This window comes from Pleurodeles waltl, chromosome 3_1, assembly GCF_031143425.1.
Source record: "Pleurodeles waltl isolate 20211129_DDA chromosome 3_1, aPleWal1.hap1.20221129, whole genome shotgun sequence".
Classification (NCBI taxonomy): Eukaryota; Metazoa; Chordata; class Amphibia; order Caudata; family Salamandridae; genus Pleurodeles; species Pleurodeles waltl.
The window spans coordinates 1,789,192,487-1,789,336,665 of NC_090440.1; the positions used below are offsets into that span (position 1 = coordinate 1,789,192,487).

At 45.2% G+C, this 144,179-nt stretch overlaps 1 protein-coding gene across 2 annotated transcripts; it reads left to right on the forward strand.

Moving 5' to 3' along the window:
- The first annotated feature begins 28,717 nt into the window (after positions 1-28,717).
- STK17B (serine/threonine kinase 17b) lies at positions 28,718-108,696 on the forward strand. 2 transcript variants are annotated; one of them, XM_069225860.1, is made up of 8 exons: positions 28,718-28,939; positions 51,530-51,689; positions 57,409-57,621; positions 63,563-63,704; positions 82,406-82,532; positions 87,011-87,059; positions 89,644-89,823; positions 107,606-108,696. In XM_069225860.1, exons 2-8 carry the CDS (start codon positions 51,574-51,576, stop codon positions 107,862-107,864), a joined length of 1,086 nt encoding a protein of 361 aa, XP_069081961.1. In that variant the 5' UTR covers positions 28,718-28,939; positions 51,530-51,573; the 3' UTR covers positions 107,865-108,696. The 2 variants fall into 2 exon arrangements, with proteins under 2 accessions (XP_069081961.1, XP_069081962.1); XM_069225861.1 differs by lacking the exon at positions 28,718-28,939 and adding an exon at positions 29,444-29,497 and having other exon boundaries at positions 107,606-108,003.
- Positions 108,697-144,179: the final 35,483 nt, after the last annotated feature.

Consider the following 144,179-nt stretch of genomic DNA (forward strand, 5'->3'; position numbering starts at 1 on the left):
GGGGGCATGTTGGGCATGGCGGGGATGGGGGGCATGTTGGGCCTGGCGGGGGGCATGGCGGGGGGCCTGGCGGGGATGGGGGGCATGTTGGGCATGGCGGGGGCATGGCGGGGGCCTGGCGGGGATGGGGGGCGTTGGGCCACTGGCAAGGAAAATGCTGACAAACTTGAACGTGGTATTTCTCCCTCCCTGTACGTGTCACATAGGTCCGCGCCCATGAGAAGATCGGGATTTGGCGTGCCATCGCCAAGGAAGTCCGGACCCTGGGGGTCCACCATCGACGGGGCACCCACTGCCGCAAGAGGTGGGAGGACATCCACCGCGGGACCAAGAAGACCGCCGAGTCTCTGCTGGGGATGGCCTCCCAACGTAGGCGGGGTGCCTGCCGTCAACTGAGCCCCCTGATGTTCCGGATCCTGGCGGTGGCCTACCCTGATTTGGATGGGCGCGTGAGGGCAGCACAGCAGACACAAGGGGGTGATTCCAAGCATTATCTACTCTGTTGTCGCGCAGTGGAGGTGTCTGGGTGGGGGAGGAGGGCTGTGGGTCCCCCTAGGCCAGGGCGATATCTGTAGGCTGGGCACCCCCGTAAGCCCCTGTGTCCCCAGCCACCACCCTCAGTAGTTTGTCAGTACAGCCATCCCTGGGCCGTGTCATCCATGGGTGCAGTTGTCAACTCTAGGCGTGTAGGGCATGTTCCACGGAATGCGTAGCGGACCCCAAGTGCGCAACTTAGTGCAGGGGGCATCTGTGTCTGTCATGTCCGCTAACTGTACCGGAGATCCATGTACTCAATATCCCTTTATTTCTCTCTCCCCCCCCTTTTTGTTTGTCTTTCTGTGCTTGTGTGCATCAGCATCATCAGGCGGAGGAGAAGTGGCATCGGGGCAGGAGGGAGCTGCATCTCACATGGCCCAGGAGGGCCATGCCACAGAGTCAGACTGGACCAGTGAGACGGAGGGCGAGGGGAGCTCCACGACGGGGACGACTGGACCCTGCAGCGACACGGACACGTCCTCGGAAGGGGGCTCCCTTGCGGGGGTGGCACCATCCGTGCCCCCCGCCATTACAGGTACAGCCGCCACCCAGCGCACCATCTCCGCCCTCCCAGCAGCCCCTCAGCGTTCGCCCCGTGCCCGCTCTGCCAGGAAGCCGGGCATCTCCTTCGCCCCATGCACCTCAGGCCCTGCCCCTGTTACCCCCGCTGCCCTCAGTGAGGAGGTCATTGACCTCCTCCGAACGCTCATTGTTGGGCAGACTACCCTTTTGAATGCCATCCAGGGGGTGGAGAGGGAGGTTCATCGCAGCAATGCGTACCTGGAGGGCATTCATTCGGGTCAGGCTGCCCATCAGCGATCGTTCCAGGCTCTGGCCTCAGCACTGACGGCAGCCATTGTCCCTGTCTCCTGCCTGCCTCTACTAACTCCCTCCTCCCAGTCTCCTGTTCCTCTGCCTGTCCCACCCACACCATCAGACCAGCCTGCACACACCTCAACACCCAAGAGAAGCTCATCCAAACATAAGCACCACAGATCACGCAGACATTCACACACGCAACATTCCGATGCAGACATGCCAACAGTCACTACCACCTCTGTGACCCCCACCTCCTCGTCTCCCTCCTCCCTCCCTGTGACGTCTACACTCACACCTCCATTCACCTCACCATCAGCCAGTGTTTCCATCACCAGCACACCCTCCACTCCAGTCCGCACACGTGCAGTCACCACCCCCACTGCCATTTACACGTCCCCTGTGTCCTCTCCCACTGTGTCTGTCACCCCCTCTTCCACACCACACAAACGCAGCCACCCACCCACCCAACAGCCATCCACCTCACGACAGCCTATCCCTCCTGCACCTGCACCCAAAGACAGCTAACGTGACTCACCTACAACCACATCCTCTCCCTCCACTCCCATTCCCACTGTACCTACCACTCTCCATTGTCCCAAGAAGCTCTTCCTCGCCACTACTAACTTCTTTCCTGACCCTGAGCCCCCCCTCCTTCTCGTCGGGGTAAGAAGAGCACCTCAGCCACCACCAGCCCTGCAGCCCCCTTGACAAGGGTGCAGGGGTATTGGAGCCCGCCAGCCCGCATGTCTGGATCTTCGCCCAGCAGCAAGGGGACAGCCAGCCCACCCCCTGGGAAGAGGAGCAGAAGGCGGAAGGGGCGCCGCAGGAGCCCGCCTTCTACATCCCCCCCGGACACCACCCAGAGACAGTCACCAGCCACAGCTCCAAAGGGAGGAAAGGGCCACAGGCCCACGACTAAGGAGGGCAAGGGCAGCAAGTCGGAGAGGTCAGGCAGCAGGCCTGCTGCCCAGGAGGAGCCCACAACCCCCATAGCCGCTGCCCCGGGAGGAACCGGCACAGCTGCCCCGGGAGAGCCCACCACCCCCATAGCCGCTGCCCAGGGAGGACCCAGCCCAGCTGGCCAGGAGGGCCCCACCACCCACAGCCCAGGTGGGCATTGAAGGAGCACCATCCCCGCTGCCCAGGAGGGCACCACCAGGCAATTAGCAGTTGGCCATAGACCGGCCGCCGTCTCCAGAACCGCTGAACTGGGCCCCGCCGTCTCAAGAACCGCTCCGCTGGGCCCCGCCGTCTCAAGAACCGCTGAACTGGGCCCCGCCGTCTCAAGAACCGCACCGCTGGGCCCCGCCGTCTCAAGAACCGCTGAACTGGGCCCCGCCGTCTCAAGAACCGCTGAACTGGGCCCCACCGTCTCAAGAACCGCTGAACTGGGCCCCGCCGTCTCAAGAACCGCTCCGCTGGGCCCCGCCGTCTCAAGAACCGCTGAACTGGGCCCCGCCGTCTCAAGAACCGCTGAACTGGGCCCCGCCGTCTCAGGAACCGCTGAACTGGGCCCCGCCGTCTCAAGAACCGCTCCGCTGGGCCCCGCCGTCTCAAGAACCGCTGAACTGGGCCCTTCAAGGCAAGGAGCGCTGAACTGGGCCCCGCCGTCTCAAGAACCGCTCCGCTGGGCCCCGCCGTCTCAAGAACCGCTGAACTGGGCCCCGCCGTCTCAAGAACCGCAGAACTGGGCCCCGCTGTCTCAAGAACCGCTGAACTGGGCCCCGCCGTCTCAAGAACCGCTGAACTGGGCCCCGCCGTCTCAAGAACCGCTGAACTGGGCCCCGCCGTCTCAAGAACCGCTCCGCTGGGCCCCGCCGTCTCAAGAACCGCTGAACTGGGCCCCGCCGTCTCAAGAACCGCTCCGCTGGGCCCTGCCGTCTCAAGAACCGCTGAACTGGGCCCTTCAAGGCAAGGAGCGCTGAACTGGGCCCCGCCGTCTCCAGAACCGCTGAACTGGGCCCGCCGTCTCAAGAACCGCAGAACTGGGCCCCGCCGTCTCAAGAACCGCTCCGCTGGGCCCCGCCGTCTCAAGAACCGCTGAACTGGGCCCTTCAAGGCAAGGAGCGCTGGCCCTTTGGCAGACGTGGCAGGGCAGGATCTATCTCGGGCAGGGCTGCAGGATGTCCTCTGGCCAACTTGCCTCCTCCAGTGGCAGTGGGGTCTGTTATGGACTGTATGGACTGTGGCTTTGCTCTCCCCAGGATGGCCCAGTGGGCAGGCCACCCACTGTATGGACTGTATGGACTGTGGCTTTGCTCTCCCCAGGATGGGCCAGTGGGCAGGCCACCCACTGTATGGACTGTTTGGACTGTGGCTTTGCTCTCCCCAGGATGGCCCAGTGGGCAGGCCACCCACTGTATGGACTGTTTGGACTGTGGCTTTGCTCTCCCCAGGATGGCCCAGTGGGCAGGCCACCCACTGTATGGACTGTTTGGACTGTGGCTTTGCTCTCCCCAGGATGGCCCAGTGGGCAGGCCACCCACTGTATGGACTGTATGGACTGTGGCTTTGCTCTCCCCAGGATGGGCCAGTGGGCAGGCCACCCACTGTATGGACTGTGGCTTTGCTCTCCCCAGGATGGGCCAGTGGGCAGGCCACCCACTGTATGGACTGTTTGGACTGTGGCTTTGCTCTCCCCAGGATGGCCCAGTGGGCAGGCCACCCACTGTATGGACTGTTTGGACTGTGGCTTTGCTCTCCCCAGGATGGGCCAGTGGTCATGGAGTCCCCTCGTGGATCTGGCGTCGTGTACTCAAGTGGCTGAGGTGCCCCCCCTTCCCTTCCCCCTGAGGTGCCTGTCCTATTTTCTTTCTGATGCCCCTGCAGTGTTCTCTCCGTGGAGTTCTTGTCGTGGGACTGGGCCTTGCCCCTTTGCACAGGACCCCTGTGATCCACGGACAGTGGTTGGACTACATTTAGTAGCTGTATATATTTTGTACATAGTTTATTTATTTATTGGGATTACTGGTGTACATATTTCAATATATCTGCCCGTTTATGATCTCTTCTTTTGGTCTTTGCATTATTTCGGAGGGGGGTGGTTTGTGGGTTGTGACAGTGATCTGTGGGAATGCATTGATGTGTGTGTTGTAGTGGGTGTGGGTGGGTGGGTGTGTGCCGGTAATCTTTTCCCTCCCCTGTGTCGTAGGTGCAGTACTCACCGATGTCTTCCGCGCCGCCGGGCGTGCTCCTGGTATATGAGCAGGTATAGGAGTGCGGGGATGACCTGCAACTCTGGTTCCATACTGCCGGAATCTCGCGTGGAGTACGTAGAGGTGAGCGTTTTCCCGTTCGTAGTCTGTTTCCGCCGTGTTCTTATCGGCGGTGCTCCCGCCCCGGAAAAGGTGGCGGATTGGTGGGTCGTAATAGGGTGGGCGGTACATTGTCTGCCGCCTGGCTGTTGGCGGGAACCGCCGCGCTGTTTGTTTGTACCGCCGTGGCGGGCGGAGTGTTAATACGGCGGGCTGTGTTGGCGGTTCCCGCCAGGGTCAGAATTGCATATTTTAGACCGCCGGCCTGTTGGCGGCTTGGCCGCCGCTTTATCACCGACCGCCAGGGTCAGAATGAGGGCCTGAGTCTGATCCTGTGCCGCGTGAAAGCTGTTGGCATAACCCTTCAGGCCAGCTAGTGTAAGAGAGCAAATTAATTAATACAATTTTAAAGTACTAAACCACTAATCAAAAGAATAAAGTGTGTATCAAAAATCCATTTTGAAATTAATGTGTGTTTAAAATGTGCAAAGTGTAAAGTGGCAAAGATGGTGGACTCCATAAAAAACATGTATAATTACGAAAATAGCTGCCTAATGAAAATTTATTTTGTTTATTCATAATTAAATGTGCTGAAAAATGAATATTAATATGTACTAAAAGGATTAATAGTTAAATATTATGAAATGTTTTATTCTTCATGTTTTAGCATTAGATTTAAAAAGGCCTCACGTTTTAGTGAGTTTCCAGAGGAAATGTTTTAAGTGTTAACTTTGCAAATTATGTTTGTCTAAGCATCCTGTGTAACTTTCTCTCAGTGGAAAAGTTATGTTCTTATGTTGTAATATTTTTCTGTCTTTATGGGATGAGATAATGTGTACCCAGGACCAATAGTATTCAGTTCTCATGTATAACCTGCAACAATTGTATTCTACTGCTGAAAATGGTGACTGTAATGAGAGAAGATGAGCCAATCGTGAATGCAGAAAATGAAGAAAAGATTCTTCTGAAACATGGATCAATAGTTATTGGCTGAACTCTAAACCACCCAATAGACTCACCAATAGAAACTTAGTTAGTTGCTTTCTATGACTTTGATATTGCAAACTGAGGGAAAGTTATAGCAGACTTTTCTTTACTCTGCTAGTGAAATGATGTGTTCTTGTTTCTTAGCTCTTTGCCTTATGATTGTCAGTTCAGATGCACTAAGGCGAAACATTACTGAATTGTTCTCTATTATGTTATTGCCCAATGAGGAAGACCAGAAGATGCTCCACTGATGCAGACACCGCTGCTTGCTGATCCATTTAGGAGAGGTATAATCAAATATGCAGTTGTCTTTCTTGCAGATTTTTATGTTTTCTCTCTCTCTAGAAAACCTAACTGCTATTCTTTTTTTTTTTTTTTTTGTCCTCATTTCGTCACCCATGCTTTGGTTAATGGGGAAAAGCACAGGCCCGGCAGACAACGGCATACCTCCGGGTATATAACCCATACCACAGTTAAGCCGCCCCTCCTGTTCTGTTAATTGTACTTTTCCCAAACGTATGTCATCGATCAAGTATTATTATTTCCTAGGACCTGATCATAACCAAAGCAGCACCCAAAAGGGTATGGGGGAGTTCTAATCATTGGACTTAAGAGTTCAAAAGTTCAAGAGGAAGAGACCAAACAGAAAACCTATACAGCACAAAATAATACACTATTGATAAACATTTTCCCAGTGCATCCAAAAATTGTCTTTTCTAGAGAGGGGACCTCGTTGTTCCATTGTGCATATTCGATTTACAGAAGTTTGCCAGTCCAACGGACGGGGAGCGAGAGGATCAATCCATTTACGACATATCTCTCGTCTAGCTAAGAGGATTAATATAAACAACAGATGCTCCTGATGTACTGACAGTCTCCGGTACTTTGTACCCTGTTCCCAGACCCCAAACACCACTGTTGATAGATTTAAAACTAAATTAACGTTAAAGATTACCTTTAAGTTACTCCCTATATCCCCCCAATAATTCAACAACTTAGAACATTGCCAAAACATGTGAATATCGTCTGCCTTGTCTTCCCCACATCTTGGACAGTTTTTCTGGGTTTTCCCAATAGCTGTTAATCTAGCCGGTGACCAGTAAACCCTATGGAGTGTAAACAGGTGTTTTTTCTTCAACCCTGCTGTACTAGTAGTAAACCACAGTTCTGAACAAGACTTTTGCCACAGTGCTACAACGTCTGATGTTGGAAAAATCGCCCCCCACTTCGACAAGGGAAGGGATGCACTATCCTCTGCTGTTTCCAGCAAAGCATGATACCACAATGCAACCTCTTTATTAATGATTTTCTGGTTTAATTTCCCTTTCCATACGCTCCTCCCTATTTCTCCTGCTAGTCGAGAATTTACCCAACTAGATATCTGAAAGTACTTGAATCTGGAAACTGTCCCTCCAGTAGCTTCCTGGAATGCACACCAACTTAACAATTCAGATCTATCTGTTGTCTGGCCCCATCTTACCATCCCGCTCGCTCTCAAGGGAATTGATAATTTGTCGATAAGGCATTCAGGGGTACCAGGTGAGTCCCAAATGGGAGCTGAACTGCAGAAGTAAGGTATCTCTAACGCCCTCCGAAAATACATCCAAACATTGCACGCATGTCTGGGAAGTTTCAAACGAACCTTCTTAAAGTACCTAGGGTGTCCGAATTTATGTAAGAAATGATCGGCTCCTTCCTCAAGATGTGCCGTTAACGCTCTCCAGACTAAATCATACTCTGACTTTTTATTCAATAAGATTCTAATGTTTTTCATTTGGAAAGCCAAATAGTACCTAAACATGTCCGGAGACGCAATACCCCCCCACTCTTTTTTCCTACTCATCTTTTTCCATGAAATCCTTACTCCCTTGGAAGCCCATACAAATGAGGATAAGTCCCCCTGTAGTTTTTTAAACCAGCTCTTCTTGAACTCTAATGGAATAGAATTGAACAAAAAAGTAAATTTTGGAAGAATGCACATCTTCAAAATGTTAGATCTTCCGATTATCGTGAGAGGGAGAGCGGCCCACGCCTTTAGCAGTTTTTTAGTTTCCCTATATACTATGTCAAAATTCAATTTAGCTACCTCATTGAGATCAGTTGTTAATCGAATCCCCAAGTATCTAATCTCCTGTTTAACTAAGGGGGAAACATGAGTCAAATTCCAACACATTATTTCCGTCTTTTCTGTGTTTATACTGTACCCGGAAAATCTACCAAATTGTTCCATCAAGGTGTTGACCTTAGGTAAAGTAGACCTAACATCGCTCGTATATATCATTAGATCGTCTGCATATAACGCTAGATTTTTTTCTCAACCCCGAATTCGAAATGGAATAATCTCCTTACAAGACCGAAGTAAAGTAGCCAGGGGTTCAATGTATAAATTGAAAAGCAAGGGAGATAGGGGACAACCCTGTCGCGTACCCCGCCGGATCCTAAATTCCTGTGATAAATGGCCATTAACCAAGACTCTCACTAAGGGGCATCTATACAATTCCCCTATCGCCCTAACAAAAGGGACTCCCAAGCCCACTTTTTCCAACACAGCCCTTAAAAATAACCAATTAACACGGTCAAAGGCCTTAGCCGCATCAAAGGTCAAGATCGCCAATGGAGCCTTCTCTTGTTCCGCCAGATCTACTGCAGAAAAAACTCGTGAATTACTTCATGAAGTTGCCTCCCCTTCATAAAACCCTTTTGATCCAAATGAATCAAATTGCCAATGGCTCCCCCCAATCTCTTAGCTAAGATCCCTGTATAAAGTTTGTAATCCGCATTCAACAAGGAGATGGGCCTATATGATGAACAAGACCTTGAATCCTTACCTGGCTTTAACAGTAAACAAATTATCGCCTCTCTCCAGGAATTCGGTGTTTGGGCTCCTTCTATCAACATAGAATTGAATAACTCTAATAAGAATGGAGCGAGTTCATCACCCAAAGCCTTGTATAATTCATTAGGTAGACTATCTGGACCAGCTGCCTTTCCTTTTTTCAACGCCTTTATGCCTTCAACAAGCTCAGCCTTAGTTAACTTACAATTCAATGAGAGCATTTTAGACTCCTCTAATGCTGGGAGAAATGCTTTATCTAAAAATTCTCTCACCGACTCTTCCGAGTCAACCAGGCTTTCTGAATATATCTCCTGAAAAAAAGATACGAATGCCCCCTCAATCTCTTCTTGCTCCGTACAGATCTGATTCGTAAGATCAGATTTAACTGATAAGATGTGCCTTTTGGAAAGGTCCGACTTAACCTTCCACGCTAACAGTTTACTACAACCTTCTCCATATTCAAAGTGTGCATATTGACTACTTTCCCACTTTAGCCTACTGCGATTTTCCAAAAACGCGTCTAAGGTAGTCCGAACCTTTTCCTCTTGACGAGACAGCTCCTCTAATAGATCGTTTTTCCCTTCTAACCGTGCATTATACATTGAGACTTAAAGCGTTTTTAATGACAATTCCATATTTTCCCAGCTTTTCCCTCTCTTCCCGATACTTGTAAGTAGCTAGGCTCACTAACCTCCCTCTTATATAGGCCTTGAACGCATCCCAAACACACCATAAATTTGCAGTACCTTGATTCATATGGAAAAATTCTCTTGTATCTTTTTTTAACGCTTCTACTATTGCGTCATCTAAGAATAAAGCATGATTAATTGTACTCCTAATACCCTTGTTTGTGACCCTGATGTCCAAATGTAGAGTTACCGCTGAATGGTCTGAAAGGTGTGGTATATTGTGGGCTATCTTTCTCACCTCTGGGCATAGACTTTTATGTATTAAAAAAATATATATTCTAGATCTGTGCCCATATTTTTTATTGTGAAATGTGTATCTGTCTCCTTCACCCCCTCTCCAATGCCAAACATCTACCATGCCTAAATCCTGCATCGCTTGTTTCACCAATGGATCAGTACCACACGACATGGATGTTCAGGCTTTGTTAATCTCTCTCACTAATGAGATTAGGGGAAAAATTGAGATTTCAGAAACTAATCAAACTAGGATTCGGGAAGCCTGTGAAGTTTTGGAAAGTAAAATTAACTTGCTAACAGACCGGTTGGGGAAGCTGGAGGCGGTGGTGGAGGCACATGAGGAGCGCGTGTTAGCTCAATCTAAGGATATCTTACAATTAAAACGTGGAGAGAAGATGTTGCAGGACAAATTAGAGACATTGGAAAACAACATGAGGAGAAATAATATCAGGCTGTTGGGAGTCCCAGAGGGTTTGGAAGGGGAAGACCTTAAGGGCTATGTGATCGCTTTAATCAAGGAGGTCCTCCCTAATACAGTAGGGATGAATCTGGAAGAGGATATCCAGAGAGTCCATTGTGATCCCTTCAAGAAAAATCCCGGAAGAAAGAACCCTAGGAGGATTTTGATAAATTTCAACACATATTCTATTAAGGAAAGAATCTTGTCTGAAGCCCTTAAAGTTGGAACCTTCTCCAAGGGGGATTGGTCTTTTAGGATAAGATCAGATGTGTCTAAAGCGACGCTAGACAGGCAGTGGGAACTGGGTAACTTTATGCGGGAGCTTCGTGCTCTTGGGGCCACAGTCCAACTAAGGTTCCCGGCCGCTCTCCGTATTATGTGGAAGAATAAAATGTATAACATGAGAGACCCCGGGGAGGTTAGCTCATTTATAGATCAGATTAAGGCGTCTCAATAAGATCTAGTGGAAAGTCCCGTCCGACGAGGAGTTCAAATCAAGGATAATCAGGATGGTTATCCTAGTAGAAATAGGGAGGGTTCCTCTGGGGGGAGGGGGTGGCTCTGGGGGTGTGTGGGTGTTGGGTGTGGGTGTGGGAGGCACTGGGTGTAGGGGTTTGGTCTGGGTAAGGTGGGTTGAAAATGATAAAAATAAGAAAGTCCTCATAACTTGTCTAATAGGTTGGGGGGTTTTGTGTTTTTCTTTCCTCTTCCTTCTCTCTACGAATGTCTAAGCATGGCAATTTAAGGCTGAGATTTCTTTCTTGGAATGTGAATGGTTTAAGGGTGCTTGGTAGGAGGAGGAAGATTTTTGAATACTTGCGATTGGTAGAGGAGGAGATCATTATACTGCAGGAAACCCATCTTCAACAAAGTGAGTGGGAGAGCTGCCTTAAACGGTTGAACTGAGTTTCATTTAGCGCTTGTTCTTCCCAAACTAGCACAATAAAAGGTGTGGCAGTCCTGATTAAGAAATTTACGAGGTTTAAGGTAGGAGTGGTACAGGTTGATTCCAGAGGAAGATGGGTAGTGGTAGAACTGTGTGTATGCGGTTATTGGATCACAGTGGCGGGTTATTACGGGCCGAACATCGACGATCCAACGCCATTTCAAGACTTATTTAATATTTTACTTTCAGCTAGGCACCCAGTGGTATTAGGTGGGGATTGTAACATATTGTTAGACCCTGCTAAGGACAAGTCAACCCCCCGGGGTACAGTTAATTCACCTAACTGCTATTCTTGTTTAGCGCCAGAATCAGATGTTTTTCAAATTAAATTTTGTCTTCTTTTATTTTTGCATGAAGCCCAAACATGCTTATCAAATCAGACTAATAGTTAAGGATGTCAAATTCGAAATGCAACTGTTTCATATAAATTGATTGTAAACAATTCATCTACGATAACTAAATGCATTCTGTGTCTATCGAACAATCAGTCTGTATTGTTTCTGTACTTGTATCATTTGGTCTTGCGCTTAATTTATGGGATCTTAGCATTGTTATTCTAAAGGGCAATAAATGCTTGAACTTAATTAAACTGTTGTGGTGATTCATGGCCACATAGTTCATGGTGTGTATAAATTACTGACTCCAATCTTGAAAGTGATGTTTATTGATTTGATCTTATTGATGTTGACTGTTAGGATGATATCTCACTCCTATCTGAGTCCAGAGATTTGTGTCGACCTCTAAGGGTAATTGATGGTTACCCAATACATGTCACCTTATAAATAATCAAAAGAAATATATGGCTGGACACACCCACAATAGCAGCAAATCACCAGTACCCAAGAGTAAAAGGTGATTTGTGGCAGCCCATCGCATGACATCTGGATTCCTCAGGGAAATCGTGGTGAAACAGATCTTACCTCTTTCTCTCAGTCACATGTGCCTCACATATACAAAACAGAAGCAGGACTAGGTTTAATGAGTTTTATCGACTCAACTGCATTCTATGTAAAAAAAGGCATGTATTGCAATTATGAGAATGATAAAACATAATAAAAGCTAGGCAGTGACAAGGAAAGTGAGACATAAGAAAAGTCACACCATACTGTCAAAACAACGGTTCTAGAATCCCTACCTGCATTACTAAAGTTCTATACAAGAGCATGGCAGTATAGGTCCTAATCTGCCGGTCAGGCCCCCAGAGAACCCCATCCTCCATACCTGTGAATATAGGTAAAGAAGAGGTCTATTGGTCTACTGCGAATCCTCCCACAAGGAGGGAGAGACTGCATCAGGTCTCAGCAGAAACTGCAAAGGCGACGTGCAGTGTACAATGGCAATTGGTTGGAATTCCCCTCTATTGTGTAGGGGCAGTGAGGTATTTTATAATAAAATATCTGGGCCCTCATTAAGACCTACAGGGCTGCGGTGGTGGTCAGAACGCTGCCAATGTGGTGGCCCCACATTAACAATTATGACCTTGGCGGTTGCGCCATGGTCAGACCGCCAGCACCGCCACTTCTCCACCACTGGAGGGTCTGGCAGTGCTGGCGGGCCTGATCCACCAGGGCAGCGCTGGCAGCAGCACTGCCCTGGGGATTACGAGTCCCCTCTCAGCCAGCTTTTCATGGAGGTAGCACCGCCATTTAAAGGCTGGCGACACAGGGTGCAGGGGGCCCAATGGGGGCACCTGCACTGCCCATGCACTTGGCAATGGCAGTGCAGGGGCCCCCATGGCCAGCGCCGTCACGATTTTCACTGTCTACATTGCAGACAGTGAAAAGCGAAACGTTGTGGGCCGTTTCCCACTGGGTGTCCGCCCGCTGACCCAGCCAGAAACTCTTAAAGGGGCCACAGGAAAGGGAACTACACTGGCGGTAACGCGACCGCTGGAGTTTGGTGGGCAGCCTTTTCTGCTTGCCAAACTCATAATTAGGGCCCTGGTGTTCCAAATAATCTGTCCTGAGGTGACCACACATATATTTTTGTGTAAGAGAGTTGGGCACATGATGAACACTTTGTGCCAGAAATAACTCAGAACTTATCACGTTTAGCCTTGAATGAAGTACACAATGAAAATTCTGTGCAGAGAAAAGAATTACAGATTTTATGTGTGAAAGGACAAGCTGATAAAATAATAAAAACATCTCCACTAAAATAAAGCTTTTGCTAAATTATAGAATTAAAATACATGCCTGTACACACACTATCCCCTCTCAAATGAGGCTTATCCAGCTCAATTACTTACATGTTACTTACTTGACACCCCAAAGGCTGTGGAGAGCACATAGGTGCACAACTTCAGACTGTTCCTGGTGTTTCGCTCTGGAGGCGGACTTATGATATGTAGTTTCAGTCCAGTGGTAATGTAATATTGGAAATCCTTAGCGAAAATGCTGTCCGATGCTTTACAGCGCCCCATGGTCCTGTTTCAGAGAACTGACCTATTAGGTACGCTGGAAGATTTGGGGGTCCCCGTTGAGAACGCACACTAGTGGGTGTTGCTACACTACTGGCAAAAAGAGACAATGCATGCCACTGGAACACTAAACAGCCCCAGCATTGCAGCATGGCTCACCGTCATGGACTAGTGTACATAGATCAAGGAGTCTATATACATGGTTTGAGGATGCCCATAGAAACAAACAGTGATATGGGGACATTAGTGGAGCCACTTTGCTTATTCAACGGTTGAAGGAGGGGGTGACAGGTCGAAGAATGCTGCCATACCCCCAAATGGGGACTGTATGCAATACATGATGTGTGGGCAGGCTGCTGTTAGTTTTTATTTGATTTTCTTTTCCTTTCTCTTTTATAGCCAAAAACTAGTAAAATGTGATTATGGAAATGAAATCACTACTTGAACCATAGTCTGGGGATTAAGAGTGCTGTCAGTATTGTCAGATTGCTACTCTGTGAGGACTTTGAATGCTCTTGTTAGAATATTTCCACTATTCAATGTAGGGTGCTTCTGGTACAGTGTGACTGCTACTTTTAGGTGTGTGAGAATACTGTCCATAGTGCTAGGCTGCTAGTATGTGAGATGTAATAATGATTTCAGAAGTGTGTGAGTGGTTCTTTGTGAGGGGTGAGAGAGGACCGTCAGTATTTCGGGTGTTCTGCTTTCCCACTTAAGGAATTTAATAGGTCCTTTTTCATTTTCATGGAGGGCTTGGCTGAAGACATTTTGGGGGTCATTTTGACCCCGGCAGGAGGGAACCGCCGAATGACCGCACCGCGGTCAAAAGACTGCGGCGGCCATTCTGGCTTTCCCGCTGGGCTGGCGGGCGACCGCCAGAAGGCCGCCCGCCGGCCCAGCGGGAAACCCCCTTCAACAATGAAGCCGGCTCCGAATGGAGCCGGCGGAGTTGTAGGGGTGCGACGGGTGCAGTGGCACCCGTCGCGATTTTCAGTGTCTGCAAAGCAGACACTGAAAATCTTTATGGGGCCCTGTTAGGGGGCCCCACGACACCCGTTCCCGCCATCCTGTTCCTGGCGGTAAAAACCGCCAGGAACAGGATGGCGGGAAGGGGGTCGGAATCCCCATGGCGGCGCTGCAAGCAGCGCCGCCATGGAGGATTCCCTGGGCCAGGGGTAAACCGGCGGGAAACCGCCGGTTGCCCTTTTCGCCCAGGAAGCACCGCCAGCCTGTTGGCGGTGCTTCCGCGGTCCCCGGCCCTGGCGGTCATGGACCGCCAGGGTCGGAATAACCCCCTTTGTGTACTTCTTTAACAATGGACAAGTCTAACACTTGAAAGAACACTGCAGCAATTGTTTTCAAATAGCTACTCATCATCTGCTTGTAACTACTGATTGTCTCTTATCCTTACTGAGCCAGCCCAACGATTGGGAGGGAATTATGCTATTTAGAGCATTTAGGGCCAGATTTAGCAAGCAGTTTTGCCCATTCTGTGTCTATGGGAAAATGTGTTCGTACATATGGCCCTTAGTAACAAAGGCATAGTAGTGTCTGGATCCTTCACAGAAGCACTAATAACAGTGTTATCTAAAGAAGAGTAGGATTCTACTGTAGCATCTAATTATCGTCCTATCTCTTGAACAAATCAAGAGTGGAAGATATATTCTTACTTTAGATCATGATACAGGAAATTCAAACGATGCATAAATTGAATACTAAAATTACAAAATTATCTTTCAAAATTACACAGCAGACAGCAAAGAACAACTATAAGTACGGACCGATGATCAAAAGATAACTGCCTAAAATAAATATATCCACAATAACAAAGCCAGTCTATAAAGATACAAAGGTATTTTTGGCAAAGGTGAAAGGATCATATCAGATTTTACAGCAAAGTAATCTCATCTGTGCAAAGGTTAAAATCATTACCATTTTAAGAAAAGAAGAGAACCAACTTTTACAAGTTTATTATAAAATACATTGTTAACATCTGAATTATTTAATACGATAAATATATGAAAAACAGTACCAAACAGAATTTACTAAATATTGAACAACATTATTTATATGATCTGGATTTATAAAAGGTAGATTCTCAGTAAATTACAACAGACTTGTACGTCATGCTATACAGCCCATTCCTTCTCTTCATTCTACTTCTAGTTTACTTGCAATGATGGTGCAAAAGCATTTGATACAGTTAATTATCGATTTTAAGCTCAAGTAATGAAAGAATTTAAGTTTGGCTCTAATTTCATCAACATGTTTACTGCCTTCTACAACCAACCTTCTACAAAGCCTTTCATAAATGTTTTTCCTCTTCACCTTTCAAATCATCTAGAAAAACACAATACAGTACAGTTGTCCTTTATCACCCTTCTCATTCCGGTTGCCTTTGAACCTTTGCTTCACTTAATTCAGAACTCAGAGGAGAAAACTGGCATATGTATAAAAGAGAAAGGCCTTAAAAATTCAGTCAATATGGATGATGTTCTTTTGGTTATATGGTTATATATCTCTATTCCAGTTATCATACAATTAACATATGATTAAGCTAACGTTTTTGGTTAACAATATTACATTTTAAGGAGGACAGGCCCAGGGAACCGACTCTCCAGGAGGCTCTCACCAAGATCCTGGGGGCCTACCAACAATCCCAGGACACGATGGGCCAGACCCTTAACAACATGCAGGAGAACAAGCGGCTGCATGAGGAACGCCATCAGGAGATCAGGGAGGACTTGCAGGCTCTCAACACCATCATGATCTCCATAGCAGGAGTGCTGGCAGACATGGCCAACATCATGAGGGAATCGACAGCACACCAGAAGGCCCCTACCACTAGCCAGTCTATTGACCAGCCCTCCAATTCCGCTGCAGCTAGTGGGCAGCAGGCCCTTCCACAGGACCCACAGGCCACCAGCACCCCTGCCCCTGCAGAAGGTCATTTGCATTCCATGTCAGTCAGGACTTTGTGGGTCTCAGGAGGTGTGCAGTTGGCGGTGTTTGGCCCTCATCTTGCTGTGGCATCTAGCTAATTGAATGCCAGTGCAATGCATAATGCTCAATCCTGATCCCTTTGTGTGACTGTGCTGTGTATGCCAACTGTGGTGTTGGTGCTGTAATTGACCCAGTGCTCCCTTTTTCTCCCTCCCCCTTTCTCCTTCTGTCATCCTGTCCATGTGTGCATTAGCATCATCTGGTGGAGGAGCAGGGGTACTGGCGACAGAGGGAGCTGCATCCCACAGGACCCAGGAGGCAGAGTCCACAGACCTTGAGGGAACCAGTGGGATGGAGGGTGAGGGGAGCACCACGGCGGAGACAGGAGGTGCCAACACTGACTCAGATACTTCCCAGTCCCAGTCTTCTCAACCCCAACCCATCCCATGCACACATACAGACGAGCAGGCACGCCTGACAACACACAAGAGTGGCACAGTCCAACACAGGCACCACACTTCAGTCCACAAGCACTCACACAAACAACAGACAGTTGCACACACAACATCCACTGCCTCCACTGTCTCCCTCTCCTCCTCTTCCTCCACCACACTCACAGTCACGTCCACACTCGCACCTGCATGCACTGCTTCAACAGTCACCACCAGCATCACCACACCAAGCAGCATACATACCTCAATAGAAGACACCTCCACAACATCCATCCACGCATCGTGTCCTCTCCCACCCTGTCTGCCCCCCTCCTAAAGGACACAAACGCAGGCACTCAGACACCCAACAGCCATCCACCTCACATCAGCACACTGCCCATGCACCTGCACCCAAGTCCAGCAGACATACTCCTCCAACAACCACTCCCTCAAATTCCACTCCCATCCCTCCTCCCTCATCCCACCCCACCTTCCCTAAGAAGCTTTTCCTTGTCCAACTTGACCTCTTCCCTCCCTCTCCACCCCCGTCCTGCCCTTAAAATCAGGGTCCCAACGACCAAGCCCAGCACCTAAGCCAAACAGTCCACGGGGACAGTGGAGGCACCTCCTGGTCATGGAGGCAAGACAGTGAAGGATCCCACTCCGCCAGCCAGGAACGGGAAGGATCCCACTCCACCAGCCAGGAAAGGGAAGGATCCCACTCCACCGCCAGGAAAGTGAAGGATCCCACACAACCACCAATGTCAGAAGAGGTTCCCACTCAACCACCAATGTCAGAAAAGGTTCCCACTCAACCACCAATGTCAGAAGAGGTTCCCACTCAGCCACCAATGTCAGAAGAGGTTCCCACTCAACCACCAATGACAGGCAAGAAGCCCTCACCTCCAGCAGAGGCTGCCCAGGAGACACGTTCTCCAGCAGAGACAATGCAGCCTTCACCTCCAGCTGAGGCTGCCCAGGAGACACCTCCCCCAGCAGAGACAATGCAGCCCTCGCCTCCAGTAGGCCACCCTCCCGGGACTGTTGTACATGGAGCAGTCCCCACCTCAGCGACTGTGACCTTACACTCCCCAGCATTGGGAAATGGACATGGAGCCCCCTCCAGGAGCAGTGGGAAAGTGCCCTCCCTCAGAGACTGTGACCTTGCACTCCCCAGCATTGGGAAATGGGCATGGAGCCGCCTCGGGAGCAGTGGGAAAGTTCCCGACTTCAGCTGAGGTGCCCCCACCCCACTCCCCCTGAGGTGCCTATCCACTTCTGAGATGTTGCCCCTGCGCATTGTTGTGCAGGATTCATCAGGATTAAGTTGGGGCTTGAACTGTGCCATGTGCCCATGTGGGCCTTATGTACTTTGGACGGGCATTGGCCCTTTCTGGACAATAGTTCATGTATCTTTGTTCTAAAATCGGTTCATATGGTGGGTGTTGCCTTGCTATTACACTATCAGTTCTGAATAACTATGGTCCTTGTATTATTCTGCCATGCGTCGTGTGCCATTGGTTTATGTCTGCAGCTGATTATGCGTATGGTGTGTGTGTGTCTGGTGTGTGTTGCACGTGGGTGTGTCACTCTCCTTTTCCTCCCTCCCTCCCTTGTGTGCTAGGCGGCTGTACTCACCGTTGTCATCTTCATTGGCATTGGTGTTCCAGGTGGAGCATGGCGTAGAAGAGCATCGGGAAGACTTGCAGTTCCGGTTCCATGGAGGCGTTGATCTTCTCTGTGTCTGTTGGTGAGTCTTTGGTCTTCTGTGATGTGTTTCTGCCAGGCTTTTGATGGCGTTGGTACCGCCCCGGAAATCCTGGAGGTTTGCAGTGTCATAATATGGTGGGCGGTACCTTGTCTTCCGCCTGGCTTTTGATGGCTCCCGCCATGGTGAGTGGTGTTAACGCCCTGGCGGATGGTGTGGTACATTGCCTGTCTACGGAAGTTATCACCACCAGGGTCATAATTTGACAGTAATTACCACCATCCTGTTGGCAGTCTTACTGCCACTTTAACAGTCCCCACCATTGTCATAATGAGGACCTTTGTTCCTAAACTTAACAGCTCTTTTCTTAGATAGATGCTCCATAACTGCTGCTCAAGAGCTACACATTACCTTGAGATTTCAGAAACTATCACAAGTTTCCACCTGGACAACATGTTTCTCACTGAAACCTGGCCCAGTGATGCTACAAACAAATATACTGGACAGCCTTCTGCCTTCACTCAATTCTTTGATGCGACCGGGAAGTCTGCCATTGTGGCGGTTTCACAGTCGTTCAGAAAAACTTGCTAATTTGCAGGCTCTTTCCCTTGAATAGCTGTCACTCCTTCAATTAAACATCTCTGGAAATCTCTTCCAGCACTGCACCCAGTCTCAGAGTGAACATTAATATCACCTGCCAGGCAAAATTAACACTTTTGTCGGAAAATGCATGGAGTTCTTCACACCCTAATTATTTCAATCCAACTCCATCATCTTCCTGGGTGATTTCACTGCTCACTGTGGTACCCAGGGCAGCAAACCAATGGACACTTTCTCCTCCTTTCAGCAAAAATAATCTCATGCAACACTGCCAGACCTCCACATACTGCAAGAGTTCCACTCCAGATCTGATGTATTCAAAATTCCTCATCTAACAGCTGATAATCCCATCCCAGTAGATTGGTTTGACCAATTTGTGATACTATTCACAGTGACCTTTACCTGCATTTAAACATCTTGTCAAACAATGAAGGAGAAACTCTTTTATAGGGACACAAGAAAAATCAATATTAAGGCCTTTGCGAACAAGGCTCACTTAACAACATGGAAAACTTGAAGGAGAAATTTGCACCTCTCAAAAGGAACATTCTCTATCTTGTTTCGCAATAGAATTCTAGGAGGAAAGAAAGTACTGCATGAAGCTTGTGAAAGAATAGAGACAATCACCCTTCCCGCTGAATATGGTTAGGCTGAGAACTGTGAGAAAAAGCTAAAATACCACATTTTGGGAGCCAAGCCAACACATAGCAGATCCCTCCTGGACATTGGAATGAACAAACCTAAGCTTCTATTCAAAGAAAGCATTCAAGCAAACAACTCTTTCTCTAAAACCATACCCAGGTCCTTGGAGGCCCTTCACAAATGACTTTGTGGAGTTTCCTGCAAAAAAGTAAAGGCCATAGACATTTTCCTCCTGCCGTCTCTGACAATATAATCAGGGATAGTTTGAATGGCAAAGAGCAGAAGTTCTGCTCTCTTTTTGCCCCAGTTTCACAGTCAGTACTACTGGTAATCATAATTATGGTGAAACCATCAACCCACCTTTCTAATGCTATCACTGGTTCTATCAGTAAAGATCTTGCCGAACAGCTCCTCCCCTTTTTGGCCACCCTGGGCAACTCTTCCCTGGACTAAGGTACTTTTGAAGACTGTCTAAAAGTTGGCCAAATATCTCCTCTTTAAAAAAAAAAAATCCCTGAACCCCAATGACCTAAATATGTTCCATCCAGTCGTTATCTTCCCTTTCCTATTTAAGGTGAAAGAGAGCTGCTCAGCCTCCTGTCATCTCACATCCCTGCAAGTAACCTACTAGACACTCTCCAATCTGGCTTCAGACATGGTTTCAGCACTGAGACTGAAATTCAGCAGATCACTGATGACTCACTTTGCATCCTTGACACTGGAAACCCATGTCTTCTTGTTTTCCTCAATCTCACTGCTGCCTTGCATTGATCAGCATCCTGAGGATTTGAATGGGCATCAAAGGAGGAGTTCTTGATCAGTTTACCCTCTATTAGATGAACCATTCACAATTAGTGAAAATTTGGAGCTCTGTCTCTAGTCAAGTCAGCCTGCAATAAGGGTTCCTAGATCCTATCACCAAACCTGTTTAACCATTATCTTGAGCCATATTGTGAGACCCTTAGAAACTTTGGGATCTTCTTTAACCCAGATCTCCCTGAAGGTCTCATCCCCAAATGACATTACCTCTTCAACATCTTGGCAAGAATTCAAACGTGGATGTCAATTCACCACCTTAAACTAAACTCTATGAAAACTGAACTGCTTCCTTTCTGGAAAGACATCCAACATACCTGTGCAGTAATAGACAGAATCCTTCTCTGCCCCATAGTACTGTTGTTCAGAACGCCAAGTCACTTGGCTTTATCCTCACCCATCCACTGAACCTCCGGAGTCACGTTACAGCCATGGACAAGAGCACCCAGTTCCAAAGAAGGCTGCTTTGGTGGATCAGACAGCTCATTCTGGGACAGGATTTAAAATCAGTTGTCTAGGCGTTGGTTCTCTCCAGACAAGACTAAGAGAACTCACTCCTCTAAAGAATTGTCAAAGAACACTTAGCTCTTATCAGAGCAGTTCTACATGCTGCTGTCTGCATTTTTACTGCATGCAAGATATTTGACCACGTCAGACCTATCCTCTAATCCCTCCAGCGACTTCCTGTTGAGAGAAGAGCTCAATTTAAAACTGTATGTACCACACACAAGACCCTGCATTCCTCTTCACCCATCTACCCAACTGGAAAATTGAAAATCTTAGAAGCAAAACAGGGTTCAGGGAACACACAATACCTTCTCCTGCCGCATCCTAGCTTAAAAGGAGACACATACATAAACCAATCGTTCTAGGGACCTGCTACAAGAAGCTGGAATTCCCCTCCATGGATCCTCAGTATAAATCCATGCCTTGCTACCTTTAAAAAGTAGCTCAAGACTGTTCTCTTTGACAGGTGCTTGGGCTAATTCTATGTCAGGACCGAAGGTTTATGCTTCTCTTTCCATGCTTTATTTTCTCGCAGCCAATTTAAAAAAAATAGTTTTAAAACAATACATTTCCCATAAAGTCAACATAGTCACATGACCAACCATAGAGTCTTCTATATAAAACCAAGTGACATTATAACACTTCCTCTTTCTTTGCTGCTCTGCAGCCAGTTAAGTGCACGTCTATTTCACTATAGTGATTGTCTATTAAAGTGTGCAGTACTTTCCGCTCAACGCTGCGCTCAGTGCACGGCGAGTGCTGGCGTTTCTTCTGTGATCATTTTTACTCATTTCTTTCCCTTTCCAGGGGAGCACTTTGGCCTCCTGCTCCACAGTATGCTTGGGACCGTGAGAAGTACTTGCGTCCAAACTTCAAACTTCTCAGCACAATAAATCCACACTGATGCCAGTGTGGATTTATTGAGAAATGCACACAGAGGGTATCTTTGAGATGCCCCCTGTATACCAGCCCAATTACTAGTGCTAGGCTGACCAGTTTCTAACAGCCTGCCAAATCCAGACGGGTTTCAGGCCACATGGGGTGAGTGCCTTTGTGCACTCTGTGGCCAGGAACAAAGCCTGTACTGGCTGGGGGTGCTTCACACCTACCCCAGCAGGAAATGTACCACCTGGGGTGAGCCTCAAAGGCTCAAGTCTCGTGTTACAGCACCCCAGGCACTCCAGCTACTGGAAATGCTGCCCCCCCCTCACCCCCCAGACACAGCCCCCACTTTAGGTGGCAAGCCTGAAGGAGATAATGAGAAAAACAAGGAGAAGTCACCCTCCAGCCAGAACAGCCCCTAAGGCGTCCTAAGCTGAGGTAACCCCCCTGGCTTAGAAAATCCTCCATCTTGCTTTGGAGGATTTCCCCCAATAGGATTAGGGATGTGTCCCTCCCCCACAGGGAGGAGGCACAAGGAGGGTGTAGCCACCCTCAGGGACAGTAGCCTTTGGCTACTGCCCTCCAGCCCTAAAAATACCCATAAAACAGATTCCTGATGACCTAAAACAAGAAGGACTGCTGACCTGAAAGCCCCGCAGAGACGACGGAGACGACAACTGACTTGGTCTCATCCCTACCGGCCTGTCTCCAGACTCAAAGAACCTGCAACAGCGATGCATCCAGCGGGACCAGCGACCTCTGCCGACTCAGAGGACTACCCTGCACCCAAAGGACCAAGAAACTCCCATGGACAGCGGCTCTGTCCAAGAAACAAAGAAAAAAAAAACTTTAAAGGGACTCCAGCCTTACTCCAAAAGCGTGAGTCCCCAACACTCCGCACCCGACGCCGCAGGCTCGTGTCCAGAAGAACCAACACTGCAGAGAGGACCCCCTCCAACAACGTGGACACCCTGAGATGACCTCCCTGCACCCCCACAGTGACGCCTGCAGAGAAAATCCAGAGGCCCCCCTGACCGCGACCGCCCGGTAACAAAGAACCCAATGCCTAGAAGAAGCACTGCACCCGCAGCCCCCAGGCCTGAGAGAAACCAACTACTGGTGCAGGAGTGACAAGCAGACAGCCCTCATCGTTGCCCAGTCGGTGGCTGGCCCGTGAAGCCCCCCTGTGCCCTGCCTGCATCGCCAGAGTGACCCCCGGGTCTCTCCATTGATTTCAACCTAAAACCCGACACCTACTTCACGCACTGCACCTGGCCGCCCCTGTGCCGCTGAAAGTGTATGTTGTGTGCCTATTTGTGAGCTCCACCCCCCCAGTGCTCTACAAAACCCCCCTGATCTGCTCCCCGAAGACGCAGGTACTTACCTGCTAGCAGACTGGAACCGGAGCACCCCTAGTCTCCATAGGTGCCTAGGTTATTTGGGCCCTCCTTTGACCTCTGCACGTGACCGGCCCTGTGTTTCTGATGCTGGGTGTTTGGTGTTAACTTGAACCCCCAACGGTGGGCTGCCTATGCCCCTGAGACTGAACTTGTAAGTGCTTTACTTACCTGATAAACTAACTTGTACTTACCTTCCCTAGGAACTGTTGATTTTTGCAGAGTCCACTTTTAAAATAGCTTATTGCCATTTTTGCCAAAACTGTGTACCTTACTGTTTTAATTCAAAGTTCCATATTTACGTATGCCAAGAACCTTACAATTTATGTACTTACTTGAATTCTGAATCTTGTGGTTCTAAAATAAATTAAGAAAATAATATTTTTCTATATAAAAACCTATTGGCCTGGACTTAAGTCTTTGAGTGTGTGTTCTCATTTATTGCCTGTGTGTGTACAACAAATGCTTTACACTACCCTCTGATAAGCCTACTGCTTGACCACACTACCACAAAATAGAGCATTAGTATTATCTAATTTTGCCACTATAAACCTCTAAGAGGAGCCCTTGGACTCTGTGCACACTATCTCTCACTTTGAGATAGTATATCCATAACCAACTTCCTACAACGTTCGTAAGGCTGTGGATTGGTGAGCAGGTGAGGTTGGGGAGCCAGGTGCGGGTCCCTCTCCACAGGAGGTCGCTGGGTGGAGAACGAGCTTGAACATCACATAAACTGTCTGGAATTGCTCCTCTGCAATCAATAGCCTTACCCCAACCAAGTCAGATTGTTTCTTGCCGCTGAGAATGGACGTTTCAGCAGGTCGCTATGTCAACAGACTGGGGGGGCACAATGTCTCGGATGTTAGCAGAAAGTGCCAACGGTCTTTGGCATTATTGTCTGCAGCGCCGGATATCGGTCATTGCGAAATGTCTTCCGGGCTTGAAGAATTCAGTGGCGGACTGGTATTATCGTCACCTCTGAGACTTCAGCGATTGGAGTTTGCACCTGAAGATCTTCATACAACTCAATTGCATTTGGGGACCTTGTTCAGTGGACCTATTTGCCATCAGGATCAATCGACAAATCCCGGCCTCCTTCAGTTGGTGCTTGGACCCGGAGGCTCTGGCGACGGATGCATTCTTGCAGGATTGGTCCATCCACAAGGGTTACGCATTCCCAACATTCAGCATAATACCCAGGGTTCTGTCTCTGGTGAGTCGTCAGAAAGTCGACCTTGTCTTAGTAACTCCGCTGTGGAGGGCACAACCGTGGTTTTACTTGGTTCTGGAAATGTCATGTGACATCCCTCTTCTGATTCCTCACCTCCCAAATCTGTTATTGGATCCAGCAGGCCTTCCACATCCACTGATCTCCTCGAATCAGCTCAAATTGGTGGCCTGGAGGGTTTCAGGAATAGATGGAAATTGCCAGGCATTATGTCTAAAGCTTCCGCCTATGTTGATCAAGCCTGGTCCAGTAAGATACCCATAAACGATATGCTTTGGCATGGTGGAGATGGGTTTGTTGGTGTAACTGGAGGAGTTTGGATCTCTCTCAGGCAGATGTGTGCTCCGTAATTAACTTTCTGTCTTCACTGGCTGAATCGGGACTGGCTTATAGATCTGTGAACAACTACAGATGTGCTATTTCAGCGAGCCATGTTCAGGTCAATGGTAAACTTGTTGGGGTGGACCCATTGGTGTGTACATTATTGAGAGGTATTCATTTTTCCAGCCCTCCTCAATCTTAATATGCTTCTTTGTGGGACGGGAAAGTAGTGTTATGGCTTTTGAAATCCTGGACAGATAACAAATATTTGTTGTGCAAGCAGTTATCAGCAAAATTAATTATGTTGTTGGGTCTGATTTCTTGAAAATGAGTTTCAGATGTTTGAGCCTTGGATCTCAAGGGTCATCAATTTTCCCCGGAAGGAGTTCAGTTTCCAGAAGGACCAAGATTAACATTAGGCTGGTCTCTTACCCAGCTTTCCCTAATGATTACAAGCTATGTGGTACAGTGCATCAGGGATTATGAGGCCGCTACTAGTGAATTTTGTATGGACCCGGACGGGCAATTGCTCATTGCACTACAAAAGCCTTTTAAACCAGTTTCTTCTGTCAGGTGGCTGGATGGATGTGTTGGCTTCTTTCGGAAGCAGGTGTTAATGTCTCCGTTTTCAGAGCTGACTCTGTCAGGGGCACTATGGCATCTAAATCTTTTGCTTTAGGGTCTCGTCTAGAGGATATCATGAAAGCAGCGGATTGGTCATCTGAATCCACCTTTAAGTCATACTATTATAAGCCTGTTGTGGATGTAGCTTCGGTAGTGGTGGCTCAGCTTTGAACAAGCATAATCGGAGCCTCCGGTCCTGACACAGAATGAAACATTTCTAGCTATTGCGTCGTCAAGAATTTTCAATTCTATTGAAGACACAGAGGCAAGGATTATCCCACCCTGTAGATATGTGGTGACCTACGTAAGGTGTAAGTATGTTATAAGGTTAGAAAGGAAATGGAGAAAAACCTATGACAATGACTCTAAACATGAATATAGGGCAGCAATTAGAGACTATCAAGCAGAAATTAAAACCACGCAAGGACTGTTCTATGCTGCCAGAATAGAACAATCCTCCAATTCTCCTAGAGAAATCTCTACAATTTTTAAAGAGTTAACTCAAGACCTTTCTCCTTGCAGCCCAATTCAAGAATCTTCGGAGCACAATAACAATTTGGCAGCTTTCTTTCATGAAAAGTTCTTGATATTAAAAAAGGCTGCTCCCACCACTTAGCACAAGAAGCCACTATGGCATTTCAGGATCCTTCGATTGTCACTTTCATAGCGTTTCAGCCTCTGACTGAGAACCTAGTTCTCGATCTCCTATGCACTATAAAATCAGGCTCTCCCCTTGATCCGGCCCTACCGTCTATATTAATCCTCGGCGCAGACTTTATTGTGCCTGTTCTAACTAGGATCCTCAATAATTCTCTCACCTCTGGTCAGTTTCCACAAAACTGGAAACATGCTGTCATCAAACCTTTATTAAAAAAGCCTAGGCTTGATCCTAGGTCATTGAGCAATTATAGGCCAATTGCCCTTCTGCTGATAAAATCTAAAATTATCGAAAAACATTTTAACAAACAATTTTCAGGTTTTCTAGCGGATTACAATCTTCTACATCACACTCAGATGGGTTTCAGACCTTTGCATAGCACGGAATCTGCCCTGTTGGCGGTTACAGAGGACACCCATCAACGCTTGGATTCAGGTGGCTCTGCAGCATATTATCCTTTTGGATCTGAGTGCTCCATTCGATACTGTAGATCATAATATTCTCCTTCAGGGAATCTCTAGGATGGCCTTTTCAGGGACCCTGTTTGAGTGGCTCTCTGACTTCCTGAAGGACAGGACCTTTCAAGTCCTAGATCGATCTTTTTATTCTAAACCGCTGCCACTCAGTTGTGGGGTGCCGCAGGGCTCCTCTCTGAGCCCTACTCTTTTTAACATTTAGATGTCCCCCCTGGCAAGAATTATTGAGCCACATGGACTATCTCTAGTATCTTATGCGGATGGTACTCAGTTGGTCTACTCCTTTTCTGCTAAGAATACCCAAGAACAGGCTACCTTATCTTCCTGTCTCTCAGATATCGCCAGATGGATGACAGAGAGCAAGCTTAAGCTCAACAATGGGAAAACAGAAGTTATGATCGTCAGGGATCCTTCCTTACTTAGGTCCCCATCCTCAGTAGTGAACTTGCCTAAGGATCTACTTCCGCCTAAAGATTCCCTAAAAAACTTGGGCTTTTGGCTAGGCCCTCCCCTTACAATGGAATGCCATTCTAAGAAACTGGCAGCTACCTGTTTCGGTTTTCTAAAAACCCTTAGGAAAATCATTAAATTACTTCAATTTTCAGCCAAAAGACTTCTTATTCAGGCTCTGATACTTTCACGTCTCGATTATGGGAACACACTGCTCCTGAGCTCTCCTTTGCATTTTCTAAAGAGACTTCAGGTGCTGCAGAACACTGCTGCTCGCCTACTCACAGACACCCCCAGACATTCATCTGCCACTCCAGCCTTGGCTTCCTTCCATTGTCTTACGATTGAACAACGCATTATTTTTAAAGCTAACAAGGGTCCAGTCTTCCTCAGACCAATGATCATTGCCTATACCCCCCCCCGGAGAATACTCATATCTTCTTCAGCTTTTTTAATTAACTCCTTTTGTGCTAAGAAAGTTAGATGGGGGGGGGGTAGATCCTTCGCCTGTAGAGGAGCTAAGATCTGGGACCCCCTCCTCTTGGAACTTCGTCATGACATGTCAGAATCTTCTTTTCGTAGACAACTGAAAACTATATTGTTCCATGTTTAGGTCTGTTCCTCTTACCTATTGATCTTCCTCAGCGCTGGGAGGCCTTCGGGTAGCCATGCGCTCTACAAATCCTCAAAACAAAACTATTTTAAAATGTTTCTGATTGCAAAGATATTGTTAAGTCCCACCCGTTTAGTTTTGTGTAGGAGTTAGGGAGTAGTTTTACGGCTGTTTTTATCCTTAGGAACCGAACAAAAACAGACTTAAGTAGGCGTTTTTCACCAGATGATTCTGTCATTGGAAGTCTTTCGTCCTTCAGCTATGATTTGTTGGGTTTGGTCTGCTGTACGGGGATTTCGAGGTTCTGGTCAAGATCAGACAGATGTCTATCGGACCACAAGCAGGATATCTTCTTGTTCCTTCCGTTCCAGTTATATGTTATGATTGCCCAGGGATTTCCCTGTAAGACTGAGATTTGTGTTGGATGATGGACTCACGTTTAGTACATTGTGCATATCGTGTCTAACTCTGCAAAGAAAGAGGAAGTATTATGATGTCACCAGGTTTTATATAGGAGACTTGCCATGGTTGGCCATGTGACTATGTTAAATTTATGGGAAATGTAGTGTTTTAAATCTCTTTTTTAAGTGGCTGCTGAGAAAATAAAGCATGGAAAGAGAATCATAATCCTCGCCTCTGTGTTCTTTATAGAATTGGAAATTCTTGACGTGATAGCTAGAAAAAATTTCACTCTATGATCTCCCACACACTCTTGAATGCCAGTTTTACACTATGTGCTATATTCTCACGATAGTTGCTGGTAACTGTGTCTTGTGTACTCCATGTTTGTGGTATGTAATATCACAAAAATAAATACAAAATAAATTAAAACTTAGTTCACTGACGACATCGTTAAGGGCATGTGGTTCCTTAACGTTTCTACGTTCATATTCAGAAACTATTGGAACAAAATGTTGCAATCGCTAATCAACTGCCTATCTCATTTCAATTGGCTTTGTTGTGTGCTTTACTTGCCGAAAAACAATGAAACAATACCGTAGGAGGGCGTAACCATAGGAAAGTGGCTACCGCATGAACTGAATGGTAAGCTAGCTGTTTTCCCCATATAGATTGAGGCTTTCGAGTCCGTTCTTTCTGTTGTCGACTGGTATTGTTAGGGCGACCAATTACAGCGGGTTTCGGAGCTAAGAGAGCTGTGATTGGCTGACAGATGACGGCCTTCGAGATGATTGCAGACCTGGTGACGTAATTCCGTGCGAGTGACGAATGGTGCAATTTTCAAAAACCAATTCTAATTCCGCTCCTGGGTTCTCAGCCGCCGCCGCCGCCGCCTCCTAGCGGCTCTTCCGGGGCCGGGCGGGGACAGCTGAGGAGGAAGCGATACTGCGGGACTACGGATACGTGGATTTTTCTGCCTGAAATCCACCGGACCTGCTGTTGCCTCTTCCTGCGGTTTAGTTCCCCCGCTCTGCTGCTGGTTTCTAACTGCCTCTCGGTGAGTACAACTTACTCAGTGATTCATAGTTTGATCCCTTGCTTCTCATATGCCTGGCCTTTAAATAATAATTTAACTCTATAACATTTATCGCCGTGTGTTGGGTTTAAGAGAATAGGCACATCGGGGACGTACTTTGAGTAATGAGGTCCCCGTTTACCTTCGCCAAAGATACCTCTTGATCTCTCTATGTATGAGGAGGGGCGTGTGTAAGGTTAGAAGATATAGTTGCTAACCACCATTCGGGTTTATTTACTCACACAGAGAGTGGTGAGCAAGTCTTGTTGACTTTAGACGTGCATCCATTTTATTAAGCCGCAGGATCTGCATAGCTGTCACCTGAAATGGTTCGAGGGAAGGGACATTGATCCATGACTACTTAAACAGTCATACCCACCCCACCTTACTTGGAATCAAATCTTAGTTATTTGCAGTCTTAACTTCACAGCGAAATGATCCTGCAATTTCTTAGGTCGGCGTATAGCAGATCACTTAAATCTCCTTTCTTCTGAAATAACTTTTTTGTTGACTTTTTATGTTGCGAAGTCTAGACGGAAGGTATGGTATGATTTTTATATATTTTTTTCGGACATTTTCATATACTTTTAGTAGACTTAATTTCGAAACATTTCACGGCAGTTTTCCTACCATTTAGCCCAATATGTACACTTCTAGATAGATGTATGTGCTTTTGTATTAGTAAATCGGGAAGCACGGAGCATATAACCCTGCCCGTTTTTACTGCTGCTAAATACCAATATTGTATTAGATATGCGTAGCAGCAGTGTTTTAAAAACATGTTTATTTTTAGTTCAGCTTTAGCATAGTGGATCGAGAATTAAGCTATTACCCACGAACACACAGTTACACATTTTTAATACGTTCATGGGGATATTTCCGAGGGTTGTGCTCAGTCGTTGTGTTTAACGTCCACTTATCACAAAGGTGCTAGTTCTAAGTGGAGTTAATACATGTGGCTTCTACACATTTGTTAGTGCTGCCGACGATTTTTTTTTACAATGTTGTATGTAAAAGATAGCTGCTGTACGCTATTAATGACTATGCATATAATTGATGAATATTTGGCACTACTGAAGTAAAAAAAACACCCTTTTGTGTGCCTGTGCATTATCGACTCTGGCTGACTGATAATTAATGTAATTTATACTGAACGAAGTTGACAGTGCACTAATTGAAGTTGTTTTGAAGACCAATAGGGAAATATTGAATCGTCATCTGTACATACAATGGAGATTCCTTAACTGTAGTATTTGGGGTAGTATTACTTTATCAGATACAAAGCTGGTATTTCCAGCCTTTTTTGTAAGGAGTTATGTACTTAGGATAGCACGTTTCTATCATTGTTATGCCCTTGTAGTTCTCCGGGCACGGTTAGGAGAGCCTTTGCACATCGTTCTTTAATTTCTCACTTACCTGCAACATATTTACATTTTAAAAATGTCTGGTTAGGTGTGAAGCTTGATTACTGATTAAATGGAAAATTGGCAGGTACACCCTTTTTTTTGTACCTTCACAGAGGCAGTGTGTTATATTCTTTGTAACCTTGGGTTTGTCTCTTACTCGTCTCCACGACGGCACTTTCCTCTGCATGTACTCCGAGATTTGGGACTTATCACGGTCTCACATAACTGACACTTTTCTTCCTTGTGACTACCATGAAAGAGTTACTCATAACCATATTTCTGAAGCACATTCTATCTTCTTTCTACATATATTTGGTACTTTCCGGACCGCGCCTTTGCTTTGAGCCTTGAAAAAGCCACTTGTGACAAAACACGTGTTGGCTTGCTTATGCAAAGATGTTTATCCAACTGAGTACGATGGCTGTGGTTAATGAACGTTGATCACTCGATGGACATATGCTGATGCCTTCTAAAAAAAAAAAAAAGATAATTTTGCAACTGTTTTCAACTGAAAGACTGATCTATATATGGACTTTCTGAGCGCAGCAGTGTCTGTTATTAGCCTTTGGTTTTACGCAGATGTCGAAGTTGGCGCTATCTGAGGGGTATAATATGCCATTACCTTTTTAATTTACTGAAAACACCCCTTCCCTCCTCCTTGATGCTTAAAGACAACAATCCCGGTATGGAGATGCCTCAACTGAAGTGGAAAGAAGGGAATCTCCACTGCTGTGAAGCTGAGGGAGGGACAGATAGCTCACCAAGAAACACATCTTCTCACCTGAGTGGCTGCCGCCTGAAAGAAATGTAAATGTGCACAGTTGGTTAATCTGTATCTCTAAAGGGTGCTGGGAAGTAGGAATGAGCTGAATGTGCAGAATTTCACTTTGCAGAATTCCATAGTTTCCTAAAAACTCTGCAAGATTCCAAAGTGTTCCGCCAACAAGTGGAAAAAAAGATGCAGGTCACGCTGTGATTCAACAGCTGTATTGTGCTCCGCACTGCAAAATCATCACGAAAGGCAACATGCGGTGCACAAGAGCGTGCTGCCTTTCAAATTGAATTTTGTTTCCGTTCGAGTAGAAAAGCTACTCCAGAAATAGCACTCTGACCACTCGCGTTAGAAAATCGCATGAGAAGGCTTCATAGGGACTGGAAATTATGCGATAGGCTGACAAATTTCACTTGCCAGCTTGTTTGCGGGTGCCTCGTGTTGTTCCTATTGTCATCGCATTGCTTGAATGGGAAAATAGTTCAGTAGGAATGTGAAGTCGCTGAACAATCACCGGTTTTAAGTTTAATTGATGGACTCACTTGAAGCTTCATGATGACAAAGATATATTCTTTTTGAGAGGTATTGTAAGGTTGTAACTGACTGAGCTGTGGAGTGGCTTCTTTTAATGAATAGTTCGTACTAGATACAATCTATCTTTATTTTGGAAGCATTTTTTTTTTTTAAATCTTAAGCCTAAATCTTTTTGCACGTTTTGGGCGGTCTGTCTTATACTGTGTGTAATGCAGGTTTAAAATACTGTCTTCCATATTCAGTGCTTAAGCGAGGGGAGGCAGGGATCTCGTAGCTCTGGAAATACACAAGTAACTCTTCCCTACTGCACCAACTGGGATTCAGTTCTGTGGGTTTTTGGTCACACACACACATCTGCAGTAATCACATTAACAAGTAGAAGTTTCATAACATGAAATAGTGCATTCTTGCTGATTGGTTTAACTTGCATTTATTTTTCATTTGAGGCTCTTGTTTTGAGCTGTTAGTGCACATCACATTTTCAGCTACAGTGCTTAATTTGAGAAAGTAGTTGCAGGTGAGGGCAACCAGTACATCAGATATTTACAGAGTTCAAAACATGGAAAGACTGAAAAAGAAATAGATGCCCAAGCGGCAACTTGCATGAGTGAGTTAATGGGATATGGAGTGCCTGGTAGTGAATTAAAAAGACACAAGGTAGATTTAAGACTACCAACCTTGATATTCGGCATGTCAATGTTTAATTGCACTGGCCATGGGCTTCTGAGCAGAGCTTTGGGCACCAGCGCTCTTTCTTTTACAAAGCCGGCACTGTTCAGCTAAGTGGTGCTCTGCCTAATAGATTTTGTGGGTTTTGTGAGCCTTGTATAACGCTCAGAGTGTGGTTTTACAGATTGGTGGACTTGGAAGCTTATATATTGCCATCTACAGAGTTTTGGAGCAAAGTTGGCTCTGTGGTGTAGTTTGTTTGCACCTATACAAACCAAAGAACTTCTCAGTGATAAGCAAGTACCATGAATCAACCCAGTGTATTATATATATGGAGCGCTCTGCGCCAGGTACTCGTGAGATCCATCACCAACAGTCCAATTCATGCAGTGTGTATGTGTGTGTGTGAGGCAGAACGTTTCCGTCCATGCTTTGGTAAGATGTACAGAAATTGTGTGCATTCATAGGGGATGCAATTAATACTTTGACAAAACAGCTATGCCTGCCTACTACTAAGATACTCATGAAATTATCCTTCTGCTCTTCATAGTTGCACAATACCCCCACAGCCCTTCCACTGTGGAGGTGGAGAGCAAGCCCTACCAACTGCTGTTGGCTATTCCTTTCTGTGCCCCGATTTGATGATTCCTGCTCTTGGCCCTTGTCTGAGTAATGGCAGAAGTCCAGCTGAGAGGAAAAGGAGCAACCTTATAGCATTCAGACTGCTCCAAAACAACAGCTCCAAATGTAGCAATTTTGCTCAGTGCTCAAGAGACTTGCCACTGCCATTACTTTGGCACTTCCTCAAAGTGGAGAGAGTTGGTAGGGGCACACACATAGAAGAATGACCTGGTTCCCACACAGCAGAGCAGCTCCAACGCATAGCCAAACAACTACATATCATCCCAGCCCTACCAAACTACAGTTAACCCAACATCCTACTCCTTTGCATCTAGCAAGGTTGACTTATGTTAAAACCCTTATGGGAAAACCCTTCTTGGGCATGGTTCCTTTGATGGACTGAAATAGAAATGTAAGACTGTTCGTTTCTGGTACCCAGTGTTTTGGGTACGTTTAAACATTATAATTTGGGATTTAGGTTTAGTTGAAGCCTGAATTCAGTCTGTTTTCTTGAGTGCTGATGTTGGTAAAGCAAAATGAAAATGCTCCAAGTTGGGCCTTCCTACAAGAGATGCACGCAATAGGCCTTCATCTTCCTGAGTTATCACAGGGCCTCCTCCAAGTCAGTCATTCAAATCACCCAAAGAGGACTCTATTCAGTTTTGAGTTTTTCAAGTGTGTGGGGGGTATTATTAATTGTGGATGGATACATCTGTGGGGAAACCTTTGATCTTGTAGAAGCAAATAGTAATGTATATTCCATGGAAGAAATGACTGGCGTCTTGCATATCAGATACTAGGTTTGCATATTTCCTTAGGATACATGTAAGTGAAAGGCATACAAATGCATTTCCTCTCTTATCCTGTCAGTGTTGTCGTCTACCACCAGACCCTCATTGATGACAGCTCCAAGAGATGGCTGCAACACCGAAATCACCAACAACCTTGCTATCCACTGCTCCAATGATGCCGTCATCTGTGACAACATCTACATTAACAATGATCCGGTCAATGACAGAAATGCCCTTTTTAGCATAGTTTTTTTTTGTTCGCCCTTGAAGGCTTCCATGCACCTGCCAGCACATATGTTGTATTCTGAGCAGGAGGGTGACACCAGAGACCAAGAACAAGAAAGTGTATCACCAAAAACTGTGACATCTGGGAACACCAGAAGTTCGCACTTGAGGGCCATCCAAAGAGCTTTGACCCTCCCTGTGAATTAGGATACCACTCTAGTTTACCTCTGTTAATGGATGTACTGGTTGCCTTCATGTAAACGCTTCTACAGATGATAAAGACTTTCCAAAAGCTGATTCCTCAGCAACCACATCTCTATTCTTTTGGTCCTCTGCCTGGTCCACTCATGTCACCGCCATCATGTCTGTCATCACTGCCCCCTCAACTAGAAATGGCTGTTCCACATGCCATCCCAACACCAGCTCCAACTACATGTTCTGTTTCACCAATGCGGAGGGACATGGGAGAGTAAGGTACTTCAGATGCTGATTGGAATTTGGACCTAGGGGAGGAGTATGGTGAAGTTAAGGAAGAGGGTGAATAAGTTGATGTATGATACCAAGATAAACAAGCATTTGTAATGCAATGGGCCTCGTTTTTGCTTGAGTTAGAGCTATTAGCATTGTAAACTCCTAATTGGACTTCTTGCCACAGGAAATGAAAAGATACAGTTTCACATAAGTGAGCCTACAGCCACTATGATCACGAAGCAAAAGGAAACAGAAGTTCGCTCGAAGTGAAATGTATCAGCAAAAGTGCAATTATCCAGGTTACCTGCAAAAGTGCAATTATCTATGTAACAGGGTTGATGTTATGCAAAGCGCGCCACTACGGCCCAGCGACATCGCGCAGCCTACGAAGTAAAGAGAAAAGGTAGTCCAGAAACCATACGGAAAACATGGAGCCTCGTATGTTTTCAGTAGTTGGCCAGTGTGCTTGAGGTGGCCTTAACACTGGAGAAGGCATGACGTATGTACGCCTTTTACTAATCAAGTCAAGCAAATTTGAAAAGGTAAGCCCACTAACTAACCAAACTGATGGGCATGACATGGGTGTGACTACAAGCCCGTAGAGAGATTCCTCAGGGATGGAGCGCTTTGCACGCTCGACCCTAAAAAGGAAGCCACTTGAGCAAGCAGATAAGAAAGCTAACCAAAGTTGAGCAATGTGATAGCTGTAAACCCACTGTAAATTAACATTAGATATTTGGCAAGCACACAGGTTGTGCTGTCATAACAAGAAAGTTTTTAGTATCCAGATACTGCATCAATTTTTTGTCTTTATTCGGGAACCTTGCTGGTTTAAATAAAGGTTCATGCCAGAAATTAGGGCTATTGATGGACAATGTATTTTTACTTGACAGGTTTCCATTTGTGGACTCATCCACGCTGTTAAATCTGGGTCCCATCTTTAAAATATGGCAGTATTATGAGTTTGTCAACCACAGAGCTGGCGTTTGCGCTGGTTAAACTTGTGAGCGCTGAGCAGTGTTAATGTTATTTCTGATTTTATGGTTTTTAGAGTTGGCCTCAATGAAACCAAAAAGTACAAGTAGCAAATAGCGTGGTTCTCAATTGCCGCACAATTCCAGTGATGCAGCTTATAAAAAAAAAAAAGGTGATGCATTGCTTGCAGCTGAGCCTTCACTCGGTGCTACATTATTTAAATATTGCAACGGGTTGGGGTGGGGGAGGTATGTTTAATAATCCTAATGGTTGTGCTGTTGCCTAGTGGCCAGAGAACATTTTCCTGCAAAGACAAGAGTGGTCAAGGTGGTGGGTTTACTACAGAAAACCTAACTCTTAAAATCTGCCATCTTTGAATGCAATGCAGTCTCATGCCTTCACTCTTGAAGTTCCAGACGACATGGTTAGTGAAAACCCGGGCCAGGGGCTTATGGTGAAGGGGTCAGAACCTAATGTGCACAATGTAAAAACCTTCCCAGCAGGCAGTGGGGAAGAGGTGCTGACAGCGGGACCCAGCTAAAGGCAAGAGTTTCTGCAGTAATGTCAGTCGACCTGTTTATAGTTTAAAGCAATTTTTTACCTGCCGCTCCAACAGCAAATGTTCCCACTTTACATAGGCATCTCACATTCTGAGCGATTATCACAATTTACTGAACAATAACGGAGTGGCACGTTATTGAGAAAAGTAGAACATTGCTCGGTGAAAAGAGGGAAAGAGACATCTTAAAAAACACATAAGTTGAAAATCGGTGCACCACAAAATGACGATAAATTTCACAGAAGCAGACCCAAGGGTGACTAGGAAGGAATGCATGGTTAACTTCTTTGGAAAATAAATGTTTAGAAGGGCATAAGTCTCAGGGTACCAAAGGCAGATTACTCAGTAGCAGGGGAACAGCAGTACAAAAGGCAGCCACATTTCTCCCAATTTTCACGCTTTTCAGTTATTCGAAGTCGGACTGCAACCACTGATGACTTCATGGCTTCATCTTTCAGACCCTCAAGGCTTACACAGGGCTCGCTTTCTACACAGTCCAGCTCCTCCATTAAGCTAGAAAAGAGACAAAGTGAATATTCACAATTGCAACTGGGCCCTGCGTCACTTAGTTATCTGACGTCATAACGCAGAGCAATGACGCTGGGGCAATAAGCCGTTGTAAACTCCCAACCGGACTTTTATTGCCTCATTAAATGGAAAAAAGAGCGGAATCGCGCTGCTACAGTTCTCGTAATGAAACCTATCTGCAAAAGTGCAATTATCTACGTAACTGGCAAAGGTGACAATAACTATGTAACAGGGTCGATGTCATGCAAAGCGCTCGATTTCTGCCAAGCGAGATCGTGCTGTGAAAAAAAATATTAAAAGTAGTCCACAAACCGGATGGAAAACAGCGAGCCTCGTATGTTTTCAGTACTTCGCCGCTGAGCTTGAGGAAGGCTACCCACTGGAAAAGGCATGACATATGCGCAAGCAGATTTTAAAAGGCAAGCCCGCAAACCAATGAAAGAGACTGACATGACATGGATGGGGCCCCAAGCCCTTTTCTAACTACTAAGGCGTCTCGCAAGCGATATGCAAGCGCATGCTAGCCCAGGCTCCACCCCAAAAATGGGTGGACTACGTTCTGCATAGGGAAAGTGGCATGTTGGCTCAAAAACCAGTCTCTCCGCTACACAATATTGCCTATTTCCATACTTTTACAACAAAGTTTGAGGCTTCAAGTGTAAAGAATGGGACAGTAGTGATTCTTGGATCATTTATAAAGAGCATCACGAAAGACAGCTACATCAATTCTGATATTTGCTTTTGTCTACAAAGAAGGTCTTAAACCTATGTAGACAACAGCTACGGCACAAGCAGTTTGGGCATAAAGTGCAGAATGCCAGAGTCTGCATAGACACACCTAACTTGACATCCCAAACCAGATTCTGTTATTGTGGCAGCAGCTTGGAGGCAATCGAAAATCCCTTCATTCCAACATCAGCTCCTCATGATAAAGATGAGACATATCGATAATCTTGGCCGCAGAGTTAGTTTGATGCTATCCTCATCAAAGCGGCAAATGCCAAATTTGGCACAACATCGCTATTCTCATTCTAGAGGACAGGAGATAAGGCCATTTTAAAGGAAGGGGCTATTGGGTCAACCACTATCATTGATATAACAATGAATGTGTCAAATGCTGGCTTCTGCCAACTTGTGGGAATGTCGGTATTTAGTGACAAGATTGGCTTATATCCACAGCCTTCCATCAAAAGCTTCAGGCCAAGACCCTGGACATGGCTTTTGGGTAAACATGTTGATAATGCACTGCAGAACATAAAAACGGACACAGACAATGCATGCTCTCTGGGAACCTTATAGTAAACAGTCCTTCCTTTTGTGGCTGCAGGCGTTTCAAGACATACACAGGAGTTTTTACTCAGTAAAAGGGCTAAGGATGTCCATATTACCCCATCCCAAAGAGACCAAATACATTCACGATTACTCCTTCAGGGTCAGTGCCAGGCTACAAGAAGTCATCAAGAAAGAGAATGGGTTCTGCTCAATCACGTTGACAGGATAACCACAACACGAGCCAAGCAACAAGTACTCCTCTCTTCCTCTAGCCCAATTTCTCTCAGTTGGGCGAAGAATTCCTTTCTTTTTTTGCTCCTGCTTGGAGAAAGATAATAACAAGTTAAACAGGCAACAGGATCTCGGAGTAACATAATTCAGGAGTCTAGAATGCTCAAACAAGCCTTCTGGTGGACATATCCAACAAATCGCAGCGAAGCGCTCCTGTTCCAATACACAACGGACAGGATAACAATGACAACAGGTGCCTCAATGGAGGGATGGTGACACACATGAAAGAATTATCCATCAGGTTAGGTTGGCACACATTTCTGTCAAGACTGGCAGGCAAAGCTGTGTTGATCAGGACAGACACGCAACCTGGGTGTATTACATCACAAATGAGGGAGGCATGAGGCTCTCTGATGGAAGAGGCACAAATGCTTTTAGATTGGCCGATAATACATGAAGCAGATATTTTTGTCGAATATTTCCCAGGAGATCTTTACAACCGTGCAGATTTCTTAATCGTGCCCTTTCAGACTACCAAGAGTGGGAGCTGCATCAAGATCAAATGCAGCCTATCTTTCTGAAATGGGACCACCTAGCGCTAGACCTGTTTGGCAGACTTCAAAAGAACAGGTAATTTTGATACTCAGCCAGCTGGTACTTCCACTGGGATCTTAGGGCAGTTCCTTTTCAATTACTTGTCAAACATCATTGTTTACGACTTTCCTTAATGGCCCTTCTTAGCACCCTAGGAATGAGGACAAAGAAGGGCCGTTTCCTGATTGTACCCGCATGGCCTCAGGTACAGTAGCCTGCTGAGACTGCATGCTCACTGGTACAACTCAGGAACCTTCCACACTCCTCTTCAGACACAACACAGGCCTTGGAAATTGTACTCTACCACTGGCTATGGCAAGTCATATTTTATCAGGTCGAGCTATTTTTAGGACCTCCGGGCCCCTTCTGGTGAGTTGACACTGAACAGGTGTTCTGTTGAGTCAGAAAGTAAAGGAGTAATACAGACCCCTTTAAATATTATGTTGTCACATTTGCTCTGTGTCGAGAGACAGAGGTTTAAAGTCCGTTTTCTTGCAATTAATTTCCCTTCTCACTGCAGAGTTCCAGGATTTTGTAAGGTGAACTAATCTGACATGCTGTAAAAAGATTTATTTAAATGTTTTTTGTTAGGAAAAACCTGACACCATACAGTCTTTAATTTTAAAGTAAGTCAATTATACAAATATTTCAAAATATATTTCAGTAGTTGTGAAAGCCCTTTTTTATTGTACCCTTGTGTGATGAAAAAAAACAATTTAAAAGGACAAAAATAAATCTGAACTCCTTACTTAGTTATGTGCAAAAGATAAATATGTTTTCTGAAACCCAATTTTCACAGATTATTGATAATACTCTATATAGTTTATCAGTAAAGCTGCAGGTTAGTGGGAAGGTTTTTGGTTTTATCCTGGAAATGTATTGCCTGTAAGCGAGAGTATTCTACCACATCATGCTTTAGTAATATATTTATTAAAAGTGAGTGTTTAAACATAAACTGAGTAACACTCCTGCCTTGATGGCACTGCTATTAGTAAACGAAGAGGCCAGCATTTGTCCCCCATATGTGGGCTAGATTCTTATTATACATGGAGCAAACATTTTGTCTATTTATTCAAACAAACTTTTTTAATGCAGCAAAAATGCTGAGCTCACATATTTGAAGGTGCACTCATATGTGAGAATGAAGAAAAAGGAAACTCAGTACGCTGATTGCCTAGGATCACACAATTTGAAACCCATTACATTACAGTTAGGTTGAGTAGATTATTCAAGTTACTCTACCTGCAGGTCTAGTAAAAATGTTTTAATTTTTCGACGCCTGCACCAGAGTGTTCCTCCACCAAAATCTCAAATCACACAATTTGACAACTTTGTTTCTGACCACTGAGAATTGGACATCTCTGCACATTGTAGATTGATATTGGCTCAGGCATGACCATTGGCTACCACAAAGACTTACAACGCTAAGTGGAAAAGTTTCTGTATATGGTTTGAAGATAAATGGCTTAACCGTATCTCGGTGGAGCTCCATTATGTGTTGACGTATTTGCCATTACTTGTTGCTCTACAGTAACAGTTAATTTTGCTGCTGTCTTTAGATTCAGAAGAACAGTAGAATCCACCTTAACTCTCTCAAATATTAATCTCATAATTCATGAAGGGACATTTTTAGGGTTTACCCCTGTGAGGAACCATGGGGTTGAATATATTGTTTATCGAATTGATGCCTCTTGCCTTTGAACCAATCACATGGCCCTTCTAAAATACATTTATTAGAAGGCAGTTCTGTTGCTAGTACTCACTTCAGCATTACGAGTTGGCAAGTTGCAAGCATTCACCATAAAAATACAGTATCTTTGTTTTATGAAAAAAATCATTTTATGCACTACTCTAAAATTAATGTCTTGTCCCATCGGACTGTAACTTATTTGAACCTGTCATTTTGCAACATGACCGGTTCAAATAAGTTACAGTCCGATGGGACAATAGACATGAATTTCTCCAGATACCCTGGAGTACCATTGCAAGACATCTGCTATACAACCATATGGAAGAGTAGGCATAATTCCACAAAGCAGTACTGCATGAATGTTAATGCAGCAGCTGACTCTGCAGCAGGTCAAGCAGTTCTACACTGCCAGTTTCAGTAAGGGTGACCTGCTTTCAACTTTATAACAATTGTGTGCACTGCTTGCTATTCCCATTCAGGTATGTGATTCTTTGAGCGGTCCAACTCTGCGAAAGAAATTGGTTTGCTGCAACTCAAGTTCTTCTGCCTTGTCCCTGATCATCACTTCTACCTCATTGGTTGAAGTTTGGGTTGTGCCAAATGAGGTATATGTGCTACCAGACAAACTTTGTTGTTGGACACATGGCCATTTTACTACTGTTTACAGCTATTTAAAGTCACTGGAGAGTTCCAGCTTGACAGTAGACAATGCCCCAAGCATGTGTATCTATGAAAGATACCAACACTGGAGATCTTGGGTTACAGGCAAGTAAATAGTTTCTTTTATATGTGTTTGAATATGGCTGTTGTAATTAAATAATTGAGTTGTGAGTTTGATCTGTGTGCACTGGAGAGAAAAAAGGAAAATGTCAGTTGCGTCTCTGATTCACTTTGCAGGTGTCTCAAATCTCTTTGCTATGGCAAAGTTGTGTAATCAGAGTACCTATCTTTTCAAGACTATGTGCTTGTATTTTAAAAAGGGGGGAAAAGACTGATATAAACCCCATTGACTCAAGTTCCAAGGTGCCAGTGACTGCTGCTTTACTCCCCTGGGAACAGACCAGGTCCGTAGTGGCATAAATGGAGCAGTTTTCAGAAAAACTGCAGCACCTTGTCCCACCAAAAGAAAACCCTGCATTAACCTACAAACAATTCTTGGAGCATTGTCACATTCTATAGCATGATCACGTAAACATTGAAGTACTCTTTAAGGATCCCCCACCCACCCATTTTCATTTAATTCTCAACAATTTATTATTCTGGCACAGAATTTTCAGATCACGCCCTCCGCTTGTCAACCATTGTCAAAGCGAATCATAGTTTCCAACCATTCAGAGATGCCAACAAGATCCAAACCATTAAACAAACCACCCCAATTCTCCCTCCCCGCACTCTCTTTCAAGAGGCAGCCACCTTTCCATTTCTCAAACATATGCAGTTCCTGTGTACCCAGCCGGGGGTGTGGAATTTAATAAAAGATCTACTTGTCCATAGGACAGGTTGCTTCTTAAATCTACGTGTCCTGGAAAAATATCTACTTGTCCCTTTGGTGCCATGTAGTACGGTGACAAATTATGGCAGCACTCTCATTATGTAAGAGCTCTAATAATAACCTCTCTGATCATGCCAAGAATAATTCTGTAGTAGAGCCTGAATACTTGCAGTTTCAATCCTGACTATAGTAATTTCCTTATTTTGCTACCTTTCTGCAGATCTACGTAATGGAGCTGGAGAAAGCAGTAAGCAATAGTTCCAGTGCTGTAATGCCTTTGAGTCTGCAAACCTACTAACTTGCATGTTTTAAGGATGTTCACTAGCGCTTCTCTAATCTTTTCTATAAACTGAGAATGGTTGGAAATATACTCCTGACAATGGCAGAAGTAGAACTTCTTCCAGGATCCGGTGAAAAGTGGTAGGGGTCAACGTGAACTTGTAAACGCTCAATAGATCTTCGAATGAGCAAATCTACAGATGCATATTTGCTTGTGCTAAAATACAGTTCACAAATATTTTTTAGTAGTACGATTTTCTGGTCTTCTTCTGTAAGTTCTTGTTAATTCATGAAAGCTACTAATTCAAAGACCTATAGAATGGGTGCACTTTTGTGACAACAGCTCACAACTCTTTGTGGTGGAAAGAGCACATCAATCCCTAATGGCGCGGCCGCCCCGGGGTGCCACCGCACCCCATCATACCTAAATAGTTGAACTGCCGCAACAGGGATGCCGTCTTCCAAATAGATAAAAACAAGAGATTGACTATCAGGGCAACTGAGTCACCTTCTATCTGGACTTCACCATGGCCGTCCAGGCAGCCAGGAAGGAGTTCCTGCAGGTAAAACGAGACCTTCAGAAAACAGAGATCCCATATGCAATGTTATATCCTGCACATCTAAGCGTAGACCACACTGGCAAGAGAACCATCTTCGCAATGCCTAAAGCAGCCAAAGAATGTCTCAAGTCCATCGAATTGCGAAAATGAGGACCGCGCACGACGCAACACGATGATGAATCCGAATCTTGACCAGCTATGGAATGGTGTGGAGGGACGCCCCTCCCCTCTTTGTGCTGGACATTCTACAGTATCCAGCCCTCCTTCTTAACAGACAGCAAGACTCTACTGCCTCTGCCTGGCCCCTGGAGGGTACCGGGCTCCTGATGACCCACACAGAAGGGAACATCCCAAATTGTTCCAGTAAGTATAATGGACCTACTACTGTTAGATTGGACTGCATGTTTTGTTATTTGTTAATTGTTTAGGGCTGGGCACTGTCTTTAGCTATGTTGGTAAGCTGAAGTCGGAGGGGTTTGTTCTTGGGATACCTGTTTTGTCATACACCGCATAGTTGCATCACCTGCCACTGACCATATATTGAATCCAACTCTGCCCTAAATGTGAGTAAATACAAAGTATGGCTGGGCCTGGAAGGAAGGTGAACTTGATCACTTGGAACGTAGGAGGGCTCAACCACAGGAATAGTCCTCCGATACCTGGAACGTCACCATATTCACATAGCTCTTGTACAGGAAACACACTTGACGCATCGTACGGACACCACAATAGGCTTTAAATGGGCAGTTCGTTGTGTGGCATCCTCCTACTCTTCCTATCCAAGGTGGGTGGTCATCCTTATCAAACGGGGAGTCCCCTTTAAATTAGTGCACTCCCTCGCTGACGAACAAGGTGTCTTGCTATTGCCCAGGGCATGCTGTATGGCTGCTCCATCACCCTGATTAATACGTACACACCTAATGTTGATAACCCAGGCTTCTTCCATTCTACCTGGCGACACTTAGCACTAGCAGCCGAAAATGTCCTCTGGGGAGAAGATCTGAATACATATTTAGACCCCGCGATAGACAGGTCTCAGAGGATTGGCAGGGCTAGCAGGCATCGAGGATGATCCGGTAGGGTTTACAAGAGTATGACATAGTAGACACATGGCAGCTCAGACACCCAACCGTGAGAGAGGGCACCTTTGTGTCGATGGTACATAGTCTAGATTGGACTACTGTCTTATATCACAGGAAACGTGCCCGTGGGTGGAAGAGGTCAAACACCTAAACTTTGTCCAACCATGCTTCAGTGCTACTGCGATTAGCACTACCGGGAGCTAAAGCCACCCCATTCACATGGAGAATCCACACAACGGAATTGCTGGACGCTGTGATCAAAGAGGCGGTTCATAATGCAATCATTGAGGTTTTTTTTAACACATTCTGGAACAGTAGATGGGAAAGACGTGCCAGGGGAGGCTTTTAAGGTGACAACCAGGGGAATATGTACTGGTACTCGGGCGGGGGTTTTAAAATCGATTCATACACAATTACAAAAAATGGAGGATACGCTACACTCCTTAGAGTGCAACTAAGAACAACAGCATGGTATGGGCACTCTGGCATCCATACGGTAAAACTTGACAGAATTCAATGACCTGGCACTAGAAGAATCATCAAGCGCCACATAGCCCAAGCGTATGGGGAAGGTCTTAGACCCGGCTGTAGCCTAGCTAACAGACTCAGGCCACAAAAGCAGGTATAGCCTAGTCTCAAAATAAAGGATGCGATGGCATGAACACACTATTCTACATCTGCTATACTCTCGGCCTTGTGGGACTTCTATGCTAAATTGTATCATACTTGCAGTTCCGCTATGCTGGCTGAGGTTGATGAGCATCTACTAGAGGTGGTACTGGCGTGGCTTTCTCACGGCCAACAAGAATACCTACTATAACCTATAACAATGAATGATATCAAAGATGCAATCCGCACCCTCCCGAATGGCAAGGCCTCGGTGATTGATGGTCTGTCGGGAGAATTCTACAAAGAATTTGCTGACCTGTTTGCCCTGCGCTTGCATGCTATGTATGAGGAAGCATGCCAGAAACAAATACTGCTTCCCTCATTGCCGGAAGCTGGGATAGCTACCCTCCTAAAGCCAGACAAGGCCCCTGAACAGTGCGAATCATATAGTCCACTCTCACTCATTAAAATCAACACGAAAATCTTAGCCAAGGTCCTGGCAATTCGCCTGCAACCCCTGCTACCAAGCTGGTATTGCCAAATCAGACCGGTTTCATCCCCTCTAGATCGATTGCCCACAACCTACACATGATCTTTGTCTTGCTGCATCAGGTAGACCCATCACTTAGGGCGGCTGCAGTGCTTCTGGATGCTGCTAAGGCATTTGTTTCTGTCACCTGGGAATATATTCGCAGTTCTGGTGTGAATGGGCTTCCCAGAGCCCTTTACCTGTTGGATTAAGCTGCTCTACACTACCCATGTAGCTCAGATTAGAGTAAATTTATCACACATCGTACATGTTCCCCATTAACAGGGGAATGCGACAGGACTGCTCCCTGTCTCCTTTGTTGTTCACCCTGACTTTAGAACTGCTGGCCTGTCTCATTAGACATCAGCATGTGGTCTTGGCTCGGCAATTTCGGCTGTGACCACTAAGTATCGTACTCTACGCGGATGACATGGTCCTGTACGTGAGGGACAACGTGAAGCACCTTGTCCCTCTGATCAGAGAATACATTAACTTTGAGATTACTCTGGACCATGTATAAACTGGACACAATCTGTCATCATTCCCCTAACGCAGCAATGCTCCCTAGAGTTCCCATTGAAATGGGACACAGAACCAGTAAAATACCTTGGTGTCTGGATACATAAGGATCCAGAAGTGGTGATCTGGTAGATTTATGGTGGGACCACTTCCAAACTAGAAGAACAAGTAGCTAGGTGGTCGGTGTTGCTATTATTGCTAGCAGATACAATAGCAGTCATCAAGGTGGTTATTCTGCCCAGATTCTTAAAGCTATTTTTAAACATACCGATCATTCTCCCTGCTTGTTTTTTCAAGACCCTCCGAAGTTTGCTGATTAGGCTCACATGGGCTGGGAAACATCCAAGGATTAGTTGGGCCACACTCATGTTGGCGTATGACAGTGGGGTGTTCAGCATACTGGATTTTTATTTATAATATCTTTGCCCACAGGTGCACTTTGCCCAATATTGGTACGCAGCACATGAACACATCCCAGATGTGGCTATTGAACATGACGACGCACATCCAGTGCCCACTCATGGCTATGTTGCCTCACAAATGGGAGAGTGTTCCACGCATGGAGATAAATACACTACATTCTACTATTGTAGCCTGGCACAAATTGGCAAAATGGGCAGGGAAGCTCCCATTATATGCCCCTGCACTACCATTATGACACCACCCTGATATATTAGTATCCTGAGAGGATACAGGGTATCGGATACTCGATACGACTGGCCCCAAAACTATGGGTGATCTCTACCCCAATGGTAAATTCATAGTCCTGGTGGACGTTGCGGACTCCTAGCGGAGCACCCCAATGGTGGCATTTGTCTATTATTGTCTGCGAGCTGCTCTGAGTACTCTTCAACCAACATTCCTGGATGAGCCTCCCACACTCACGGCATTGCAAGTTCTACTCATTAGCACAACTAGACAGCATCTCATCACCAACTTTACAACGCAGCACAAATAGAGCAAGGTAAGACAGCTAGAGCAGAACGCCGTGCTCCCACAGCACTTGGTGGAAGAAGCCTGGCTTTTTTGCTGCCAACAACCTCACCTCTAATTGTTATTTACATATTAGCCACTTTAAGTTCCTCCATCAAACGTACTACATCCCAATGAAACTGCACAAATACAGATTGAGGTAAGATGCGGATTGTGTGCAATGTGAGGCCAGAGAGGTGGATTTTCTCCACCTGGCTTGGACTTGCCCTGCTGTCCAGACTTACTGGCAGCAGATAACTGAAGCCTTATCTCGCATGGTGTTGGTCATCATCCCATGTGAGCCTTTTGGGGCTGGTGAGAGACCTCCAGGCTGTAATACGTTGTTTTGTTTTTGTGGAGCTACTGTTGGGGGAGAGAAAAGTTGCATTACACTGGAGCAGTAGGATCAAGCCCACAAAGGCCGCCTGGCTGTCAGATATGACTTATTGCCAATCTCAGAACAATACGTAGAGGAACTGCCGAAGACCTCCCGGCCTAGAGACATATGGGGGCCTCTGACTTCATATTTATTTACACACACTGGGGACAATAATGAGCCAGCGTGAGAGGGGCACCTCAACAAAGGGGCGAGACAAATCTTTATGCAAGTGTTTGTTCATGTGTTGGGGCAGTGTTGCGGGCATAAATGACAAATGGTTGTATATTACCATATGTTTGTGAGTTATCTTAATATGCAAAAGCACTAATTTAAAAGAAAATATTCTTACCCTCATTTGTATTTGTATTACTTATAAAGCGCATTCAGACCAGCGGTAAAACAGATAGGAAGGGCTGACGGAAACCGAAAGACCCTACTGTGAAAACAGCCAAGACTTAAGTTGTTCTCAAAACAATAAAAGGGGCGGAATACCCCTAATTTTGGGTGGTAGTGAGTTCCATCACTTAGCTGCTGGCACTGGAAAGGCCGCCCCCCCCCCCCCCATTTTACTTTTTTGCTCCTCTGAATCCATGCCAACCTAAGGCCCATTGACCTTAACTGTTAGAGGGAAATCTGTTAATAAAATAAGACCAATCAGTTTGACACAGCAATATAGGTTTAATCGATTTTCAGCTTTCCTATTATTCCTACATCACGACTAAGGGTGTGCAAGTTTATTCGCTCTTGCAGATAACCTGAGCCCTGGGAGTGAAGAGCTTTATGGGTCAGGCACAGTGCTTAAAAAAAAAAACACTTCCTTATTGGTACCCAATGCAGTTCCCTCAGGCTCTCCTTTACAGATACAAACTTGGGTAGCCCGAGCACCAGACTGGCGGCTGCATTGTAAAAGAACTGCAGCTTGTTTAGGGAATATTGATCTATATTTAGGTTTAGGGCGTTACAGCAGTCCAATCTAGATGTGAAGCGCCAAGACCACCGTCACTCTTAGTGCTTGAGGTATGAAGGGCAAAACTTTTTTTTACGATTTTAACTCGAGTCTGTTGCTGCCTGCTTGACGCAATTCGTGTTTTTTCTTCCGTGATGTGTAGTTGTTGGACTGTTAGGAAAATTTCTTGTAAGTTGTGCCATTCGCTTCTCCAGCTATGGAGAAGCCTAAACGTTGTGATGCGATGGGTGTTCACCCCGCACAATCTTAATTAATATGCATGATGCCGATAAAGAGTCTGTAATATAATTTCCAAATTAGAGACTTGAATTAAGTTTTCTTGGTTGAGCAGTAATTTTGCAGATCATGGCCGACTGCAAAACAAAGCAGGTAACAAATTACAGTGTTGTATTCCAAGTGGCTTGCCAGGCGAGAAATAAACCAATTGCAAAAATTGCTGATATGTTTGACATTTCATTAGATATATGTGAGTCAGCCATGCTATTGGTGATACTTTATTGGCAGCTTCCACGAATTTATCAAATCCACTTCGTAACTGAGTCACTACAGTTAAAACATTTGGACTTGACATAAAGCCAACTGCGTAGGCATAACAACCAATTAAGGTTTTTAACATTTTCTGCCTTCTTCTAAAAAGGCTGGGTAGCAACAGAGAGTATGCACAGTGGTCTCGGTCCTATGATCACAAGCACTGCACCCAGCCATTGCAGCTGAAGATTTCCATGTTTGCTGTAACCTCTTAGTAAAAAAGGGCAAAGCTTTCTCAAATACTTTACATCTGCAGAAGAAAATCTGAAAATTATTTTTATACATTTTATGATTTGTTCTTCTCATATGAGTTCAGTAAAAGACTTTCGCGTTTCTTGCAGAAAAATGTTCTAAATAATACATTTTGTTTTTTAAAGGCAACATGTGTAAGTCCGACTCCTTTTTCAAGAGTTAGGTTATTTTTTTATAAAGATTGTATTAAATAAGCAAGCCAGTTGGAAGTGAAGACTAGCACGTGAAGAGAAACCTACAGGTGGCATAACAGCTCTATCAAAGGGTAATGCGTCAGAATTCCAAAGCAAGAGTAAGCTTTTCTCTAGGCAGGGGCGGCAAGTTGCACACCTGGGACAGTCTTCTGGTTCAAAATAGGCCAAATGTGGATTCTATTATTCCTCCCAGAGAGACTTTATAGAATGCAAAAGAAAGGTAAGTGGGTGCCCCATCCATAAAGGCATCTTGGAGAGAAACCATTTTGTGCTGCGATGACGGAGTTCACTTGAAAGGGCACCACCCACATGTACACCTTTGCAATTTAAAGCAACAAGCAACACATCTATGTCATGTCGCCACTCAGCCACATACATACATGGGGAAGGGGCTGCTACTAGTCGTGTGGGACTTCATGGAGAGGGTCGGTAGATTCCTGGTTCAGGTAAAAGACCTGTGCTCCTCTCCAATAGCTGCCACCATTCGTTCATGTCCTAAATGCTTGTGCAGCGTCCGTCAGGGTGGGTTAGGTAACTCTTTGTATGCAAATCCAGATGGAAGAGCCTTGCGTTTTGCTTCATAAGCCACAATAAAAAGCATGCACTTCCGTACTGTAGTCACAGATGTCTGGTTTGTCAAGGAGTAGAATGACACAATATATGTAATGCAAGTTGTCATATAAAGAAGATACAATATGTTTTACAAATTCAGTAGCTCTAAATATAGAAGCATTGCTATGGAACCTGGTAAAATTGAATTCTTAAGCGCAGGTGCACAGTGTCAAAACAGTTACCTATTCATAAAACCTAACCTGTAGCTAACGGAGGCCCACAGCGTCCCAAGTTGGGTGGAATTAGCTGTTTCTTTGGTTTTGTCCCTCATGCCTCTGTTAGTATGGTCCTCGCATGTATTGCACTAAACCCAGATTAAGCCGACACTCGCTCCTACACAAGTCATGTTTTCCCTTTTGCAGGAGTGACTTAGATCCTTTGTCTACTGGACCTGAATGGAGAATGTAGCTTCAAGCTGGTGAAAAGTGGGAGTTGCAAGTGTAAATTGGGCTGTAGGAACTCTTTGGTACATTCATGTAAGGAAGAAGCAGTCAATGCAGCTTGCAGGAACAGTGAGGCTTCACAGCACTGCCAGTACCACCACACAGAAAAAAAAACGACTTTTATGAAGGCTTTATCACAGTCTTGCATTTGTCTTTTTCATGTAGAAACAGGAGACTATAATGAAGGCTCTGTGAACTAATGGGGGGCGGGGGGTCTTCAGGATAATTCTGTATCTGTGAAATGAAGTGTATGTCTTGCCTCTGGTTCACAGAAAATGATACAGCCACATTTTTCTTTTAAAATGAGCACGGATTACATGTGCCGCATCCTATTATTTAGCACTCCTAATGCACATTACAGAAGTGTTTCACCCCTCTCAGCTTTCTGGAGTAAATAGTACAGCTGAAGCACTGTAGCAAGGCATGTTTCTAGCAACGTGTCGCCACCCCAATCCCATACCAGCACCACCACCAATTCCATACCACCACTAAAGGCATGGAACCACGCATGCCTTAAAGCGGTCAAAACTACGACCCCGTCTCTACCACGCATGCCTTTACAACAAATTTTGTTGTAAAAAACATGCTTAGTAAAGGCCTATGTGGAAATGGCATGAGTGGTTGTGTCATACAACCCCTCTCTTAACTTTAAAAACTACCCCACCCCCACCTGCCCTGAGGCCCAAAACTACTCCCACCCCTAAAAGCTCCCCCCCCTCAAAATAAAACCCTGGTCCCTGTTCATATTACAAAAAAGAACTGAACCTGCCCCCTCCCCCTAAAGTCTCCCCACCCACCCTGAGCCCTAAAACCTTCCCCCACCCCTAATAAGTAAACTACCCGACCCCCCCCCCACCCAGCCTAAACCCTAAAAAATACTCACCCCCACCCCCAAACTAACGCGACCCCCTACTCACCCTAAGTTGTAAATACACCCCACTGCTAAAAACTACCTCCAAACCATACTCCATCCCCACTTACCTCACTACTTCCACTTCTGATCCGTCCTCCTCTCACCCTTCTCCTGCCTGTCATTAAACCTTCCCCGCCCCTAAAAAATAAGTACCCCGCCCCTCCACCCCACCCCTAAAAAAAAAAATACCCCGACCCGCCCCCGCCCCCCCCCCCGACCCTATCACCACCCTAAGCCCTAAAAAATAAACTTCCCCCAAACCCCGCCACCAAAAAATAAACTAACTGGACCCCCCCTACCCTAAATTCACCCCACCACTAAAAACTACTTCCCAAGCCCTGCCCCAGCCCCACTTACCTCACCGCGTCCTCTACCGATCCTTCCTCCTCTCCTCCTGCTCTTCCTTAAACCTTCTCCTGAAAAATCAACTTCCCTGCCCTCCACCCCGCCCCTAAAAAATCAACTACCCCAGACCCTCCACCCACCCTGAGCTCTAATTCCACTCCCCATCACTAAAAACTATCCCCCAAACCCTACCCCTGCCCCACTTACCTCAACATGCCCCTCCCGATCCACTGGACCATTCTCTGCCTTTTTGCATGGTTAAGGCGGAGAAAAAGGCAGTCATCGTGTAAGCAAGCGTTGTTCCGTTTGCGTGGGAAACGTCCGCGTTGTTTAGGACATTTCCCCTGGCAAAGGTCTGGTTTTAATGTGCTATTGCTATTGTACGGAAACTTGATACTGCAAGTCTGGGCTTGCGTGTGTTGTCTTATTAAAAACACAGACCTGTTCGCATTGCCAGTGTTTGTTTTCGGATAGGTAGTGCTTGTGCAAAACTGTAATACGATATATAATTTCAGCTGTGACGCAATTTAATGGCTTTGATGTTTCGTTCCTTTGGCAGGTGAAACAAGCAAACGTCTTCTGTAGCCTACCGCTGAAAACGCAATGTCTCGAAGGAAGTCTGAAAGCAAAGTCCCTCCAGGTTTTCTAGCCACCACCCGTCCAATCAAGACTGAAGGCTTTCAGGATGCGTACTCAGTTTCTGATAAAGAATTAGGAAGGTAAGAAATACAGCTGCCAAGAAGAGAATATGACACTAGTGAACATTCCATAGCCCCCCCCCCACCCACACACACACACACACACACACACACACACATTTAGTAGCATTGAATTCAGTAGATTTTCTTGATATCGATCCATTAAAGTTGCACCCAGCTTATAACTTGAATTCTGTGACCAATGCACTTGGACCCTTAATGTGTGTATTTATTTATCAGTTCACTGATTAACTTGCTTTGTATAATTTCAGGGTTCGCCAAACGAATGCCTGTCACATCATCTTGAAAATTACACATTTAGTGTTTTTTGATATTGCAAAATTGAGTAAATACTCAGCAGTGACATGCAAGTGATCTGGGACATTCTAAACACCATACTTAAAGTCTTCTGTATGTTTACGTAGCAGTGTAGGTTTGCAATTCACAGATGCCAATTATGATTTTCCCGGTGTTTTATAGTTCACTGCCTCGGACCAAGAAATAATTTTACTTGCCTTGCCTATGATTGCTCTAATTTGGACCTGATTTGTTTCTCCGTTATGTCCGAGGGAATTCTGAGGTGACGAGCTACTAAGACAGGAAAATCTTAGAACAATATTAGTTTCTTGCCGTGATACGTTGGATTTTGTTTAGGTTAGCTCTGTGGAGAATGGGATAACTGCTGATTGTTGCTTTGACACGCATTTACCAACACATCGACTAACATACTCAAGTGAATGACATTAGTGCAGTTCAGAAGTGCTGGCTAATAGGTGCTGTGTACAAAAACTATAGGCCAATGTGCCATCCAATAGTGAAAGTTCGACTGTACTAACTAAACAAAAATACACTTGGCGAATCTTGCTTCTTCGCCTACAAAGGGTGACGGGTTTTGCTACTTTCTTGCTAAACATTTTATTCACAATCAGTCTGCAAAAAGTAAACACCAACGTATTAAATGTGCATATTACCTTTTCAGCCTAAGACAGCATAGCTCTCTGGCATTTCAAGTAGGAATTCGCTCTTTAAAGTCTTCTTTAGAGTCAGCGGCAATTTCTGATGCTATTAATTGTTTTTTTTGGGTTCAGCCGTTAAATTGTGTGAACCCTTTCCCCTGTGCACTTGCGTGTAGCACTTAACCAATAGCTTCTTGTCTGTTTTCAGAAACGTATATTTTATACACGGTGACTTTGGTCTCGTAGGGCATATTTGGGAACGGAACTTTTTTTTCTCCATCAGACTTCGACCCAAACCAAAAGGGAGAACGGAGGGATAAACATGAACCTGCAAGAGTTTGATAAAGTGTAAAGGAGGGGGGGGGGGGGGGCTGCTAGTGGGTTAAAGAGGCATGAGGTAGAAACGACTATGCAGCATTGGTATTTGGCACCCACGATATTCAGTAGCACCAACTGAGAGTTTCTGAGCAAAGCTTTGGGTCCCAGCTCTATTCATTTACAAATTAAGCACTGAGCCTACCCATAGTCCTGAGTTCTGATGGATACTTAAAACAACAGATTCCTCACCTCGTGAATACCCACAGGAGCCAGAATGGATCCAGGAAGCTTTCTTCAGCTCAGATCCGTCCCGCCACGGATGAGACATAGGGGCCTCTTCATAGTCACCAACTCTACATGCAGACATCAGTTCCTGTCTGTGCCTTCAAACATGAATCTGGAGCTCACTCACTGCCTAGCATTCTTTCAGGCTTGACAAACCATATTTTCAAACATTTTCCAGTGTGCAAAGGACAATGTCACCCCTCCAAAAGCAACAGAGTTGAAACTTTGTAACAATTGCCACAAACAAATGACCCTCAAGGGGCTCCTCACACGACTGCATCGGATGATTCTGAAAACAGTCTGGGACAGCAGAGCCAAACTCAGTGACTGAACATCTCCAAAAGGCACTGTCCTGCTTGAAGTCAAGGGCACGGATGCTTTCTTACGAGTGCTCTTTCTCCAGATCGAAATTATCAGGCAAGTCTAAAGAGAAGAAACCTAAGAAGTTGAAGCATAACTCTCCTTTGTCCCGCCAAAGGGGCTGCATGTCCTCACAAGGTACTCTTAAGCCACAGACTGTCTCTCTGACCTCAGAACTGATCCCACCGATGGTATGCAACCAGAGTTTCTGCAATGCTGCAGGAAATCCTGACCTTTACAGTAGCTATGTTGTGCCTGTTCAGCATCCTATTGGCTCATTCTAAAGCACCTTCGGGCTCTATGGATCCGAGTAGGCCTCCAGTCTGTCCACTGGCAGCAGATTTGTCCCCGATGCCAACTGTGCTCCTCTAACACCACCTCATTACCCCCCCCCTCCAAAATCCTAGGGTCAGCCCCAACTCCTGTGCTGTCATCAAGCGTGATGCCCCCTTACAGCACCACAAGACACCAGAGCCTTGAGCATTGATGCTGGCACAGTTGACACCAGGAGGGGAGCTGATAGTTCTTTTGGACAAAGAGGCAAATGCGCAGTGACTGCCATTGAAGTGGAACCTCGTAGCCCCTTAGGTTATTCAGATTCAGAGAGGCTTCCTTTACGCTTACAGACTGTCTGACCATGATGATGACGATAATTCAGAAACTTATGGCGCTGAGAATTTATTTTCAGACCTTCAAGATGCTAGTGGCCTGGATACCTCTCCTGACACTGGCCTTCATTTACCTACTAATGGCACATCAAGGAAAGAATCTTCCTCCTTCACCATGGTCATTCTGAGAGCAGCAAAGGTCCTAGACCTACAACAGCCTTCTATGGAGATCAAGACGAACATGTAACAGAGGTCCTGCAGCCTGGGTAGACCTCACAGGAACTGCCTTTTAACAAGGCTTTAACCGACGCACTAAGCGTTGGGCTAAGCCAGGATCTTGCCCACAACTTAATAGGTAAATGCCAGGGCACACAGGCCTGTACCTGGGCACCATGCCTTTCTCTTGCAACACCCCACACTAGGGAGTCTAGTGGCCTAGGTCACTACCAGCTGGCTCAATCACAGTGTGTTTCCGATCACCCTGCCAGATAGTCTTGAAATGCATTGAGACTATCGACTGCTTGGGTAGGTCAGTCTGGACCCTATTTAGTGTGGTGCTGGATCTCCAGGATACTTATTTCGACATCCCCCATCCTGCACTCCCAGAGGCGTTACCTGCAGTTTCAGGTAGTGCATGAGCACTTTTAGTTCTCAATGCTCCCTTTCAGCCTTACCAGTGCACCTCTGGTGTTCATGAAAGTGGTGTTGATAGTCGCTGCCCACCTTTGGAGGTTGGGAATAACAGTTGCTTTGTATGTTGACTAGTGGTTGCTGGATCACCTCAGACAGTCACTCAATGAGTCTGGGACATTCAGGCCATGATTTTGATACTTCACCCCATGTGCTGTGCTCCGGTGATGGCAGCTCTGATGCTTCCTGGCCTCCTGCTTGTGAACCATGCAAGGTGGCTTGTGCAGGCTCTGCAATGGGATCTGAATTTTCAGTGAACCCAACACAATGGGAACCTGCTGGATTCCATCCAGGTGTCAAGAGTGTGCAGAAGATGGGTGCAGGTTCTCAACAACACCACCACAGCCATGTGATACTGCAACAAACAGGGCAGAGTGGGGTCCATGGGGCCTGTGCCAAGAGGCCTTGTGCCGCTGGAAATAGCTGAATCATCAGGACATTTCTCTGGTCATACAGTACCTAGTAGGATCTTTAAAAGCTAGGGTGGACAAACTCAGCAGACATTGTACAGCAGATCACAAATGGTGGCTGCACTCAGAAGTGGCACAAGGAGAACATTGGCTCGATCATTTCGCCACCGCCAATAATGTGCTATGTCTAAGCTTCTGCAATTTGGCATTCCCAAGGCGGTTCTTGCTGAGAGACGCTTTTCATTTGGGTTGGAGCTTGTGACTCCTGTACACCTTCCCACCTGTCCCTCTTCTGCCTAAAGTTCTAATTAAGATCACGAATGACTGAGCCCAAGTTATCCTATCGACTTTGGAATGAGCAAGTGTGGTACCCAGTACTTCTGACCAAGAGCATCTATCCTCCGATCGTGGTGCCCCTTCGGAGAGGGCTTCCTGTCACAGCAGCAGGGCAGGGTCCTGCACCCGAGCATGCACAACCTACAGCTCCATGCTTGGAGATTGAGCATCAACAGTTGATGACTTGTGATCTCCCTTCTAAAGAAGTGAGTGTCTTCTTGGCAGCTAGGTGTCCCTCGACTAATACAATCTATAAGGGATGCTGGTAGAAGTTTTTTTTTTTTTTCTCCATTTTTTTTCCTCTGGTGTTGCCGATATATCTAGCCTTTACAGGCACAGTTGTCTGACCTATTACTATATTGTTTAGCATTATGCCCCCAAGGTCTTGCTTCAGTGACATTTAAAGATAATTGGGTCTTTCAGATGTTTTACATTTACTTGATCATCCATCTTTATTCAAGGCACCTGATTGTTTTCCTGAAAGGGCTGGGCCATATGTTACTGTCAACACCATTTGTGTTGCCTTAGTGCGGGATCCCAGTCTGGTTCTCACTTTACACATGTGCACTTCATTTGAGCCAATGTACAGCTGCCATATCAGATTGCTCACCTTAAAGATGACGATCCTCATAGTGATAATGTCAGCTCAGTTCATGAGTGAATTGCACTCTGTTGAGCAAACTTATACTACCTTTTTCCCAGACAACCTGCGGTTCAGGACTTAAGCAGCATTTCTCCCAAACATTTTCACACCCTTCCACATAGGAGAGTTCATTACCCATCTAAAGAGGAAGCGAGATTTATCACCTGGACCCAGGGAGATCTCTGAGCTTTTACATAAATCATACAAAGGACCATTGCATGGGCGATCAGGTCTTTGTAGTCTTCTCTGGGGTGAAGAAAGGAAAAGCTGTGCAGAAGAAAACCATCTCTAGATGTATTGTCCGATGCATCAAAATTTGCTATAGATTGGACAAGAAACATCCTCAAGAAGGTCTACTTGCTAATTCTACCAAAGCAAATGCTGCTAACACTGCGCTGGCATGGTGGGAAAGACTGTTCTAGTCCATGTTAATAAAATTCTATATAGAGAGTTCCACACTATCCCAATCTGATTACTAAGGCTATGCGACGGATGGCACAGACAGAATTCAGCATGCGCATATGGCAACTATGTAGAGGCCCTGATGTAATATTTGGGGTAGCCAAATCTGACAAAGAGCGGCACAATTCCGCTTACCGATGTCCAATGGGAGTGCAGAAGAAAAGTCTCTATATTCAGTCTGGCGCCTGGGACTATTAACAAGTTGAGGAATCTGCGGTTAGAAAGACTATTCACCAGAAAGACCATTACTGAAGAAAAATTACTTCTATCACATTTATAGGGTGGCTGGATTAATGTGCTCTCCGATTTCCCCTATAACACCATGCACAACGTGTGAGCCTTGCACCCTGTGGCTGGCGAATCCACTAATGACAACTCTAGCAATAGTTCTGTCAGTGTTATTCCTTTTAACATATTCTTCAGGAATTTAACTTTGTTGGGACTGACTCCACTTTTTATTTTTCGGATGTTGATTAAAATGAGTACAATTTAAATCTACTACAGTAACACCTATTACAAATAACTTAAGATGGAACGCACATTATAATTTATTTACATTATATACATAATATTTATTAGACATACGGTGATGTAAACCTATTTTGCGTTGTATGAAAGTACAGTTTGACCGCTGTTTCTTAATTCTCTAATTTCTACTTTTTCTTTCTCCAGAGGAAAATTTGCAGTAGTCAGAAAGTGCTTTGAAAAAAGTAGTGGGCGGGAATATGCAGCTAAATATTTAAAGAAGAGAAGAAGAGGTCAAGATTGCAGAGCGGAGATTACACATGAAATTGCAGTACTCGAGTTGGCGAAGTCGAGTTCAAGAATTGCTGATCTCCATGAAATTTATGAAACTACTAATGAAATCATCTTAGTACTTGAATAGTAAGTGTGTGTAGATTTTATGAAAACTATCCAGTTTACTGCAGAATGCAAAGGTGGCAAACATAAAGGTTGACTTTCGAATGCTCAGGCTTAAACCATTCTCTAGCTGTGCAGGATGGTGACTGGCCACTAGGGGCCATTTCTGTAACAGAATATTGAACATTGGCCATCACAGCTAAATAATGACCTTATTACAGCACCCACCCCTGCTCTGTCACCCACCATGGCAGATCCTGGTTCTGGTTGACATTTTCAGTTTTTTTTTTCGTACTGGGTTTATTGTTTTTGTCTGTCAGTTCCGGACGCTTGGTGTCCTTCATTTTCTATTGGAACTCTCCTAGCTAGCAGTGTTTCACGTTTTGACTAGTTGGTGCCCCTTTTTTTCCTCCTAAAAGGGATTTTCTGATTTACATCAGTAGGTGGGGTTTATCCATTTTGCGCCATGAAACTCTACAGAAAACGGGACCTCCTTTTTATTCTTCTTCTTTGTAATCATAACAATAATAGTGATGGTGCACTATATTTTGCTCAAAACGCGCAACATTCAGAAGCTAGTTAACTTTAAAGTCAAAGATGATAAAGCTCCGCCGTCTTACAATAGTGGTTAGGCATCCCGGGTAAACACGTGACACGGAGCGTACCTGTCTCCATAGCGACAAAAACCCCTCCTGTGAGTAAAAAAAAAAAAAAAAAAAAAAAAAAAAAGAGGCAATATGCAGAGCTCGTGATAAGTGAATGCTCCCTTATTGGAGTTCATATGGTGTTCTTTTGAACACACGCACGAGTTTGACATTGTGTTTTTCTACAGCCTTACTTACATTGTAATTGTGATGTGGCTACGTAGTCCTTGAGATGCAGTCCTCTTGCAGGGCAGGCTAAAAGGCCTTCGGGTTTGCCATGACCGTGTTGAGTTAATTGTTTGTAGTTATCACACAATGTGGTATCGTTTGCCACCTAGTGGTTGCATTTCAGATAGTATCTTCCTCTAAAATTCCGGAAATGTGCGTCAATCACAAAGGTGCCAGGAATCTATGACACCAACTAAAGTCCACATATCGATGCAGTTTCTGGTTATTTTATTTCGTCTTTGAATTTGGATGAAACTATGACTTCAAACTGGCAAGAAACTCCGCTCGCAGCGATTAGAGCAATTGAAGGGCGGGACATTCGTACCTCCTGGCCCTTCGATCCAGTAACCCACTTCGTGGACTCGTACCCTGGGGAGGGGTGCGAGGGTGGAGTGTTGGCACGGGGGGTGCTCATTTAAATTATGCTCTCGGGGAAATAATTTTCGTGGACTGGTGTATACAATATGTGTAAACATTACTTGCCACCGTATCATGGCAACCACATGCTTAAGAAGTCTGTATGTTTTCGGTCAAACATGAGCCAGTTTACTGGTTGGCTTTAGGGCTTAAATGAACAAAGTGAGAATCTAAGCAGATGTCGGTTACACAAGAAGCACTTATTCAAGACTTTGGAAAAATATTCAGTGTTAATATTTTAGGAATAATTTCTTAACTCTCCAGAAGTAGGCTATCCCAGTTATTCTCACTGTAAAACACTTTGAATCTGAACGAAGGCCACCACGAAACATCTAATGTCCTAAAGCATTGAGATCAATTTGGTAGCAATACATAATGCATGTTAACATCTCCTAATAGCCACATGATGCTACACAATGTGCAATATGATTTGCCTTTAATCAGGTTTATAGTATCCTGTCTCTTTCCTTGCCACATATGTTGTTCAGCTCTGACTTATTTTGTCCATTAGTTGCCTCAAAATTCCAGAGGCCAAAATATGTACCGAGGGTGTTTTTTTTTTTTTTTTTTTTTAATAAAGTGTTTTTATTAAGTATTTTGGAACTCACGGATGGTACATACTAAGTAAATACATTCAGGTAACGACAAATTGTCATTCTGTAACAACATGCCGTTTACGTGGTAATATCCTGGTTAATAAATCATAACATCCAGTAAACAATAACCGGCCCATCGCCTCAACTTAATACATACCGTGTTAATAACCTTCCCAAAAATCCAGCCCAGCTATGCACACCCTCCTGCGTTCTCCCAGATCACTAACCCCAGCCGAAGTACCAATATGTTCCAAATGTGTTAATGAAATGTTAAGCATAGTTGCAGAGCATTTACCAGGAAAGCTTGACAAATCATCTGAAAGATAATGTTATTGAATCAGTTTTAGAAGGGTACAAATCAGACTTCATTGTAAATCTCGAGAGGTCTAGTTCAGTTCCAAGAGAGCAGTTGGTTAGTCCAGGTAGGATGGGGTCATGGCATTTTCCCTTTATCAGATAGCCTAGTCTGAGACTCCTAAAAATATTGCTGAGATTCCTGCAACTTGGCCTTTCATTTGTCCTGCATTCATATGGCATATGACGCTACTTCAGGGATTGCTTAACTTTAAGTGACCACACTCTTTTTGGTGAGGGACCAGTTAAGATTGATTGGTTGCAAAAGCCATCTTTTAGAGGAGTCTGCAAGGGGGGGGATTCTAAAGAACTTTTACCGACTAATTCTAGAATCCTGCATTCCCTCATAAAAGTTGGAAAGTTTGCATGATGAATATCAAGATCCAGGAATTGTACACAGTTTCACCCTGTGTATAAGTGTGCTTTTTAAATGGTTTCTGCAGTCACCTGTGCAACGGAGATGATCTGAACGGAGAAAATCACCGTAACATACTATTTGAAGAAACAATGCAGTCACTGCTTTTGGCACACTTGAAATGGCCCTTGGCCCTATCAAAACATATACAGAGTTGTAGAAAAACGTACAGAGTTGTTAGAATTATTTCAATTTCAGGTGTAGAGTGCAGTCTCGCAGACACTTATAGTCTGGTTCTATGGGTCACACAAAAAATGGATCACGGAATTCTGATGAAGTGTTTTTTAAGTAGTGGTGGACACCTAGACTTTCTTGTAAAAGAAAACAGGAAATGCCAAGAATAGGCATACGGCACTCACACATGCACTCAGTTCCGAGGCACTCTTGATAGGCTGCTACCAGACATATGCCTACATGACTTCCTTTCTACTGTCTAGATTACAGGTATTCATTAATCTCAGATTTAAATGACTAGTACATTTTCTAGGACATCTTCTAGACACGGCCCGGAATTTGGTTTTCTGGACCACTAGGCTCCATGGACTTAGTCAGTGTGCCGCCTGAGACAGAAAACCAGTTGGACTGCACACCACAACTCACAGCAATATTTGAGTGAAATGAGTTTCAGGTAACTATCAATCCTATGAGTAGTGGCAGAAATAGTGTAATCCAAACCCTCTTTTATTAGGGCATAACACACTGAAGAACACTAAGAAACAATGGATCTATTTTAACGATTTATTCAAAATTCCTATCCTATTGCGCACTATATGAATTGTAACTACAATAATGAGAAACAGAATGATAGCTGCAATGTTCACCAAAAGAGCGAACAACAAATACTCAAACATATTTGCTGTATAACATTATAACAATCTCAACCACATTCTTCTATTGTGCATGTTCTAACACTACTGTGGACATACAGGTCTGTTAGAATTTGGCTCCCTAAGCACCCTCATAGTAGCATAAAGTGGAGAGGAGAGGTGCAAAAGAGTTAGGCTCATCCGCCTTACCTGAAAATCCAACTCAAAATTGAGAGCTCTACTCTAATGTATGGGCTAGTGCTCCCTTTTGGGGAAAAAGCAGAAGCTTTGTGTAGTATAACCAACACCCACCAGCGTTAACCCTTGGTGGCATGCTTCATCATTGGGTTCCTCGTGTTCTGCAGCGCAGCGGGTCATGCCGCTACCTGTCAGTTAAATGGGAGCACTGAATAATATCAGACCACCAATGGTGGAAAAACTGTGAGCAGTGGAAGGTTACAAGTCTTGCAGTCTTAAAGTTTTACAGTCGAAAAAATGGTAAAAAATTGTGATCCAGAAGATAGAAAACCACAAGCATTGGCAAAGACAATAGGTCTTGCCTATTTAGGAGCTATTGGCTATATGCATTAGCCATGTTGTACACCAGCATGGCTGCTGTTTAGCATGGCTAAAAGTTAGTGCTGTAGAGGACAGTGTAGTGCAGTAGAGTGTCATGGACTGGAGTGCTGTGGAGGGGTGTAGAGTGGAAGAAAGTGGCGTAGAGTGAAGGACAGTGTAAGAGTGCAGTGTCATAAAGTGGCATAGAGTGGAATGGCATATAGTTGAGTAGATTGTCAGATTGTTTTAGAATGGCATAGCATAGCGTAGCGTGGCATAGAGTGTTGTGATGTGCTGTAGACTTTTAGCAAGTTGTACACCAGCGTGGCTGCATTACAGCATGGCTAAAGTGAGTGAAGTAGAGTGTCGAAGATTGGAGGGGCATAGAGTGGAATAAAGTGGCTTGGGTTGTAGAGCCTGAGAGTGGACTGGCCTAGAGTGAAGTGGCGTGTCTAAGGGTGGAGTGTTGTGGAGGGGCACAGATTATCGTGGAGTGCACTGCCACTTCAATTGAAATAACCATCAGATTTGCACATACAGTTTTACTGATAAAACTATACAGCACACAAAACCTTTTCTTTCCCAACACCCAGCAAGATTGCCACATAAATGCTCTCACTTTCAAATCTGAGAATGAAAAGTAAACATCATACTCCCTCCAAAGTCAGAGCGTTACATTTGAACACGCAGCAAATGTAACTAGATAAAAACAACATTTAAAAGCCTGTTTACAGAAAATGAGGACTTATGGAAGAATACAAGGAGCGCTGGTAAACAAGCTTTGCTCCACGGGAAACACAAATGCATGCTGAACAGTCTAAACCAAATAAAGCCAGCAAATAGAAAATCAGAAAATGTGAGTTACAAACCACAAAGCCAATGGTAAGCAGTGGGTGGAATGTATTCCCATGAAAGTTTTCAGAAACCCCACAAGAAGTCTTTTTGCTACCAGACAGTGCATATTTCAACCTAGAATAACTCTAACTTAAATGATTTATTGGTTTTGTTCGGATCTCCATCTAAGTGGTGTGCCGAGGCTTTCCTGACTATACCCTATGGCAGTGGTTTCCAACCTTTGGTCCAGGGCCCCTTGGGGTCCGTAAATCCTTTTTAGGGGGTCCACAACTGCTTAGAAAATTAAATAATATTCACAGTTTAGTAAAAATTGATATAAATAAAGAGGCTAAATGTACAATTGAACATTTTAAGACCTACGGTAAATGTCAAGGAATTTGAAACCTTTCTATTAAAATTAAAATTTTCATTTTGTTTTATATTTGTTTGCAGATTAAATAACTTGCTATTTGTGTATATGTATGATGAATTTTTGTCTGTATTTTTGTGTATTATTTTGCATTTCAAACCATCAACAATGTTTAGGCTGGGATCTCTGGCTCCCAGTAATCATTCAGCAGGGAGCCCTTGGATTCCATTAGTGATTAAGTGGGAGCCCCGGGGTTCAAGTAATGATAAAGTGTTGTCCACAGAAGTCAAAAGGTTGGAAACCACTGCTCAACAGCACCTATATTCTTCCATTACAACTTGCATTATCTTCCAGGATATCCTGAGATTTGTGTCAGAAAGAATGAAAATAACATTTTTTCACCTCAAAGTTTCAAATTTAGTGCCACCACCAAATGATAGTTGAACTCATCACTTATCTCCCCTTGCAATAAAAAGTTGCACTTACACCAACAAGCATTCAGTCGCACTTGCACACAATCACCCCCTCCCCTCCCAAAAAAGGGCAAGATTGAAGTGGTGTTTGAGAGGGGTGTCCCCTCTTGGAGTTGCTTAGCCCTTATCCTTGTGTACTGGTAACCTTTTGGAGATAACTTGCAGACACGAATTTAATATAACTATAATGCACAATGCTTCTGTTATCTAAGTACTTCTGAAAGCCCCAGAACTATTTCTGGCGTAACATAGCATGCATTTGTTCTTCAGTGCCGCAGGAGGAGAAATCTTTAACTTGTGTCTCGCTGATGAAGAAATGCTGTCAGAAAAGGAGGTCATCAGACTTCTTTGTCAGATACTTGAAGGAGTGCATTTTTTACATCAGAATGACGTTGTGCATCTTGATTTAAAGGTAAGCTGTAATTTTAGGTTTTTTAAATTAATTTATTTTAAGCAGAACATATCGTTTAAATATTTCTGAAGCTAAATAAGACTTCACTCTTTTACAAAATTGCTTGCTTGTAGCAAGCTGCTTCATTCCTTTCTACAATCGACTTTTGTGGGGTAGATGGAAGCATTTGTACAAAATTGATTTAACATGGTTTGCAGTTAACTTTTACCATAACAATCGTTGGTTTCTGTATCTATTTCTATTTCCAAAGACCTGCATGTTTGTGCATTTTTCTAGCTGCAGTATCGTAGTAGTTGGAAACTTGCTGATGTATCTTGAAAAGGACGTTTAATCTTTCATGTGAAGATTCATTGCCCACTGCCATAATCCTGTTTGCTTCGAGCAATGATTATGGGGCTGTCATCCTAGCAAGAATTTGCTATTACTTTTTTTTTCAGTAATCTGCTGAGGATTTCAGAAGTGCTAGACTTTGATAACTTTTAGAGGCCAGCATTTTGTTTTTCATGGCATACTCAGTGGTGGATAGGTGTTGTTCGGTAGTGCAGTGTTTTTTTGCAGAAAATCAGTGTTAGTTAACTCACTCGAATGCTGAGTACAGATGCAAATCCATTTTTGGCCAGTTGTAACCTTGAAACAGACTTGGCCTCTCATTGCGAGTGACATGTATTGCTGTGTAGTAAAACTTGTACTTGTAGAGATGCAAACATTATGTTTAGATCTCTTGAACATTTTTAAAGGGAGCAGCTCCAATTTAATATCTAAAGAGGGCTTTAGTTACTCGATTATGTCTAGAACTTGTGCTGCCACTAAAGCACTGCTCTCGGCATTCACTTGAAGTGCATGAGAATGACGTTTCTTGCATGCTGCAATAAAGAAAATGTGTGACAGACAAACAAGTAATGATTAACTAGTGAGGATCAGGTTGGACATTCTTGTCTCCAAACCTGTTTGAAGTAAAACTCTAAATCTGAGCTCTTAATTTAGACACTTTCCCCTCACTTCAGATATAGATAGGGTTTCTACTCACATCTTGACAGTAGTAAGTATCAAAGCAGTCAAAATGAAGAAGACAGAGGCTTCTTGACAATAAACTAGTGCAAAATGCTCTTTCAGCATTTGAGATTTATATTTGTAAAACAAGATCTGTGCAGGTATTGACGGTTGTTTCTTCATTACAAGCCCCTAGTCCGACATTGGCAAGCAAGGTATATCCCCAAGTTTTTATGGTCGAGCCTGCGCTAGCATGCGCTTGCACATGCGTATCACTTGCGAGACGCTTTAGTAGTTAAAAGGGCTCGGAGCCCTGTCCATGACACATCAGTGTCTTTCATTGGTTTGTGGGCATGCCTTTTAAAATCTGCTTACTTTCATTAGTGGAAGGCATGCATACGTCATGCCTTTTCCGGTGGTTAGCCCTCCTCGAGCGCAGCGACCAAGTACTGAAAACATACGAGGCTTGCTGTTTGCCGTCCGGTTTGTGGACTACTTTTTATATTTTTTCGCAGCGCGATCTCTCCTGGCAGAAGTCAAGCGCTTTGCATGACATCAACCCTGTTACATAGTTAATTGCACTTTTGCCGATAGGTTTCACTACGAGTGAACTGTAGCAGCGCAATCGCGCTCTTCTTCCTTTATTTTTTTTTTCATTTTTTTTTTTTCATTTAATGTGGCAAGAAAAGTCCGGTTGGGAGTTTACAACTGCTAATAGCTCTAACTCTGAGAAATGTGAGACCCATTGCATTGTAAATGCTTGTTTTTAGTAGTGATCACTCTGCAGTATCGGAAGCAGACAAAATACATATACTGGTGGTAAAGTCCATAAAATGTTCACTGCACTTAAATTGCTTTAAAATATGTTTAATGCTGAGGGTACGCAAACATAGTTTGGTAATCTTTCATATATTTAAATACATTTTCCAAGGATTGGTCCATTTGACTGTACACAATGGAGTCTTCAAATTACACTCTACTGATATGACTGAACGTAGTTTAGAGACTATTAGCCACTGGCTAAGGACAACAACTATTGTATTGGGTGATTATAGTTATATATGTGGAATTGAAACTTCGGGATCCAACTTTACTGGACTTGGGCATTCCTTATTTTACTTTACTAAGAGGTTGCTCTTCACTGTTGAAACAGCTGAGTGGTATTGTTGCTATGTAATTCAAAGGCTCCTTTCTGTACAAACTGTTGTTGCAGGTATGTCAAGTTGTGAAGAGCATATTGAAATAAGAACAGAACTTTAAACCTGAATTCATCTCAAGCCATTAACATATAATTCTCCAGTACTGGATCTTTCATAGAGTCACATGCTTGAATCATTCACTGTCTTTGAACTGGGAGTCCCATGGTAACTTAATAAAGCAGTATATAAATCACTATCATTGGCTATTTCAGTTTAATAGCCTATCCATGTCCTTTATAATTTTTATTTTTTTTAAAATGACAAAACTTGAACTATAACCAATCAGGTGACAGTACCCTCCAGAACACTCCCAACAGAGGCCGAGTCCCTCAGATTTCTTACCACACATTGTGTGAAGGGAGACTCCCTGAGCTGTGCTCAGTTTTTCAACTAATACTTCTTTTTTGATCATCCAAGATTATATTTCTTGTTTCATTTCTCTAACCCTGGCACTAATATATCAGAGTATCAGAAAATAAGGTAAAGGACTATAAAAATATTTCTAACCCTTTCCTCAAAAACTCTCACGTTCTGAGAGATGAGGCTATTATTGGGCCCGCAGAATCTTAAATCTGTCATTTATGATGAGGACAGTGAGTATTCCTTCACCTCACAGGAGAGGACAGAGGGATAGGTCTCGCCAGGGTCCCCAGAAGACACACAGAAAAGCCATAAAAAGACTTATCATGGGTCTTCATATTACAATGACATAGTTGAGGACCACAACTTTGTTGACTAATATTGCCTCGTCTACTGCAGCCTCAACTACAGTGGCTTTGTCTACGATGATGGAGACTAGGCCATCGTAGATGTGGTTACGTAGGCTAGGTCATCTATGATGGTTGTCTGAGACAGCCTCATCTACGATGGTCGTCTACGGTGGCCTCATCTACGATGGTCTGCGGCAGCCTCGTCTATGACAGCTGTCTATGGTGATGACCTTGTCTACAATGATCTAGTCTACGTAATCACATCTACGATGGCCTCGTCATCATCTGCGACAGCCTTGTCTACAGCAAAGGCCTCATCAACAACAAACATTGTCTACGTCAGTCTAGTTGTTTACGTCCACCTCGAGCTCGATGACCATACAAATTAAGACGGAAGCACGTAATAGTCAACAAGAACAAAACACATTATCCAGGATAATTTAGTGTCAAGAATTACAGTACTAATAGGAGCATGTCGACAATAGTCAGCAGTATATAGAGGGGCAGTATGTGGAGCAATTACACCACTCCGCCTCTAACTGCAGAGCATTGGTCAGGTCCATGTAGTTCCTAGTATTAGACCCATTGGGCATGTTACACCCACAACTGGTGGATTCCCGCACCAGATGAATTTTGGTTGTTCCCATACCCTTGGGAGCAAGCAGCTAAACACTTCCAGCATCCTATAGCAAATAAGAAATTAGCTTGTTTTTTCTTTATGCTTTTAAATGGAAACCTGTAAAACCTCTTCCAGTTGTTGATATATCCAGGATGAATTACAATCATGGAAAACCTAGTCACTCATAACCTGCCTAGCCAGCAAGGACATATTTTCATATATGTCCAATGCTACTGTACGGGCTGCTAATTCAGTGGCTATCTGGGGCAGGTATAGCCACCAGATATGGTCAGACATGGCCATATAGATAAAATGTTTTTTGGGTGATAAAGGACAAAAAAATGCTGCTGCAGGGGGGCGAAATGTCTTCATCTGACAACATAGACTGCACTATAGAAATAGCTTCAATTGGATTCCCACGACTGGCAGGGTCAATGATGCCAAGGTTGGTTCAAGGCCACAACTTTCTAATTTGAGGTGCAAATATATCTAATATTTTTATCGTACCATGCCAATGTTCTGTTTGGCAAGCGCATTGACAACTCCTTGCAAGTAGTCAAGGTTGACTATGACATTGCAAGATCATTTGCCGGATTAACATTTTGAAAGAAACAATCTTTAGAGGGACCCACGAAAGACACTTGTCCATATCAAGGAGGATACCCGAAGTATCTGACTGATCAACCCTCTCAGTAGCCCTTAGGCTAGCCTACCTACAGTGACAATGTTCTGCTACTGATTGCACCATCCTGTGTGAAAAACAACTCAAAAAATGTTGTCATCTATGGCGGAAAATAGCATCGGACAAATAGGTTCTGGATCTCGTCACATATAAACAGATGTTACAGTTCACCCAGATTCTGCTCACTACTCCACCAAAACGAGAGCTCCCACCTCAACTCCATCTCCTTCGGAAGGGAATGCTAGCTGCACTAACCAAAGGTTACATAGAGAAAGGCCCACATTCTCAGCAAGGAATAGGCTTCTATTCTCGGTTTTGCCTCATAAATATGAAAAAAGAGGAGTGTCCATCCATCATAGGCCTTCAGAAATTAAACCAGTATTTCCGGAAACAACCCTTTTATGTGGTCACAGTCTCCCACAACACATGATAGTTCTGATTTTACAGGATTCATACTTCCACATTCCCACCCACTCATCAGTGTTCTTCCATTTAACTGCAAATCAGCTTTTTTTTTAGGAAGGACCCCCCACACTTTGACAACTCGTTGACAAAAGCACCAACGGCATTTCAATCGTCCAAGGCCACAAATGCTTGCCTAAAGTTGTTTCACAAACTAAGTCTCCTTCTGAATTATCCAAGATCATCAACTCCTCCATCCAAGAAGATACTATTCCTGGGCCTTAACACTAGATGTTGTCAAAAACAAAGACTTATCCTAAGACGAGCAACGAAGGCTCTAGGAACTGGTGCAAAAAAAAAAAAAAAAATAAGTGCGTACTGCGTCTGTTCAATTACTTTTGAGCATCATGTCCTCAGCGATCAATATAATCCCTCTTGTATGCCTGAAAATGAAAGTGTTACAGGAGCAGCTACAAAAACAATAGATTCAATCAAACGAATCATTTGAGGGCCTGGTGAATTTCACATAGGTATGATGGAAACTTTAGCCAGGTGGTCTCAGAGTACAGATGCTTCCCTGGGAAGCTGGGGCAGTCATCTACAGAACCTCTAATTTGAGATGAGTGGTCTCTGCTTCAAAAGAGCGTTCATGTCAGTCACCTAGATCTCAAAGCCATCTCCTCAGTCTCAAAACTTTACCGCCAATGGTAGTAGAGCTTTCGGAGTTAGTTCGCACAGACAGTACCATCAGCATGCAATACGTGAATAAACAAAGCAGCACTAGATCTTTGGATCAGGAAATCTGTATCCTGCTGACAACACACAGGATAACTCTTTGGGCCGAACTTGTTCCCTGGACTACAAATCTCATAGCAGACATGCTAAGCAAAACTGCAAACAGCCTCCACGAAGGGGAGTTTGATCATTCGGCTCTAAGTATGATCTTCTCGTTTTGGGGCAGACCGGCTCTGCATCCCTTTGCAACAAACAAAACCTGCAAATACCAGTTCTGTGCCAGTTTGCATCCACATCCAGGATTGTGGGGGAATGCTTTTCGACAGAAGGGTTCAGGATCTATGCCTAACTTTTTCCGGATACCTTTAGTACCAAAGGTTCTCACCAAGAGGAAAGCTAAGCAGTGTTGTGTCATCCCCCAGGTGACCTGTGCAGCATTGGTTCACAGAGCTTCTCCTGCTATCAGAATACAACCACATCACCTACCAACATTCTGTAAACTGTTGACGATGAACTAATGCCAGGTCCTTTCTCCTGATCCGACCTTTTCTCCTCTTATGTGAACATCTCCTAAATTCCATGAATTCAAAGGGCTCAATATTCCTCAGGACTGCATGTGTACTCTCTCCAAGTCCATGCGGAAGCCACGATAAAGACATATAAATGTTAATAGAAATGTTTCTGCCTTTGGCGCCGGAAATCAAACCTACATCCTCTACTAGCATGATCTGGCAAATAAATACCCTATCTCATTTCGCTTGCTCTGTCACGGTTAGTACATGCGTCCGTTAAGGTACGGCTTACAGCAATATCAAGATACAGATGTTCATCACATTCTCTCTCTCTACTCTTGCAGAATCATCAAACAGTTCATAAAATAATTATTGAGAGTTTTTTTCCCACAGTAAGGACTTAAACCTCAGGCTGGCACCTGCACATAGTTATATTTCAACTCATGAAGAGTTCATTTGAACCCATTCACAGAGCACATCTCATATTTCGCACATGGAAGGTCGTCTTGTTACTAGCGCTCACTCCGGCAAGTAGAGCAGAGGAAATACAGGCTTTCTCAACTCAAGAACCTTCTTGGGTCTCACAGGCAATTGAGTACTACTCTGAACCAATCCAGAGATTTATTTCCAAGGTTCCTTAAGACTTTGCCTCAATGAACCTTTAATATTTCGGACTTTTCTCTCGAATTCTAAATCACCAGCTGAAAGGTCTATTCATACGCTAGGCATCAAGCAATATCTAAAATTTTACTTACATAGCACCAAACTACTCATGAACTGACCAATTGTTAGACTCAGGTGGACGCACTTTTAACCACTTCGCTGCCAGGCCTTTTCCCCCTCCTGTGCCAGGCCTTTTTTTGCCTATTTGGGGCAGTTCGCGCTTAGGCCCTCATAACTTTTTGTCCACATAAGCTAACCAAGCCAAATTTGCGTCCTTTTTTTCCAACATCCTAGCGATTCTAAAGGTACCCAGACTTTGTGGGTTCCCCTGAAGGAGGCCAAGAAATTGGCCAAAATACAGTGAAAATTTCGTTTTTTTCAAAAAAATTGGAAAAAGGGGCTGCAGAAGAAGGCTTGTGGTTTTTCCCCTGAAAATGGCATCAACAAAGGGTTTGCGGTGCTAAACTCAGCAGCTTCCCAGCTTTCAGGAACAGGCAGACTTGAATCCGAAAACTCAATTTTTCAACACAATTTTGGCATTGTACTGGGGCATACCCCATTTGTGCAATTTTTTGTGCTTTCAGCCTCCTTCCAGTCAGTGACCGGAATGGTCATGAAACCAATGCTGGATCCCAGAAACCTAAACATTTCTGAAAAGTAGACAAAATTCTGAATTCATCAAGGGGTCATTTGTGTAGATCCTACAAGGGTTTCCTACAGAAAATAACAGCTGAAAAAGAAAAATATTGAAATTGAGGTGAAAAAAACATCAATTTTTCTCTACTTTTTACTCTGTAACTTTTCCCTGCAATGTCAGATTATCGAAAGCAATATACCGTTACGTCTGCTGGACTCCTCTGGTTGCGGGGATATATAGGGTTTGTAGGTTCATCAAGAACCCGAGGAACCCAGAGCCAATAAATGAGCTGCACCCTGCAGTGCGTTTTCATTCTATACCGGGTATACAGCAATTCATTTGCTGAAATATAAGGAGTAAAAAATTGCTATCAAGAAAACCTTTGCATTTCCAAAAAGGGCACAAGATAAGGTGTTGAGGAGCAGTGGTTATTTGCACATCTCTGAATTCCGGGGTGACCATAGTAGCACGTGAATTACAGGGAATTTCTCAAATAGATGTCTTTTTTACACACACTCCTATATTTGGAAGGAAAAAATGTAGAGAAAGACAAGGGGCAATAGAACTTGTTTTGCTAATCTATGTTCCCCCAAGTCTCCCGATAAAAATGGTACCGCGACAGGATATGCCCCAAAACACAACGTGGACACATCACAGAAAACAGAGCTGTTTTTAGCAAAGTGACTACCTGTAGATTTTGGCCTCTAGCTCAGCCGCCACCTAGGGAAACCTACCAAACCTGTGCATTTCTGAAAACTAGAGACCTAGGGGAATCCAAGGAGGGGTGACTTGTGTGGCTCGGACCAGGTTCGGTTACCCAGAATCCTTTGCAAACCTCAAAATTTGGCTAAAAAAACACATGTTCCTCACATTTCTGTGGCAGAAAGTTCTGGAATCTGAGAGGAGCCACAAATTTCCTTCCACCTAGCGTTCCCCCACGTATCCCGATAAAAATGATACCTCACTTGTGTGGGTAGGCCTAGCGCCCGCGACAGGATATGCCCCAAAACACAACGTGGACAAATCACAGAAAACAGAGCTGTTTTTAGCAAAGTGACTACCTGTAGATTTTGGCCTCTAGCTCAGCCGCCACCTAGGGAAACCTACCAAACCTGTGCATTTCTGAAAACTAGAGACCTAGGGGGATCCAAGGAGGGGTGACTTGCGGGGCTCGGACCAGGTTCTGTTACCCAGAATCCTTTGCAAACCTCAAAATTTGGCTAAAAAAACACATGTTCCTCACATTTCTGTGGCAGAAAGTTCTGGAATCTGAGAGGAGCCACAAATTTCCTTCCACCCAGCGTTCCCCCACGTCTCCCGATAAAAATGATACCTCACTTGTGTGGGTAGGCCTAGTGCCCGCGACAGGATATGCCCCAAAACACAACGTGGACATATCACAGAAAACAGAGCTGTTTTTAGCAAAGTGACTACCTGTAGATTTTGGCCTCTAGCTCAGCCGCCACCTAGGGAAACCTACCAAACCTATGCATTTCTGAAAACTAGAGACCTAGGGGAATCCAAGGAGGGGTGACTTGTGTGGCTCGGACGAGGTTCTGTTACCCAGAATCCTTTGCAAACCTCAAAATTTGGCTAAAAAAACACGTTCCTCACATTTCTGTGGCAGAAAGTTCTGGAATCTGAGAGGAGCTACAAATTTCCTTCCACCCAGTGTTCCCCCAAGTCTCCCGATAAAAATGATACCTCACTTGCGTGGGTAAGCCTAGCGCCGGCGACAGGAAACACCCCAAAGCGCAACGTGGACACATCCTAAATTTTGGAAAAAAACAGAGGTGTTTTTTGCGAAGTGCCTACCTGTAGATTTTGGCCTCTAGCTCAGCCGCCACCTAGGGAAACCTACCAAACCTGTGCATTTCTGAAAACTAGAGACCTAGGGGAATCCAAGGAGGGGTGACTTGCGGGGCTCGGACCAGGTTCTGTTACCCAGAATCCTTTGCAAACCTCAAAATTTGGCTAAAATAACACATGTTCCTCACATTTCTGTGGCAGAAAGTTCTGGAATCTGAGAGGAGCTACAAATTTCCTTCCACCCAGCGTTCCCCCACGTCTCCCGATAAAAATGATACCTCACTTGTGTGGGTAGGCCTAGCGCCCGCGACAGGATATGCCCCAAAACACAACGTGGACATATCACAGAAAACAGAGCTGTTTTTAGCAAAGTGACTACCTGTAGATTTTGGCCTCTAGCTCAGCCGCCACCTAGGGAAACCTACCAAACCTGTGCATTTCTGAAAACTAGAGACCTAGGGGGATCCAAGGAGGGGTGACTTGCGGGGCTCGGACCAGGTTCTGTTACCCAGAATCCTTTGCAAACCTCAAAATTTGGCTAAAAAAACACATGTTCCTCACATTTCTGTGGCAGAAAGTTCTGGAATCTGAGAGGAGCCACAAATTTCCTTCCACCCAGCGTTCCCCCACGTCTCCCGATAAAAATGATACCTCACTTGTGTGGGTAGGCCTAGCGCCCGCGACAGGATATGCCCCAAAACACAACGTGGACATATCACAGAAAACAGAGCTGTTTTTAGCAAAGTGACTACCTGTAGATTTTGGCCTCTAGCTCAGCCGCCACCTAGGGAAACCTACCAAACCTGTGCATTTCTGAAAACTAGAGACCTAGGGGGATCCAAGGAGGGGTGACTTGCGGGGCTCGGACCAGGTTCTGTTACCCAGAATCCTTTGCAAACCTCAAAATTTGGCTAAAAAAACACATGTCCCTCACATTTCTGTGGCAGAAAGTTCTGGAATCTGAGAGGAGCTACAAATTTCCTTCCACCCAGCGTTCCCCCAAGTCTCCCGATAAAAATGATACCTCACTTGCGTGGGTAGGCCTAGCGCCTGCGACAGGAAACACCCCAAAGCGCAACGTGGACACATCCACAATTTTGGGAGAAAACAGTGCCTACCTGCGGATTTTGGCCTGTAGCTCACCCGGCGCCTAGGGAAACCTACCAAACCAGTGCATTTCTGAAAACTAGAGACCTAGGGGAATCCAAGGAGGGGTGACTTGCGGGGCTCGGACCAGGTTCTGTTACCCAGAATCCTTTGCAAACCTCAAAATTTGGCTAAAAAAACACATGTTCCTCACATTTCTGTGGCAGAAAGTTCTGGAATCTGATAGGAGCCACAAATTTCCTTCCACCCAGCGTTCCCCCAAGTCTCCCGATAAAAATGATACCTCACTTGTGTGGGTGGCCCAGGTGCCTGCAACATAATAAGGCCCAAAACCTGAAGGGATAGAAGGGATAGCACAGCAAGTTTATAAGGGCATATTCTTTTATACATCTTTAGACGGACTCTGCTTTGGGGACCCACATAAGTGAGGTGTCATTTTACTTGGGAGACTGAGGGGAAAACTGGGGAGTAGGAATTTTGTGCTGGAGCGGTGATCCTACTAAGAAAAATCAGGAAAATATGCTTTTTTATGCAAATTGTGAGGTTTACAGAGGAGTCTGGGTAAGAAAATGTTGGGGGAGCCACACAAGCCACACCTCCCTAGACTCCTTGGGGTGCCTAGTTTTAAAAAGTTTCTGGGTTTTGTAGGTTTCCCTACATGACGGCCGCACCCAGGACCAAAAACATGGGTGGGCCCTCCCCTCCCCCCCAAACACAGGTATTTTTGGAATATATCACTTTGATGTGTGCACATACGTCCGTGATGTGCCAAACACTAAAATTGTGAAAAGAAACACACTTAGGTTATGTGAAGAAGACCCCTCACCCACCAACCAAGTTGGTGGCATGCTTCATCATCGGGGTCCCACCTGAGGCACCTAGCGTGTCTCAAGTGTGCTGCGACGCCTGATTACAGCGGAGCAGGTTTTGTCATTTGTACCACACATACTGGTTGGATTTGGCACGAGGGTGAGTGATGGTTCAGTAGATCAAATTTTATTAACAAGAGATTTCACAAAAGTGAAATGCACTGGTAATAACTGAAAGGCCAAAAAACTGAACCAATGACTCACAGCTCGTGAGCTGTAAAGCCACGACAAGGCACCAACCGCTTTACAGTCCATTCACACACCTTTCATACATGACATGCACTAGACCATTCACGCCGCCAGCCACGGGCCCAGCACATTACAAGACTCGCATCCACAGACAGCGCCAGTCAAGGGCCCATCACTTTCATACGCCCACATGCCTGATACAGCAATCACACCAGCTGATGAGTGTGTGGACTGGCATTTGGCCGGCACTGCCAGCCAAGCGCCACCCCACCCACACCACCAGCCAAGCGCCACCCCACACACACCGCCAGCCCAGCACCACCCCACACACACCGCCAGCCCAGCGCCACCCCACACACACCGCCAGCCAAGCGCCACCCCACACACACCGCCAGCCAAGCGCCACCCCACACACACCGCCAGCCAAGCGCCACCACACCCACGCCGCCAGCCAAGCGCCACTCTACACATGCCATCCCCTTTTTTTTGTTTTTAAACAACAAAGAAACCACTAATCATAAATTAGTACAAAACTACAAACACAAAAGCTCTAACTGAATACATGACTAATGCCAACCGTGAAACCGAACATATAAAAATATAAAACACCAGTTTACGCTCACGGAATTTCCCAATAATTCTTCTGTGTGTGGTAGCTCCTGAAACAGCCACCCACACACAGCCCAGGCTTTGAAGGACAATCAGGGCAGTACATCCTAGTCTCCTTCCTGATACCTCTTCGAGCACAGACTCTACATCTCTTAGCAGGAAAGTTTTTTTTGGCCGTGGGAAGAATGTGCTCAGCAAAGTGACGATCTTTCAATCTAGCCACATCCTCCACCACTGCTTCTCTAAGAACTCTTGCCTGTTCCAGCACAACAAGGCTAGCTATGATAGACTCCTGAAATTTCACAAATGTCATCCTTGACTCTGGAGAACTATCCTTAAACACAACAAAAGCATTAAAAGTTGCCAAGTGGAACAAGTGAAGCGCTAATTTCTTATACCACACATAAGACTTACGAGCAGCAGTGTAAGGTTCTAACCTCTGATCTACTCTATCAACACCACCCATGTGCTTATTATAGTCTAAGATGCACACAGGTTTGCGCACTTCGGCAACCTGACCCCAAACAGCCACAGGTGAAGTACTCTCATCATGGATGGTGCTTAGCATGTATACATCCCTCTTGTCTACAAATTTCAGAGCTAGCAGCTCATCATTCCGCAAGGCACTGCACTGTCCCTTCTCAAGTTTTTTACAGACAAGCTCTTTTGGATAGCCTTTCCGATTAGAGCGGATTGTGCCACAAGCAACAGTGTCCACTCTGAACAACTCCTTGAACAACCGAACTCCAGTGTAGAAGTTATCTACATATAAATGGTGACCTTTGTTAAACAGTCGTCTACCAAGTTCCCACACAATTTTCTCACTAACTCCAAAAGTGGGAGGACAACCAGGGGGGTCAATATTGGAATCCCTACCAGTGTAGACCTGGAAATTATAAACATATCCTGTACTACTTTCTGACAGCATATACAATTTAATTCCATACCGTGCCCTCTTGCTAGGAATGTACTGCCTAAAAACCAAACGACCCTTGAACAGGATCAAAGACTCATCTACAGATATTTCTTTCCCTGGAACATAGATCTCTGAAAACCGATCTACCAAATGATCAAGGACAGGTCTAATCTTAAAAAGACGGTCAGAATCAGGATGATCTCGTGGCAAGGCTAAAGCATTATCTACAAAATGCAACATCCGAAGAAGAAGCTCATACCGGTTACGACTCATGATGGCAGGAAATATAGCAGTTGCCATCAAGGGACTAGTAGACCAATATGAAGACAGCGACGGCTTCCTTATCAGCCCCATCAAAAAAGTTAAACCCAAGAACTTTTTCAACTCTTCCAGATTTGTGGGAATCCACCGGCTAGCTCTAGAGTGTGGCCTAAGTCTGGCAGCGTTGTCCCTCAAAAACTGCTCTGCATACAAATTAGTCTGCTCAACAATCTCTTCCAAAAATATATCGTCCATAAACAACTCAAAAAAGTTGACGGGCAAAAAGTTTTCCGTATTAACTCGACACCCTGGAAAACCAGTAAACGCAGGCAACTGTGGCTGCTCCATGTTTGGTGCAACCCATGCGTCAGGTCTTCCAATGGGAAGCCTTTCAGCCGCTGGCTCCTGCACCATTGGCACATCACTGTCCTCCTCTAAAACAGGCCCTTCATCAGCACTGAGAGTGGCTTCATCATCAGATGATTCATCTCTGACAGAAAATTCACTTCCAGAATCCTGCTCTTCCTCCTCTGCCTCAGATGCAGAGTCAGTCTCATATTCATGGTCAGAAGATGACTCAAAAAGCACACTAACAACCTGCTGAGCGGTCATCCTACGGCTGGCCATGATCCTTCCTACTAAAATTAACTGGACAAATACACCACCAACAACCAGCACTGTGTAAGATAAGTAACAAAGTATAGGTTTATCACTAAGAATTATAAACTCAAAAACTATACTGCTCACTTGCCTGAAAAAGCTTGACTCACCAGCAACTACTCTGCACAGCCACAGCAATCACCAACGATATCCCACTAAAAAGAGAAAAAAAAAAGCAAATTAGACATAAGACAACACAATAATCATTGTGCATAACTCTAAGGACAATTTCACACACAATCCTGCATTCAGTACACCACCTACAAACATGTCATTCATGCATTGCAACAATACTCACTTGGAGTAAATTTATTTACTTACCTAAAACATGCAACTACGCAAACCGCAGGACAACTACTGCCAAAACTGCAACAAGCCACAGCAAAGTCAGCAAAAGCTTTGAACTAAAACAAAAAGGAGAAAAACTGTTATTATCATAAAAGTAAATACTTCGCCAGTTGACAAACACTCCGCCACTAACCATTTTTTCATTTTCCCGTGTCTAGTCTTCTCTGCTTGGGGGAAGATGGGCCTAAAAAAAAAATAGGCCAATCTACCCCCACGGGGAGGGGGCAGAAATCACCCAGATTACATTGCACCATTTGGGGGGGGGCGACCCTTGCCCAAGGTGCCACACCCCCACACAAAGCACACACACACATACATAGTATCCCTGGCGCTATGGGGATTCTGCCCCCTTGGGGACAGAAAGGCCTAAAAAATAGGCATATCTGCCCCCTAGGGGGGCAGAACTGCCCAAAAATACATGTGGGCCCCTGGGGGCGACCCTTGCCCAAGGGGCCACCCCCCAACACAAAAAATAAAAATCAACAATAAAATCCCTGGTGTCTAGTGGCTTTCTGCCCCCCTTGGGGGCAGATCGGCCTAAAAATAGGGCCAATCTGCCCCCAAGGGGGGCAGAAACGACAATAAATACATTGCGCCCCTGGGGGGAGCGACCCTTGCCCAAGGGGCCACCCCCCAACACAAAGCACACATACATACATACTATTTCTGGCGCTATTGGGATTCTGCCCCCCTTGGGGGCAGAAAGGCCTAAAAAAAATAGGCCTCTCTGCCCCCAAGGGGGGCAGAACTGCCCAAAACTACATGAGGGCCCCTGGGGGCGACCCTTGCCCAAGGGGCCGCCCCCCAACACAAAAAATACACATCAACAATAAAATCCCTGGTGTCTAGTGGCTTTCTGCCCCCCTTGGGGGCAGATCGGCCTAAAAATAGGGCCAATCTGCCCCCAAGGGGGGCAGAAACGACAATAAATACATTGCACCCCTGGGGGGAGCGACCCTTGCCCAAGGGGCCACCCCCCAACACAAAGCACACATACATACATACTATTTCTGGCGCTATTGGGATTCTGCCCCCCTTGGGGGCAGAAAGGCCTAAAAAAAATAGGCCTCTCTGCCCCCAAGGGGGGCAGAACTGCCCAAAAATACATGAGGGCCCCTGGGGGCGACCCTTGCCCAAGGGGCCGCCCCCCAACACAAAAAATACACATCAACAATAAAATCCCTGGTGTCTAGTGGCTTTCTGCCCCCCTTGGGGGCAGATCGGCCTAAAAATAGGGCCAATCTGCCCCCAAGGGGGGCAGAAACGACAATAAATACATTGCGCCCCTGGGGGGAGCGACCCTTGCCCAAGGGGCCACCCCCCAACACAAAGCACACATACATACATACTATTTCTGGCGCTATTGGGATTCTGCCCCCCTTGGGGGCAGAAAGGCCTAAAAAAAATAGGCCTCTCTGCCCCCAAGGGGGGCAGAACTGCCCAAAAATACATGAGGGCCCCTGGGGGCGACCCTTGCCCAAGGGGCCGCCCCCCAACACAAAAAATACACATCAACAATAAAATCCCTGGTGTCTAGTGGCTTTCTGCCCCCCCTTGGGGGCAGATCGGCCTAAAAATAGGGCCAATCTGCCCCCAGGGGGGGCAGAAACGACGTAAAATACATTTGCCCCCAAAGGGGAGCGACCCTTGCCCAAGGGGCCGCCCCCCAACACAAAAAATACAAATCAACAATAAAATCCCTGGTGTCTAGTGGCTTTCTGCCCCCCTTGGGGGCAGATCGGCCTAAAAATAGGGCCAATCTGCCCCCAGGGGGGGCAGAAACGACGTAAAATACATGTGCCCCCAAAGGGGAGCGACCCTTGCCCAAGGGGCCGCCCCCCAACACAAAAAATACACAGCAACAATAAAATCCCTGGTGTCTAGTGGCTTTCTGCCCCCCTTGGGGGCAGATCGGCCTAAAAATAGGGCCAATCTGCCCCCAGGGGGGGCAGAAACGACGTAAAAAGCATGTGCCCCCAAAGGGGAGCGACCCTTGCCCAAGGGGTCGCTCCCCTACACTAATATTCACTCACACACACACATACAGAAATCCCTGGTGTCTAGTGGGCATTCCTGCTGCCCGATCGCATCGCGATCGGGCAGCAGGAATGCTCAAAGAGACATCGAGGGAAAGGAAAACCCTTTCCTTTCCCTCGATGCCTCTCTGAGAGCACCCCCACCCCGCACGAAGGTGAAATACTCACCTTCTCCCTTGACGCGCTGGAAGCAAATGGCTTCCAGCGCGTCATTCCCCGTTTCCATGAAATCAGCGCGCGATCGCGCGCTGACGTCATGGGGGGGGGGGGCGGGGGGGGTGGGCGTGAAAGGGGAAGGGATTCCCCTTTCAGCCCTGGCCTGGGGGTGTTGGGGGGCGGCCCTCGGGGGAAGCGCTAGCGCTTCCCCCGACTGCCAGTCCCTGGACGTAATGGTTACGTCCATGGCGCCACACGGGCGCTGCCATGGACGTAACCATTACGTCCGTGGCGGGGAAGGGGTTAAGGGTGCTGGAGTCCCAATGGCAACAATCACTCATTGAATTTCCGCTGCTGTCCAGTTCTGCCACTCAAAGACTAGCAAGCCCCTCACAGAGAAAACTAGGGTGCATTCAACAGGGGCTGTTTCCACCTCAACTACTTTGTTTGCATAAGTACCTCTGGGGAAGATATGTTGTGCTGCTACTTGGAAAAGTGTGTATATGATTCATGCAGCATTATTACCTGGAATCGGCACAGCACAATGATGCAGAGGTTGGACACGTTTTACTATGCCAATTATTTCAGTAAGTGGGGCCTCTTTTGGTTCCAGGTGTTCATGTATTTTGCAAATTTTTATGTATGATGTGTGTGTGTGTATATATGAGTTTATATATTAATTTATTAAATTGCATATGAATGTTATGTGTATATTTTCTACCTGCAATACGCTATTTGTGTTCTTACTATAGGATATACAAATACAGTAATTACTTACTATTCTGATTCAAACATGTGAATCTATGAAAGATCCAATATTGGAGAAGAAAATAAGTTACTTACCTGTGACTGCATTTCTCCAGTATTGGTATCTTTCATAGATTCACATGTGACACCCTCCTCTCTGGAGAGGCTCCCCTTATAGCTCGGGATTATTTATTCCCACTTGTGCTTGAAAATCTGAGGGGCTCAGCCTCTGTTGTGAGTGTTATAGAGGTTGCTGTCGCCTGATTGGTTGTAGTTCAAGTTTGGTTCCTTTTTTAAAAATGAACATGGATAGACAATTAAACTGACTTTTTCATTGCCATTATAGCCTATGATAGTGATTCCTGTACTGCTTTATTAAGTTACTGTGGGACTCCCACCTCGACGATGGGGAATGATTCAAGCATGTGAATCTATGAAAGATACTGGAGAACTGCAGTTACAGGCAATTAACATTTATTTTCTTCTTCAAGACACTTTTTTTTTTTTTTTTCTTTTTTTACATTAAAGGCCAAAATCAATGTGACTAGAAATTGAAATCTAATAGAACTCCTTTTCTCCTTCCTGACTATGTTCTGCCTTAACTGTTTCTTATTTGTGCTTCCCCACCCACACTTTACATTGACCATCTCCTCCTTACAGTACATACACTTGTATTGCAGCATTTATGTAGCGTTTACTACCCCTGTGTGGAGCGCAGAAGAGCTTACCTACATGAGTAGCATGCTACACCATGCAGTGTTTTTGGTTGTAAGGATGTTGTTTTAGTTTTGATCCTATGTGGGAAGTGTTTCCATGTCATGCCTGATGACCACTGAGGTGCGGTTATCAGAGTATGGAACGCAGCTCGTAGAAGTGTATTTAGAGGATGATGTGTAAAACAGATGCACAGTTTTGTGGTTTTCAGTATGCTTTAGCTTTGAACAGCTCTGTAGTAGTGTGACCGATCTCTTTAGTCATTCCACGCCTTTTCATTTGGTGATGTTTGGTTGTTTTTGGCTGTTTAGTGCTGGTGCTGGACAACCCGTGTAGCAGATATGTATTGTATGAATTTAATTTGTAGAAGTTATAATTAGTTATGGGCTGCTGTGTTTTGTGGTATTCAGATTATTGTGAGTCATAAGTTAGCTATGGAAGTACATAACTATGTAAGGTCATGGCAAACCCATAGGTCAGCCCTTTTTTGCTTATTTGCATAATGAAATCAATTTGCTGGTTGAGGTTTTTGCAATACCTGGGTTGTAAGTTGAGGATTGCACTTGAGGATGCTTATGACTGTTTTCTAGGCTATGATGCCTGTATGCAGGTGGTGTAGTTATCTAGAAAATAGTCAAGTTTTTAATTGTCTTGGGAAGTGTATATGCTCCTGGGTGCTTCTGTTGCTGGCTGGTAGTGAGTTCCATAGCTTGGCAGCTTGTGCTTTGAAAGCAGTGCCTCCAACGGATTTCTTATGGTAAGGTGGTTTCATGGCAAGTGGTGCAAGTCTGGAGCACAGTGTTCTGTTTGGTTTGTATTGCTTAAATTCAACTTTTCGAAACAGCGTTTCTTTTCCTCATTGGAAGGCTCTGTGGACAATGCAGAGAGCCTTAAACCATGCCCTTTTAGCTGTAAGGTCGCCAGTGGAGGGATTGCAAGACTGGGGCCTTGCATTCTTTTTATTGAAGGCAGGGAAGAAGCCTTGTGGCAGCATTGTGGGTGAGTTATATGTTGCTGCTATCGCCTTGTGTTCTTTGGGGCAATTTTCTAGTAGTGTACAGTGAAACGTATATGTCCCTTTCTTATGGAGTTGGTTAATTGTATATCTTTGCTGATCATTTTTTTTTCTAGCCACAAAACATCTTGCTGAGCAGTTTAAAGCCTCTTGGGGATATCAAGATTGTGGATTTTGGTTTGTCACGCAAATTGGGACATGCCGCTGAACTGCGTGAAATTCTGGGTACCCCCGAATACGTTGGTATGTAAAACTAATGCAGCAGAACAGTTGTCCGGGATAAATGGTGCTTGTTTTTGACTGATCAGATGGTTCCATTAGTTAAGGAACTGGTACTTAAATCTAAGTCTGACTGCTAGTTTCATCCTACTTGAATTTAGAATAAAATTGGTTTCATCTGAGAGAGAGAGAGAGAGAGAGAATATGCACACCTGTGCAGTATTAGGCTGTCATAATTATTGAGCATGTGGAAGGACTGTGACCTACTTGTGACAGAGCCATGAGTGAGTTTTGGGTACCTTACCCAATTCAGATATGGTTGTAAATAAATGGCAGCTGCCAGCAAATCTGTGTATGGTATATGCCATGCTGTTTTATTAATGTACAGAAGTTTTGAAGAAATGTCACTGCAGGAAAGTGCCTTTTTTGAAGCAGTTACCCTCACTTTTTGCATGTTGCATGATGTAATTTCGAGTGAAAGTGCACTGGATTCCTGCTAACCAGGTCCCCAATTCCAGACCTCTTTGCCAAAACTGCACAGTTGTTTCCCCAATTGGCAAAATCTTTATCCCCTCTGCAGGTCACTAATAAATGGTGCAACTGCTACCTGGGGCCTCGGGTACCAAAGAAGGTCCCTAAGGGCTGCAGTACGAATTGTGCCACCCTAATGGACCCCTGACCAAGCACATGACAGGCTGCATATCTTGGCGCAGACAAAAGTGAAAACACGACAGAGCACTTAGGAAAAAAAATCCACAGATCCCGATTCTGTGAAAGGAGTCTGTCATTTGGAGTTGCGGATAACACCTTCTGTGTGCCACATTTTTAATTTGCAGTGCAGAAAGCTTAGGCATTTACCCAATGGTTTGACTGTAGCCATAGTTAGACTTTTATTTTTGGTAAACAGTGTTATTCCAAGTAAGTGCTCTATGGCTTTGCGTATGTGCTGTTTTTTAGGGTCTCTGTGGGCTTTTAACCACGCCCATCAGTTTTGTTGGTTCGTGGACTTGCCTTTGAAAATTTGCTTGATTTAATTTGTGAAAGGCATGACACATGTCATGCCTTTTCCGGTGCTGAGCTATCCTCGACAGCACCGGTAAACTACTGAAAACATACAAGGCCTCTTGTTTACTGCATGGCTTCTGGTCTACTTTTTCTTTTTCTTTTTCTTTGCTACGCAGAGCCATCTCGCTGGCAGTAGTCGAGCACTTTGCATAACATCAACCCTGTTACATAGATAATTGCATACCTGCCGATACGTTTGACTGCGAGCGCACTTCTGTTTCCTTTTGTGTACTCCTTCACGCTCATGGCGTGCCGCTTTAAATTGGCTCGCTTATGTAAAACTGTATTAACTCAAGGTGAGGATGTTCCTCGATAGAATTTCCTGGTAACTTTGGAAACACTCTCAATCACTTCAGTTTGTGCTTATTATCAAACTCCTCTCAAACACCTCCACCCTCAGAAAGAGTCAGAAAGGCTCTCTTGGTACGTGCAGGTATACATCCCTTTCCAAGGTTAGAATCTTGAGATGACACCAAAAATGGAGGTAGTGCAGGCAAAGAGATTTCTCCTTTAGGAAAAATATTTTTTCTGTTGACTCCCTTTGCACAACTGGTGGCATTTCAGCAAGCAATACTGCATGCCATAAACATTTATCCGAGAGAAATGGCAACACAGAAACAAAAAGGAATTAAAGGTTTCCTTAAGTACACCTGGAAACCTACAATTGGCCCTGCTGTGTTCAGCAATAACTCAGAGGGACACTATTTTGCCAGGTGATGGTGAGGTAATGGTGGAAGGTACCCAAAAAGATTGCTGCACCAGGCGCGCCACCAGCTCTAAAGCTGCCCTGGGTTACTCCACCATGCATCTTCTGTGAAGGCACTGAAAGGTTTGGTGCCTGACTGCCATCTTTTATTTAGGCATGCACCAAACCCGTTTGTTTTTCAAAAACAAACTCCTGAAGCAGTAGTATAAATACATCTTGATCCTGATACTCTTGAAGCTATCTCCCAAGGTGAGGGGGTAGTCTTTTTAAAAAAAAAAATTTAGGATGAGCATAGTGCGTAAGCGCTACATTTCCATCGTGTTATCATCTATTTGGGCTTTTAACCACGCCTATCACTATCGCTCGTTCATGGGCTTGCCCTTCAAAAATCCTTTATCATTGGTAAATGCTTAATGTCTGTTACATGGCTGATTGCCCTTTTGTCAATACGTTTGACTGCGAGTGAACATCTTTTTCCTTTTGTGTGTCTCCTTCACACTCATGGCGTGGTGCTTTGAATCGGCTTGCTTATGTGAAAATATATTACTTTTCATTTTCAGTTTGTGGCAAGAAAAGTCCGGTTAGGATTTTCCGCGCTAATAAATCTAACTCGAGCAAATGCGAGACCCATTGCATTGCAAAGGTTTGTTTGATATTTCTAACCTAGCATATGTATCCCTCAAATGTGTTGTTTAAGATGTGAAATGCTCCAAAGCTGTGGTCCTTGCTAAAGAATCTTACTGAATAAGACCACGATTTTACATTCAATACATTTGTTTCAGTTTTCTTTTGAAACTCATGTATGTTGACCTAAACGTTGTGTAGTTTTATGTGGGTTATTTAAAAAAAGAATCTGGGTCTCGTATTGGCGCAGATTCTACATTCCCTTGCTCTACCCTTCCCCGTATGTATAATGCGTACCACAGTGAAGTGTGAGTAGCAACCAGCCCTTTTAATGAGGAAGTACCCACATCTCTCAACATAGCTGATGGACACTATCAACACTTTACTGGACCATACTTTTAATGAGGTAGTATCAGCACTTTGCTGCAGAGCAGAAATACCTATTTTAGTTCAGTACTGCAGTTCATTGTTGTTCTCAGCAACAAGACCAGGATTTGAATGGTAATAGATTTTGTACTCCATTGGAAATCCCCCTTTGTACTGTTGAGAATGTGTGATCTACAATTGTCTGATGAATACTGTGCCCCTCTGAAAACCTATTCAGTGTTTAACCTGTGACTGGCACTGTCAAGCTATATACCCTTTCATAAATCTCTTAACAAGAAGTGTGCTACAGTATGTGCTTTCAGAATAGCTCTGTTAGCTTCTACATTAAAACTAATCATTTCCATAATATTTACACGAATAAGTATACACAAGAATTTGCCAAGACCCTGAAAACAATTCTGTGTTGTACATATAATGACAGGATTTTTTGTACTGCTGCTGCTTCTTTATTTGGAATGATTAAAGCTTGATCAGAGCTTTCCAGTTCGGTTCGATTTGTCATGTGCCTATAACTATGACTAACTGAATTTTATCAAACCACGAATGCTAAAAGTAATACACTGAAAATTCACCTTGCCACCGACAGCATGGGATATTGTTTGATTCATAAATTATCAAGAGGCCTCGAAAAAATTGTAAAAATGTTACTAAACCTGCAGATCAAGTAACTTAAATAATCTACTTGACCCAACTGTTATGTACTTGGCCCATAAACGTGTCTCAAATTGTGTGATCCTAGGCAAATATTTTACTTTCAGAGTTGCCTTTTTCTTCATTCTCACATATAAGTTCACCTTCAAATATGTGAGCTCAGCATTTCTGCTGTACAAAAAAACCCTTTAGTTTGATTAAATAGATTCAGCATTTGCTCCATGCATAATCAGAATCTATCCTACATATAGGGGTTACATGATGCATGAATTGCCTCTCGTTTTACTAATAGCATTGCCATCAGGGCAGGAGTGTTTCTCAGTTTGTTTTAAAACTCACTTTTAATAAATATATTAATAAAGCATGATGTGGTAGCACACAGTCATTTACAGACAGTACGTTTCCAAGTAATGTCCAAAAACCTTCCCACTAACTTGCAGCTTTACTGAAAGCTATAAAATGTATTAACAATAATCTGTGAAAACTGGGTTTCAGAAAATACTTTTATCCTTCGACAATCGCCACGTAAAGTGTTTTGATTTGTTTTCATCCTATTAAAATATTTGTTTAGTCACACACAAGTACACAAAATGAGCTTTAACAACTACTGAAATATATTCTAAAATGTACATTAGGAAAAACCAGACATCCTACAGCCTTTAATTTCACACTCTTTGTACAGCAGGTCAGAGTTCACCTTACAAAATTCTGGAACTCTGCAGTGAAGATGAACATTTATTGTGAGAAGACAGGCTGACTTTTGACCTCTGTCTCTAAACACAGAGCAAATGTGGCAAGATAAGAACAAGATTTAAAGGTGTTTTTTTTATTGCTCGTGTATTTTCTGACTGAACAGAACACCTGTTTGTCAACTCACTAGAAGGAGTGAGTAGGTCCTAAATATAGCTTGAGCTGGTAAAATATGACTCGCCATAGTGAGTGGGTAAGTAGATTTGTCGAGGCCTGATCAATGAGAGTCTTCTAAATAAAGCTCAGTTTTGCAGAATACAACTTTTTGAGATGCTGCTTAAATTTACTGTGTTCTGACTACAATTTTTATTTTTTCCAGCTCCAGAAATTTTGAGTTATGAACCCATTACTACAGCAACAGACTTATGGTAAGTTAAGTTTCATAGATGAGAATATGGCCTTTAGTTTCTCCAGATGTATACTTGCTGTTTGCAAAGACCCCAATGTTACACTGGTTCTGAAGTCCAGCTAGCTGCGATATGGCAATAATACCTCTTACAGGATGAGATTTACAAATCTGTCAAAGCTACATTGAAGTCCAAGATGTGTGAGTGTACTTTCTGCACACACTGCACCATCTTCACATGCATAAGTTGGCCATCTCACACTAGGTTTAATTTCCCACTTCCTAAACAAGCAAGTCTGTCATGTGCTTTCATCGTCATTAGCCGCTATGTTCAGTTCCTGTTCCTTTCTATTTTCCTAGAAGAAAGCCAATAGTTCTTAGGCTCTTTGAGTGCCTCTTTTGTTAGCTTTGGACTGTACCACTTCAGGCTACAGAAGGTTTCTAAGCAATAGTAGGTAAAGTTATTCTGGTGCAGTTATTTCCTACCCAAACTCTCTTGCTCATTATGCAAAGTCCGACAAGCAAAAATATTTTAGATAATAATTTACCAAACATTCTCTCTCGTAATAAAGAGTGCCTAGGTTCGTGATTGTGACAAATATCAGAGTAGTCATTTTTCTAATGGATACTACAAGCTGCAGATTTCTCACCTTCAGAATATTCCCAGGCCTCAGACTGGATCCGGAGAACTTCAGCAGCAGTACTGCTGTACGTCAGCAAGTGCGCACTGGCTCTGCAATACCCCGATGGAGCAAAGTGATGGAGCAGAGCCACATAAACTCTGACGTCTGTTCTTTCCTTTCAGTGACTTTCAGCTTTCACGCCCGTTTCTTGTTCTTCTGATGATTGCAGACTTCTTAGACTGTGTGGGATCATGTCCCCTTTAAAAACTTGGACTTCAAACTAGCTGAGACTGCAGTAAGCATGTGTCTGTTGCAGACCCTTACAAGGTATGTCTTTGGTGCTGAGCCTCTGGTCATCACTCTTGAAAACAAAGAGGTTAAGATCAAAGCACAGGTCTTGAACCGTCCTCAGTCCCGGTCTCTGAGAATTTCCAGCAAATTATCCAGTTCCTGCTTAAAGTCTTTAGTTAAATCGAAGTCCATGTCAGAACACAAAAAGGTGATGTGGGATTCAACCCCATCCTATCTCTCTAGCTTGAAAGTGAATGTGCTTCAGAGTCCCCTGTTTGGTGACCGATTTCTCAAGTGTTCTGTACTCGCCGAGTTTCCAGGGCCGTAGTTGACACTACTCAAAAGCTGCCTATGTTGCATATTTGTAGTGTAATTCCGGTTCCCTTTGGCAGGCCTTCAGATGCTAAAACAATTGGTAATGCCCAGACCTGTTTAGTACAGATTACTCCAGGCTCCATATTACTTGTGGTTCTGGCTCTCAATCTTTTGAAGGGGCTTCATCCTACCCTTTATTGCCCTTACCTTTCTCCCATGTCAGAACAAAGTTTGGAAAAACATATTCTGATGCTCTCCAAGTGTGCGATTGAAGGTTTACTGAACTCTGAGAAAGGTGTGGGATGCCAGTCACACTACTCTGAGAAAGGTGTGAGATGCTTTTCACACCACAGATTGGTCCTGCTGTGTGTGTGGGCGGTGATAGGTCTATTCCCAAGCTTAGTCTGTTGAATTCCTTTCTGCAGAAGGACAAATTCATAATTTTACACTGGCTCAGATCATATCCATTGATGGGGCCCTTCAGGCCTTCCTGCTATCTATCCAAGGGAGGATGGTGCAGGTTCTTACAAACAACATTACCACCACATTGTACTGCAACAAGCATGGTGGAGTGGGTCCTGAGACCTGTTCATGGAGGCTGTATGTCTCTGGGGGTGGTTGCAACATCAGAGCATCATCCTGGTCACCAACCTCTTGTGATGGTCCATAAATGCCAGGGTGGCCAAACTGAGCCTGGCAAGTGGCATCTCCATCTCAGGGTAGTGCTGGGTGTCTTTGAACGTTGGATGTTCACCCCCATCGGGAATTCACTGTCAGCAGTTTTGTATGCTTGAGTTTCCTCCAAAGTTCTCATTAGGAGATGCATTGCTGGTGGAATGAAGAAAGAGATTTCTGTACACTCTCTTGCTCTATACGATAAGGAAGAACCAGGCTCAAGTGACCTTGACTGCACTGCTGTGGGTCAGAAGAGTATGGTACCTAGAGAGTTTTTGAGCATGAACCTAAGCATTTGCCCTCCAATAAGGCTTCTTGTTTGGGAGAACCTCCTATCTCAGCAATAAGCCAGAGCCCCTCAGTCGTATCTCCACAACTTAAAACTTCATTCATGGAGGATAAACACTATCAATTAAATGCATTTAAATTGCCGAACAAGGTGGTGAGTATTATTTTTGCTGCCTGACGCCATTCTATAAAGTACTTTGTATCTACTGTCTTGCACTGTATCCCCATCTCTCTCTCTCTCTCTCGCTCGCTCGCTCGCTCTCTCTCTCGCTCTCTGACTAATCAATAGAAAATGAGCTTTCAGTGTAGCTCCGTCCTCTTTATAGATTGACCTGTTTTCCTGTTGAAAATATGTAAACGTACCTTGCTTGATTATAAGTATTTTTTTTTTTTTCTTTTTTTTTTTTTTTTAAGGAGTGTTGGAGTTATATCATACATGCTTTTAACTGGTGAATCTCCATTTCTGGGAGCAGATAAACAAGAAACCTACCTCAACGTTTCTCAAGTTAATGTGGTTTATCCCAAAGAAACATTTGAATCTGTTTCTGAGCTTGCTGTTGACTTCATGAAAACTCTCCTTGTAAGAAATCCAGAGTAAGTAATAGTGACTTAATTTATATGTGCAGTGGTTTGAGTATCCCTACCAGCCAGGCCTGAGCACTTGTTTTTTTTTTTTTAAATAAATAATATAACGCAAGAAAAACCAAGCTTGATGCTGGTTTAATAGTACTTGATATCACACTATTTTACACATTGGATTCTGTTCTGAAGTATATGGCAACTGAAACTTAAAAGTGAATATATGGCAACACTGTGGAGTCATCCAGGCTACAGCAAAGCAGATCTGTTACCAGAACCATTTTTGTTCTTTCACTACTCCAGCTATTCCAAGGAAAATGTGAATGAAACTGTAAGCCGGTCTCTTTTTTTCCCCATTTCCATAACATAAGTGAGTTGTCTCCTTTAAGAAACATGCATGGGTACCCATAGGCATTTTAACTACCTAATGCACTTTGATACTTAATGATTTTGCCTTTGAGAACTTCTCACTTATGGCCTGTAGGGAAATTTTATGAAAAAATATATTTTCAGACCTTATACATTCTGAGGAATCCAGAAGTGGGTTGCTGACCATGTTGTTCCCAGTTGGGAGACTACGAGACTGTGCAAGTAAAGCATTTGCTGCAGCTTTGCATTAAACATAATGGAGATGAAATTCGGTAGCCCGTCCTCATGAAGGAATTTCCTAGTGGAAAATGTGGGCCGGAATATTTCCTCTCCAGGTAATTCCTAAATATAGTGCTAGCAGACTTACAACCATGCTTTAGGGTGTATGGCTTTTACCAGCTAATAAATTAAGCATCATGTATTAGACAGATAACTGTGAAAGCCCTTTGAATAGCTGATTACATTTTCCGAGGCAAGTTTTAAACATATGTCGATGAAAAAAAATGTATAACTCAGAGTTTACAGATCCTTGATCTGTATTACTGTCCAATTAAAGGTAAATGAATTGCCCATATTCCTAATTATATAGTTATGTGCTTTTGCTACCTAAAGAGCGACTTTACACTAATAGAGCTTGATTCAGAAAGACACCCAGAATGCAGGTGTCCTGCATCACTTCAAATCCAAACAGTTTGATGTACAATTCAAAGAGGTGAGATATAGGATTGTTATATGCAGGAAGAAGCAACGAAGCCTTACCCTCATTCTTGTCATTTCTAATTATCTTATTCAAAGTTTAAGCAGAGCACCTTTCCGGCATGCTCAATGTAATTGTCATTCTGCTGCAGGTTAGGAAGTTTAGTAAACTTGAACATACAGCAATTCCTTCACCGTTGCATTGCAAGACCAGTCTGTACTGACAATGTACACAATCCACTGTAGATACCATAAGACAACAGAATTTTAAACTATTATTACAGTATCTCAGCGACATGTTCGGGTGTTTCCCTTGACTATTACTACTTTGCATCCTCACAGTTTATTCTGTCTCGTGACTTTCCTCTTCCAGCCCAACCTCGAGGCAATAGTATGCCTTCTAGGGCCCTCAGATCCTGCAGTACGTTTTTGGGCAGTCCCTCACCTTGTATGTCACTTTCTCAGCCATCATATATAAATCCATGCCTGCCTTCTACTCCCTAATGATTGGCAATCCCGGAACACCCCAGTGCTTGACCACATCTCTCTTGGCCACTACAAACCCCATATTGGCCAATGGGAGTTTAGGGAGTGGAAGGTCTACATCAGTGGGTATCCCCAGCAAAATACATTTGTGGTCTAGAGGGATAATTTCCTCCATCACTGCCTCTACCTCTTTCAGTATCTTTATTCAGTACTGTTGTATAAGGGAGCATTCTGAGTGTGTGCATGAAGGTACCCAGTGTCGTCTTGCATCGCTGGCAGTGAAGGGATGAGGCTCATCCAAATTTGTGCAAGCGGAACCTATCATAATATAGTCAATGGAAGATTTTAAATTAAATTGAATGAGCCTCAGCCTGGTTTTAATGGCCACTTCTCTATGGTGCATTAGGGCTGCTTCCCACTCTGTGTCATCCATCTCTCCCGGTTCACCCTCCCACCTCGCCCATAGTTTCTTTAGGGAGTCAGGCATATTGTTATTGATCGTTCTGTATGTCCATGATAGCGCTTTCTCTGCTATTTCCCCCCAGTTGGCAATCTGCCTTCGAGTGGGGTGTATTCAGAGATGTTAGCTGGTTCTAGTTTCTGTGTTTGCCAGGCATGTCACACCCTAATATAGTTGTACTGTTGGGTGTGGTCCAACTGATATTCCCGTTGCAGGATCTCCCAGGCTTTTAACTGACCAGCCTTTATCAGATGACCAACTGTGGAGATCCCTAGTCTGTCCCAGGCCCCAAACCCTCTCAGCTTCTCAAATTCCTTAAGATGGGCTCCCTCCCAGAGTGGTGTGGCTCTCGTGATTTTTCTTGTTTCCTTACGGGTACTTCTAAGCCGTCCTCCAGGCCCCTATGGTAAATTTCGTGGCTGTCAACAGTTTCTGCTCCCCCTATCCTCCGTATTGGGATATGATTGTTTTTTGGAATTGGCTTCTTTCTAATAAGTATGTGGGGTTATTTCCCTGAACATGCCACCAGTCATTTATCACAATGAGATGCGCTGGCCAGTAGTATGCCCGAATATCAGGGAGGGATAGCCCTCCATTATATTGATTGCGTTGGAGTGTATGATGTGCAGTGCCTGGGTGTTTCCCATTCCAAAGTAGAGTGCAGAGGTTTCTCTCTATTCTGAGGAATCTAGCCTCTTGGATCTGCACATATATGTTCTGAATAATGTATATGAGCTTTTGCAGGGTGACCATCTTCAACAAGGCTGCCCTGCCCATCAATGTTAAGGGAAGGGTCCTCCATTGCTCCACATCTTCCCGAAACCCAACCAATGTTTCGGGTGAGGCTGCGCTCCTTAGTTTGAGTTACGAAAATGTCCAAGTACCTCAACCCGCCTATAGCTAATTACAAGTGCTTCATGAGCGTAAGTTGTGGCATGTGGCCTCCCCCTAGGTATAAGATGGATTTATTCCAGTTTATCACATATCCGGAATAGTCTCCATATTGTTCAAATATTTGGAATACAGAGGGCGACGTGGTGTGCGGCTTGGTGATGTACAGCAAAATATAATCTGCTTACCACTAACTCTTCTTGTCTTCTTCCCCATGCCTGAATCCCGTAATTGCCTCTTGGTTGCGCACAATGCATGCCAGTGACTCCAGCACCAGGACGAAGAGCAGTGGGGAAAAGGGGCAACCCTGCCTGGTCCCCCTATCTATTGGGAAGTTTTCCGATGTCACTCCATAAACTCACACAGCTGTCAGGGGGCCATGATAGAGTAGTGTTATCCATTAAAGGAATTTGGGTCCTTCTCTCCCCAAAGCCGTAAACCTAAAGGGCCAATGTATGGCATCAAACGCCTTTTCAGCATCTAGAGTTAGTAGCATGTTATGGTCCCCCCTGTCCTTTATGGCGTCTATCTAGTTGTGCAATCTACAGAGATTGAATCTTGTTGATCTCTTGCGCATAAAACCTGATTGATCGTTGTGGATCAACTGGGTTACCACTCTGATCAACCTGGTGGCCAGGATGGTGGCCAGTATTTTGGTTTCAATGTTGAGGAGGGATATTGGGTGGTATGATCCACCGTCCTCCACTGGTTTGACTGCCTTTAGGATTATCACTATTCTGGTCCTGCATAGGTCGGCGGGAGGCTCCATTTTTTTCCTGGCCTCAGTGACATTGCGTAGTAAATATGGGCTTAAAGTGGGCGCCAGTTTCTCAAAGAATTCTAGCACTATCACGTTAGGGCCGGGAACTTTACCCGGTTTGATTTTGGCTATTGCGTCTCCTATTTCTATAAGGGTTATGTCTTCCTCCAGGCTGTCTCGGTCTTCTCCCCCCAGGTAGGGGACTGGGATTCCTGCCAGATACTCCTCCATCTGGGTTTCAGTTGCCGGCCTGTTTTTGCAGAATTCCATGTAATATCGAACAAATTCCCTGGCTATGTCCTGGTCTGTGTTTTAGCAGTCATTCTTTGGGCCCCTTATGCTGTGTACCCAGCATGCCTCCATTTCTTGCTTCCACAACCACGCCAGCAGCCTGCTAGCCTTATCCTCGGTTTCATATATGTCATATGTTTTGTGCCTGTATCGGGAAGGAATATAGGATATTACTCTAGATTCTTTCATAGATTATAATCAGGAGAATGGCGGGCTGTTACATTTTCAAAACCTCACTAAATACATACAGAAACAAAGCTTCTGCATGCCCAGGCTTCACAAAATATTGCCCTTTATTTAAAAAAAAAAAAAAAAAGAAAAAAGAAGGAGGAGGTCTTACCTTTATGGATCTGGTAAATGCACATTTACATATTCCAATTCACGTGAAGCGTGATCATTTCAAGACATTACCATTTAGCTCGAAAGCAGCTCTTCACATTTTCACAAACCATGACATCCATAGCAGTCGTATTAGAAAGAGAAGTGCTGTGTAGGAAACCACTGTTTAGATGACTCACTCATATCCAAAAACATGTCGATATTGCCAGGATATGACAAGAAGGACAATGTCAACATTAACAATCTTGGCCCTATCTATCAACATGAAAAAATCCAATATGACACAGGCACAAATTTGATTTTCTTGGGTGCCAACATTCACACGAGAGAAGGAATGGACACTGGTCAGGCAAGACAGAGGAAACAAAGTAATTAACCAAGGTAGGACAACAGAAGGGCTCATCAGAGCAGTACTCTATTCTATTTCATTGTGTATCCTGCTAATTCATCAGTCTCAGCCAAGAATGAGAATCATTCGGGAACAGTTGAATTATCACTGGCAGAAAATATACAGAGAAAAGGACTGTACTAAAAAAAAAAAAAAAATAAGCACCCCAACATGAAACCAGTACTGCAGTGGTGTTTAATGAAAGCAGATATGTTCAAAGTGCAGTCTTTAGTACCATCGAAGCCTCAAATATTCCTAACCACAGGGGCTTCATTATCTATCTGGATGAGGAGCACACTTGCTGAACATGAGCATCGGTAGCTCAAGGTGTAAGGAGTTAGTGCCACATCACCCTACTGGAATCCAGGACTGTCATATTGGCACTCAAAATATTTCTCCTTGTGGTACAAAGCATGCACAATATCATCAGAAAGGAAATTACTACCACTTTGTATTGTCTAAAAACAGGGGGGATATAAGCAATCAGCAACAATTTTTAATTGTCAGCAGGGCATGCATAAGGTGTATGCACCAATGTGGTGGATTGCCTAAGCAGGAATTACTCCAGTTCTCACAAGTGGACATTGGACAACAGGACACTGCTTCTAGTGTTCCAAACATAGGGTTCTTCACTATGGGACATGTCTGCAAAGGATCAAAGCAATAAATGTGTTAAAATTGCAAGCTGATGGGCTTGCCCAGGATTAGAAGGAAATGTACTAACCAGAGTGTTGTGCAAGATCAGAATGGAACACACAAGAAAATGCTGGTAGCCCCAGCATATGTTCTCAGTGTTCTGGGACATGTCAGTTCAAAGTCTAATTCACTTGAAGCCAGGTGACTGGCTGCTTTCAGCAAGTAAAGGACAAGTACTCATTCCCTTCAGGCAGTGGCCTAGCTCATCAAGACCTAGAGTTTGGACATTTATAAAAACTTGAGAATTGTAAAAAGATAATATTGTCAGCTCCTTAAAGCATCAAAACCTATACTGCGAAGTAGAACAATTTGTTATATGGGCAGAGAAAGAAAGACTAAATTCTCTTTAGATGTCCCCTCATCAGTGTCCACTGTACCTGTTGAATTTAGCATTGTCTGGTCTATCTTTTTCATCCAATAAAGATCATCCTGCTGCAGCTATAAAATTTCGGAGATCCTCAAAGGCAAAATCATTGCATTCTCAAAAGATAATAATCCCTGTGTCAGTTTAGAGTAATCCCTTATAAATAAAGTTAGAATGGGAGCTCAGTACAGTTCTAGAAACATTGATATGTGCACATTTTGAGCCACTCTGCAAAGCTGCCATAAAATGCCTCTCACAGTAGGCTGTTTTTGTAGAGTTTTCTTCAGCTAGAAGAGTCAGTGAAATACAGACTATTTCCTGGAACAAACGTCATCTATGCTTTTTCAGAGACAAAGTAACATATTCCATATGCTACACTGTTTCACATATATCAAAATAATTTGCTTTTAATATTTTTTTTACAAATCCAACCACACCAGCAGACAAAGCATTGCACTCCCTGGACATCAAAAGATCTTTCCAGTTCTGTCTTTGAAGCAATAAAGGTTTTTGTCAAACAGATCAGCTATTTGTAGATTTCGAACAAAGGCAGGTACAGAACAAAACTAACTTAGGCTAGATGGATTGTGACGTGCATTTCCTTAGCTCCAATTTCTGTGAAAGGACCACTTTTGAAAGCAGTCAGAGCTCACTCAACTAGGGCTGTTGCTTCTTTATTTGATCTTTTTGCAGAAATGAAAAATTACCTAGCTATTGTAACAGAAAGTTTCTGATGGATACAACTACCTGTGGATTCCTCACTCACAGAATTTTCCCCCATGCACCAGCATCCGACGTAAATTTTCTCCTAGCTTCAGCACGTCGACGAGGACGTCACAATTCCCCGACTCCCACGCGACACCGTCTGACGTCATACAGGCAATAAAAGGTCCTCGCTGGTGTGCTGACGTCAGTTCCCTTTTTTCCGTGCCTTCGACCGACTGTTATTCTTCGAGAGAGCAACTGTTTCTGCTGCGTAGTTACAGTAACTGTATCTAGCGAAATGTCACAACGAAAGTCGGGCTTTAAGCCTTGTAGAGAGTGCGGGGGCAACATGTCAGTGACAGACCCACATGTGGATTGCTTGTGGTGTCTGAGCTCCGACCATGAAGTGGAAAAATGTGGATCCTGTCAACGCATGAATCCTAAAGCGTTGAAGGAACGAGAGGCTAAGCTGTTTTTGGCAAAGTCCAAAAAGAAGGAAAAGCGGCACCGGCGCAGATCTTCATCACTGAAATCTCATTGACGTCACCGTGACTCCCGGCGCCGTCCTGATTCTCGACCGCCGTTCGAGTAGAGAGCGTTCACGCTCGAGGTCGCCTTCGGTTCGGCGCCTTAAGACATGGGAGGTTAGTCCCACCATCACTCCTCAGCCGCAGATGCCTACCACTTCTCTGACTTCTCCGCCGTCTGTCTTCGAGGTCGTACCCCAACAGGATCCTGAGTTTTCACCTGCGCAATCTGAGATGCCTGGGCCGGCGCTGTTATCACCTCGGGCGCAGGCTCCGCAATATCCATCGTTCCCGGCGCCAGGTGCTGATAGTTCCACATTTCTTAATGCGATGTTTGCCATATTTGCACAGATGGCTCCAGGTGGTGTTCCAGCTGGTCCTTCGGGCCATTGGCTATTGGTATGGGTGCTACGGCTCCTTTACAGCCAACACCGTTCATGCCCTTCCTTCCAATGGGAGGTGCTGGCTCGGCGCCGGTTCCTTTGGCGTCGTCTACAAGACCTGTGACTCCGATGAGGACTGCTATCCCGGTGCCGGAGGGTTCTTCACCATCTCGTCCTCTGCCTCAGTCAGCACCGAAAAAGCCCAAAGCGCCGATGGATCCGGCCTAGGATGGATCAGAGGATCGGCGTCAGGTGAGGTCATCGGCGGACGCCTTGTCGACGCCAAAGATCGAGGCCAGGCTTCATTGTAGGAGGCTAGCTCTTCGCCTCCTTGAGGAACAATGAGTATAACAGGCAGGCCTTGGAGGAGGGTGAGATTGACTTTTTAGGCCTTCCCCTCCCAAGTGCCAACATTTTGACAGAAGTGCTACATCCGGCCTCGGCTATTGCAGAACCTCTTTTGCCTTTTAACGAGGCTCTCCTTGATCCAATTATGGAGATTTGGAAAAAGCCAGTCACTTTTACGGCTGTTAACAGGACAGTAGCGTGTAGATATCGTGTGGCTCCTGCAGATCCAGTTTTTTTTTTTCAAAGCACCCGACTCCAGAAAGCTTGGTTGTGCAAGCTTCATGTTCCTCATGTACTGCTCCAGGTTCCTTTCCAGGTGTTCCTTCGGACAGAGATTCTAAAAAGATGGACCAGTCTTCAAAAAAGACTTTCTATTCTTGTAGTATGGCCCTTAAGTCCAAGAATGCCACATGTATCTTGGGCAGATACATCTACGCCCTTATGGAGGAGGTCAAGACATCTCATTCTGGATTACCTCAGGAGGTGTTGGGCCTTTTGTCGGATGCTCAGGCTGCGGCGACCCAAGTAATCCAGTCAGGGCTGGACACAACTGATTCTGTGGCCAGGGCTATGGGCACCACTGTCGCTACGAGAAGACAGGCCTGGCTTTGTTCTTCAGGTTTTTCTCCAGATGTTCAGTCGGCCCCAGCTTGATCTACCCTTTGATGGAGATAAACTTTTTGGGTCAAAGGCGGACTCTACCCTTGAAAGGTTTAAAGAAAGTGGAGACACAATCTTTGGGCTTGCAGGCCTCCTCCTCTGTTTCTTCAGATCATTCAGAAGGTTTATGGGGTTTGGTCGTGGCTCCTTCTTTCGGGGCAGGTTTCAACAGCAAGCCACCACTGTCCTCCCCTACAGATCGTAGAGGGGGAGGGGGAGGGGGAGGGTTCGAACCAGAGGGGCCACCCAGCAGCACTCTGCCTCTTCCTCTTCCTCTGGAGGGGTGCAGCAGGGAAAGCAGCCTTAGTCATCCACCAATTCCCTTGCATACTACTCCTGCAGGGGGGAGGTTAATGTACTTTCTCCACATGTGGGAGGCAATAACATCAGACTCCTGGATCACCAGTATTGTGGGGAAAGGCTATGCCCTTCCCTTTCGGGAGTTTCTACCCCCCCATCCCGCCCCGTCCATCCTTCTGTTCGGAAGAATAGCTCCTGCTGTTACAACAGGAGGTTCTAGTCCTCCTTTCAAAAGGTGCAGTAGAGTTGGTTCCAGAGCAGGAGAGGGGTCAGGGTTGTTATTCAAGATATTTCCTGATCCCCAAGAAGGATGGTTGGTTGAGACCAATCCTGGACCTGAGGATTTTGAATTGGTTCCTCAAACAGGCAAAGTTCAAGATGCTGATCCTAGCACAGGTGCTTTTGGCGTTGAAAGAAGGAGATTGGATGGTGTCTGTCGACTTGCAGGATACTTACTTTCATATCCCGATACTCCAGTCGCACAGGAAGTATCTCCGGTTTGATGGGATCGCAACACTTTAAGTTTGCGGTCCTTCCGTTTGGTCTTACTTCAGCACCTCGAGTCTTCACGAAGGTGATGGCGGTGGTTGCGGCAGAGCTCAGGAGGAAGGGGGATAGCGATATTCCCTTACCTAGACGATTGGTTGATCAAGTCTCCGGAGCTTGTGCTGCATCACCTGCAGTTGACAACCCAGTTGTTGTTTGATCTGGACTTTTCGGTGCACGTGCCCAAATCTCACCTGGAGCCCTCAACACCTCCGCCCCAGCGGGTTCAGGACATTCAGGCGTTGATTCCGATGTTTTGAAATGGAGTGGTAGTTCCAGTCGGTCCTTCGTCTGCTCGGTCTGTTCGCTTCTTGCATACTGCTGGTCACTCATGCACGCTGGCACATGAGGGCTCTTCAGTGGTGCCTCCGAAGGCAGTGGTTTCAACACAAAGGGGATCTCGAGGAATCAGTAAAGATTTCCAGAGACGCTGCAGCAGATCTTCGATGGTGGGCTGCGGACGGCAACCTTTCCCAAGGAAGGCCGTTCACGCTGCCTCCTCCACTGGCCACAGTGATAACGGATGCTTCCACTCTAGGGTGGGGGAAGCTCATCTGGGGGACCTGGAGGTCAAAGGTCATTGGTCTCCAGTGGAACAGATGTTTCCCATAAATCTGTTGGAATTGCGGGCGATACGTCTGGCTCTCAAGGCCTTCCTCCCTTCCCTTCGCAGTCAGTCAGTCCAGGTCCTGACGGACAACACTACTGCGATGTGGTACATCAACAAGCAGGGAGGAGTAGGGTCGTACCTTCTCTGCAGAGAAGTTCTTCGGCTATGGTCCTGGGCAACGGACCATCGGATTTGCTTGGTAGCAAACCATCTGGCTGGAGTCTTGAACGTGCGTGAAGACAGTCTGTCGGCACATCTCGACTGATCACGAGTGGCGTCTTCATCCAGATCTAACCCTGTACATCTTCCAGATGTGGGGATTCCCTCAGGTAGATCTGTTTGCCACTCGGGAGAACGCGCACTGTCCGTTGTTCTGCAGCCTCCAGTATCCGGCGCAAGGGACGCGTTTCAGATGTCCTGGTACGGCCAGTTGCTTTACGCGTTTCCCCCCATACCCTTGATTCCTCGGGTTCTGAGGAAGATTGGCCAAGACCGGGCCCAAGCTCCGGATTGGCCAAGAAGGGTGTGGTATTCAGATCTTCTCCAACTCTCACTGTGCTCCCCGCTCCGTCTCCCTCACAGGGCAGACCTCCTCTCACAATCGCAGGGGCAGGTTTTACACCCCCCACCTCCAGAGCCTGCACCTTCATGCCTGGAGATTGAACGGGGCAGCTTGAGTTCCTTTTCTCTCCCACACGAGGTGGTGGATGTTATTTTGTCGGCCTGGCGACACTGCACCAAATCTATCTACACTAGCAGGTGGGCTAAATTTGTGAATTGGTGTGGAGAGAAGCAAATTGATCCTTTACGTGCCCACTTATCGGACATTTTGTCTTTTGCATTATCCTTGGCACAGAGGGGTTGTGCAGTTGCGACAGTTAAGGGCTACTTGTCGGCTCTGTCAGCCTTTCTGTGTCTGCCTGACCAACCCTCTTTATTTAAATCCCCAATAGTTTTGAGGTTCATAAATGGCCTGACTAATAGATATCCTCCCACTCCTTTCATTATACCTCAGTGGGATTTGAACCTAGTTTTAACATTTCTCATGGGCTCACCGTTTGAGCCGATGCATTCTTGCCCCTTAAGGCTGTTGGTTTTCCTTGTTGCCATTACTTCGGCTAGAAGGGTGAGTGAGCTACAGGCTCTTTCTGTTAAGCCCCCGTAGACATCCTTTTATGGGGATAAGGTGGTGTTGAGGACCAAGGCTTCTTTCTTGCTGAAGGTTGCTTCACCCTTCCATATGGGTCAGTCTATTACACTCTCTTCTTTTTACCCTCCACCTCATCCTTCGAAAGAGGAAGAAAAACTGAATCGTCTGGACCCGAGAAGAGCACAGAGTTTTTGTCGACAGGGCGAGGGAGTTCAGATTGGAAGATCAGCTCTTCATCGGGTACGTGGGAAAGAGGAAAGGAAAGGCAGTCCACTAGAGAACACTCTCCAGGTGGGTCATTCTTTGCATTAAGCTGTGTTACTCTCTGGCGAAGAAGGAACCCCCTGTTGGAGTAAGAGCTCATTCCACCAGAGCTAAGTCGGCCTCTTCGGCTCTGGCTAGAGGTGTTCCTGTGGTTGACATCTGCAAGGCTGGAAATTGGGCATCCCGCCACACTTTTGCGAACCATTGTTACTTGGATTCGGAGGTGAGGAGGGATGGCCATTTTGCACGGTCAGTGCTGCAGGATTTCTTGGTCTGACCATTCAGGCACCCTCCAGTGCGGTACTGCTTTGGGACTCTATTCAATGAGTGAGGAATCCACAGGTAGTTGTATCCATCAGAAGAAAAAGTTATTTACCTTCAGTAACGCCTTTTCTGGTGGATACACTAGCTACCTGTGGATTCCTCACGGTCACACCCGCCTCCCCTTTGCCTGTCTGGTCTTACCAAGATTTCCTTGGGTGAGCACCTGTATATTGTTAATATGTTGATACTGATGCAGATGTTATACATGCATGTGTTTTTATTTTTTATATATATATCTATATTTATTATTGTATATTTGTATATTGTTTTATATGTATATATTTATGCATATACATATTTATATAAATGTTTTTCTATTTGATTTAATTAAATATTATGGTATAAGATTTTATTTGATGTGTTCGTATCAGATATGTTTTGTTGATATTTACCTGTTCGCCTCAAAGGCATGTAAAAAATGTTGATAACTGATGTCAGCACGCCGGCGAGGACCTCTTATTGCCTGTATGACGTCAGACGGCGTCGCGTGGGAGTCGGGCAATTGTGACGCCCTCGTCGACGTGCTGAAGCTAGGAGAAAATTTACATCGGATGCTGGTGCATGGGGGAAAATTCAGTGAGTGAGGAATCCACAGGTAGCTAGTCTATCCACCAGAAAAGGCGTTACCGAAGGTAAGTAACTTGTTCTTCATTTCTATTAAGGACACAGAGGCGAGTATTAGGCTTAACGTTCTCCGCTTTATTCACTACCAGCAGCCATTAACTTCATGGATATTTGAAAATAAACTTAATTTACCATAAGTCCTTGGGAAAGAAAGGAAAAAAACAGTCTTGCCAATCAGAACGCTGCCTAACATATAACATTTATTGGAGACTCTCTATCCTCCTCTTTCTTCCTGCGAACACAGCCGTCGTCTGCAAAGGTCACTCTTGTTTATTGGAATTTGTCCCTGAGAGAGAAAACCATATCATAAGGAGTCTGGTTCAGGTGACAAGGACTCAGACATCATTCAATACTGTGAAAATTATCCACTTGGACATGTCTATCTAGATAAACCATCCCTAATAAATTCTTGCATGCATAAACCACATACATTAAAATGATACCAGCATAATTAATTTTGATATCCCATTGGGTGGGTGTGGTAACCACGTGAGAAAAATGGGTGGGCTAATCCTCGCCTCTGTGTCCTTAATAGAATTGAAGCTTTCTGTTACAATAGCAAGGACATTTTTCATTCTATATGAGGACCCGGAGGTGAAGATCAGGCTAGTTTAAAGCTTTTCCACCACTAGAGTTGCTAGATGTGAAACTGGTTTAAAGTAACTTTTTAAAAGTAGAATCTGAAGACCAGTCTGCTCCATTGCAAGTGTCTTCCAATTTAGCACCCAAAGTAAAAGGCTTCGATGCCATGGCTTCTTTCATGGTCCATTTGGCAATAGTAGAAGAAGAAACTGCTTTATCATTTTTAGTGAGAGCGATCAACCGTTCTCTCCCCTGAAGGGCGAAGATCCTCTGCTATCGACTCATACGCCTTGATTTCCTTAACACATTTTTGGAACATCTGGAAATGCTGAGTAAGACAGTTTTCGAACTACTCTTTGTTCTTCGAGCAATATGATTTCCACTTGTGAGAATTGGAATAATGCCTGCTTAGGCAATACACCACATTGGTGCATACACCTTAGGCATGCTTTGCTGACAATTCAACATTGTTGCTGATTGCTCATAGCCCCCCTGTTTTTAGACAATACAAAGTGGTAGTAATTTTCTTATTTTCTTTCTGATCATGTTGTGGATGCATTGTACCACAAGGAGAAATATTTTGAGTGCCAGTATGACAGCCCTGGATTCCAGTTAGGTGATGTGGCACTCTAACTCCTTACACCTTGAGCTACTGATTCAGCAAGTGTCAAGATAAGGAAGCACCTATAGTCAGGAATATTTGAGGCTTCGATGTTACTAAAGACTGCACTTTGAACATATCTGCTTTCATTAAACACCATTGCAGTACTGGTTTCATGCCAGGGGTGATTTTTTATTTATTTTATATAGTCCTATTCTCTTTATATTTTCTGATCTATAGAGAAAGGACCCCACCGTTCCTGGATCTTCTGAAACACTCTTGGATGCAGTTTCCACAGACTGACATCCTTCCAGTGCATGGAATGCCAACCTGCCACTTGCTCTGGACTTCCCCGGGAGATGTTCCACTGACAAAGATCAAGTTGACAAGGCAATAATCCCAAAATGTTCGAGCCAGATCTAAAAGGGTTTTCAGCCTTGTTTACCCCCAGGTGGTTGACATAGCGCACCTCCGCCACATTGTCCATCTTGAGAAGGACACAACATTGAACCTTGCCCTTGGTTTAGCATTTTACGGCAAAAGAACCTGCCATTAGTTCCAGACAGTTTATGTGAAGGGCTTGTTCTGCAGCAGACAATTTTCTGCCAGTGGAGAATTCTCTGCATCGTGCACCCCAACCTGAACTGCTGGCATCCGATTCTTTCACGAGGTCAGGGTTGGGAGCCAAAAAATGGCCTGGCCATTCCAGGCTTTCATATGGGAAACACACCACTACAGCTCTTTTTTTTTTTTTGCCTCCACAGAGAGAGGAATGGATTGGGAGTAGGCAAGTCCCTGTTCAAGATTGGAAATCTTCAGGCATTGCAACGCCTGATAGCGGTGGGGGCTCAGGAAGGTGCCCACTAGGGAGGATGAGAGAAGCCCCACAATCCGTGCCAAGTGATGCATAGATATCAGAGGTCTGGAGACCGTCTTCCTGAGCTTGTGCCTTACCTTGGTAAGTTTGTGAAAAGGGAGGCTGAGGGTAGCTTAGACCTAGCCTACTAAGAACCCCATGAAGACTTCTTGTCGTTGACCACAAACCCAAGAGATTGCAGCAGGATGATCGCCATCTGCAAGTGTTCTGTCAGACGTTTTGGGCTTTGGATCATAAGGATGTTGGCCAGATAAACAATCAGACGCACACCCGAGCTCTTAAGTGTTTGACTCCCTGTTTCAGCAACTTGGTGAAACACCATGGAGCGGAAGACAAACCAAAAGAAGACCGGTAAACTAGAACATTTGTGACTTTCACTAGGAACCGTTTAAAAAAAAAAAAAAAAAATGTGAAGAAGAAAGATGGGTGTTCTCAGGTAGGCGTCCTTCAAGTCCAGGCGGACCATCCAAGTAGCAACCTATAAAAGATCTCTAAGGAGGTGTATACCCTCCATTTTGAAGTGACGATAAACAAGCCACTTGTTGAATTCTTTTAGAATGATAACTGAGGGTTGACCACCGTCCCTCCTTTTCCACTAGGAAAAGGTTGCTGAGGAAACTCGTGGGGTGCAAAGTGGAAGGAATAATTGTGCCCTTCTCTAAGAGCTGTGTGATTTCCAGTTCCGCTAATTCAGATTGTTCACAAGAGAAAAACAGGGGTTTTGGCCTCTGTGGTTGAAAGGATACACCATAGAATTCTATCTGAAACCCTAGTACGGTCTGCATTACCTCTGCATCTGAGGAAAGAGCCTCCCAATTGTGCAAAAAGTGAACCAACTGGTCCCCAAGCTTTAACCTCTCTGAGTTCTGTACGCTCACCTTGGGAATTGTTGTAAAGACAGTTACCTGTGGATCTGCTTCTTGTACCCCGGCGAGGGGGGTAGTATCGTAGGGGGGAAGCTGCTGAATTTTGAGGAGTTGTGCCATTGTCTGTGGCGGGAGTCTGCACCTCTAGCGAAGGCTTGGTGAAAAGCGTGGCAGGTCGAGCACCCCCTACCACAACTGACTGCGGCAAAAACACAGGGCATAAAGATTCTTTTAATGGAGGTTTGGGCCTTGTCTAGGGAACTGAATGTGTTTTACAAACTTGCCTAGCTCCCAAATAATTGGGTCCCCAAAGAGGACCCCTTGGGCTATGAGACCTGCCTCCGAAGTAGAGAGCTTCCCAAGTTTCGGGTCGATTTTAATCAGGAGCATTCTACGCCACTCTGTCGAGATCGCACAGTTGGCGTTCCCGAGGAGGATTATGGCCCTTTGCACCCAATTAGATAGGGTCTCTGGTGAATTAGGGATTCAGATGCAGATCACATCTTCTGCCATATCCAATATCTTGGCTAGGGTCCCTGCCACATCAAAGAGCTTATTCTGGCATGAGCACCAGGAGCCCTTTTTGGGATCACAGACAAATTTTGCTAGAAAAGTGGCCATCTTGCCATCTGTTTCAGGTGTGAGGGCCACTTTATCCTCCAAAGAGGGCGCAGCACACTTTGTCTAGGGGGTTCTGCAGCCTGTCTGCTATACAGGAGGCCACTTTGGGTGCTGGGCACCATTCTGCAGAACATGAATGAAAAGGTCTTCCGGGTTTAACATATCTGAGTCAGCGAGTTGTAGAGCAGTGGCCACATTAGGATCATCCTCAGACGTTAATGGCTTGCCAGTCAGACCCTATGATCTCCTAGGGTCCCCATCCCCAGGGTCAGTGGGGGTCTCCTGTGGTAGCAGGGATCTGAGCATCAGTATGTGTGTTTTGCGAATTCATAAAGGCCTTTTTTTGGCTCTCAAAGGTGTCAAGATCAACCCCTGGGTCGTCTGCTCGTTTGTGCTTACTGTCTGGGTTGGGTGTAGCCAGCTGCCCTGGAAGTTTGGGGGCCAGGGGCCCAGAAGTGTCTTCCCTCTGCTCAAGGGGTCTCTGGCATTGCGCCTGCAATTGTACAGTTTTCCTCTTCAAGGGCGCTACAACCTGTGTAACCACCTTTAAAGATGAAGACATCCATGACCTGGAGAACTGGTCATCACTGGGAACGCCGTCCTCCTTCATAGATGCCCCCGAGTCTTCAAAACCCTCCATAAGGATTGTCAGCCCAAATATATCTAGGGAGCAGGTAGGAGATAGTGCAAACCCTGGTACAATACAAAAAGGTCCCCAATGGGATTTGGCAACTAAAGCCCTGGGACCAGCACCCTGTTTTCTATGAAGGGTTACTTGCCACCTGGGCTGTGTCCCAAAGGAAGTCTCGATTGAGGCCGCTCTGACCCGCTCCACGGGTGTTATGCTCCAGGCAGAGGCTCTGTTAGTTTGAAGCTGCCTAAATAGTGGGAAACAGCCTCTGTAGCAAGTTGCAGCCAGAGGTGCTTCTCTGTATTGATAGACAAGTGAAATTGACATGCTGGGAGGTAGAGATGCATGGAGCACATTCAGAATATTGTGCACAGGGCCCCCTAGTGGCCAGCAGACAGCACCACACACCAGAACCTGGCAGTGGTTGAAGCGCCTGCGTAGGAACGAAAGCGTTCCCCCAGCCGCTCTGTGGGAAGGAAAGAGATTAGCACAGTAAAGCACACAGAAATTAAGCAGCGTGCAGACCAGTGGGAATTCTGTCTTCAATGCCTGGCACCACCATGAAATCACTGTAGAAAGTCAGTCATTAAAAGAGAATCATGAAAGCTCTTATCCTAGGATGTTGGAGAGGGGGGATAGGCAGACTACAATGGAAGCTTTCTGATTGGCTGGACTGTTTTTATATTTTTTGTGGTTTTTTTTTTTTTTTGGTTTTTTCTTTTCCAAGGACGTATGGGAAATGTGATTCATTATCAGATCTCCATAAAGTTAATGGCTGCTGGTAGTGAATAAAGTGGAGAAAGTTAAGCCTAATCCTCGCCTCCGAGTCCTGACACTGAATTCCACTTAAGGTAATTTGTAAAGCAGCAATGTAGAAGACAACACATGTTTTCATAAAGCAATGTATCATCAACATTAGCATGGAGAAAGAAAGGGCTGTGGGACAAAGTGCTTAAAGACCTTTTCACTTAAGGTAAGCCTTGTGCATGTATTCCACTGTACTTTTTTTTATATACTGGCTTGGTAATCTTAATTCAATCTTTTGAATGTATAAAAGATCCAATGCTAGAGCAGTAAAATTGGTTTTGACTTGTGCTCCACCATTGACATCTTTCATAGGTTCACATGCAATCCACCCACGTCCCCATTTCCGGAAACATGACTTAATAAGGGTAAACCAAAGGATTATGTTAATTTCAATGTTATTGAGTGTAAAGGTACACTGCTATGTTAACATTGTTTCTCGAAAGTTTGTAGCTTGACGACTGGGTATAATTCAAGCATGTAAATCTATAAAAGATGCCGGAGAAACGGAGTAACCGATAAGTAACTTTTTTTCCTAATATGTAAAAGCTATACAACAGTTTCAGTTAATTAACTCATTGAATTTATAAAACTTCTAACCCACCCTGAAATTAATGTGTTGCTTCTGTTACAGGGACAGAGCAACTGCAGAGGCCTGCCTTTCGCACTCTTGGCTCAGACAAGGGGAATCCACTTATCCTAGTGATATGAGTTATGGAAGAACTTTGCAATATGACGAACAAATGCAAAAGGCTGAAGAAGGCAAAATCGGATCAGGCTGCAATGAAGCCTTCCCTGACATTGAGGACAAAGAGAATATTCCAGATGACAGCAGCATTGCCGCCAAGCGACTTCGGATTGATTATTTATACCAACAAACACAGTGCTTTTGACAAACAGACTTTAAAAAATGTGTATCTCTGTACAGGTACTGAAGATATTCAAGAGTTCCAGTCCATTCCAAAGGTTCACATTCAAGAAATCACGGTTTATTCAATCATGGGTTTAAACTGGAAATGCACTTTGACATAAGAAAATTATATTTTTATGATATGAAACTATTTGCACTTTTTAAACTATTATTGAAGGGAAATGGAAAGAATATCAAACTTTAGCAGTTATTTTAATAGATTATCAAAAGAAATTTGAACAGTCTGTATATTTAAGTTTTTATATACCTGTTAATAAAATAAGCTTTGCCAAACAAAAGTTGACCGTAGCACAGACTAAAAGCACATTTGATTCAGGTTTGAACACCTTTTCAATTATACAGTTCATACTGTGTAAGTGTTGTATTGAAGACTGGTTTGTTAAGCTTATTACTGCACCTAACTCTATTGTCAACCCTTGTTGGGTTTAAGTTTTAGTGCTGTGCTTGTGCTGACATTCATAAAGAGTAATTTGACATACCAGCATATGGTCAGTGTCTTGAAAAGCAAAGAAATGAAAGTGAAGAACAAAATGTTTTCAGGGCAAGGCTACCACCTAATCCTCATACAGCTATAGGCTAGACAATAAAATAGAACTAGAGGTACAGTCACAGAGTGAAACTACAATAAGCGGAGCGAGCACTGTGCAGCAATGTGAGAGGGCAGATGAATCACCTGGGTTATGGCAGGACATAAAGAACTATCCATTGTATTTTTGCCTTCATCCTCCCACCACTCGTCCCCTTCCCTCCCCCCCCCAAAAGAAAAGAAATAAAAGCATAGTTCTTGCATAAAACATCATGAATTAACACACTGATTCTATGACTGTCTGTTTTGCGTGTGAGATCTTGACGTAGATAAATCCATATCTTACAAAAGAAATTGTAGTTTGGAACATAGCTAAACAGAAAGAAAACATAACTAACCAATGTTAAAAGGTTGAGGTTCCTGTTTACGTTTTGGATGTTGTACAACTGCTACTTGACTCGTACAATACCAAAGATGATGCTGGCACCGCTGGGTAGTCTCATGTACGTTTGTTGTGCCCGTTCTTTTCTGTATTTTAAATTTGCTAATGTCTTTTTATTGTAGAGAGATTTGTAAAGAATTAGCTACACAGATGTTGTGTAATTCTGTTTGTGACAATCGTTTCTCAAGTTCTTCTTCCCATTAAAGGTGCTATGTTTGTATAGCACGCAGTGCACAACAATTATTCCTAGACGGTTCAGAGACCTACGAGCCATGGTATTGTGGTTGAGATTACATCAATTAGCACTAGCGCTGAAGGAAAACAATTCATGAATACAGCAAGATCAAGAATATTATGTGGAGAGAATGTAACATACTCTTATTAGCAACAATTCAAACAGTACAGATAGAGCAGCAATCAGCATTGCATACAGGCATGTAGGACCAACGGGATCCTGACACAGGATCATCAGTGTGGGACCTTAGGATAAGAGATGTTTGGCAGAGGGAACGTGTTGGAGGGATAAGCCTGGTTCTTATGGGGGCATAGGATATTTGTTGTGATAGTTATGTAATGGTACTAGTTTTAGATACAAGAAATAGTGTTGGAATAGGGTTTTTTTTTCACCTTACATTGTCTAGATGCTATTCATTTGCAATGTTGGCGCAAACATTTTTGTTTGTTCTCTGGCATTACCTGCCATTTATCCTCCCCAGCTTGTCTGTCCCGCCTGTCTATCATGTGAGCAGTAATCATTTTTGATATTTTGTGCATTTCTTTGTTGCCTTACCGTGCTAGAAAGCTAATTTCGTAACAACCCTTAATCAAACGACAGAGACCCTACAGATTTCCAGTTTCAGTATCTGATTTCCCTCTTCCAGAAGCCAGAGTTCAAAAGATCTTCAGTCAGCCAACTTAGCTAGAGTCTTGTAAAATCAATCAACTTTACAAAAAATATATTGTTCCCAGTTCTTATGCTTCCCTCAGTAGGTTGATCTCCTCTCTCTAAAGGGGGCGCATCTTTCACCGGGCGATATGTTCTAAATTTGTCTTCGCAACTAGGTAACATACTCTCTTTAGGGATGTTCTGAGTAGTTGGTGCTAAGAAAACATCACCTCCGAGTCAGAGGCTATATAATCCTCTGGCGACTCTTCTACTGTGGGAGAAGGTGAATAGGGACTTTCTGGTTCAGTGTCTCTTATCTCCTTCCCTCCTCTAAAACAATATGCTCAATCTAGCATCAGTATAAATGTCAGCAACTTCTTTACTAACACCTGCTATTCCTTTCTTACCTGGCCAGCTTTCTCACTGCCACGGTGTTCTACTCTTCTTTCTCTTCTGTTTCAGGTGTCAACTTTTTGTTACAGCCCTCTTTCTTCCCAAGGAGGTTTTTTTCTCTTCTGCCGGCTCTGTAATCAGTCTTCCCTTCAGCACAGAGGGCCTCCTGATTTCTTTGCACTCTTCATTAAACTAATCATGTACTTCTGGGATTTACAGAATTTGGTTTGTGAAAGGGCTGTTGAATTGAGAAAAGCTGAGTGCCTTAACCCACCTGAGCGCTAGTAACTGGAAATGCTTGAGGGAATTTGTCTTTGTTCATCATAAATAATGGTACTAGTACCTGTAATGCTAGTCTCCAGAGTCATTTCTGTGATGTGAATATTCTACACTTCAGGAGCGATATAGGAGATGGCTCGACCGCCAGATATGTGTGCTTGGGATTTTAGCAAGTAGGACTCCAGGCGGTCAGAGGTGTCTGGAAAGTTTGTGAAAACAGATGCAATTATTGAGGCATGCTGGCTCGGTACTATGTAGTGCCTTGAAAGCATGGGTGAGGTGTTTGAATTGTGCTTGTTCTTTCAATGGTGTGGTGTGATGCGAGTGGTGCATGGGAGGATGACCGTGATTCTGGCTGCCGAGTTCTGAATGGCCAGCAGCTTTCTGGTGAGTTTTTGGTCGATCCCAGCAAAGAGGATTTTCCCATACTCCCAACTTGCTTGTGACTAGGGCATGCAGGACTGTTTTGCGGGTGCAGATTGGGAGCCATTTAAAAAAAAAAAAAAACGTCCTCCGCATGTTCAGGGCATGAAATCATGGGGTGGTGACGGCATCGACTTGGGCGTTCACCTCAGGTTTTCTGGGGATGATGATACCAAGGTTCATGGTGGGGGTGGGTGTCGGTCCCAGCTCTGTTTGCCAGTAGGTGCAGTTCAAGGGTGATGTGCTTACCTCCAAGATCCTGATTTCGGCCTTGTTGGTGTTCAGCTTTAGACAGTTGGGCTTCAGCCAGTGAGTGATTTCAGTCATGCTGGCATTGAAATTGATCCAGGTATGTGTCATCGACAGAACGTTGATATTGTGAGTGTGTGTGATGCTGGCTAGAGGGTTCATGTATGTTATGTATATCCCATCCTATCACCTCAAAATGTCTATTTAGCAGTAACTATTAAAGTGTGTATTGAAAATTTTGTAGGCACAGCATTGTCCTGCCTACCTACTGTCCCATTCAAACCACCTTCATAGCCCCCAATACTTTTCATGCACACTTTGTGCAGAACTTGCTTGAATTCCATATTCTAAAGGGGCTTCATAACTTTTGCAATCTGTTTGAATACATCATGTTAACTCGCACATTTGGAAATGTTTAAAAAATGCCTCCAAAGTGTCAGTTTGTGAACAGCAGATTATAGCAGGTAGGAATACATTAGGATATTTAAATGAAGGAACCTTGGTGCTTTGAAAAGTGTATTTTACCTGCTGTAATGATTAAGGCAAATGAGTGCACAGCGTTCCATAAGAACCAAATAGGTTCATGTTATAGCATCTTTTAACAGAAAAAATACTTTATTTAGCTTTGGTGTAGCTGTAGGTATGAAAGATACCGTGACCACTAAAATAACCATTCTGATGGATACAACTACCTGTGGATTCCTCACCTCATGAATACTCCCATGGCGCCAGCATTCGACGGAAATCTTCTTACTAGTCTCTGCATATCGAAGAGGACGTCACTGTCGCCCACGCGACGCCGTCTGACGTCATACAGGCAATAAGAGGTCCTCGACGACGTGCGGACGTCAGTTCCCTTTTTTCCGTGCATTCGAAACGGTTATCTTCGAGGGAGCAACTGTTACTCTTGCGGTTACAGTGTATATCTTGCTGCGTAGTCTTTCGCTGTGGAAATAATGTCGCAGAGAAAGTCTGGATTTAAGCCTTGTCGTGAGTGTGGAGGCAAGATGTCGGTGACGGATCCTCATTCCGATTGCCTTTGTTGTTTGAGCTCCGACCACGACGTCTCGACTTGTGATTCATGTCAGCACATGAATCCAAAGGCTCTTAAAGAACGTGAGGCGAAGCTGTTTATGGCCAAGTCAAAGGAGAAGCATCACAAGAAGTCTTCTCCAAGACATCGGCGTCATCGAGACTCCCGGCGCCGTAGAGAATCTCGGCGTCATTCAAGGGAGGCTCGTTCCAGGTCTCCGGATCGGCGCCGAAGAACATGGGAGGTCAGCCCCACGGTTACGCCGCATCCTTCGACGCCGTTGCCTTCTCCGGCGTCTCCAACTTCACCTGGACAGGCGTCGGTGATTGAGGTATTGGAGCCTCAAATGTTTTCTCCGGCGCAGACGCCGAGGCCGGCGTCGGGGTCGCCTCCGAGACAGGCACCCCAGTATCCGGCTTTTCCCACCCCTGGAGCCGATAGTTCCGCATTCTTGAATGCGATGTATGCCATCTTCCAACAGATGGCTCCAGGGGGTGCTCCGGCTGGGCCTTTGGCCTTTTCTTTGGGTGATCCTGCGCCTCTTCGGCCGGCACCCTTTATGCCCTTTCTCCCGTTTGGGAACGTGGGCTCGGCGCCGGTGGCCGCTCCGGTGGCTTCGGAAGGATTGGCCCCAGGGATTTCCATCCCGTCGACGTCGAGATTTCGGCCTGTGACTCCGGTGGGTCCATCCGTTTCAACTGCTCTTCAGTCGGCGCCGAAGTTACCTGTGGCGCCGGATGCGGCGTCGGTGGCTTCGGAAGATCGGCGCCGATCTCCGACTTCGGCGGAGGCATTGTCGACTCCGCGGATTGAGCAACGACTGCATTCAAGGAGACGTGCTCTCCGGGTACTAGAAGAGCAGGAGTACCAACGAGCCCTAGAGGAAGGAGAGCTAGAGGACTCGGGTGATGGGCTGCGTGGACTGGAGTCGGCCAGTGGGCTGGACACTTCCCCTGAGTGGGACCTTTCGTCCCCGGGGGAATATACTGAGGAGGCTGCTTCCTTTCATGCAGTGGTACGGAAGGCAGCTAGTTTTTTGGACCTGCCTTTGCCGGTGGTGGAGGCGAAACAAAACCTTTTGACAGAGGTGTTACATCCGGCCTCAGCCGCGGCGGAGCCTCTGTTACCTTTTAATGACTCTCTGCTGGATCCGGTTTTAGAGGTGTGGAAGAGGCCGGCATCTTCCCCAGCAGTTCACAGAGCCGCGGCCAGGAGGTATCGGGCGGCTCCAACTGACCCTGGTTTTCTGTCCAGGCACCCTACGCCGGAGAGCTTGGTGGTGCAGGCCTCCTGTTCGTCCAAGTCAGCGCCTGGTTCTTTTCCGACGGTGCCTGGGGACAGAGATTCAAAGAAGCTAGAGGCGCAGTCGAAGAAGATTTTTTCGTCCTGCAGTCTGGCGTTAAAAGCCACCAATGCAACCTGTATCCTGGGGAGGTATATTCATGCTCTGATGGATGACATCTCCTCTTCGTTGACAGAGCTTCCCCAGGGTCTTTTGGATCTTGTCTCAAATGCCCAGGCTGCTGCGACCCAAATTATCCAGACGGGACTGGATACCACCAACTCGGTAGCCAGAGCAATGGGCACAACTGTGGTGGCAAGGAGACAGGCCTGGCTCCGTAACTCGGGCTTTTCGGCTGATGTACAGTCCACATTGTTGGATCTCCCGTTTGATGGGGACAAACTGTTTGGGGCTAAGGCTGATTCGGCCTTGGAACGTTTTAAGGAAAGCAGGGCCACGGCTAAGTCGTTAGGGCTCCAAGCTCCTTCTTCCACGGCCTCTTCCAGATTTTTCAGGAGGTTTCGTGGATTTGGGCGTGGCTCTTCCTCCTCTTCCTTTCGGGGAAGATATCAGCAACCTGCCTCTTCCCATCCCTATAGATCTTTTAGGGGGAGAGGTAGGGTCCGCACCAGAGGAGCCTCTCAGCAGCACTCTGCCTCTTCCTCATCCTCTGGCGGGGTGCAGCAGGGGAAGCAGCCTTAGGCTTCCACCATTTCCAACTCACGCCTCTCCTGTAGGGGGAAGATTACAGCATTTTCTCACCAAATGGGAGACTGTTACGTCGGACAATTGGGTTCTCAGTGTTGTGGGAAAAGGCTACACCCTTCCTTTTCGGGAGTTTCCGCCCCTCATCCCGCCCCGCCCTTCGTATTGTTCACAAGAACACCTCCTGTTGCTAGAACAGGAGGTAGAAGTCCTCCTTTTAAAGGGCGCGGTGGAGTTGGTCCCGGAGCAGGAAAGGGGTCAAGGAGTTTACTCAAGGTATTTCCTGATTCCCAAGAAGGATGGTCGTTAGAGACCAATTCTGGACCTGAGGATCTTGAATTGGTTCCTCAAGCAGGAAAAGTTCAAGATGCTGACCCTAGCACAGGTGCTTTTGGCGTTGAACATGGAAGACTGGATGGTGTCTGTCGACTTGCAGGATGCTTACTTTCATATCCCGATACTCAAGTCACACAGGAAGTATCTCCGGTTTGTGGTGGGATCGCAACACTATCAGTTTGCGGTCCTTCCGTTTGGTCTTACTTCAGCACCTCGAGTCTTCACGAAGGTGATGTCGGTGGTTGCGGCAGAGCTCAGAAGGAAGGGGATAGCAGTATTCCCTTACTTGGACGACTGGTTGATCAAAGCCAAGTCCCCGGAGCTTGTGTTGCGTCATCTGCAGTCAACAACCCAGTTGTTGTTCGACCTGGGTTTTTCGGTGAACGAGCCCAAATCTCACCTAGAGCCCTCTCAGCGCCTCCTGTTCATAGGGGCAGTACTGGATACAACATTGGGTCGGGCCTTTCCTCCGCCTCAGCGGATTCAAGATATTCAGGATTTGGTTCCAATGTTTCGAAATGGAGCGGTAGTTCCAGTCCTCAAGGTCCTTCGTCTGCTCGGTCTTTTTGCCTCCTGCATTCTGTTGGTCACGCATGCTCGCTGGCACATGAGGGCTCTTCAGTGGTGCCTCCGAAGGCAGTGGTCTCAACACAGAGGGGATCTAGAGGGTACTGTCAAGATATCCAGAGATGCTGCTGTGGATTTGAAGTGGTGGATTGTAAGCAACAATCTTTCGCAAGGAAAGCCGTTCCAGCAGTCGCCACCAGTGGCCACAGTCATAACGGATGCTTCCACTCTAGGGTGGGGAGCTCATCTGGGGGATCTGGAGATCAAAGGTCTTTGGTCTCCAGAGGAACAGATTTTTCACATCAATCTGTTAGAATTACGGGCTGTACGTCTGGCTCTCAAGGCCTTCCTCCCTTCCCTTCGTGGTCAGTCGGTACAGGTCCTAACGGACAATACTACCACGATGTGGTACATAAACAAGCAGGGAGGAGTGGGGTCGTACCTTCTCTGCAGAGAAGCTCTTCGACTATGGTCCTGGGCAAAGGACCATCGGATTTGCTTGATAGCAAACCATCTGGCCGGAGTTTTGAACGTGCGTGCGGACAGTCTCAGTCGCCACTTCTCGGCAGACCACGAGTGGCGTCTCCATCCAGATCAAGTCCATTTAATCTTCCAGAGGTGGGGGTTTCCTCGGGTAGATCTGTTCGCCACTCGAGAGAACGCGCATTGTCCGTTGTTCTGCAGCCTTCAATATCCGATGCAGGAAGCGTTGGGGGACGCGTTTCAAATGACCTGGTGCGGCCAGTTGCTTTACGCGTTTCCTCCCATACCCTTGATTCCTCTAGTATTGAGGAAGATTCGCCAAGACCGGGCTCTAGTAATCTTAATAGCTCCGGATTGGCCAAGGAGGGTGTGGTACTCCGACCTTCTCCAACTCTCAATGTGCCCGCCGCTCCGTCTCCCTTTCAGGGCAGACCTCCTCTCGCAGTCGCAGGGGCAGGTTCTACACCCCAACCTCCAGAGTCTGCACCTACATGCCTGGAGATTGAACGGGGCAACCTGAGTTCCTTCTCTCTCCCGCCTGAGGTAGTGGATGTTATATTAGCGGCCAGGTGACACTCCACTAAATCTATCTACGCTAATAGGTGGTCTAAATTTGTTGCGTGGTGTGGAGAGAGGCAGATTGATCCTTTGCATGCTCATCTATCGGACGTTTTGTCTTTTGCTCTATCTCTGGCGCAGAAAGGTTGTGCAGTGGCTACCATTAAAGGTTATTTATCGGCCTTGTCAGCCTTCTTATGTCTTCCAGACCAACCATCTTTATTTAAATCCCCTATTGTTATCAGATTCTTGAAAGGTCTTCTAAATCAATATCCTCCAAAGCCATTCGTTATGCCGCAATGGGATTTGTCCTTAGTCCTGACTTTCCTTATGGGGTCCCCTTTTGAACCTATGCATTCTTGCCCCTTGAGGTATTTGGTTTTAAAAACAGTCTTCCTGATAGCTATAACATCAGCAAGGAGAGTGAGTGAGTTGCAGGCCTTATCAGTAAAACCCCCTTATACAACTTTTTATGGGGATAAGGTGGTGTTGAGGACCAAGGCTGCTTTCCTCCCGAAGGTTGTTTCACCCTTCCATTTGGCTCAGGCAATTACTTTGTCCACGTTCTATCCTCCGCCTCATCCTTCCAAAGAGGAAGAAAGACTGCACCGTCTGGACCCAAAGAGAGCGTTGAGCTTCTTTATCGATAGAACAAAGGATTTCAGGCTGGAGGATCAGCTGTTTATTGGATACGTGGGCAAGAGGAGAGGAAAGGCAGTCCACAAGAGAACACTATCCAGGTGGGTTGTTCTTTGCATTAAAATATGTTACTCTTTGGCAAAGAAGGATCCTCCTGAGGGCATTAGAGCTCATTCCACCAGAGCTAAGTCGGCCACTTCGGCCTTGGCCAGAGGTGTTCCTGTGGTCGACATCTGCAAGGCCGCAACTTGGTCGTCCCTTCACACTTTTGCAAAACATTACTGTTTGGATTCTGAGGTTAGAAGGGACGGCCATTTTGCACGGTCAGTGCTGCAGGATTTCTTGGTTTGACCATTTAGGCACCCACCGCCGGGCGTGGTACTGCTTTGGGACTCTATTCATGAGGTGAGGAATCCACAGGTAGTTGTATCCATCAGAAGAACGAGTTACTTACCTTCGGTAACGACTTTTCTGGTGGATACATTAGCTACCTGTGGATTCCTCACGGTCCCACCCGCCTCCCCGTTGCCTTTCTGGTCTTACCAAGTAATCCTTGAGTGCGCTCCTCTTGGTCTTTGAGGGTGCAATAGATGTATATATAATATATTTATATATATATATGTATATATCTTTGTGTATATACTTGGTGTGTGTATATATTTTAAAAGAGAGAGTTTTATATATATATATATGTACATAAAAAGATTTACAGTTATTCATACAATGTGGTGTATTTTTACAATATAATGGATGTTGCCTTGCTCTTTCATTGCATTGCCTGGTTGTTCTCATGCACGTAAAAAATGATTGGTACTGACGTCCGCACGTCGTCGAGGACCTCTTATTGCCTGTATGACGTCAGACGGCGTCGCGTTGGCGACAGTGACGTCCTCGTCGACGTGCAGAGACTAGTAAGAAGATTTCCGTCGAATGCTGGCGCCATGGGAGTATTCATGAGGTGAGGAATCCACAGGTAGCTAATGTATCCACCAGAAAAGTTGTTACCGAAGGTAAGTAACTCGTTCTTCTGCTCTACATTGTGGAATAGCATGCCTTTACAAATCTGATGTAAATGTATATTCCTCAGTCTGTCTTGACGGTCCTGTAAAGTTTGTAGTCTGTTTTAAAAAGTATACTTCAAAAGAATGAATACTATCAGAATGTATTTTATTGGCTAACTAGAGATTACACTCCTGTAGATTGCTTTGCACGAGTATGAATGAAAGAAAACGTATAAAGCGTCCAGCCACAAGTGGCACCATAGTGCTGGGACAAGAGAGAAAATGCTCAAAACAAGAAGACTGGTGCAGCAGATAAATGTTGAGAGATTGTTCCAAGGTTTAGATGGAAGAATAGAGACGGAACAGCTGCCCAGACTGGAATATCTAAATTTAGATTGAGGGGATGCATAGCAAAGAGCAGGGCAGCGGAAACTATTTTTGTTGTTGTTTTAGCTATGAAGGTATATTGAATGGATCGTTGTGTCAAGCAGAGGATTTTAAATACATTAGGCTATATGGTTGGTAGCCAGTGAACAGATTTACAGGTGTTGGACACCAAGGCAGTAGTGGTAAGGCCACTGACAAGCCTCACTGACAGATTCTGTATCCTTGTTTGTTTGGATAAAGGGTCATTTATTACAAGATATATTGCATTGTCACAAATGATGCCTTAGTGACTGGATTGAGTGCCAGGGAGATGAAGGGAAATGTATTTTCCAGCAGAGATTTGTAGAAAAAGCAATATGACCCAAACACATTTTGTTAGTCGCTAAGAGGACCTCATTTCAAACTTCATTTTCTGGTTTATGATCCCATAGCTAGGCTGCGAGGGAGGGGGGGGGGGGGCGGCAAATATCATTAATGCCACCCAGCAGGATCTTGGCCTCCTAAGAACATTGTTAGATTGTTGAACATACCTGTCTTGTTGGTAAAGCGTAGTTAGATTCAGAGTTGGATTCGAAATTTTGCGGCACCCACAAGAAACTGACAGAGTTCCTGATTTTATGTATTTTTATAGAGTTACCATTTTGCAATGGTATTGCTTGCAATTAAGTCTAATGGATCGTCTAAAATGACAATTTTACTAAAGGTTTATGATTACCTCAGGAACTTTTGGTTCTCATACTTATAGTTGCCTCTTTTACTGGAGGCAGCTTTGGGAAATTTATACTGTTTTCATTTCAGAAAGTTCACTTTAGTCTATTCAAAAGCATGTAGACATAAGTACAAGACATCAGCTATGACTCTCTAGCAATGGCATGTAGCTTCTTCACTTTCAGTAGTAAGATTATTCCAAACTTGTGCAAACTTTTTCATTTCACGGAGACAAATCCAGCGTCAACAACCAAGCCACTAGAACGCTGAGATGGTCAAATATCATGGGGCACAAATATGATACTAAATCCATTGGACAACTTCTGTGTTGAAATCAAAATCCATCTTTGCTTTGCACTGTTCAAAAGATCCTAGCTCAATTTTGTAAATCTTTGATAAAAAAGGACTTCCAGTAAGTCCTTTACAAAAAGCTTTTTTTTTTGTTTTGTTTTGTTTTTTAACACTCAATGGAACCTTACCCTGTGACCTTGAACAACCATCATTTTACTGAGTCGATCTATGTCCACGTGTGAAGGCAGTTGCTATGATTCACACGTCCCACAACGCTCTAGTCTTGTGTTGATTCATTCTTGTGAAGGAGCAGGCTCTGTCATTAGGCACTCCAGTTAATGCAAATACTTGCCATTCAGAAATTAAATATGTGGTACAATACAAAGATAGACACTAGGGAAATTTGCTGTAAATGTTAAATGTTAAAGCATTTTTGTGCAGTTCTCCTGATGGGTACCTAGATGAAAGGGTATAAATTTGGTTTACTGTAAAGCATAAAAAAAAAAAGGATTTCGTGTTTTGTGAAATATTTAGTTCTTATTTTCGATGTTGGATCTGTTGGAGTAGCATTTTAATGAAGTAAGAGGTTTTCATTGGTTGCTATAAGCCAGCTTATTTTAGGTACAGACTTTAATTCTTCCCTTGCAAAGATATTGTGTTATTATGCATAAATATTCTGCCAAGATGTGGATGTTACTTGTACCATTGAGTATTGGGGAAATTTGGTTCGGGTGCAGCTAAACAATCCTTGGACCCGTGTGTGCATTGAATTATATTATGAAATAATCGGCACAGTTTTTAAAACGTAAGTCAAAGTTAAAGTTGTCTATAGCTTTTATAATGTCGTTTTTCATTCAGAGCTTTTTGCCGTGATCAGTGATGCCATAGGAATGGAACTGATTGCCAACAGCCAATGATCAAAATTGTTTCTGTATATTTCTGATTAGATGTTTGTATATGCTGTTGATATGTTTTTGTATTTAAAATGAAGATTAAAAGTGTAACAATTATTATTCTTTCAGTGTTGATTGTCCTTTATTTTGTGCAAAATATACATGTTTATGTGCATGTTGAAACTGTTTGCAGTACAATTTAGTTGGCAACTTACTGCAGTTTTAGGGTCTGCTTGAACAATCAGAGTCCTGTTTCTTTAAAAAAAATAATAATAATAATAATCTTCAGAGTTAAAACCCCAATAGGTACAAAATATAGTGGGAGGAGTTGAGTACTTTTGTGTTATGCTGATATATCTGGTGCAGTACTTTCCAGCGCATGGAGTTTCATTTGGTTTGCTACAGGCACTACTGGAGCGGTGTTATAATTATGTTTTAACTCGTAGTTTTATTGTTACAGACTTTAGAGAGTCATGAAAGGCTGTGTGGCATGCTTGCTGGTACCTTACCATATACGTACACAAAACACATAGGTGGTCATTACAACCTCGGCGGTCTCTTAAGAAGTCCGCTGAGGAACTGCCGTCCGGAAGACCGCCAGTAATGGCGGTTTGCCGCTCGGCATATTATGACCGTTGGCTGCCCTCCGTCGTTTTTCCGACGGAGAGCCGCCAACAGCCATACTTGCGGGCGGCGGGGAAGTGGAGGTTGCTCCACCTCCACCGCCACGCCAACAGAACACCGCCGAGCTAATCACGTCCTGTGATTCTGCGCGGCGGTGTTCTGTTGGCAGTGTGGTGTTGGCGGAGCTGCCCCCATGGCTCCCGTCCCCTCCCGGCGGATTGACGGAACAGGTAAGTCGATCGTCCGTTAGGGGAGGGGAGTCAGGGGGTGTTGTGTGGGTGCATGGGGGTGTGCGTCTGTGTATGTAGGGGGGGTGTGTGAGTGCGTGTATGCTTGCAGGGGTGTTGCGTGTTTCGGACATGTGTGCGTGTCTGTATGGATGTGCGTGAATGTGGTTGTACGTGTCTGAGTGTGTGTGTGTGGATGTTTGCATGTCTGTCGGTGTGTGTGTGTGTGTATGTGTGTTGGTGGTGCCTGCGTGCGTGTCGGGTGTGTATGTGTAAGGTAATTTCTGATGGATACAACTACCTGTGGATTCCTCCCCTAATGAATACTCCCATTGCGCCAGCATTCAATGGAAATCTTCTTCCTAGCTTCTGCATGTCGACGAGGACGTCACAATTGCCCACGCGACACCGCCTGACGTCATTCAGGCAATAAGAGGTCCTCGCCGACGTCAGTTCCCTTTTTTCCGTGCCATTCAAAACTATTATCTTCGAGGGAGCTACTGTTGCTGTTCGACAGTTAGTGTGTTTTTGGCTATTTTTACTTTGAGACATTACAATGTTGCAAAGAAAGTCAGGATTCAAGCCCTGCCGAGAGTGTGGAGGCAAAATGTCGGTAACGGACCCACATTCTGACTTTTTGTGGTGTCTGAGTTCCAACCACGATGTTGACAAGTGCGATTCTTGTCAACACATGAATCCGAAGGCCCTGAAAGAACGTGAGGCCAAACTTTTTCTTGCAAAATCAAAGAAGGAGAAAAGACGTCACCGAAGTCACATCGGCGCCGTCGAGAATCTCGGCGCCGGTCGAGCAGGGAGAGGTCTCGATCAAGGTCACCTTCGACTCGACGTCGGAAGACTTGGGAAGTTAGTCCCACTGTCTCTCCCCCAGCCGACGACGCCGTTACCTTCTCCGGCTTCACCGACTTCGCCCGTGTCATCGGTTAATCCTCCTTCAGTGTTCGAGGTTCCACAGCCTCAGGTGTTTTCTCCGTCTATGCAGACGTCGAGACCGGCGTCGATGTTGCCTTCTAACCAGGCACCTCAGTACCCGGCTTTCTCGGCCCCTGGAGCTGATCGTACCGCATTCTTGAATGCGATGTTCTCCATCTTCCAACAGATGGCTCCAGGTGGTGGACCGGCTGGTCCTTCAGGCCCTTTGGCCTTTAACATGGGTGCTCCGGCTCCACTTCGACCGGCACCCTTTATTCCCTTTCTTCCCCTGGGAAACGTGGGCTCGGTGCCGGTATCTGCTCCGGTGGCTTCGGCTCCTGTGGCTTCGGCCCCTGCGGCTTCGGCGTCTCAGCCAGCGACGCGACTCGACCTCCTCCGACTCCGGAACAGTCTTCGCTCCGTCCTGCTCCACGTTCGGTGCCGAAGAAAACCATGGTGCCTTTAGACCCGGCGTCTGACGGATCCGAAGATCGGCGTCAGGCTTTGATGTCTGCTGAGCCATGTCGACGCCGAGGATAGAGGAGAGACTGCATTCGAGGAGGCTTGCTCTTCGCCTCCTTGAAGAACAGGAATACCGGAGACAGGCATTGGAGGAAGGGGAGATTGAGGACTCTTGTGACGGTCTCCATGGCTTGGACACTGCTAGTGGCACTGACACCTCTCCTGAATGGGACTTGTCATCACCTGGGGAGTACACAGAGGAGGCAGCCTCTTTTCATTCAGTCATTAGAAAGGCGGCTGACTTTCCGGACCTCCCTTTGCCAGTGACTGAGACCAAGCCTAATATCTTGACGGAAGTGTTGCATCCTGCCTCTACATCTGCAGAGCCACTTTTGCCTTTCAATGAGGCACTACTGGACCCCATTATGGAAGTCTGGAAGAAGCCGGTGTATTTTTCAGCCGTGAATAGATCTGTGGCTCGGAGGTATTGGGTTGCACCGGCTGATCCAGGCTTTCTTTCCAGGCATCCAACATCTGAAAGCCTGGTGGTTCAGGCTTCGTGCTCAGCTCGATCTGCTCCTGGGTCCTTTCCAGCTGTGCCCTCGGATAGAGACTCTAAAAAGATGGACATGTCATAGAAGAAGGTTTTCTCGTCATGTAGCATGGCTTTGAAGTCCACCAATGCTACATGGATCTTAGGGAGATACATTTACGCCCTGATGGACGAGATTAAATCGACGCACACAGAGGTTCCTCAAGAATTATTGAGCCTGGTCTCTAATGCTCAGGCAGCAGCAACCCAGGTTATTCAATCTGGGTTGGATACATCTGACTCGGTTGCTAGAGCAATGGGCACTGCTGTGGCTGCGAGGAGGCAGGCCTGGCTTCGTAGCTCTGGTTTTTCCTCTGATGTGCAATCAACCCTCTTGGACCTTCCTTTTGATGGTGACAAGCTTTTCGGCCCCAATGCGGATTCGGCCTTAGAAAGGTTCAAGGAGAGTAGGGCCACTGCCAAGTCGTTGGGCTTGCAAGCCACTTCTTCTGCTTCCTCCAGATTTTTTAGGTTTCGAGGATTTGGTTGTGGTTCCTACTCTTCCTTTCGAGGAAAATTCCAGCAACCCACCTCTGCTCTCTCCTATAGATCTTTCAGAGGGAGGGGTAGGGTCCGTACCAGGGGAGCCACTCAGCAGCACTCTGCCTCTTCCTCATCCTCTGGAGGGGTGCAGCATGGAAAGCAGCCTTAGGCTTCCGCCAATTCCTTCTCACTCCACTCCTGTAGGGGGGAGGTTACAGAATTTTCTCCACAAGTGGGAGGTCATAACATCAGACTCCTGGGTTACCAGCATTGTGAGAAAAGGCTATACCCTACCCTTTCGGGAGTTTCCGCCCCCCCATCCCACCGGTCCTTCCTATTGTTCAGAAGAACACCTCCTGTTGCTAGAACAGGAGGTTCAAGTCCTCCTTTCAAAGGGTGCGGTGGAGTTGGTTCCAGAGCAGAAAGGGGTCAGGGTTGTTATTCGAGATACTTCCTGATTCCCAAGAAGGATGGTCGGTTGAGGCCAATCCTGGACCTGAGGATCTTGAATTGGTTTCTCAAACAGGAAAAGTTCAAGATGCTGACCCTAGCTCAGGTGCTTTGGCGCTGAACAATGGAGATTGGATGGTGGCTGTCGACTTGCAGGATGCTTACTTTCATATCCCGATACTCAAGTCGCACAGGAAGTATCTCCGGTTTGTGGTGGGGTCGCAGCACTATCAGTTTGTGGTCCTCCCATTTGGTCTTACTTCAGCACCTCGAGTCTTCACGAAGGTGATGTCGGTGGTTGCAGCGGAGCTCAGAAGGAAGGGGATAGCAGTATTTCCTTATCTGGATGACTGGTTGATCAAAGCCAAGTCTCCGGAGCTCGTGTTGCATCACCTTCAGTCGACTAGTCAGTTGTTGTTCGACCTGGGTTTTTTGGTGAACGTTCCCAAATCTCACCTAGAGCCCTCTCAGCGCCTCCTGTTCATAGGGGCAGTACTGGATACAACATTGAATCAAGCCTTTCCTCTGCTTCAGCGGATTCAGGACATTCAGGCGTTGGTTCCAATGTTTCGAAGTGGAGCGGTTATTCCGGTCCTCAAGGTCCTACGCCTGCTCGGCCTGTTTGCTTCTTGCATACTGTTGGTCACTCACGCTCGCTGGCACATGAGGACTCTTCAGTGGTGCCTCCGAAAGCAGTGGTCTCAACACAAAGGAGATCTCCAAGGTTTGGTGAGAATCTCCAGAGATTCTGCCACGGATTTGAAATGGTGGATTGCAGACGGCAATCTTACCCGAGGAAGGCCGTTCTCGCAAGCTCCGCCTGTGGCCACGGTAATAACGGATGCTTCCACTCTAGGGTGGGGAGCTCATCTGGGGGACTGGATTCATATAAATCTGTTAGAGTTACGGGCTGTACGTCTGTCTCTCAAGGCCTTCCTCGCATCCCTTCGCGGTCAGTCAGTTCAGGTCTTGACGGACAATACTACCGCGAAGTGGTATATAAACAAACAGGGAGGAGTAGGGTCGTACCTTCTCTGCAGAGAAGCTCTTCGGCTATGGTCCTGGGCAAAGGACCATCAGATTTGCTTGGTAGCAAATCATCTGGCCGGAGTCTTGAACGTACGTGCGGACAGTCTCAGTCGCCATTTCTCGGCCGATCACGAGTGGCGTCTCCATCCGGATCAAGTCCGTCTAATCTTCCAGATGTGGGGGTTTCCTCGGATAGATCTGTTTGCCACTCGGGAGAACTCGCACTGCCCGTTATTCTGCAGCCTCCAGTCTCCGGGACAAGGAGCATTGGGGGACGCGTTTCAGATGACCTGGTGCGACCAGTTGCTTTACGCGTTTCCCCCCCATACCCTTGATTCCTCGTGTATTGAGGAAAATTCGCCAAGACCGGGCCCAAGTTATCTTAATAGCTCAGGATTGGCAGAGGAGGGTATGGTACACGGACCTTCTCCAACTCTCACTGTGCCCTCCGCTCCGTCTCCCTCTCAGGGCAGACCTCCTCTCGCAGTCGCAGGGGCAGGTTTTACACCCCCACCTCCAGAGCCTGCACCTTCATGCCTGGAGATTGAACGGGGCAACTTGAGTTCTTTCTCTCTCCCGCCTGATGTAGTGAATGTTATCTTAGTGGCCAGGCGACGCTCCACTAAATCTATCTACGCTAATAGGTGGTCTAAATTTGTGGTTTGGTGTGGAGAGAGGCAAATTGATCCCTTACGTGCTCACTTATCAGATATTTTATCTTTCGCATTGTCTCTGGCACAGAGGGGTTGTGCAGTGGCTATGGTTAAGGGATACTTGTCTGCCCTATCAGCCTTTCTTTGTCTTACAGACCAGCCTTCTTTATTCAAATCCCCTATAGTACTTAGATTCTTGAAAGGTCTTGTTAATAAATTCCCTCCTACTCCTTTCATTATGCCTCAGTGGGATTTAAACTTGGTTCTAACTTTTCTTATGGGGTCCCCTTTTGAGCCTATGCATTCTTGCCCCATAAGATTATTGGTCCTAAAGACGGTTTTTCTGGTTGCAATTACTTCTGCAAAGAGAGTGAGTGAGTGAGTTGCAAGCTCTATCTGTAAAACCCCCTTACACATCTTTTTATGGGGATAAGGTGGTGTTGAGGACCAAGGCTGCTTTCCTACCGAAGGTTGTTTCACCCTTTCATATGGCCCAGACGATTACTCTTTCCACGTTTTATCCTCCGCCTCATCCTTCAAAGGAAGAAGAGGGACTTCACCGCTTAAATCCAAGGAGATCGCTAAGCTTTTATATAGATAGAATGAAGGATTTCAGGCTGGAGGATCAGCTCTTCATCGGGTATGTGGGAAAGAGGAGAGGAAAGGCAGTCCACAAGAGAACACTCTCCAGGTGGGTTGTACTTTGCATTAAAATGTGTTCCTCTTTAGCAAAGAAAGAACCCCCTGATGGTATAAGAGCTCATTCCACCAGAGCTAAGTCGTCCTCTTCGGCCTTGGCTAGGGGTCTTCCTGTGGTTGACATCTGCAAGGCCGCAACTTGGTCATCCCTTCACACTTTTGCGAAGCATTACTGCTTGGACTCTGAGGTCAGAAGGGATGGCCATTTTGCACGGTCAGTGCTGCAGGATTCAGGCACCCACCCCCGAGTGCGGTACTGCTTTGGGACTCTATTCATTAGGTGAGGAATCCACAGGTAGTTGTATCCATCAGAAGAACGAGTAACTTACCTTTGGTAACGACTTTTCTGGTGGATACATTAGCTACCTATGGATTCCTCACGTAAATTAGGATCCCAGGTGCCCTTACTTGAGTGCCTAGTTGAAGATGGTATTTCTGATAGAGACTTCTAGTTGCAGATTCCTTACCTTTGAATTTCCCCTGGCGTCAGTCTGGATCTGGAGATTTTTCTTCGAGCAGTACCTCTGCGTGCCATCAGGTGGCGTCAGTCGACTCCGCGCGCATCGTTGGTGTCGTGGTCGCCGTGATGATGTCGTGGTCGTATATAGGCATCACCTCAGCGCGCTGACGTCAGTTCTTTTCTTTCCGCACCAGCCTACGCACAGATCCGGAAAAGAGCTACCTCAGTCACTTTTTGACTATGACAACATTTTTGTCAAATTCTTTTTGACGAGGTCATGGATGCATCGAGGGGTGTCCTGCAAGACTGGTTTTAAGCCCTGCGACCCCTGTCATCGAATGATGCCGGATCCGCACCTCGTGTGTCTTTGGTGCCTGGAGCGCGGTCACGACCCAAAGTCCTGCTCCGAGTGTCGGGCCATGAACATGAAAGCTTAAGAGAGCGGTCCCGAAAGATATTAGTGGCCCGACACTCGACTCTGCAGCGCTCACGGTCTCGTTTAAGAGGAAGGTCTCGAGACCGGCTGCAGAGTCACCACCAGTCTTCATCATCAAAGTCATCGGAACATTCGGGTCATAAGAAAAAGAAGTAAAGAAGGACAAGCGTTCTTCGACTTCACCCCGTTGTAGGCCTCTTCCTCGGAGTCTTCATCTGTGTCCGCTCCGCGCATCCCGGGAGCCAGAGTCAGGGTATGGATACGGGGAGAGTTTGGAAGAGATTCTGGACCTTTTTAAAATACAAGCTTGACCCCCCCCCCCCCCACCCCCCCCAAGTGGACTGGGTGCAGGATTTGGGTGAAGCCAGTGGCCTAGACACCTCCCCTGACACTGGGTATGCTCTGTCCCCCTACCGTAGCTACGGAGGAGGGTGCCACATACTTCATGGTGGTGAGAAGGGCGGCTGAGGTCTTAGACCTTGAGCTACCTTCTGTGGAGGTTAGGCCTAAAATCCTAACCGACGTGCTTTAGCCGTGGGCTTCCACATCAGACCCCCTTCTTCCCTTTAATGAGGCACTAACGGACGTCCTTTTGGGTACTTGATCCAGACCCAGCACAGGGGCTTCTGTGAATAGGACGATTGCCCGCCTCCATTGGCCTGTGCCGACAGACCCAAAATTCCTCACCCAACACCCCACGCCTGAGAGCCTTGTCATCCAAGCTTCCTCTTCATCTTTTGACCTGCCACCCAAAGTCTGCGATGTTATCTTGGCAGCCAGACATGTCTCAACCAAAACCGTATACGCCTGTCGTTGGAAGAAATTTGTGGCATGGTGCATCGACAAATCTGTCGATCCTCTATCTGCTCCTCTCTCTCAGGTTCTTCTCTTTATTCTTTCCCTTGCCCAACAGGGCTCCACCCTGGGCACCCTTAAGGGATATCTCTCTTCTTTCTTGAGGTTACCAGATCAACCTTCTTTATTCAAATCTCCCATTGTTGGAAGGTTTCTTAAAGGCCTCACGCATCTTTTTCCACCTACCCCATTCATCATGCCCCAATGGGATCTGAACCTAGTATTAGCATACCTTATGTGTGCCCCGTTTGAGCCCCTTTACCGCTCTTAACCATCAAAACTGTCTTCCTAGTTGCCATCACCTCTGCCCGCAGAGTAAGTGAGCTCCAGACTCTCTCATCTAAACCACCTTTCCTGGCAATACACCCTGACAAAGTGGTACCTCGCAGAAGGGCTTCTTTTCTACCAAAGGTAGTGACACCCTTCCATGTCGGGCAGTCCATCACTTTGCCTATCTTTTATGCACCCTCACATGAAGAGGAGAGACTCCACTGTCTGGACCCAAAAAGAGTGTTGGCGTTCTACCTTGATCGTACCAAAGACTTCTGGGTGGACGATCAACTCTCTGTGGGATATGTGGGTGCAAAGAAGGGTAAGGTGGTGCAGAAGAGGACCATTTCAAGATGGGTGCTCTTGTGCTTCAAAATGTGGTACGCTCTGGCTAAGGAGCAACCTCCTGAATAATTGCGTGACCACTCCACCAGAGCTACTGCTGCTACCACAGCACTAGCATGGGGCGTTCCAGTCCTGGACATCTGTCAGGCAGCAACGTGGGCACACTGCCTGGATAGTCTGGTCTGGATGGACGGCTACTTTGGCCGTTCAGTCCTGCAGGACTTTTTGGTGTGATCTTGGTTTCGCAGCCCACCACCGTGGATAAGTATTGCTTGGGTATCTATTCAAAGGAAATGAATCTGCAACTAGAGGACTCTATCAGATGCACAAATTAGTTACCTTCGGTAAAGATGTATCTGGTAGAGACCTTCTAGTTGAAGATTCCTTACCGACCCGCCCATCCTTCCCGCACTGCGAACTGATTTCTAGGGACAGGAACCTCACTTTAAGGCCCATAGTTTTGGCGCACCACTCTGTGTTCTTCATGGCTCTGCACTACTGGTGTGGAAAGTCGAGAAAAGAAACTGACGTCAGTGCACAGAGGTGGCACCTATATATGACTTGGACGTCATCACGGAGACCACAACACCAACGCCCACGGAGTCCACCTCTGCCAGTTGACAGCGCGCAGAGGTACTGCTCAAAGTGAGATCTCCGGATCCAGACTGATGCCTGGGGAAATTCAAAGGTAAGGAATATGTCTCTACCAGATATATCGTTATCAAAGGTAAGTAACTTGTACATCTGATAGAGACATCTAGATGTAGATTCCTTACCTTTTAGAATTTTCTCCAGGCCTCAGTCTGGATCCTGAGATTTTTCTCAAGCAGTTAAGTGACATCGATTGGCTATGCATCCGTCGTCGTCTGTGCTAGATATGATGTTGTGGGTCCTATACAGGTGCCACCCCGGCACACTGACGTCAGTTCATTTCTTTCTGCTCCAACCTAGTGCTGATCCAAAGGAGAGCTACCCTTAAGTCGTTTTTTGACTGATCTTTTTAGTCTTTGTGGAAGATTTTTGAGTGTCAGCACTCCTGGTGCATCAAGGATTTCTCCACGTAAGACCGGGTTCAAGCCCTGCGGATCCTGCCATTGATAACGGATCTGCACCTCCTGTTCCTGTGGTGTTTGGAGCGAAAGCACGACCCAATGTCGTTCTCCGAGTACCGACCCATTAATTGGAAAGCTTTCAGGGAGAAGTCCCTAAAGCTCCTTGCGGCCTGGCGCTCAGCTCCTCGTCAGTCCCGATCTCGGTCGAGAGGAAGGTCCAGAGAACGGTAGTGGGTCTCTCCTTCATCATTGTCCAACTCCAAGTCCTCGGGACGATTGGGTAAGTTGAGGCACAAGAAGAAGTCAAAGAAGAACAAGCGTTCTTCGACTTCACCGTGTCAGTCGGCCAATGAGACTAGGGAACAGGAGAACCGTCTTTGTAGGACTCCATCGTCAGAGCCTGCATCTGGGACAGCTCCGCAACTCCCTGAGTTAGCAGGAGCCGGAGCGATCCCTGCCCAACTCAGTTTTATGAGGTCATGCACCTCATCTTTGGGTAGTCTGACTCCCCTGGAGCGCGCTTGGGCCCTGCAGGGTCGAAATGGGTACCCTCGGGTTCCGCAGCTTCGGCCTCTGCTCTAGGGGGTACCCATTAATCTATTCTGGGATCTGAACTGGCATTGGTCGTACCACCTTGACCTTCCCCAGCGCCAGTTCTGACGTTTACGCTTCTGACGCCGCCTGTTCCCCCGGGTGGTGTCGACCCGTCCTCATTGCCGACTCTGACAGGGAGCCGGACCGACTCAGATATGTATGTTGGATCCTGACCCTTATTCTTATAGGTTGGGGTACGGTCAGGCATGGGAGGGGTCACTGGACCCCTTTGAATACAAACTACAAGACTCTTTGGAATGATGTACAGACCTGCATGAAGCCAATGGTTGGATACTTCCCCTGATACTGGCATGCTTTCTCCCTCTTCCATGGCTACGGAGGAGGGAGTATCCTATTCCATGGTGGTGTGAAGAGCGGCCGAGGTCCTAAGCCCTTGAGATACCTTTGGTGGCAGTCAGGATTAACTGCCTGACAGAGGTGCTTCAGCCTCGGGCTTCATTCTCTGAACCCCTGTTGCCCGTCAGTGAAGCCCTTACAGATGTCCTGCTGGGTTCCTGGTCCAAACCCAGCACAGGGGCTCCTGTGAACTAGACTATTGCCCGCTGCCATCAACCTGTTCCTTCTGACCCAGAGTTCCTGATGCACCATCCCTTCCATGAGAGCTTGATTAGCCAGGCCTTTACATCCCAGGGCAGATTCCATTCTGCACCCCTGGATAGGGAATCCAAGAGGCTAGACCAGTTTGGGAAGAAGATGTTTTCCTCCTCTAGCAGGGCATTATGGTCTGTGAACACCACTTGCCTTTTGGGCCATTACTCCCACACGCTGTGGGATATGGTTGCACAAGTGCTCCAACAGGTCTTGGAGGAGGCCCGGGCTGTACCCTCTCGAGCCTGTTTGAGGAAGTCTGGCTTATTGGGGGATGTCAAAGTCAATCTGGACATGCCATTTGATGGAACCCATCTCTTTGGAGCCAAAGCAAACTCTGCGGCTCGAGCACTTTAAGGATTCTTGTGCTACGATAGGTCCTTGGGCCTAGCAGCGGCCCCTCGTCAACCTGCTTTTCTCCTCTTTTGTGGCTACAGAAGGGGCATCCCACCACATCCGTTTCCCCCCAGCCACCGTGCCATGCACGCTGCCCAGCCTCTGTGTGGCCGGTGACATGGGAGCCACCGTCCTCGTGGATTAGGGATCCAGCGGTCCGGCCAGTCTACTACTACAACCACCAACCCCTCCACCCCTAAACCTTCCTAGTATGACGATTCCCCACTAGGGAACTAGGGACCAGTCAGAGGCAGGATTCAGTATTACCTCCTCCGCTGACAGTCCATCACATCACATCACATCAGATAGGTGGGTTTTGCAGATAGTCTGAAGAGAACTACTCACCTCCCCCACACCCCCAAGCTGAGATTACTACCCCATCCATTCCACCATTCTACGATTGGATGACAGAGGATCACATGGCACTTCTTCGCAAGGAGGTATGGCTCTCTTAGCGAAGGGAACCATAGAAAGGGTTCCTGTGCCAGAAGTAGGTCATGGTTGTTACTCCCCCTACTTTCTACTGGTCAAAAGGACAAGGATCTCTGCCTTATCCTAGAACTCCGGTCCCTCAATCTCTTCCTCAAGAAGAAGTTCAAGATGTTTACTCTGGCTCATGTACTATCTGTCCTGGGCCCGGAAGACTGAATGATAGCATTAGACTTGCAGGACGCATACTTCCACATTCCTGTCCTGCTTGCCCACAGATTATACTTGCAGTTCACAGTGGGCTGCGAGCACCGTGCTTACCTTTGGCCTTACCAGCACCCCTTGGGTGTTCACCAAGGTGATGGCAGTGGTCGCAGCTCTTCTGCGCACATCAGGGTTTTGGTTTTCCCCTATCTCGACGACTAGATTTTGAAGGCTGGCTCACCCCAGGTTGTCGTTTTCCAACCTCCAGTTTATGGCAGCCCTTCCGCATTCACTGGGGTTCACTATAAACGTGCCGAAGTCACACCTGACTCCCTCTCAGATGCTCCTTTGTCTCAGAACTGTTCTGGACACAGTGCCGTTTTGGGCTCATCCTCAGGAGCAGCAAGTCCAGGATATTCAGGCTTCAGGCTATGATACCCATGTTTCAGCCTTTATCCTGGATTTCGGTGAGAATGACTCTGAGGCTGCTGGGTGTCATGGCCTCTGGCATCTTGCTAGGGAAACATGCCAGGTGGCATATGCTGGCTCTGCAGTGGGACCTGATGTTCCAGTGGGCTCAGCATTAGGGGAATTTCTCCGGCATGGTCCAGATCTCGGAGGGAACTGTGTGAGATCTACAGTGGTGGCTAACAAACCATGATTGGGTCAGAGGGAGAGCTCTCTTTCTTCCACAACCAGATCTAGCAGTAGTGACCTATATGTCGCTCCTGGGATGGGGCCACCACCTGGGAGAGGCGGACATCAGAGGCATCTGGTCTCCGGCAGAGTGCATGCTGCATATCAACCTGTTGGAGCTCTGTGCGATCAGACTAGCATTGAAAGCATTTCTTCCATCAAAGGGAAGGTAGTGCAGGTGTTCACAGACAACACCACCGCCATGTGGTACTGCAACAAGCAAGGTGGGGGGGGGGGGGGGGCCGGGTCATGAACCCTTTGTCAAGAGGCTCTGCACCTCTGGATGTGGCTGGTACAGCAGGGCATATCCCTGGTGGTTCAACATCTGGCAGATCTTTGAACGACAGAGCAGACAAACTCAGCTGACAATGCTGATTCGATCACTATTGGCATCTCTTTCTGGAGATGGAGCAAGGTCTCTTTCAGCAGTGGGGACAGCCTTGATTAGACCTGTTTGGTTCTGCAGAGAACACGCAATGTCAGCAGCTATGCATGTTGGAGTTTCCTAGGCAGCTCTCGCTTGATGACCCTTTTCGTCTCGAGTGGAGCTCATGCCTCCTGTACGGCTTTCCACCCATACCACTTCTGCCCAGAGAAGATCAAGAACGACCAGGCCCAAGTAATCTTAGTCGCTCTGTACTGGGCACAAAGAGTCTGGTATCCCGAGCTATTAAGCATGGCCACTGATCCTCTGATCAGGCTGCCCCTTCAGGAGGATCTTCTGTCACAGCAGCAGGGGAGGGTTCTCCACCCGAACCTGTCCAGTCTCTGCCTTCTTGTATGGAGATTGAGCGGCAGCAGTTGACAGCTTTTGACCTCACCTCTGAGGTCTGTAACTTTATCTTGGCAGCCAGGCATCCCTCCACCAAAACAGTATACGCCTATTGTTGGAAGAAATTTGTGGCATCGTGCACAGACCAGTCTGTTGAAAACCATCTCTCTGAGGTGCTATTGTTTATACTTTTGTTAGCCCAGCAGGGCTCTGTTCTGGGCACTCTCAAAGGTTATTTATCTGCACTCTGTGCCTTCTTACGGCTGCCTGCTTAGCCTTCTTTGTTTAAATCTCCTATTGTGTGAAGGTTCCTTAAAGGTCTTACTCATATGTTCCTCCTCTCCCATTCATTATGCCCCAATGGAGTTTGAATTTGGTTCTGACACTCCAAATGTATGCTGCTTTGGAGCCTCTCCACAATTGTTCTCAAAGACATCTCACTTTGAAAACAGCCTTCCTTGTAGCCATTATATCTGCCTGCAGGGTTAGCGAGCTGCAGGCATTGTCTCCTAAGCCTGCCTACCTTTTCATGTATCCTGACAAAGTGGTGTTTTGCACGCAGGTCTCCTTTCTTCCTAAAGTGGTTAAGCCCTTCTATGTAGGCCAATCCATCACCGTGTCTACTTTTTACACACACCCACACAACTGCTCTTCCTGCCAGAGCTAAAGCTGCAACCACTGTGTTAGCACGCATAGTTCCAGTTTTTGATATGTCAGGCATTAACGCGGGCATCCTTGCACTCGTTTACCAAACACTACCTTCTAGACAGTCAGGTCCGTAGGGATGGGTACTTTACCCGTTCAGTATGATCTTAGTTCGCAGGCCCTCCTTCGGGGATTGTATTGCTTGGGTGTCTATTCCGAGGTAAGGAATCTGCAACTAGATGTCTCTATCAGATGGACAATGTACTTACCTTTGGTAACTCCTTATCTGGTAGTGACAACATCTAGTTCCAGATTACTTACCGACCCACCCATCCTCCCTGTTCTGTGAACTGATTTCTAGAGATAGGGACCTCCCTTCCAGGGCCCTAGTTTTGCCGCACCAGTTGTCAGTATTCTTCATGGCTCTGTGCTTCTGGCATAGAAAGTCATGAAAAGACACTGACGTCAGCACGGAGGGGGTGGCGCCTATATAGTACCCACAACATCATATCCAACGTGGACATCGAGTACAACAGATGCGGAGCCAATGGATGCCACCCAATGGCACACAGGGGTACTGCTTGATGAAAAGTCTGATGCCTGGGGAGAAATTCTAAGGTAAGGATTCTGCAGCTAGATAATGTCTCCACCAGATAAGGTGTTACCGAAGGTAATTAATTTGTCTGTTGGTTGTAGTATAACACTTTTTTGGGACGTCCTGGTAGTGGTTTACAGATGTTTTGTAAACATGATTGTGTGTGAAAGAATTAAAGGAAAGAGAGTGAGAATGGCCCAATCATGCAACTGAATACTTACCACATTGATTATGAGCTGTCTTGACAGAAGGTCCATAGGGTAACAACTTAATCTGCGACTCCATATTGAGTCCACTCAGAAGTGACAGAAGCTCAGACACTGGTAGCACTGTTATGCTACTAAAATAAATTTGTTAATGAATCCACCCAAGAGCAACAGAATTGCAGGGTCCTCCGTTATGTTTCTTTGCCTAATTAATGGGAAATTTGCCCACTAGCAGAAGAGGAACAAAAATAACCACAAGCCCTCTTATAAAATATGATACATGCAGTCCAGTGCAGGAGAAGCAAAACACTGCTACAACCTAAGGAATGTGTCCGAGTGTTCTACATTTTACTTCCAACTGGTATCGATGCAAAACAAGCTGTGCAAAATACAAAAAACAATAATCATCATTTATAGATTGGACCTGAGTTGAGGCAGAGGAGTGTATGTAAGTAGCGAATAAAAATAGACACATTCCATGGAAGAAAGAATGGATTAGGTGTCAGTCTATCTAGAGTTTGGTGAAAATCTGCAGTGATAAATGTACAGTATGAGTAGTAAAGAGCAAACAGGTGGGAAAGAGGGGGAGAAAAACTGGTAAGCAAAAGGGATAAGGCAAAGGCAGTCAAAAGCAGATGGTCTTTGAGCTTGGATTTGAAGTGTGGTAGCAAGTATTATATCAGTGGAAAGGGTGTTCTATATTAATGAGGCACTCTTCGAGAAAGTGTTTCATGGTGACAGTCTTTTTGTAGCAAGTAATTTTAAGAAGAAATGTATTATTGATTACTTATTAACATTTTCTATTTTGTGAGAGCGGTAAAGGGAGGTCAGGACAGATTGAGGTGGATAGCTTTGTAAGTGAGATAGGCAGTCTTGTAGGGGGAGTGAGATTCTAGGGACAATGTTTCAGTTTTTTTAATTTATTAAACTAAGTGCAGGAGTGATTGTGTCAGATGCCTTTGTCCCAGTGATCAGCCTGCTTGTAGAATGGAGAATGACTATAAGAGGGGCGATTTGAGTGCTTTGTAAGAAGAGCAGTCCTATTTCCGATACATGATATATCCTTATGCCTGTGTAGCATTTTAAGTCTTGTTTGGACAGGATAGGTTTTATGATGCACAGTAGGCTCAGTTAGTGTATATGATTACTACTAATTTCTCTGAAATTAGAGTGAAACCATTGATGCTTTATCTAATGTAAATCCAAGTGATTTAGGGGCATATTTATACTCCGTTTGCGCCGAATTTGCGCCATTTTTTTCGACGCAAATTCGACGCAAAACTAACTCCATATTTATACTTTGGCGTTAGACGCGTCTAGCGCCAAAGTTCATGGAGTTTGTGTCATTTTTTTGCGTGAACACCTTCCTTGCGTTAATGATATGCAAGCGAGGCGTTCCCGTCTTTAAAAATGACTCCCAGGCATGTGCGTGGTATTTATACTCCCGGGCTAAAATGACGCCCGGGAGTGGGCGGGGCAAAAAAACCTGCATTTGCGCCGGATTTTAACGCCTGGGTCAGGGCAGGCGTTAAGGGACCTGTGGGCTCAGAATGAGCCCAGAGGTGCCCTCCCATGCCCCCAGGGACACCCCCTGACACCCTTGCCCACCCCAGGAGGACACCCAAGGATGGAGGGACCCACCCCACGGACATTAAGGTAAGTTCAGGTAAGTATTTTTTTTTTTAAAATGTTTGTGGCATAGGGGGGCCTGAATTGTGCCCCCCTACATGCCACTATGCCCAATGACCATGCCCAGGACATAAGTCCCCTGGGCATGGCCATTGGGCAAGGGGGCATGACTCCTGTCTTTGCTAAGACCGGAGTCATGTTAATGGGGGTTGGGCGTAAAAAAATGGCGCAAATCGGGTTAAGGCGATTTTTTTGCCTCAGCCTGACTTGCCCCATTTTTGGACGCCCAAACGCCATTTTCCCCTACGCCGGCGCTGCCTGGTGTACGTCGTTTTTTTGGACGCACACCAGGCAGCGCCGGTCGGCTAACGCCGGCTAACGCCATTCAATAAATACGGCGCCCGCATGGCGCTTCAGAATGGCGTTAGCCGGCGCTATTTTTTTTCACGCAAAACTGCGTTGGCGCAGTTTTGCGTCAAAAAGTATAAATACGGGCCTTAGTGATTTGGTAAGTATGACAATTTTGGGAAGATGTACAATAGTATTAAGTCTGTTAAGCCACTCTGTTGAGAGTACTTTAAAGCTGTACAATGAGAGTAGAGGAAACTCGTTTTTTTTGGCAATAAAGTTAGTATCATTGTGGGCATCCAAGAGCTAATATATGTGTGCCATTGAACAAGCAAGTCAATACATTTTGTATTCTCAATCTTAAGATGCAGTTCTTATCACCCACTTGTTGATGGAAATGAATCCCTAGAACGGACTTATTAACCTTTTGATGTCTGTGGACCCCCACTGAATCCTTATTGGTATCCCAGGACCCCTACCGAGTCATTACAGGAACCCAATATATCAACAGTATACAATACCCTCATTCACCATTCTTTGAAAAGAAACAAATTCAGCAACAAGACTTGCAGACATTTTTCAACATGTCAATAATTAATTTACTTAAATGCAGAAAAATCATTCAATAAATACAGGTACTTTGTTGACCATGCCTACAAAGCAATGACTAATCAATACAAATAACAACAAATTAAACCTAATCACTAACCAACACCATTAAAACATTTCACAGTGCTTGTCCAGAGTTTTTTGATCACCCAAACATCTTTTTAAAACAAAGCCCTTTCATAATGCAATGAAGATCTTGTGTAACTAAGTTCCTGGGAGATTGAAATGCGTAGGCAGAGGCGTTGAAGTGTTTGGGTGCTATCAATGACAATGAACTGAGCCCTTGACATTGGACGATTTCACACGGTTTTACCCCCCACGCTATGGGACACTTACGAAAGGGCTATTTGCTTTGAAAAGATGTTTCCTCAAACCTTATCGCATTTTGGTTTGTTCATCTACCACCAACCAAACTTAATAAGTGTCCTGGTTTTTCATTATAATGTCAGAAGGTATTGTGGCTAAAATGTAGTTGAATGGAAGAACTCTGATGCCACTGCAACACTGAGGACCAGCAGCTCCTCTCCATGACCCTCTTTCTCCATTGCAGCCTTTCTGTATTCTCCTTGTGTCCGCTGCATCTGCTTGGCTGATCAAAATACAAAGTGTACACTGTTCCAAAAATATAGCCAACCAGAGGACCAGAAATTGCTAGAGCGTGGAACCCTCATGCATCTCAATGGATGACTAGCTTCATCATCGGGAACGCTCTTCGCCAGGATGGTACTGCAATGCCTGGTGGGCTCACATTAGGGGGCTCTTAACCATATTGGTCTCTAGGTAGCTTGTGGATCCAAATTAGATGGATGGTTACCTCATTATATGTCCCAGCGTAAACCGGAGAGAGTAGTACAGAAGTAAAATTGGTTATCCATCTCAAAAGAACATAAATTTAATCAGTATAAGTGAGGTGGAGGCCAAGATTAAAAAAACAAGGTGAAAGTAGAACTGATGAGTGACAATGCTCAAGTACTTTCAACAAAAACCTAGAGTATTCCAAATGTCAAGGAGCTTTAGAGATGGGTCGACATGTTTCGCGTCAAGCGGTCCGATCGGATCCTACGACGCTTCATCAGGACCAAAAAGAATAATTAAACAACATCTTCTCCAAAAATAACTTTAACTAAAGAAATGAAAGTCAGTCACATACGTTAAGTTAACTGGTAAATACAAAAAAAGGTCGCTCTGGAAAAAGAGAATCAAAATCACATGTGTCAAAGATGACCAAAGCATAGTGATAAATGTGCACTCGTGAAATTAATGTGTGGTGAAACTTCACACGTGAATGTTAAAAGCTTACCCTTCCCAGATTCAGGAACGGCTCCTTGGGAATCGCATGTCAGGGACACAAGTTGACACTACATGCAATCATGGTCATAAAAAAGGTCAAGATTGGAAAGCAAAACAAACTAATCAGAGCGATATTAAAAATTGCATATATCAAAACGTGGTGCGAGTGGCAGTATGGCTAAACTAAGTATGAAAGGAGAATCATACTAATAGTCTCACATCAATCACGTCGGAAAAAGGACCCTAAAACCATTGATGTCAAAAGGTCGTAATTCCTAAATAAATAGAGACCCCCAAGGACGTGGAGAAAAGACACGCCCACCGACCGAGCCATTTAAAGCAAAAGCATCATGTGCATGGTCAAAGCTATTCGGCCACCGGACGTACTTACAATTTTGTCGAAACTTGGCGCGGTGCACCTACCCTCCGGACAGCGTTCCCGCAAGGTAATAGACAGGGCGCTGTCAGAGATTTAAATAATGCGGAGAGACCCGGAAAGTGTCTTCCGGCTCGCACGTAGCTCTGGGGGAATAAAAAGCGATGACGGACATCGCGTTGCTGAAAAAAGAAAATAAAGAAGAGACTACACACCCTACACAACGGGGGCAAATAACTAAAGGAAGGATAATTAATCCCATAAGTAACCTTGAAGCAAACTCGAAATTTAAACATTGGCAGTCTCATCCTACACAGCGGGGGCAAATAACTAAAGAAAGGATAATTAATCCCACAAGTAGGCTTGATGCAAACACGAAGTTAAATTCAGGCATTCGTAATCAGAAAAACAAATAGAAAGAGTCTATGGGAAGGTTATATTACCATCAAGAGAGTAAAGCAACCCCACGTCTCTTACGGGCCAGGTTTGTAATTTTGGTGGGGTAATGTTGTTCATGAAGTTTATTTTGAAGGGCATCGGCCTGTAGATCCAAGTCCCGTAATAAGCTAATGTTGCGTCGTAACCGTAAGAATTGGGCAACAGGTAGATTGTCTCTCAGGAACTCAGGATGGTGACTCTCATATAGCAGAAGAGTATTCCGGGTTGTGGGTTTATGATAGGTGCTTGTCGTCAATTTGCCGTTGTTGATGGTGATCATCAAGTATAGGAAAGGTAGGTTGGAAGAGGAAACAGTGGCAGTGAATTTCAAGAAAGGATCAAGAGTATTGATCCAAGATGCAAAGTCATCTGCTGTTGTCAAAGATCCATTCCATATGATCAGAATATCATCAATGTAACATCTCCATAATCTGATGTTAACATGGAAAGGGTTGGTTGGAGGTAAAATATAATTATTTTTAAAGTCATACATATACAGGCATGCTAGACTTGGTGTGAATGTGCTCCCCATCGATGTTCCTCTGACCTGATGGAAGAATTAATCCTTGAATTGAAAGACATTTTCTGTCAAAGCAAGGGATGCACATTGCATGATGAAAGAAATAGGGGTGGACAGTGGGATAGGATCCTCACGTAGCGCTGATTCCACCACCTGCAAGGTGGCTGCTTGTGGAATATTAGTGTACAAAGCCTCTACGTCTAGGGTGATAATACCTTGTATATTACCCATGATATTTATAGATTCAATCAAATTCAGGACATCCTTAGTATCCTGATGGTAAGTGGAAAAACCTTTCACTAGAGGTTGCAGGAAGTGGTCACAGAAAATGGATAATGGTTCCAGTACCGAGCCTATACCTGACACAATAGGGCGTTCAGGCGGCGGTACCGTTCCTTTATGGATCTTGGGAAGACAATAAAAATATGGAATGAGAGGATGGACAGTGTCTAAAAACTCAGCTTCCTTCGATGAGATCCATGAATTATTTCTAGCTTCCTCAATGAGACATCGAATCTGAGTCTGAAGTCTCTCTGTGGGGTTACTGGCAATCGTCTCATAGTAAGTGGAGTCACTCAAGAGGCGCAAGCATTCTCGTCTGTAGTCTACTGCATCCATAACTACAATAGCCCCACCTTTATCAGCTTGTTTAATGACTATCGTGTGGTCAGATGCCAGTGATTGTAAAGCCCTCTTTTCTCTTGTTGGGATATTAATATAAGGATGTTTAGGGTGTATTTGATTTATATCTGATAGTACTGCTTTCTCAAAGGTTAGTACTTCACTCGGCATCATTGCTGTTGGTGGCACAAAGCTTGAAGGTCTTTTGAGGCCTGAGTCAACTGCCTGTGGTTCAACAGGTTTGTCTTTGAAGAAAAAATGGAGACGGATTTTGCGGAAGAACTGGGCAAGTTCAACATGTAGTCGAAACAAGTCCTCCTCTGGGGTAGGTACAAAGCTGAGTCCTCTATTAAGGACATCAGACTCGTCCCTAGTGAGTTGTCTGGTAGATAAATTGACCACTAGGTTCTCTGCAGGGGTTTCTTGGTTTGACTCCTGGTTAACATTTGTGGTTCCTCTCTGGACCACTGAACAGGTCTTCCTCTTCCTCTCCTACCTCTGCCCCGGCCGCAGCCTAAAAAAGGACCAAAGGGCATCACTCGGCGAGGTTGAAAAAAAGGATATGGTGGTTGCCAAGGTATTGGATGGCTGACAGGATAAGGAGGATAGTTGTAGAAAGGTTGAGGAGAATTGTCATCAGTGCTCCACCCATCGGATGAAGAACCACTACTAAAGTTGCGTGGTTTCTTGTAAGAAGAGGTGGATTCATCTGATGAACGTGACTGATTATCTGCACCATAGTCATCCTTATTATAGGGATAGACCTCTTCCCTACTGAACTTCACAATGTCCTTTTGAAGTTTAGTGATCTTCTGTTGGGTTAGGAACTCATTTGTCTCGTTCAGTTCCGAGGTGATTTCTGCAAGACGGCTCTTAAAGGCTGTAATGTCACAGTGGTCTTCAGGGTATTTTCTATTGCACTAATTTGGATAGTTATAGAATCGGCCAGGCATTTGGAAGTGTTTTTAATCAGAACTAGCCAATCCCTAGTGCACTTCCAGGCTATCTGCGCCCAATCTTTCCTGAAAGCCAAGTCATGTAGGAAAATCCTCGGTATGTTGGATACTAAAAGTACATTAGGCGCTATATTTGCGCGTAAATATTCTGTCATGATGTTCTCGTGCATGACAGTTGGCTGATGCCATGTGTCTCTTGCCTCTCTTGTAGTTCTTGCTTGGAATTCTGCCTCTACCCTCTGTGCGCCGCCCTTTTATGTTCCTATGACTGCCCTGACGTTTGTTCCATCAAGAAATCCAGTCTTGGACACCAGTGTCAGTCTTTCAACCAACTTTTTGTAATATGCCACCCTAAGTGATCATGGGCCAATTCCACCATTTTATCTCTCCGCTACTCAAGTTGTACCAATGTTTTTGATACGCAAACATTACCTCCTACCACACTCATTTCATCCCATCCCCAATTTGCTGTTGTCTATCATTTTGTCAACAACTTCTGGACATCCTTCAACTACCCTCTGTTTCACTAACTTAAACACTAGGGCCAGATTTATTAAAACTTTGCATGTGGTTTGCTTTTACAACACAAATCAGGAATTTGTGTTGGAAAGTTGGTCAAATCAACTCAAAGTAGCGGTATGTGTTCCCATGCAACCACCCAGGAGTTTTCACTCCAATCCCTATCTACTAACACTGGTAGACAGTGATTTGTGGCAGAAACGTACACCTCCTCGAGGCAGACCTAAGTGTGGAGCAAGTTTTTAAACTCTTCACATTTTTCCCAACTTTGCATGTGTACTGCACACATAAAAGTGCGAAAACCTTCAGTTCTGAATTATAAATTCACCAAGATCCATGATTTAATCATCCATGCCATGACGTGCCTCTTTAACCTCCCATTGTTTCTCCTCTGTTACAGTCTGCTGTCATCTCTTTCAAACAATAGCCAAACCTTGCAAATGACCCACGGCGTCCTGCAGATGACTAAGCATCCTTACTACCATAGCTGCTTCTTCATACAGCAGCACAGTTTGCTGTTACTATAGTGCATAAAGCTAATTGTATGCATGCAATGGTTTCTTAGTATGGTTCTCTCCTACGAGCAGATAGAACAGGAATGGGTCCAGATCAGACAGTAAAAATACAATTATTAGCCCTGTTAATAAATGTGTGTGTGTATATATATATATATATATATATATATATATATATATATATATATACACACATATATATATGTGTGTATATATATATATATGTGTGTGTATGTGTGTGTTTCCTAAGTAGGAAATAGTCATTAAGCAAATCTTTGCTGTCTGAAGAACAGAGTAGCAGGAATGTGTGTTAAATACTCACCATTAACATTTTATCTGCCACAACCAAATCTTAATGGGGCGCAAACAAGCCACCATTCATGCATATCCTTGATATGGAATGGACCTGGACTACTGGTAAGAGGAATTCGAGGACTAGGAAATTAGACAGGCAGCTATGAGGAAACAAATGAAAAGTTACTTGAAATAGAAAATTTCATGAAAGTGTGCAAAAAGAGAAACAGGAGCTGGAAACATTGTAGGAAAAACTGACAATGGGAATGAATAAGGGAAGGAAGCACATGGAAGCACATTTCTTTATAAACACTGAAAAAAACTAATATCTCCTGATAATGTACGGAGCGGAGAAGAGTGAACACTGAACCAATTTAAACAGGAAAGCGGAGTTATGAAAAACAGGCATCTTATTCTTAGATTATGTTTTACTATGCTTCGACTGTATCATCAATGGTAGTCTATCATACCAAGGTATGTCGCTCAACATGGGATATGTTAAAGTCAGCAAGTCTGTTAGTGGACAAGTCTACCTTATTAGGATCACCATGGGAGAGGGGTTGCAAATGTAATCAAATAAATTATTACACCAGTGGCTCAGATGCATAAAGATGGTTGGTGCAAGCATAATAAATAGCAGAACTTTAATGGTGGCAGATAAGCATCCAAGCTTCAAGCAGAGTTTAAATGTTTTCTAGGGGAAGATCATCTTCACTAGTTTTTAAGCCCAGACAAACCTAGACCCTCTGCTTAAGGACTGGCTGGAAGAAGACGTATTTACATGCTGGGTAGAACAGTAGCACTGATAGCACGTTTGGCAGCGGTAACAGATGGTATGTTTGTCCAGTAAGATTCCACTTCTGGTTGTGGCGGCACATATTGCCTTGCTCTGTCCATGCACTGATGGGGGGGGGGGGAATGAAGCTTACCTGCATCAAGGTGACCTCAACATTGCCTCTGCTACATTCAGTAGTGTCGTGTTTTAGGTCTCCTTCAGATCATGGCTGTCTGCCACCCTTTTTGTGACAACTCTACTTTAAATCATTATAAAAATTGTTCTGCTCTGAAAAACAGCTGCAAGTACCAATCCAAAATGTATAGGTTTATATCAAGAAGCTAAATTCAGGTGTGACAATGGCAGTTGTCTGTTTCAACTGACTATTCAAAACCATCTAGTGATATGCACAGCTTCACTTTGGTTAAAGAGACCATCTTATGTTAACTAAGAATAGGAAGAGTATCTACCCAATTTAAATTGTTTAGGCTGCGTACAATAGAGCAGAGCCTCCAGTCACCATTGTATTTCTGAGATATTACTTCTGGAGTATGCAAAATTATATGATTCTCTGGTCTCAATGATGTCAAAAT

Coding starts and splice junctions, on each gene's coding strand:
- STK17B (XM_069225860.1), top strand. CDS start 51,574: ATGTCTCGAAGGAAGTCTGAAAGCAAAGTCCCTCCAGGTTTTCTAGCC. Junction 51,690..57,408: donor TCTGATAAAGAATTAGGAAG/GTAAGAAATACA, acceptor TTCTTTCTCCAG/AGGAAAATTTGCAGTAGTCA. Junction 89,824..107,605: donor CTCCTTGTAAGAAATCCAGA/GTAAGTAATAGT, acceptor CTTCTGTTACAG/GGACAGAGCAACTGCAGAGG.